Raw genomic sequence first — 119,753 nt, forward strand, 5'->3', positions numbered from 1 at the left:
AGAGGCTGTGCCATTTGTAAACTTGCCCCTTTTTTTCAACCAATGTGGAAGCATATGGACAGAACATTGTCTGATTTTGACTCCAACTCGGATGTCTGTCTAGTGGGTGGTAAAAAAATAGGAGCGGGGAAACCCCCTTCAATTTTTTGCGTGCTCCCCCGACATACTGGCATATTATAATTTTTTGTAATGTTCCGTATAACGAGCACGGTCCATGTGTCGGACCACGTGCAGCATAATCACCTGCCAGAACGGAGGTGAGTATCGTTGGCAGATTCTTGATATCTTCCAACAACTTGCCCACTTTCCAGCTTTTTCTGTTATTCTTGGGACTTAAAAACGTACGAACTTTAAAGGGCAGCATCGCTTACATTCAGGAAATTGTATGGATCTGAAAAGGGGGGTTGGGGGCGGACAGTCCAGAGGCAATTGGATGAAGTTGCCGATGCTGATGAGGCTGCTCCTGTAGTTGCAGTTGCTATTCCTGCATGCAATTAAGCCAGGGACGAGGCACAACTTGCCACTCTGTGTGTCCCAAAACTGCAAGCTGACCATGCAAATTACGTTGCCCACACTCATACTTGCACTTGGCCGAACGGGGATACACACATAGTCACACACGCATGCATTCCTGTCGCCTCGTTTGGGGGTTATCGGGGGTTCCCCGGCGTTTGAGTGATGCACCGAGTCGAGGAAGAGTAGAATCGCCCAGCAAAAGGAGGAGCTGCCTGGGACAGTACTAGTTCTAGTACTACAGCTAGTACTGCCACTGCCAAAGCTAAGTTAAATGGACCTGCGGTGCACTCGAGCAGCCAGGACATAAACTACAGTGGATACTCTATGTGAACGTTTTTTGAATACTTTCTCAAGGAAAATCTTCAAACAGAGTTTGTTGTTTTAGTTTTGGAATATTGACTATATAATCAGTTTATCAATATTAGAATTAAGCTAAAACTCAATTATTTTGTCAGTTATTTTTACCAAATATTTTTGTACTAAAAAAGTCTTCAGATTCTAGAGGAAGCATTGACATTCTTTTCGAAAGTAAGGAAAGTAAAGTAAAGGAAAGTAAGGTTGTAAATAACAACTTTCACTCAAAGTAACCACAATTCGAATTTCGTTTTGTGGGCACGTGGTGGCTTAGCTTTGGCAGTGACCACTGTACGCCGTGCATGCAGATTGAAGTGCAGACCATGTCAAGGTAGCGGCTGCAGCTTTGGCCAGTAGATTAAATTAAACGTGGCAAAGGAGACGGCGCCAGAGGAGGAGCTTCGTGGCACGATGGCTCCAAGGGCCATGGCAGCCATGGCCAGGAGGAGCAACTGCAGCCATGCAATGGGGCAAAGGCAACGGCAATGGGCAACGGCAACGGCAACAACATTAAACGTGTTTACACCATGTCCGACCAGTTGATATGCCAACTGCCCCGACCTGTCCTGTCCCTACTACACTTGCACACTCGCCGTACACACAGATGCGTAGCCAAGCATGAACTGCTCTTGGACAATGAACACATGCCATGGCAGGGCATTTCCACCCACTCAGTCGTCCACCCCACCTCGACTATTGTCCTGCTCTTTGTTTACAGTTTTTCGAGGGGTTTCGCAGGCGAGTGAACGAGTAAAAAAAAAAAGCAAAGAATCACAATCACTGCATACTTGCAGGTGCAGCTGCTGTCATAATACAATAGAAAAGCTGGCGCTACAATTGCCACAGTTGTAGTTGTTATTGTTGTTGTTGCTGCTGTTGCTGTTGCATTGTTGTGGGCTGCGGAATTAACCTTACCCCTATACACCGATGGTTTCCCTCAGTTTTTCCTGACTATTTTCAACATCTTGGCGACCACGTTTTTCGTAGAAAAGTGTTGCATACTTTTCGCACTAGCACACCTTCGTGTGTCACAGTATTTGTGGCTATACATATACATATATATAAATATCTGTGCTGAGTTGTGTCGCCATGTGTTAAGTAAGTTCGGACAAGTGGCTTTCCCAGGCATTTTCCAAGCACCTTTGCCCGACACTTGGCCTGTCACTTAAGCTAAGCATCAAGAAAATGTCATTTTTCATCTGAAAATACAGCAAAAACATTGATTTCGACAGTACTGCTGGTTGGCTTTTTGGGTTTACGTTTATGGGCATTATGAAATGGCTTTGGCCTTAATAGCCTGTAAATCCATGGTCAGCTATTGGACATTCATTAATATTTCATTCGAGTAGCTTCTTTGGAATTTACATTTTCCACAGGTAAAATCTCCCTTGACAGCTATCAAACTACTTTGGTTAGTTTTGCTGATTTGGGTATTATGGTTAAGGTAATTAGAAAGGAAATTAACATTATTTAAACATAAAATTAAGGAAGATAGTTATTTATCTCTCTCTATAAATAATAGATCCAATAAATATACCTGATTTCGTTTAGCCCTAACTAAATATTTAGGAAGAAATGCCTCCTAGATCCCTAGCACTACAAGGATTCATCAAAATAGTTTTAAGATCTTACTAAATACCTTATATTTTCCAATTAAAAAAGAAATTTAGAAAACCCCAGTTATATTATTTCTCAATATTATTCCTAATATATTCAATCAAAAGACGACATTAATTCCAACTCAAAGCGTTTAGTTTAACTTTTCCAGTGTGAGAAGGCAAAACTTTTCTAGCCATGCATTAGAAGACCATTGTTAAGCTTTCGACTGACAATCGGCCACCTGGAAGTTGCAGCTTGCCGCTTGCAACTTGCAACTGTCTCATCGTCGTCAGTTTAGCCGCAGGAATCAAAGTCCAAATATTACGCTCATTTATTGACCGTTGGCAAACACAAACGAGAAGTCAAATGAAATTGCTATAAACGATGGACCGACCAACTTTTCCCTCGCCTTCTCACAGGGGCATGTGTTTGTGCAGGGGAAGGGGGGAAATGGGGGCAGAGGTAAAGGAATGGAATGGAAACTGAATAGAGGAAGACAACTTCCTGGTTTTGCCCGGAGTATGTCGTCGTCTTTCATAGAACTATCGCTAGGTGGGGCACAACAATTGCAGGAGATCGGCAATTTCCTGCTTGCCTCGCAGGCAACTTGATTACAAAGCACAAAAATCAATAGGAAATGCAGTTAAATATTTTGCAAGCCGAAATAATTGCACATCTGAAAAGGTTATAGGTGTATATAGGTACAATATTTAGTACATAACTATAGATGGTAAGTAGTAGTATAGTAGTAGTAGTCGAAGCACACACAATAAATGCAGCCAGCTGTCCAGCATTGTTGGCAGAAATTATTTAATTAAAAGCCGAAACTGAAGTTGCCCGGAAAATGTTCCTCAGCTGTAAGCGCAACGGAAAACTTATGGATCATTGCAAACTTTCCTCTTGGATGCTTTCCTTTTTTTTTTTCTTTCTTGCCACCCAACCTTTAACGGGAAAAGGGAGCTGAGCTGAGCAGGTGAAAAAGTTTGCCAGTCAGCCTTCAACTTGTTAAACAATTTTCGTATATATTTTCGACAAGTTTGCGTCGTAAGTGTGCGAGTGTGCGGGTGGTTAAAAATCTTAAAGATAGTAAAAATAAAAAGCAGACAGCTTCTGCTGGCTTTTGCGTCTGACTAGCTGACTAGCTGTCTATCTGCGATTCTCTCTGACTGGTAACTTTGCCAGACTATTTTTCTGCCGCTTTGCATGTTAGTGGGGCCGCCCCTCACTGCACCTAACTGCAGCGCCAGTCGAAAAGTTACTGGCCATTCGTAACCCCCCAATCCCCAATATTTCACCCACTCCTAAACCCCCAAAAACCCATCGGCTTTTGTGCGCTCGAGCGCTGAGCGCCTCAGCAATATGCAATTGAATTTGCCAAGCTCGATGCTTCAAGCCAAACCTCCATCCAGGTGCTTGGACCCTACAGATAACACAGCAAAATACCATAAAGTGTGCGCTTAAAGGGTAACGATATCAATAATAAATAGCCAGTCTAGAAATTCATGCAACAGTATCGCCCAAGAGCCAGTTATTTGCAACAAAAAAAAAACACTACAGAGACAGCACAACAAAAACAGGCTACTGCCTCTGGTCTAGTATTAAATTGGCCAGCTTAAACGTAGTCTATATAATAAATTGATGGGTTTAACCACTTTCGGCAGCCAAGGACTGAAATTTAAGAAAATTCATATTGAAATTTAAAACCTTGCATGTGCATCATCATTTACATATTGCCGTTAAGTGCTCAGCAAGATAGCTTTAATGCTGGCATCTCGAGTGTGTAAGTTGAGGAGTTATTATCTGAGACTTTGCTGGTACAAATTAAGATGTTAACTTTAGTTGTCTATTACAAAATTAAAGTGTTATTTATGGGTAGATGCTGAACTTAAATAGTAAGTTAGATGGATTTAAAGTTTAACACGTTAAATTCAGGAAATTCCTGATCTTTACTAAGTAAACATGACTTAAAATAGAAATATCATAAAAAAAAAAATATATAAAAAATGGATATTAGAAATGCTATTTTATCTGTATTTTTCTCTTTAAAATTCTTTAAATTTCTTTAAAAAGAGCAGCATGATTTAACCACATTTCAGTTTACTTTTTGCTTCCGAAAATATTGAAAATTAAATAAAGGCAAACCTCATAAAGAGGCTGACCTCCGCAATGGAGAAATGCACCTAAAATATGAGTTGGTTAACAGGTCACAAAAGTGGTAACCCCAATGCAGAGTGGGGAATTTAAAGAGTCAATAAAAAGAAAACCGCGCCGTAGAGGTCACTCGCATAGTATCGACCGAAAAAAAAACCTTAAAAATTATAAACGAAGCGGGATGCTAAATGGCAAATGGCAAATGGCAAATGGGAGACCAGCAGCCGTGTGCTTCTATATAGAAGCACCGCAGTGCGGAGATAATAGGAAATGCATTTACCCAGCAACAACAGTGCAAGTTCGCCATGGTAAACAGCAAAATCAACCGGCAAAAAGTAATCACCAATAAACGACAGTCGAAAAGCAGGCTAGCGCAAATATTTGCCCCGAAAGTAGACAACAATAAATGACAGTTCACATACAGACTGCCTGGCTGGGGGGAGTGTTCCCCGAATTTCGTACAGGATTTTCTACACCACATTTTTCAACCCATCGACCCACTCACCTCCACCCATCCACCAACAAGGCACATCGGGCAACGATAAATGACAGCAAAATGCTGCTGCAAAGCCAAACAGTTTGCAATAACCGCAAAACGGGCTTCAGCTTTAAGTATCGGCAAACGTTAAGCAGTGGCCCCCGACCCGACCTATACCCAACCCCTCCCAAAACCCAGACCAAACATTTTACGGTTTCACCTCAAAATTAAATTTCCCCTTCAATGCCGTCCAAAAACGTGGCATCATGGTGAAAACTAAAATCAAATTGCCACGGCCAGCAATGAAAATCGAAAAATTATCAGTTGCCAAAGCGACCATTTGAAAATGGTTAGGAAAAATGGTGTTCACCCCGCAGTGCTTTATAGAAAATCTGTATGCAAAAGCGGAACATTATATAGAAACATAGGTAGGTAGGAAACCCGATGTGCATCCATCAAAAGTTCGACAAAATGCAACTAAAAAGCCCTTGGATTATTAAAACCATAGTATGAAAATACAAGGAAATAGCATCAAATTATTTTCCACACAGAAAAACCAGAAAAGGAGGGTGGTTAGTGGGGGTTCATTGGGCAAAAGGTGTGCGGCCACGTACCGCAAATATTTGTGAACACGTGTGCAATGGCCAAAAGTGACGCAACCGAGTGCGGAAGTTGCACTCGCGTTTTTTCTCTTCTTCTAATAAATGAAAAGCAAATAGGAAAGCGGCAACTCAGCTGGTTTTCCCACCTGGAAATATGAAATAATGTTTGTACCCCCTTTTTGATTTTTTTCCTCTTTTTTTATTTTTGATTTTTGCAAAGGGCAAAATGCCAGAAGCAGGAGCAGGAGCAGGTCAAAACTCAAACTTTCTAGCAGAAAAATCACGAAAAACATAAAGCGAAACTTTTTGCCCATCACGTAGAGCAACGAAAAAGCTTAAAATCTGTCAGTTATGAGTTCAATAGTTTTTGCCGGTCATTAACATCATAAGGGGATTCCCGAAGGATCGCCGAATATGACAGCCAAGAGATTTTTAGAAAAATGACTTAAAGTCTTTGTCATTTCATGAAGGGCAAGCCACTTCGCCAGAGCTTGTTGGCGACCTTGACTAGACAACCCACGGATCAAGGACCCCCATATACATACATACCTTTATCCCTAAACAACATCGGCACTCGCGGCACAAAAAAGCCTGGAAAATAAAGTTAAAAATTCAAATGGGTCGACTACCCGGGCCAAAGTCACCAAGTTGACTTGAGTTGAGGTTGCGGCCATGGAAGCCCAAGGAATCGCAGACTGGAGGAGCACAACTGCAAACAGAGATTGGGACACCAGACGTTCACTTGCTGACAGCTGAGTGTATTCTTAATAATGCATATACATACCAAACAACGACGACAACGCAAAAATGCTGTATGTACATGCACTTGGAAAAAATTTATGTTATTTTGGAATAATTTAGAATATAAGATTGAAAGATAGAACAGATTGAAAATGTTGGTACTATTGATAAATATTCCGAAAACGACAAACAAAGGCCTCTGGTTAAATATAAAATTCAATTTATTTTCATAATAATATAATCCATTTCTTTCAGTGCAGTAATGGACATAGGATTCGAAGGAGGGTAGTCGCGTCTGACGAAAAATTTACAATTTCGCACGCCATAGCGCCTACAGAACGTCACAGCAAAGTATGGAGAAATGGATGGTGGCAGGATTTGAGGAGGGCGCTATGAGTTGAGGTTGGTTTGGGGCACCGATGGAGCCCGTTTCATAGCTTTTCCCTTAGCCACCACCTCCTCTGCTATCCTACCACCGAACCGCCGACGACAACAACAATCACAAAACAGACAAATCCAGCAGCAGCAGCAACAGAAACAGCAGCAGCGACCACGACAACGAGAGCTTGTCGCAACGATCTGCGTCTGTGTATGTGTCTGTTTGTCTGTTACGTGCCACATGTGCGTCAGATGTGGCAATGATTTGCATCGAGGTGTGGCATAAAAAACAAACGCCCCAGCTGCGGGGTCGTTGCCAGTGGGCAAAAATGATGGGCAAAATACGACAACGCGTACCAGTAAGAGGATCCCAGAACATTTTTGGGGGTAAGAGAAGTTATGCGTTGCCCGTTTTTATGACACATATGCAAATGCAGGAAGGACTTGTGTAGCACAGGCCTCACTCGGTGTCTTCTTGTTTATTTGTTGTCACTGATAGGTCACACATATAATTGAAATTTACCCTCTACTCCCTCTTCCACCCAGTTTTAATTAAGGTGAGGAGGGAGAGAGTACAAGTTTACTTTGCTTGAAAATTTGAATGAGCACATAGAACAACGAATAAAATTCTGGTAAATTCCCTAAGTTAACAAAGGGGATCCCCTCTTTTAAATTCTTTTATTTTATTTATTTTTTATGTAGAACTATATCAGCAGGTTTTATTTTAAGGTAGGTACTTTGAAACGAAACAAAAAAACTCTTATAAAAAAATCTAAGAAAACATTAAGGTTCTATCGAACTTAACCGACCCCACCTTTGATCCCTTTTATTTAATCATCCATAGAATAACATAGATTGGCCCCATTTATGCTAAACAATTCCTAAACATTGTCGTAGGCCCTGAAGAATCAGGGAAAACCAATGCAGCAGCAGCAGCAGCTGGCTTTTCCTAAACTGGACATTAAAATGCACGACACAAAATGATAGGAAAAACACTTTTGGGCTAATTCGCTCTGTCAAACAAAGTCTCAATTTCTGCTCTCGACGTTTTATTAGAAAAATCCATAAACGTAAGCATAAAATTTAATGCGAATAATAAAAGCAAATTAGCCACAACAAGCGGAGGCAGTCGATGGGTGGGAAAATGCCGAAATAAATAAATACATGGCCATAAAGAGTAACATACAAATGCGATTATAGTATCGGGGGCAATAATATTGACAGCCAACGACGATGACGACGACGACAATATCAACAGGAGATGGAAAAACCAATAATAACCTCATTCAAGTTCATGTAAAATGGTTAACAGAGGTTAAATAGGAGTGGGGGTGATGGTAACAGAGGGGGTTCTTGGGCGGTTAATTGGCGTGCGAACCAGATGGGCGAAAATGAAACCGAAAGAGCAGAGAGATAAATTACACGTGTTTTCGTTAACCCCACAATGGGGCAACTTCGGTTGCCTGTTATAAATTCATGATAATTATTTAATTGCGGGTTTTACATCATTGATCCAACTAACCAATTATAATAGTTTACAAAGTTATTCACAAAAAAAGAATGTTCAACGCATTATAGGCAGATTACGTTAGTTAGGTTAGTAATCGAGTAATGTTTTAGCACTCACAGTTTAGGCATTTATTTTAGACATTATTTAAATTATAATATTTAATTTGTATTTGTATATTTTTGATTTACTAGCTATTTAAAAAGGCTGTCAATGTTCCTATTTTTATTCTTCTTTATTAGCTGACTCATGTATTACCATCTAACAGACTTTTATATAGCATCCTATTAAATTAATAATGTTAAATCACTTCCAGGTCTTAAAGCCTCCTCCAAAATGTTATAAATTTTTAAAATAATATACAGGAACATTAAATCAAAAATCAAATAATAAACACTTATGCCTGATTGATATTGATTCGAAAAAGCAATGTAAAAAATGCTTCCCAAGGGCCATTATCGACCCCAATGGCACCAGCGAGTGTTAAAGGCCGAAGACGCAAAGTGTCAATACGGCATTTGGGCGGGCAGGTGAGGCAAAGTGTGGAAAGGCGAGAGCTGCGCAGCGCTAATGAAATCAGACAACATTAACTGCGCCTCCGGCAGTCGAGTCTGCCGATGATGCCAATCATGACGTCGGGAGAGAAGAGAGATCCAGGCCCAGGCCCAAGACAACGGCAGGCCAAGACAACAGGTAACAGGTAGCAGGTGAGCAGCTGAGTAGCTGAGTGAATTAGATGGGCAATTGTTGCTCAAGGTTGTCTGCCTGAGTTATGGGCCATATGCCCACCCCCTACCCTGGTTGGCATAAACGTTTGATGTGACGGAACTTAAATAAATGTAATTTGCTGCGGTTATTGGCGGCGAAAGGTATAAGGTGGCCCTAAAGGTAAAACTCTGTCTGTCTGGCAATTCGATTTTGGTAGATGTAACAGCATCCGCAGTTTTGGGCTGTGCATTTTGTGTGAGCGTGTGTTTGTGTGTGTCAGAGAAAGAGAGATTTTCCCGCTGCCTAAAGCCGTCAATAAGTTAGAGTCGAACAATGTTTGGTAAGTGATTAAATTAATTTTCATAAGCCCTCAGTTGCTTTGTGATTGGCGATTACTTTGAGGCAATGCTTTCAAAACCTAACCAATTAATTATTTCTGAGCGAGACAAGGCGATAGAACGAAAAGCCATTATACAATAGTTGTTAGCTAGGATTCAATAAATTCTGACCGAGTAATCCTATTAGTAAGTGTTCAACAATGTCTCAGGACTTGCTTTTACCATGGAAGTTATGTATTAGTTTTGTTTGGAAAGTAACTATTGGAATGCTTTGAGTTTCAGTTGAGAAAAGCGGACTTACTGTAGAGTTCTTTAGCTCTCAATAAGAGCATGTATTATAACTTTTTGTAGTCAAATAAGATCTTTTTTTAAGACTTTTCTTTCTCACCAACTAAGAACCCCGACGACAATCCGTATAAATTCCGACTAAAAAACTTTTCAATTAGTTGTGCTCACAACTTCATAATGCCAGTGCCAAAACAAGCAAACTGAATTTGCAAAACCGAATTCGCAAACATGCCAATAAGTAGTACCGCAAACACAAAGCCACCCAGCTGAAAATAAAACAACATTTGACAGGCATTTAATTTGCTTTTGGGCCCTGGAGGCCAGGACATTAAAAACCCCAAAATAAACACCGCTGGCCAAATGGCAAATAAGTCAGCTAAAAAAAATGTGACAATATTGTCAATATATATATATATATAGTATATGTATATATGTTTGTAAACTTTACTGCTACCGTATTAGTTTTTCAGGACATACCCATAGATAAACGCCATAATAAAAGCCAAACCCGCACTCACACCCTCACCGAGTTCCAACTCGGTTTTCGACTGTTTTATTTATTTGGTTAATTATGGCCGCTAGGTGCGGCTGTGCCGAGCAAATAATAAAATCAAGCAAATAACACAATTACATCTCTGCACGCAAAGCTAAATAAAATTACGCGCTGTCAGAGAGGGAGAGGCAGAGCAACAGGCGGCCAAAGGGAGACAAATAGTAGGACCCAGATGCAGATACAACTACATTTACAGATACAGTTATAGAGAGATACAGTTATACAGATACAACGACAGTTGGCAAAAATAATAAGCGCGTAATTATGCGAATTAGGCGACAGGCAACAGCCGCATTAAATAAAGTCTAGCATACGCTCAGGGGCAACTAGCTAAACAGCCACTCTCGCAATCACTTTAATACCAATTCCCCTCTGTTAAACTTTTAAATGGCGAACTTTGTGAATAGACGCCCTGAAAAGTGGGCTTTAAAAAGGAGTAAGGAGTTGAAAGTTAAGATATTGGGTCCTTAATCATGATTATATGATTTATTCTCTTTCTTTTCTTACGTTTTGGATTTTATTTTTTATATTTTCCTCTTAATTTTTCAATTCGTATATCTAAATCCGTTGAAATTCCCTTTTACAAGCGTATTTCCCGATCAACTTCATGCCAGTATTTCTTTACCCTTTTCTATTTACCCCATTTTTGGCAATTAGTGTATATATTTATACATGAACAGGTTGAAAGTCGACTACATGGTTTATCCCCCCTCTAAAGTACACCTCCTGGCTACTAATATACACATAAGTGTGTCTGAACACGTGGCCAGTGCGACGTGAACAACTGCCATGCACTGCCACACACATCCAAACCCATATGCTGCTGCCTGAAACTCTCAACAACATTTCAACATTTTTCAGGCTGCTAGGAGTCGAGGATTCCAGGAGTCCAGAAGTCCAAGAAGGAGCAGTAGGGCATGGGAGGGAGCTACAACTGTAGGCAACTAAGGCGCATAAGCGTCGTCATCTAATAAAAATTTAAAGCCATTATTGCAAGTTGCCAACGTCCTCGGGCTTTTGCCATACAAGCTAAAGAAAGTCGGAGAAAAGCTGGGAAGTAACCCTTCGCACCTACCCACTGACCTCCCCTCCGGAATCCCCGCCAGAGCATTAAAACAAATTCCCAAGTATATTGTTTGAACAAGTCTCGTAGAAAACGTCAAATGTTAAATTGCCAATTTTTTCCCTTCTTCTGGCCTGGCCTTCTTTTTCTCTACTGTGAGTTTTTTTTAGGGTATGGAGTGTGGAATTTCGTAGCAGCCGTTGCCATTTCACTTTATTTGCAACAAATTCTAAGCTGCATTTACAATAGGCAGGCGAGCAAAAAGAGAGAGAGGGAGAGTGAGAGGTAGCCTTGCCTAAGACGGCGCTGAATGCAACAAAATTCTCAAAGGGGGTTTCGGGCATTCGAAGGGTTTTAGCCATGCATAAATTGTGTTACTGCTTTCGGCCCTGCCTTTTGTTCCCGGTTAGAGCTTTACGGTTTACTACTTTCCGGCTTACATTTTATTTTCATTTCATTTTATTTCCATTTTTCTATCTTCATGTGTGCGCTACATCTCGTATATGTGCAACATTTATGACATTCAGCAACAGAATCTATCCATATCTTTCACTCCCTGCCACAAAAATCTTTTTTATGATGGAAATTAATATTGTATATATTAAATTTTCCAAGTAAATGCAACAGAATAAAATGATGTGCAAGTAAGACCCTCCCAGGACCAAGATGTCAGTGCGTCAAAGCAAAGTAAAAGCTGATTGCTGCAAAGAGGGGAAATGGCAATGGAATATTACTTTTCTCTCCCATTGATTTTGAGACAGGTAGATGGGAAAAACAAACTATAAATACAAGAAGTATAGTAGCATTCATCATCATACCTTGATTTGCCAACAGACATCATTGTTTGCCGAACATGAAATTTAAATAACCTTTTGAGATTTGCAGTTTATTAAATTGTTTGCTAAATACTTTCTATTGCCTTTCTGTGTGATACTGTATATATTTTTACTTTTGATATAAATGCGATATTCCTGTTTTGATTACTTTTCAGTCTTATGAAATATCATGTAACTGGTAGTTCTTCTTTGTGTTGGTTTTTATTGCTTAAATCAAAAAGCGATTTTAGGAGTTAAGTGAAAGAAAGCTAAAATGTAGAAAAACTTAACTTCTTATTCCACAAATATTAATCAGAAATATTACTTAATATATTAATAACAAATAAGAAAAGATGCAACTAATAAGATATATTTTAAGGGTATACCCATACCATATGTTCTATCTTACATTGGGAGGGGTAAGAACATGCTAGTTCTTATCCCATATTAGATTGAGATAAGTAGCAGATCCTAAGCAACTTAAGCCACAAGTTTCCCCATCAAAACAAAAGCAACCTGTGTGATTTTCTTTTTTCCCAAAGATTGCCATTCAGCTTATAGTTGCTTTGGCCTCCCACTCGCATCTATCAAAGATCTCTGCTGGCTGGCAACTGCGACCGCTGAGCCGCGAAACCACTTGAAAATCCGCTAAAAAAAAGAAAGGGGAAACACAAGGACACTATGTTTAGGAGATATAAGGACACCTTATCAGCGACTCCGGCGTGATTTGCATTTGCATTTCGCTGCTGGTTTTACGGGCGGAAGGTTGAGGTGTTATCCCCACTGTTGTTGTTGTTGTTGTTGCTGTTGATGTTTCTCCTGTTGGGGTTATGTAGGCGGCAGACACACACACGTTGCCGAAATACGGATTAAAAGGGATTAAGTATACGCAGCGGTGTACGTAAACGTGGTAGGCGGTTTTTGGTGAGCCAGTACGCGAAGGAAAGGGGGGGAGGTGGAGGTACATGGAGGCAACACATGTTTAAATTATGCTCAAAATTTGTTTAAAGCCAAACTGGGTGAGGTTGTCGGGGGTGTAGGTGCTTTGGCCATATAGGCTGTTTGTGTTTCTTGCCCAGAGTTGGCGTAACTGATAAGCAGGCTAAGTCGTGGCGAGTTTTTGGGGAGGAGGCGAGGAAAGGGTACTGGTATAGGTCTGGGACCCACATACATAGGTAAGCCGTGGGGATAATACGCCGGGTCTTGACTTAAATCGATGCTAATTTTCGGTTTAATTCAATGGTTTTGTTTACATGTGTTGGAACAACACCAGACTCCCTGTGTATGTGTGTGTGTCTGCCTGTGTGTAATGACATTTTGGCTTTTTGTTGCCATGCCTGTGTAAATAATGCCTTTATTATTTTGCTTGATATCCACTGGCAGAGCAGATAAAAAAATATGAATGGTGGGGCTACAAAACCACAACAAGCAGCAGGTGTTAAAAATTTCACAATATGATTATCTACAATTTTTATTTTTATTTTGTTTTTCCTTTTTTTTTTTTTTTTTACCCACCTCTTTACATTTTTTCATTATTACGTACTTTTTGTTGTTGTTGCTGTCTGTGGTGGTGTGAATTTTTGATGAAATTATGCGTGTACCGAGTTAGGCGTAGCGTAAATAATGCGTACTTATCAGTGGCAAACATTGGCACAGGTTTTTAGCCACACGCACACACTCACAAAGACACACAGACACATCAAATAATAAGCAGAGCTGTTGGCTCGGAATTGAAGTGCATATGAGTATCTTTCGGATTTGGGTTCACTGCGGTGCTCTTGGTGTGTGAATGGAGCTGGAAAATGCTTTCTGTGGCGTTAAAAACGTAATTTTATTCATTTTTGCGGGATTTTTGGGGGCTTAAATAAAAATAAATTATAATATTTTTAAAAAGTTATAGAGTTTTTGATAAATTTAAGCTATTTGAAAGGATACACTAATGAAAAAACTGTTTATGCCTTTTATAATTACAAAATATTTACCCTGAAAGGCTACCAAATTACCCAATTTGTCAGTTCATTCCTGATTACAATTCAGGCTAAAGAGATTTCCTCTAAACTGCAATCTCACAGCTCTAATGAGTTTTAAATGCCAGAATATATTATATATTCGATATTCAGAAATCCTCAACATATATCAGTTACTTTTGTTATGTTAATCAAGTCCAATTAGTTTTACGTACATAGACATAATTGGAAGCCAAGTTAATCAATGGACTTACCAATACCAACTCCCAGCTGGAGTAACTTTTCCATGGCAGACAGTGGAGAAATTACTTGCCATCCATCTCTACAATAGCTACTACTGCTTCCCCCGAAAATTCATTGAGGTATAATAACAAAGTCAATGAACACCTTGATGACAGTTAACAGCAACCGTAGAATGGCCAAAAAGGAAAGTGGCATACTGACTCACACATACAGAGACACACTAACACACACACACAAAATGGCTGAAAAGAAAAGGCAAAAAGATGGCGCAAATTACAGACAAGCTTATTACGCAAAATTTCGCTTAATTAGCAGGCAAAAGGGAACCGAACAGAAACAGAACCAGAACAAAAAGGGAAAGGCAAAGGAAATGGGAAAGCGGGAAAGTAGGCAACAGTTGCCCTGAGAAAGGGGGAGAGAGAGAGAGAGACAAAAGGCTTGGGGGGAAAAACTACTTATACACCCCCTGCACATGGTGGCAGACTTATGGCACCTTTTGCCTGGCAAAGCATAATATATGAACTGACCTTAACAACTTGCACAGCAACAACTACAACTACAACTACAACAACAGCAACCGTCAAGAGGAAGAAGCAACATGTTAGCCGGGTCAAAACGGGGGTGGGTAAAGGTTCAAGCAGTAGGAGAATACAGGGGGCTGGAGTGGCAACGGGGTACAAAAATTTACTCGGGCAACAGAATATTAAATGCCGCGTGGGAATTCTCGCCGTTTATGGTTGCAACTGAAATGGGCCAGCTAGGCGGAAAAAGAGACGGATATAAAAGTGGCAAAGGGAAAGAGAGAGATAGAGATGGTCAGATAGCGAGGAGCACGGCCAGTTACGCTTCAGTAATTTCACTTAAGTCATTATGAGCCATTAATAAAGCCAGCCTGTGCACTAGTTGAGCCACCACATTATTCAGGCCATATCTATATATACGTTACATCCCATCTATTTTTCCCTATTCTGTTACGCTTTTCCCTGGCCAGCTCATTTCACACATCGAAAATCAAGCGAGTGGTTGTCCAAATCATAATCATAATCCCTCTTCGTGGTTATAATGTGATAAATACCATATATCATAGGCGAGAGATTAAATATTTATCATAGATTAAGCACTTATCACATGGTAGGGAAACCCTATCTTTGGTTTATTTTAGGAAAATTACACATTTTCTTGTTGTTTTTAATTAATGAAATGTTATTTGTAGTTTTGACTAAAATACAAAACTAAATTGTATTGGTTTTAAAATATTAATATTAAAGATGAGCTGGTTTTTTCCCATTTATATTTCGTATCTTTAAGATAAGTTTCTTATTAAATGCAATATAATTATTAAACTATCTTAACTATCATACTTCCTTGATAGTTTTTAAGGTCCTATAATACTAAATAGCTATAAACTTTTTATAGCTTATAACCCATCACTGATGATCGCCAGTAACAGGAGCCAGTTACATGTCCTTGATACATTTCACTGGCATCTCACTGGCGTAGTATTTTTATTATTCAGATGCACAGACAAACAAACATATTTGTTGATTCTTTTCCGACTTGTTTGCTATTTTTTTTTGGTGCACCACGTGGAAGGGGAAAGCTGGGCCCGTAGCTTTGGCTTCAATTTTTCAGAGACGGATTTTTGTTTTCCCATTGAAGTGCATTTTTATTGCAATTCATCAGCTGCAAAAGCAAAACTCGAGTGCATTGCGATTTGTGTTGTTCGAGATGTGCGAGGTATTTAATTAATTTGAAAAATAAAATCCACCATACGAAAATATCATATGGTAGATATATATATATATATATATTCGACCATAAAAGTGCATGTCAATTTTTGTTCTTTCCCCATTGAAATGGGAATTTGCAAAGTGCAGAAAACTGTTTGATTTTAAATGTTTAACTTGATGTTGATGACCTGTTAACGTTTTGTCCAAGTGCCATGAAAATGAAACCGAATTTAATTAAATTTCCCACTAACTAAAGAGAGATTTTCAGTTCAGAGTTTGAAATATGGCCCTATATAGGCATCTGTCCTTATTCTCAACTTAGCAGACATAATCCTAACTGGATTATGAGTTGTATTAAATATGTTTTTCCTGCTGGCCCATAACTTTTGATACCCACTTTAAGTAATCCCGAATCTCGGTCAATTCATTTCCTATTACTCAAATATTTTTGCCGGGACAGAAACTTTTTCTAATTCATCTCATCGCTGGCACTTTCACTTAAGTCGAAAACTTCTAGGATATATTTTTGTTTTTTTCTTTTTGTGCTCTGCTGCTGTTCAATGAAGTTTGCGTCTCACACCCGCAGCTCTAGAAATACTTTTACTTTTACTTTCATAACCAAAAGCCTAACACTCGAGACAACAACAAACACTTCGAAAAAGTTTGAAGACCCACTCTTACTATCTGTGAGGTGCAACTCTTAAAGTCCAACTTATACGACTCTTCTACTTCTACCTCTTATATAGGTGCTTATACAACTCTTATAGTTATCTAATATTATGCTTTACCTCTTCTAAAACCTATTCAGCTCCGAATAGTATGCTTATACAACTCTTATAGGCCATCTTATACAGCTCTTATACATATGCGACATTAGGATTCAGCTATATAACTGGGTTTCACTATAAGAGTGCGTCTGCACAAGTAGCAGAGTCACAAACCTCTCTGGCGCCGAAGCAGTGGAAGCTGCGAGAGAATCCGACGATTACTTTACGAAAGATTGTCAAAAACGAAGTGTAGCTGTTCTAAAAGAGTGCGGGCTGCAGAAATCCAAATGGTTTTAGATACTAGAATATATAATGGAAAAAACAAAAATATATATTTAATATTTAGTTAAGCTGAAAGTAGCTAGATTTTTGCTTTGATTTTAATAATATGTTTTTATAAAATATTAAGAAACACAAATATAAGACTTTCTGGAAATTATAAAGCATATATTTTGTCTTATAATCGACTAGCTTAGCGGTGACCCCAACCCTTACCGTATTAGTTGGACCCGCAACATATTCAAATGGTTTTCTTCATACAAAAGAAGTTCGAGTTCGTTTCAAACTTCTGTGAGCCGCGCTTGGACCTGTCGTCCAAAAGATACAGATACATTGCGTTTAGTCTTGGTCGGTCTGCGCGTGGTCTATGTTGACAAACCTTGGTGTGGCTCCCAGTAGCAATATTCAAACTCGAAGTTATTCCGTCGAAAAATATTCGAAATATTAAATAAATACTTAAAAATATATACCTAATAAATCTTAGACAGTTCGCAAAGTACTGTTAGTGATTAAGTGCTTGGAAAAAAAAATGTTCTGCAAAATGCTTAACAAAGTGCGGCCAAGCCTAGATGTGGCTAAGGCTTGTTATTAACCCGAAAGATACAAAACCTATAGCTAACTGTAAACAAGTTAAAGTGAGTGAGTGAGTGTGTGTCGCAATCTTTTACAACAAATACCAACAATCAAAGCAACCTACAAGATGCAGTTTTGGATAACTCTGACATTTGCCGTGCTCTTGGGTGAGTTATCGACTTCGAGTTGAAATTGAAAACATATGAACCGCCAAATCCAAAATGTAGCTCATAGATGACCGCTTGCAAAATGTCTGCGGCAAAAGTTCATGACATTTTCGCCTCGGCTGGCAAACACAAAAAAAAAAAAAAAACAAAAAGAAAAATAAAAACTAAAAAGAAGATGAGCCTCGGCGACTCCAGTGGCAGTTGTATCTTTCCATATGAATTGTGGCACCAGAGGATCGGGTGACTGGGAATTCGGTGGGGCAAGCGGACTTCATGTCTAGATACTCCTTTGTCTGGTTTTTATATTTCTCTTTTTTTTTTCGTTGCCAGCGATTTTTAGTTTGTTTGCCGTTGACATTTAAACACTTGTTTTTTCGCTTACCCAGTCAACGGCGTCTGCGGCGGTTGCTGCCTCTGCCTCTGCTGCTGCTGCTGCTGTTGCGGTTTTTGCCTCACAACAAATAGATATAGAGAATAATTTTCTTGCCACAGCCAAGTGTTGCTTTAACACACGGGTCACCCAACAACCACCCCCACACCACCCACAACTACTCCCCTTTTACATGCAAAAAGTTTTTCGTATAAATTTTTTCACAGTTTCAGTTATTTTCCTCAACAATTTCTGCAGCCTCAACTTTTCTATATATATTTTTTTCCGCCTGCTTCGGCTGCTGTTTATTTGATTTATGCGACATAATTCAGGCGAACTTTGTGGCACACATAATTTAATTTTTGCCATCACTACGAAGGGGCAACTTGCAGAATGGCAAGGTGAGGAGGGATGTCCCCAAAAAAAAACGAATAAGAAGAAAAAAAACCGGCACTTTAACTGACAAACATTGTTGCTGCTGGCATTGCCGTGCGCTTTTTAATTATTTTTTCCCCTTACACTTTTGTGATGACAAAGTTTGAGCTTTTGTCTCGCATAGCTGGAGTTTTATTGTCGGTATTTGTTCTTCTGTTAATTGAAAACTATTTGCATATCAAATTTGTATAGCGTTAAAAGTTTCCTTCTTTAAATTCGTGTACCAATCGAGTGCTAATTGTTGAGTGTTAAGAGTTTATGCCGCATTCAAAGGTTAAGTCCATCATCTATCCGAAAATCGAAATGGTCTTCTTAACACTACATGACGAATTTATTAGTGGGCATTGAAAATGTTTGATTAGCATGTTGAGAAATCGGGCAGGAGAAGACTGAGTGGCGCTATTTCAAAGCTTCAATTATTATTTCATTAATCAAAAAACTTAGGAAAAGGTTTTCATGTATTATACCAATTCCTCCCTTTCTCGCCCAGTCAAATATTTACTCAAACATTCTTTTAACTTATAGCCCAGCTCACATTTGTTGGTGTCCCTTAAGCCTAGGCACGGCTTAGCATTCGGGATACCTTGTATTGAAACTCTATTATTTACAATAACTTTGGTCCTCTCGTATTGACAATAAGCCAAGCATTTGACTCTCATGTCAGTTGGATGATTTCTCAATAGGTCATCGGACACTCCCTCTTTTTTGGCGCATTCTACTACTATTGTTTGCTATTGAATATCAGATTAGATGGATATATAGATTAAAATTAACCTAAAGATACTTACTACATCATTGGAAGAGGTTAGATGACCGATGGCCAGCAGGATAACTAAGGTTAACTTCATTTTGCAAACTGATTTTGATCAGTGCATACGCAACCATATTTATAGGTTAATATGCAGTGCTTCTTGAATAAGTTTTTTAAATTATGGATTTCTTATGAACTATTTTTCATATTTAGTACTTAGGTTTCGTGTTTGAGATTTAATTTTCTACTTTTATATGGTTTTTAAGCCCTTTAAGGCTTTTATTGCTAAAATTTCTTCGCAATATATAAGGAAAATTTACGTAGTTTTTCCATTGCGAAGTGAGTAGTGGCCATTGAAAATGTTTGTTTTGCCTGTTGAGCAATTGGTAAGAAGAGAACAGACTGGCGCGTTTTTAAAGCTTCAATTATTATTTTATTAAATCAAAAATAAAATGTTAAATGTTTCATATTTTACGAAAGCAATTCGTTCCATTCTTGTTTATTTAAATGTTTTTGCAAACATATTTTGAGCTTATAACCCAGCTCACATTTGTTGTCGTCCTCTAGGTCTAGGCACGGCTTAGCATTCGGGAAAGCCTCTAATGAAACTCTACCATCGACAATAAGGTCCATCTTCTCGAATGTACAAAGAAACACGCACTTAACAATCATATCAGTTGGACTTTCTCTAAATAACTGACCGGTCATTCCCTCTTTTATGCCGCATTTGTATATTTTGTCTCTCTAATGGGTATCAAGTTTAAGATATAAATAGATAAACACTACCCTAGGGATACTTACTATATTAGCGGAAGAGGTAAGCTGACCGATGGCCAGCAGGATAACTAAGGTTAACTTCATTTTGCAAATGCATATTTTGCATATTTTGCAACCGTATTTATAGGTTAATATGCAGCGCTTCTTGAATAAGTTTTTTAAATTATGGATTTTTTCTGAACTATTTTTCATATTTAGTACTTTGGTTTCGTGTTTGAGATTTAATTTTCAGTTTATATAAGGCCTTTAGGGCTTTTATTGCAAAAAGTTATGTGTAATAAATAAATATATTTACCTACCAATGTATGAAATGTTTTTGGAAGGAGAAGACTGAGTGACGCTAATTACTTTATTAAACGAGAAAGACAACTTTAAGTTTTTGATATTTCAGTATGAATATTTTTAGGATAATTGCTCCCATTCATGTCGATTCAAATGAGAAAATAAACATAGTCTGAGCTTAAAGGCCAGCTCACATCTGTTGTCGTCCTTTAAGTCTAGGCACGGCCTAGCACTCGGTATATGAGGTATATTTATTTTACCATTGACTATAACTTTGGTCACCTCAAAGTGACAATGTGCCATGCACTTGACTTTGATATTGGTTGGATCAGTTTCCATAAGCTCACTGGTTACTTCCTCTTTTTTTGCACATTCCATTAGTATTTCTTGCTAGTAAGGATCAGATTATAGATATATCTATATAGAAAGCACGCTAAATATACTTACTATATCAGAATAAACTGCTAGAGGACCGATGGCAAGCAGAATAACTATGGCTAGCTTCATTTTGGAAACTGTTTCTGATCAGTGCCTGTGAAACAATATTTATAAGTGAAATTGCACTCTTCTGGAATAAGTTACTAAAATTATACGCTTTTTTGTGATTTATTTTCCATATTTAATATATATAATATTTCATATATAAATCTTAGGGCATTTGCGCCCATTCTTTTTTAGTCAAATAAAGTCTTAAACACAGTTTGAGCTTGAAGCCCAGCTCACATTTGTTGTCGTCCTTTACGTTTAGGCATGGTTTTGCATTCGGGATATCAGGTATATTAATTTTACCATTAACAATAATCTTGGTCTTTTCATACTGACAATATGTCATGCACTTGATCTTCATATTGGTTACATCCTTTATCAATAGCTCTCTGGTCACTCCCTCTTGCTTGGCGCATTCATTTAGTAGTTTTCTCTATTAAAAAATATAATATATTATAAATATATAAAAACACAAAATACCGTATAGATATTCACGTTCACAGAATAAACTGCTAGGGGCCCGATGGCTAGCAGGATAACTATAGCCAACTTCATTTTGAGAACTGATACTGATCGGTTCACTTGCAACGATATTTATAGCTTACCTTGAACCGCTTCTTGAATAAGTTTTTGAAATTAGACTGATTTTCAAGATATATTTTCCATATTTTAACATATTTAACATTTTGAGAAATCTGGTAGGTGAGAACAAAGAGTTGCTATTTCAATGCTTCAATTATAATTTTATTAAACGAGAAACAAAATTTTAAAACTCCAAACGTTTGACTAGAGTCTCCCATTCGCTTTGACTCAAAAACTGTTTTAAGCAAGCTTCGAGCCTATGGGCTCGATGACATTTGCTCTTGTCCTGTATGTCAAGGCACTGTCGGGCACTCGGAACTTCAAACTCAATTTTATCATTGACAATAATTTGGGCCCTCTCAAATTTACAACGGAGCACGCAACCTCCATGGCATATTCTTCGTGGCTCCTGTCGAATATCAGTTTATTAATTAAAATATTAAAATATTAAATGAATACTTACTTTAGAGAGCACTGCTAGAGGACCGAGAGCCAGTAGAATAACCAGGGCTAACTTCATTTTGCAAACTTATTCTGATCAGTGCATTGGCAACAATATTTATAGGTAAAAAAGAACAGCCTCTTGAATAAGTTTCTTAAATTTATTTTTATTATATATTTTATATTTAGGTTTCGTGTTGAAAGTTTAATTTTTTGCTTATATAAGGCCTTTATGCCATGCCTAAATTCTCCCATCCTCTTTGGCTCAAATACAGTCTTAAACATCTTTCGAGCTTAACACCTAACATTTGTCATCGTCCTCTAAGGCTTAGCATGGTTGGGCCCTTGGGATATTAGTTAGCTTAACTTTACCATTGACAATAACTTGGGCCTTTTCCAATAGACAAAAGGCCAAGCACCTGACCTTTCTATTTTTTGGATCATTTCGAAGCAGCTCCTTGGTCACACCCCCTTTTTCGGTGCATCTTCTTCGGAGTATCTTCCTGTCGGTTATCAGTTAATATGTATATATAGATACAAAATCCTGTTTATATAATTACCGCATTGGAATAAACTGTTAGGGGTCCGATGGCCAGAAGGATGACCAGGGCTAATTTCATTTTGAAAACTGATTCTGATCATTGCAAATGGGAGAATATTTATAGGTTGATTTGCAGCACTTCTTGAATAAGTTTTTTAAATTATTGATTGTTATTAAAATTACTTTTCTTATTTAAGTCTTAAGTTGTGCTAAAAACTTAATTTTCTAGTTATATCATAAAGTACGAGGTGTGTTCAAAAAGTAAGGTGACTCTTCAAATTTCGCGAATTTCAAATTTTTCGATTATCGATTTTTTTGTTTTGTTATATTGGTACACTCTTCCCTAACATCTGTACCAAGTTTCAATGGAACATCCTCTTTTGTTTGGTTGTGAGAGGCGTAAAGTTACAAGTTATTTTGCGAGCTCGGCGATTTTTTGCTATCGAAAAATATGGATCAAAGGATTTGGATTTTTTGGCCAAAAACAACACCACAATAATGCCTCAGCCACCATATTCACCGGATTTGGCCCCATGTGACTTTTTCTTGTTCCCAAAACTGAAGATAATCGAAAAATTTGAAAAATTTGAAATTTGAAAAGTCACCTTACTTTTTGAACACACCTCGTATAACTTCTAAAAGGTTTCGATAATCGAAAAATTTGAAATTCGCGAAATTTGAAGAGTCACCTTACTTTTTGAACACACCTCGTATATTAATTTTAAATAGAATTAATTTGATTCTCTTTATCATGACGAATCTATTAGTGGTCATGGAAAATGTTTGATTATCATGTTGGGAAAGGGGTTAGGAAAAGAGTTTCCAATGTCAAACTAAACAACCGAAATGAATGGAAAAACGATCATGAGTGAGCGAGAATGTATCTTAAAAGATTAATTTAAGCTTTAAGATTAATTTCAATGAACTAAGCATTACTTTTCTAACCCACAATTTATGTAATTTAAATAGCTTTAATTCTACGAAATTTAGTTTAGTCACAGTGTTATGAATAACATTTCCCAGAACTTGGTCACTTACCATTTAAAAAAGAAAAACCAAAACTAGAAGCACACAAAAAACTAAAGAGCAGGCAAATGAGGTCCCTGACAGGCTAGCAATGTAATTACAAGACTCGGTCAGACTTCCTTGTGGCATTAGCACCTGCCCTTTGCCGAAGTCGTTTATATACATATATATATACTTAAGTACACAAAATTCCAGATACGAATGTCTATAGACCGTCTTGCACGCGTCGAATATTAATACAAGCTGCAAAAGGCAAAAACCGCCAAGAAACCGCTGGCCAGAAGGCAAAAAAAAGGGAAGAAACGGTTGGCAAGCTGCTAAAAAGACGAAATACACCTGCCCGTGGCACACTCCACAAATTTTCATTCACTTAAGGTCTGTGTGTGTGTGTGTGGCAAGGGGCAAACCTACAAAAATTAGTTTTATGCCCGTACATATCCACACTCTGTTTTTTTTTACATTTCGTCTCTCTAGTTTTTTAGCACAAATGGAAAATTGAGGATGTGGTTAGAGAGGCTAGAGGGAGAGTTTGGTATTCACAAATCTCTTTTACCCACATTGGAGAGCTTGTCGTAGATGGTACGACATACATATATCCGTCCATATGTACTGTCAGCTTTATAATCCGCAGACGATTTACGTAGGCAAATTGAATTAAGGCTGCAAAAACCTCGGCAAACAGAATGGACTTAAAACCCGATTTGGCTTAATGCCGCAGCTAAAATGTGTTAGCATACAACTTTTCAGCATAAATCCTTCACAACGGCAACGGTAGTGCATTGAACCAACGAGCTTAAGTCCAAGCTAATCGCTTGCCCAACTATATACGTATGTATGTACTCTACAACATTCGACCAAGTAAGCCACTTGCTCTGATTAAAAGCGGCAAAAAAACCACGCAAAAAGGAGTTTACAAAAAGCAAAGAGCAAAAAAAAAATGAGTGCAAATTATATGACGAACGGGTTATGTGGGGTTGCGTATGAGAGCTGTAAGCCATAAAGAGCAAATGATGTTGGTACTAGCCTACATAAGGCAGCTCTTCAAGTAGCTAACTGACCGCATTTGGGCCTGGTCACAGAACACAGACAGCCAATGTGATGTATATGCTCCATTTGGATGGATTCCAAGCTATCCTTATGCCCAAGTACTCACCTCATTATTGGGCAATGGGCACTCCTTACCCTTTTCATGTTTTCCACTTTTTGAAGGGGCATTGAATATCTGTATACAGACAGGAGAAAGCCAAAAAAGTAGTTCTTACTTCTAAAAATTGTACAAAATTTTCAAACATTTTTATTTCATTTTTTTAACGAAGATTTTGGTTTCAAGATATTCCTCATAAGCCTTATCGAGCTCATCGTGTAGGCAATTATACAGCTTATTACCAAGTTCACATTCATTTTGCTCCTTGAGATTAAAACAATGTCTTAGTTTCTGATTACCTGCTAGTCCTGAGACATTTGGCGATACGGGTTTCTCCTTACGATCAGGATCAACTATCTTTCCATTTTCAATAATATGAATCCTTGTTAGCTCGCAAAGGTAAAAGCATTTCACTTTATAGTTATCAGGTTCATTATCCAGCATATCCTCTGTTACGCCCTCCTGCATTGCACAGTATCTTAGTTCTGGTGACTATGGGAAAGAGTTATTTTAGGTATTATAGGGTTACGTTTTTTCTTCTTCCTTACATCCTCAAAATCAGCTGCATTAGCAATGGTTTGCATGCCAATACTTAGAGTTAAGACTAATGTTATCAATAAGTTCATTTTTAAGACTGGTTATGATCAGAGCACTGCAAGCTCTTTATAAAAGATTTCCCGCACCTTTTCTGGCATAAGTTAATAACATGTTAATGGTTAATAGCAATAATTATTTATTACCTTACTTGGTTTTTCAAATTTATGTTCCTATTTTAATTTTCAAGTCAGTTTATAGGCTATTAGCATTAACAAGTCCGAAGTAGGCGTTGTCGACTCAAGGTCTAGACTGTAAAGAATATTTCATACAGCAAAAATAATTGAAATTCGATTATAATTATATTTATATACTAGGAATAGTGGGTATAATATAGTACAAGTTTTACTTACTTCTAGATATTCCACTTCCAATCGGATCATCCACTGCAGCCCTACTAATTTCGCACCTTAACAAAAAGCTACATTTTGCCACCTCATGTCTGCAACTTTTTCCCAAGAAAATTACATTCCTTGCTGGGACGCTCATATATATATATATAAATAGTTTGGTATATATATTCATCAGCCTGCATCTGCATCGGAAAGTGCCGCATAATTACAACCCCCGGTCGTAGCTTCTTCTCATTTGCGAACAGCTCTCTCTCCATCTCAGGCTTTGTCCCTGGATTTTGCCCCTTCTTGGCTTGATCACAAAGTTGCGACCCCAACACACAAAATGCTGGTCATTTGTTTTTATGTAAATACAAAATGTGCTGCCTTCTTGCTGTTGTTAACTTGGCTTATGCACATTTCCCGTTCTCTTCAACACAAGAAGAAGTGGAGACCAAAAGCCCCTATAAACTGAATTTTTCCTGAAGCAGTATTTATTTTGCTTTTTTTTTTGCGGACTGTTGGTTGGTGTAAACATTTCTATTTGGGCTGGCAGTTTTTGGTCAAAAGCGCCAAACAACATGTTCCTTATTATTTTTTGTGCAAAATCACTTCCGCCAGAAAAACCGAAAATGAGCAACCGAAAAGCAGCTGAAAATTTTTGCTAGCAACAACTTCTTTTCTTCTTTTGGCCCGCCAGCAAGATTTTCTTTTGTGCAGTTAAAATAAATAACAGTTTATGAAAATTTGCCAAAAAAAAAAATAAGTATCAGCATTGGCTGAAACGAGAACAAAGTGGAGTGAAGTGGAGTGGCTTTTCCTGTTCCACCGTGGACTGAGAATCATTGTTACTGAAAAAGCTAAAAAGCTGCCCATTTAAAAGGCGTTGACACTCCCCACCAATTCGGTCGTTTCTCTCACCCGCTAGAAATTTGTGCTAACGAGTTGTCGTTGTTTGCTTTCCTCAAAAACTGGAGAGCAGTCGGGTCTTCAATAGGCCCTATGTGATGAGACCGGGCCCATACTCTACCCCCCTTCAATCTCTCTCCCATCTGTCTTTGTGCTAAATTGAACCAATTTTTTTTTGCTCTTCCTTTGGGTTTTCCTATGTTTTTGTTTTCTACAAACATATTCTGTTTTTATGCTGTTTTTTGCTTGCGTATTTTTTTTTTTACAGTACTTTGCACGTCAAGTGAGTGAAAACTCAGTGCCGGAGAATGCGATTTCCAGCATGAGTGTGAATGCGAATGCGCTTTCAAAGCTCGGCTGCTGTCTATTCATGCGTGCCATACATTGGCAAGGGGAGGCTACCATGGAGAAGGTTGTTTTTTTTCTTTTTTTATCCAGCTGGGTGGTGGTGCAGGGCTCCTCAAAAACCTACATGTGTAGCCCAGACACTTATGGAACACCACCCGGACTTTTAAGGATGAGGAACGATGAGCCGAGCTCATGAAATTGATATTGTTGTACTTTATGTTTATGTCGAATCATAATCGTTGCTTAGCATGGCTAATTCTGACTTAAGGGCCAATTGTTATTAGATATAATGTGTTATTTGATCGTTATTAACGTGTTTTTTGGAAAAATTCAAAATTTTTGTTTTATTAATTGGTCTTTAGCTGGGCTGAAAGTTGTCAAATAAAATGCTTTAGATTTAATGGGAGTTTGGAAAAGAAAACTGAAAGATCTTTGAAAGATTTTTGGCAGCAAATCACATTTGTTGTGATTCGTGATTTTCTGGCACGGCTTTACCTTTTCACAGACCTTAAAATTAGCTTCGGTTTTATTTAGAACGGAAAAATCATATCGAATACATAGTTTCTTTTAGCGCGACTTAAAAATTGTATCTAAATCGATGTATTGCTTTAAGCACTGGAATATCAAAAAGCCGAGCTCACATAATTCATTATTCGTTATCCTTAGACAGGGCTTTATCAAGGGTTCCAATCTGTTGATATCATCACGTGTTAAGTTTAATGCGGACACATTGAAGGGTTCGAGTACGCCATTAGCTAATATATCCAGTTTTTGCAATTCGCAACGGTAGAAGCATTTGGTAAAGTAACTATGAGGATACGCTTTGAGGAGATCGTCTGTGACACCAGTTTGTTTCATGCAATCATCTCTGATCTTGGCCTGTAAACAAATTGATGTTTATTATGTTTTAAAAAGGAAACTCATACTTACAAATACAGCAGAGGAAAAGGGAGCAAGGGCCAGCAAGACAACCAAGGCAAGAAAGACTTTCATTCTGACAACTGATACTCATACCTCATACTTCATACTTAAGCCACTGGCTTTTATACCCTTTTTTAAGTTTTCATTACGTGACTGATATTAAATGTTCTGTATTATTTAGTTTTAAAGATATATTTATGACTTGGGAAATTTTTAAGCGATACTTAACTTTACTTGACCACTCCGTTAGCAATTCTTTCAAGTTTTTCGAGTTGATAGTACTTGCCTCGGATAATTTTGGGATGATTCTCAATGAGATATGAAAAAAGTAGTATGCTTTTCTTAGTAAAGAACCGAAAATATTGCCTGCTCAGACTGACCTACAACAACCTTAAATTCGTTTATTCCTTTAAGTGATGAATATTTTATTTTCTTAAAATAAATACAAAATTGTAACAGCCAAAACATTTTAATCAGTATATATTATTATATAGCTCCTACATTTCTGAAGTGATCTCTTATGCACATGAAAACCAAGTAGCCAAGTTCACAGCGGTCGGGATTTTTTATACTCATGCACGGCCTTATCAACATACCGAGCTCTTCGTACAGGTAGTTTGCCTCAGACAGAGTCGATAAATCAATGGGGTTGACTACTCCTTCGGAAATAATTTCAAGTTTTTCCATTTGACAAAGGTAATAGCACTTGACTTGCTTGCTGATAGGTTCGCTTGCAATGAGGGCAGGAGTAATACCCTCTTGTTTTATGCACTCATTTGAAAGGTTATCCTGTTAAAAATGATTTTATATGTTCTATATTGATGAAAAAGTTAAAAATACTGATACCTACCAGTATAGAATTGGTACAGTAAAACGGACTAACCGCTAACAAGAAAACCAAGGCACCCAATACTTTCATTTTGAGAACTGTCACTGGTCTTTAATTTTCCTATAGCTTTTATAGCTTAAGAGTGCAGGCTTTCGCATAAGTTACCAATATTAGCAGTTTAAATTATATATCTTCAGGTAACTGTGATAAGAAAAAGAATTAATGTCTACGAATTACACATTAAAATATAGTCTGCTTTTGCTCAGTACAGAAACGAACTACAGAAACGTCTACAGAATGTAGGCATATATAGAAATATTTATATTAGATTGTTTTTATAACGAACATTTTATTTTCTTAAGCAATTAAAGATTCTATTTAGTAAACATCCAGAACTTGTTAACCAGCATAGAATATATATTATCTAAATTTCCACATTCTTTAAGTGGTATCTTAAGCAATCGAATACCAAGTGTCCGAGTTCGCACCGGTTGGGATGAATTAGGGTCAGGCAAGGCTTAATCAAAATACCAAATTTGTCATAGTTTTCCTGTGTTATGTTAAGTACAGAGAAGTCAAAGGGATTGACCACTCCATTGGCAATTATTTCAAGTTTTTCCATTTGACAGGCGTAATAGCACTTGACTCGAATGTTGCCAGGATGATTTTCAATCAGGTTAGGAGTAATCCCACCTTTCTTAGCGCACTCATTTGATAGGTGATTCTGTTAGAAATCACATTGTATTGATATTGTTAAAAAAGTTCAAAGTACTGATACTTACGAATATGGGATGGTCAAGAGCTTTCAGCGGACCAACAACCATCAAAATAGCCAAGGCAGCTACTAATTTCATTTTGAGAACTGATAACTGGTATCGACTTTACCTACAGCTTTTATACGCTACTTGTACGCTATACTCAGACATCTCGGATAATAAATAGAATTTAAAATAATGAATTAGGCATTAAAATATATTCATTTTCAAGTTAAGAAACTAGTTACCGTAGCACCTACATAAAGCAAAATTTCTTATACTTTGTGATAAATATTTTCTTTCCTTAGAAGCAATAGAAAATGGCATTTAGTTAATAGTCAGAACAATTTAATCAGTTTGGAATACATATTATTTTGAAACTTCTACATTCTTGAAGTGCACTTTTAGGCAATCGAATACCAAATATCCGAGTTCGCACCGGTTGGGATTAGTTATGGTCAGGCACGGCTTAATCAAAATTCCAAATTTGTCATAGTTTGCCTCTGTTACGTTAAGTACAGACAAATCAAAGGGATTGACCACACCATTGGCAATTATTTCAAGTTTTTCCAATTGACAGGCGTAATAGCACTTGACTCGAATATTGGCGGGATGATTTTCAATCAGGTAAGGAGTAATCCCACCCTTCTTAGCGCACTCAGTTGATAGGTGATCCTGTTAGAAATCACATCGTCTTGATATTGTTAAAAAAGTTCAAAGAACAGATACTTACGAATATAGGATGGTCACATCTTAGCGGACTAACCACCATCAAGATAACCAGGGCAACTAGTAATTTCATTTTGAAAACTGATACCTGGTATCGACTTTACCTACAGCTTTTATACGCTACTGGCACAGGCATTCGCATAAGTTCCTATTATCATTAGCACTTTCAATTATACATCCTAAGACATCTCGGGTAATAAATAGAATTTAAAATAATGAGTTAGGCATCAAAATTTGCTATATTTTTCTGTGTAATGATTTGGAGATACTTCTAATATATACATTTCCAAGTTAAGAAACTAGCACCTACAACAAGCAAACATTTCGATACTCATTTTTGTGATAAATATTTTCTTTTCTTAGAAGCAATAGAAAATGGCATTTAGTTAATAGTCAGAACATTTTAATCAGTTTGGAATACATATTATTTTGAAACTTCTACATTCTTGAAGTGCACTTTTAGGCAATCGAATACCAAATATCCGAGTTCGCACCGGTTGGGATTAGTTATGGTCAGGCACGGCTTAATCAAAATTCCAAATTTGTCATAGTTTTCCTGTGTTACGTTAAGTACAGACAAATCAAAGGGATTGACCACTCCATTGGCAATAATTTCAAGTTTTTCCAATTGACAGGCGTAATAGCACTTGACTCGAATGTTGGCGGGATGATTTTCAATCAGGTAAGGAGTAATCCCACCTTTCTTAGCGCACTCATTTGATAGGTGATCCTGTAAGAAATCATATAATTTTTTTTTAAAGTTAATAATATGGTTAAAAAAGCTAAAAATAGTAATACTTACGAATATGGGATGGTCAAGAGCTTTCAGCGGACCAACAACCATCAAAATAGCCAAGGCAACTAGGAGTTTCATTTTGAGAACTGATACCTGGTATCGACTTTACCTACAGCTTTTATACGCTACTGGTACAGGCTTTCGCATAAGTTCCTGTTATCATTAGCACTTTTAATTATACATCCTCAGACATCTCGGGTAATAAATAGAATTTAAAAAAATGAGTTAGGCATTAAAATTTGCTATGTATTTCTATGTAATGATATGGAGATACTTCTAAGAAATATATACATTTTCAAGTTAAGAATCTAGCACCTACAACAAGCGAACATTCTGATTCTCATTTTTGTGATGAATTTGAATGATTTTCTTTTCTTAGAAGTAATTAAAAATGTCATTTTATTCAGTTTGGAATACATTTTATTTTGTAATTTCTACATTCCTGAAGTGCGCGCTTAGGCAATCGAATACCAAATATCCGAGTTCGCACCGGTTGGGATTAGTTATGGTCAGGCAAGGCTTAATCAAAATTCCAAATTTGTCATAGTTTTCCTGTGTAACGTTAAGTACAGACAAATCAAAGGGATTGACCACTCCATTGGCAATAATTTCAAGTTTTTCCAATTGACAGGCATAATAGCACTTGACTCGAATGTTAGTAGGGTTCTTCTCAAGGAGGTAAGCAGTAATTCCACCTTTCTTAGCGCACTCATTTGATAGGTGATGCTGTTAAAAGGCATATAATTTTTTATAAAATTAATAATATTATTAAAAGAGCTAAAAATAGTAATACTTACGAATATGGGATGGTCAATAGCTTTCAGCGGACCAACAACCATCAAGATAACCAAGGCAACCAATACTTTCATTTTGAAAACTGATACCGGTCGTTGCATTATTTTCGATTTTTATAGGGTCTTGGTACAGGCTATCGCATAGAGTTTTATTATAATTAGCAGTAACATTTTGGTCGTGTTTGAAAATAAATTTGGTTTATTTTTATTGATTTAAGGCAGAGCACATCTCCAACTAATTATACTCTATTAGATATCAGAGAGTTTCCATTATCATTTGAGATATGTGTAACCAGAGAGATGTTAAACTAGGAATATAGTTATATAGCAATTCTTAGTATAAGCAGAGTTAATAAATGTCCCCCAACGTAGGACAATAAATTTAACAACCACCTTGTTTGTTAGGCACTTGAAGAATATAATAAGAAATATGATTATATTTTTATAACTTGATAATTGCAATAGTTACTGTAAATATTAAACTTAAAAATGATAAGCGGTAAAGTTTTGGGTAACTTTACTGATATATTGCCATTGCAAACTCCAGATTTGCCATATCTCACAGCCAGCACGAGCTCATCGCACTTGGCTTGCCATTGCAGATTCGTGCAACATGTTTGGAAGTGGGTGTGCGTAAGGTGTCAGTGGCACCTACCACGACGACGTCGTCGGGGTACAAGCTGATACTCCTACATCACCGCCAAGACCCCGCCCCTTTTTGCCAACCAGTCTTAGCCAGGAGATGATGGGAGCTGGGAACTGAGAGATGGAGATGAAACTGGGGGATGCAGATGCAGATGCAGATGGAGCCGTGGCTGCGGTGTCTGGGCCTGTTGGCTGTTTTCTGTTTTCCGCTGGCGAACTGTTGACTGCCAGCTTGCCACTTCATGTTGAAGCCGGAGGGCAGAGGGTGGTGGGTGGTTGGTTGGTTACAGCCGGGTTTCCATTGCATTTTCGGTCATTATTCAACGTCATTGCAGTTTGCTGCTGCGGTGGCAGCTTCAATGATGCATAATTTGTAGCGTTATATAAATGCAAACTGTGTTGATATTTTTTATGCTAATTGCATGCAAGTAAAACTTACATACACAAACACATATACTCCTATATATATAGTCAGCTCGGTGTAATTACATGAGGCGGGTTGGAGAGAAAAAAAAAAGAAAGTTGACAGTTAGGTGGCGTCAACGGCAGTGTGGCAGAGTAAGCGTCAGGTACCAAACAAGTTGCAACTGCAACATCAACAGCAAAGGCAACAGCAATTGTTGTCGCTCCTTATGACGCGACAGTAACGAGCAAACAAACATACAAACATATGTATCTGTATGTATATAGTATCTGTACAGTTAGGTGTTTGTATCTGATATATGCAATTATGCATGACGGTCTCTCTCAGATCTCGAAAAGATACAGTCGCGATGGCTGTCAGGTAGATACACTCGTATGTACAAAAAAATATTAGGTTAAAGATGTGTAACGTGCGAAGTTTGCCAAGTTAAAGGTTTTCCACTAACTGCGTTTGTACTAACAGTAGAGAGAGAGAGATAACTGGGTTTTAAGAACAATGCTATAGGGTAATAAGGCCTCTAGCTCATTCATCATTTCTATCAAGAACTATTTAGATCCCCTTCTAATCCATCTTAAGAAACCCATTTAAAGAGATTACTTGTCCAAAGCGTACCACTTAGCCATTAAGCTTACGGCTAAGAACCAAATCAATTCAGTCATAAATTCTCGCTATCCAAACTTGGCGTATCGAGCGATTTATGAGGACGAGTAAATAATTGGAAAATAACGCTGCCTGGTAATTAATAAAGTTTAGCTCAAGTTGATGGCAAGCGTATTGGCAGTGCCATAAAATCAGTGCCATAAAACGTTCTACCGAATTACACGTAATGCTCATCGAGCTCGGGGTGGCAAGCATAAAAATTTCAAACTGAAACTGAAGCGCCTTTCAATAAATTATCAAAGCCAAATGCGAGAATACTCGATGAGCAATTGAATATGCGATTTCTATGGTCATTAATCTACGTGCCCCAGCTAAACAGTTCCTAACTCAATTTCCAATATATGTGTATAGCCAGCTAGATGGCTGTCGTCTCTACGTATAAGCCAATTTGACTATGCAAATAGCTGGAGTTGAATGTGCTTTGGGTTTTGTGAGTTGCTTTTCAAGTGCTGCCAATTAACAAGCCCTAGACATCGTCTCTCTCTCTCTCTTTCTCTCTATATGTATGTTTGCGAATCGATATTTACTCAATTAATTTATAACTTCCGCCAGTGTAGATAGAGATGGCAATACAGACCAAGCGACAGCGATTTTTCATTCATAAAAAAAAAGTGGCAAGCGAACTGATGAAGCTCCGTTGATGTCGCTGCCGCCTGTCAGCGGGTTTTTCAAGCCCAGTTTTGCCCGCTCTCTTCGGCACAGGAAGCAATCATCGTGCTACAAGTCATATTAACTTACGCTGGGCGCACAAAAAAAAAGAAACGAATAAGTATATACCACATACAAGTATATGTACCATACTCATCTGCAGGAAAGGAAAAAACACAAAAAAAAAGACCCAGAATCACGGCTGAAAAACAGAAGCAGCAGCTGGGAGCTGCTGCTGAGCTGCCGAGAGTTGGGAACTTGGAAGATGCGATTGGAATGGGATGGGGTTGGATGGCTTTGGATCCGATCTGGTCAGCATATGTTGTCCGGCAACTTTGCGCATGCGAAAGTTGCACTCGAAACTATCAATGAAGGAGGACCCAAACCGGACTTGGTCAACACCCCCCGTCCCACCGCCCCTCCTTTCCCTTGCACCGTCCTGAAATAGCCCCTCTATATTAGGGGCTACCAGTCGAAATGCGAGCAGGTGCACCACTTACCCACACTGGCAAACATTTCATAATGATGGATGGCCAACACAAACACACAGGCGCGCCTAAGCCGGTTTTTTTTTTCGTTTTTCTGAACAGCGTCAGTTGTTTGTATCTTTTTGTTTTGTTAGTTTTTTTTCTGTTGTTGCTGTGTGTTGCCTCAATTAAACTGCCAGGGACGTGGTCGAAAACCCACAAAAGTGTACGGTAACTTTTGGCCCGAAAAAAAAGAGAAGAAAAAATATAAAAGGCAGATATTCGTGAAAACTGAATTAATAACGAGGCGCGTCAATGTGAGAATTATATCAATTTCCCAAGAATGTAAAGTTCATATTTAGCACTAACGAACTTTTCATGGAGTCCCCACCAATAAGATGATTGATGGTTTATCTTCCAGTTAATAGAATGACAATAACCAGGGAAGCCCCTGGTATGAGTGATGAGGGTGTGAGAATACCAAATTGTTAGGGACAGGAGGAGTTTTTTCGGAAACTGATGTTTTTGTAGAGATAACATGGGAAAATACAAGGGTAAAAGGAAGTCTATAAGGGAAATGAAAGACTGTGGACAGTATTTTAGTTCTTGAGATCTTGAAGATCTCTAAAAAGAAAAGCAAACATAAAAATGAAATGAGAGCTAGATCAAAATACTTATCTTTACAGAATCTAATCAAAATATATCCCTTTACTTTCCGTATTCTTAGAACTAGAAGAATTTTCCATTTTCCAAAGACAACTAAAGATATGTAAGTAATCAATTTGTCCTCATTTCTCAAACTTCAAAACTCTATCTCGATTGGCATTACCTATAGCTGGCGGCATTTTTGATTCGATTTGATTCCATTTGCTCCTCCAGCTTGGCGGTGTTAATTTTGACAAATGAACATTTTGGTTGCTGGGCATGTAGAGTATGATGGGGCATGAGGCTCAATGTGCCGGCTTATCTATAATTTACATGTTCTGACTAAACTGGGACTCCACACAAAGCACCATGTTGCGTTGTCTCTGCTTAATTACGGGCCCATCGGGTTTGGCCTTTTGTGGTGCCTTTTGTCTTGGCCTCAAACTAATCAGCTCGGAGCCATTAATCTGGCCATAGTAGTGTCTTGTTTCGATGCAGCGGTATATCTCGATTATCTAACTTTCAAGAGAGTAAAGCTGTGGCCAGTTCAACGGCTATGCTTGAATAGTTTTTTTTCCCCCTCAAAACGCCGCCACAAGATAACTTGAATTTCTGGCTCTTGGGTGACGCTTGACTGGCTTAGTAGTTCTGTTTTTTTTGTCTTTTTTTTGTTTGACAGCCACATTCAGAGCCCCATTATGAGCCAAAAGTGCAAAATAAAAATGGGTTTTATGTCTCGCCATTAAAATTTGTGTTCGTTTTTTTTATTATTTTTGAATGGGAAACGCTGACAATTGCAACGATGTTTTGTGAGTTTTAGAGTTTTTAGGTTTTGGCCCGCATCTTGTTCACACGCTGCCTACATAAATCTCCAAAAGTTAATGAACGCATCCTTGAAAAAACAAAAATATATATTCAGCAGGGATGTATGGATAATACCGACATTTTGCCCGGCAATCAGCCGACCATTTAGTTTTATAAAAACAAATGTCTCACAGCCAAAAGCAAAGTTTTCAGCTGCGCATACATAAATAAAATTATACGAAAGCTAACATAAAAAAAGGTAAAAACAAAATGAAAACTTTTAAGCCTGGCCTAAAGAGTGCGGGTGCCATAACAAATAGTACGAAATACGATCGTTTATTGATTATATTTACAAAATATTTTAAATCGAGGAAATTGCATTTTTCCCTAAAAAATACAACACAAAACCCAAAACATTTTAAAACTATATTTCCGATGGTTGGTTTTCTGTTGCTTCTAAATTTATTATTTCATTTGCATAGTTATGAATTGTTTTACGGAGTTTGGTTCACATGGTATTTTGAATTTTTAATGAACGAGTTTTGTAGGGAATTTTGTTTCTAAGACTCAAAGGGTATTTCATTTTCTTATATTTTTAAGTTAAAATTGTATTCCAGTTCAGTATTGCTAATTTTAAGATCTTATTAGCATAGATATGAATTGGTTTATGAATATCCGTTCGAAATATCACATTGAATTTTTAATGACTATCTTTTTTTTAGTAGTTTTATAAGATCTGAAGTCTTGACTAAACTAATTTTGTCTCACAAACAAAGTTCAGAGCTTCAATAAAAACGGCAAAAATATGTTGTTTGACCTTTCGGCGAGACAGGCCCGACATGGCAAGTCAGCCAATGTACCGCTCGGGGCCCAGCAGACATTATAATTATGCAGCTGCCACATACACAGTGGCATGGAGGAGCATGAAGCGGTGGCAAGGCAAGAAATGCAATCGACTCCGTCTTGGCATTTGAGCCAAGCGACAAGTGCAGCCGTCGTCGTTGTCGATCGCCGTTGTTGGCCAATTCAGTGCGGCATTAAACTAAGCCGTTTTCCAAGCCAAGAAAGCATTCAAAGCCAGGTGCGTGCTTTGGGTTCGCAAAACCCAGACAGATACTACAGTACCGTATCTATATAGCTATATAACCCCAGCCATACCCATACTTACAGTCCGCTCCAGCTAAATTTAAATTCAGTTTAATATGCGCCGCGAACTGAGCCAAAGCCCACGTCTTTTGTGGTCTTTGTAAAGCCATTCATATGGCGGTTACCATTCATAAGCCCGTAGTTTTTTCACATATACTCGTATATATATATGTATATATCTCTTTTACCTGTTCACAGCACGTAGGTTGTGTCGACGGCTCTTTTAGTTAGTTTACTTTGCCTCTTGAACTGGTTTAGCTTTGATTTCTTTATGAGTCTATTGCTGGACCGTTTTTTTACTACCTCTCTGACCAGGCTAGATTTCTTATTCAGCTCCCTAGAGTCTCTTCAAGATCTTGGAAGAACTTTTCCAGGATATTGGGGAACAGAAATTTAATTTTCCTTGACAGCAAAAGTTTAACCATTGCCACGAAAATCACCCCACCAAGTTTTACGATTCTGCTAAATAATATTTTCTTGCATATTTTTAAGAAGCCCCTAACCCCAGCCTTGACTTTCCATTTCACTGCCATTTCCTTGGACTAATTTATTTTCATAGACTAAAATGTTAGGTAATGCTGCTCTAAGGAGGTTTTATGATATTCAATTTATGAGTAATAAAATTTTTAGATTTTTTTCTTCTTGTTGTTACTGTGTCCCCTTGGCTTTGTGGGTGTTCAAAATCTCTTAACCCCCACGCATGTGGCAGTTGACAAAACTGGTTGGTTGGTTGGTTGGAGTGGATTGACAACCCAAAGAGTGGCTTGCAGTCATAAAATCATCAAATCTATTACTGTTCTCTCTTGGCGTTTTTATTATAGTCGACATCGAGAAAAATTGATTTTTATTTTTCCCGCCTCAACGAAAATTGTTTAATTTCGACCAGGGCTTTTATAGTTTCCTGTTTCTTTTTTTCTCCTTTCGTTTTTGATGGTCTAAAAACATGGCTAGATGGCTTTATTAAAGCCTTAAATTTGTGCGGGCAGCATTTGCTAGTTGTTAAACTTAAATTTTAGCTCTGACATTCCTGACGAATTCCCTACCCCGCCTCTGCTGCAATAAATTCAGATTTTCAGCATCCAAGCTGACCAGCCCGCAAAATACTTTCAATTTCGCATAGAAAAATGTTTACTGTTGCGGTGGGGCCGAAACAATTTTTGAAAATATTCTATGGCGCATAGTCGAAAAAATAGTTGACACGACCCGACACGATGGGGGCAGCAACATTTTTGTATTAATTAACGAAAGATGAAAGCCGTTGGTCCCGAATTTGAGGAGGGGTCCAGTCTACACTCGAGAGAGCCGTGGGGTCACATCTCCATTCCGAGTTCGTGCTCATCTAAAATGCTCATGAAGCAGAAAATAATTAATGTTAATGCCTTCAAATGGATTCTCGGTGTGGGTCTGAGTCTCCACTGGTTCTCTGGCCTCTCGGACGCTCTAATTTGTGCAGACCGCAAAGTTCATAGCAAATTAGTTGATTAGTTTAACGTCGATGAGTGGCCCGGGCGGGTCCGCCGTATTCCATCCGAATCTCTGGCTCATGGCATTTGATATCGGCCAGGCCAGGCCAGACCAGGCCACATTTGTTCAGCTGCAAATTTTATAATTCAATCAGTGCCCAAACACACTCTGAGTAACCGAACAGAGACTTGGTAATGTGGCAATTTGCAAGGAGCAGGGTATTTGTGGCAAATGGGGGGAGGGATTGTACAACAATAAACAAACATTTGGAGGTCGTTAATGCTCCCTGATCTCCATCCCAACTCCTCACTCTCGATTCGCGTGATTCAAATGCGTTTTATTGTGAATTTATTAAGCGTGCCCAAGGCGCACATTAAATGCCTGGTCGGTGACAATCAAGTTAGGGTATGCGGGCTGCCAGCGATGATTAAGGCGGTTCTGGGCCGGCAATAAACTTGGCCATAAGCGGGAAGGAGACTAAAAAGAGGGTTCCAGTGAGATGGGTAAAGATAACTCGCAGATATTTTACTGACTGAGGAAAGGGTATTTCTTTTTAAGATGGGTTCCCTCTCATGAAGCCAATATAAAATGCAGAATCGACTGGCTTTCAATTTCTTGGAAACGGATTTCGGGAACTCTCTCATTTCTAAATAATTAAATTATATATAATATTACTTTACGAAACCCTCTTGTTTTATACCATCACCATGAGGACAGACACACAAATCCTCAAAGAAGTCAGGGTGGCTAAAAACCGCTTAAGTGTCGGCAGAAAATCAGCTTGGCTTACACACATTTCAGCCAAGTCTGTATGCGATATCTCAGGCCACAAGAGCGCATGTGGAAAATAATTGTTATGGCCGTAACAAAATCCTTTCCCTTGCCATTTAAAACAATTTGAAACACTTTGCCGGCGCTTAACATGGCTGACAACAAATTTGACACACCAAAGCCGCTTTAATCAATATAATAAAAGACATTTGTTAAGTTAGCAAGCAGCCAGCAAAAGCACCAAAAACAAAAAAATTGGTTAACTGCCGCAGATAAAGTACACACACGCAGAAAGAGAAAAAAATTTAATTAAATTTATAACGCAAAGCCGCAAAACCCAGAGAGGAGATTTATGTGCCCGTTAATTTTGTCAAAGCGAGTAGATGCCGGCTAAGTGTCCTGCCGGCTAAAAGGAGTGTGCACAGAACCATACCGCCACCGCCAACAACAACAACCAGGGCCAAAAGCAAAGGCAAAAGCAAAAAAAAACCTCACCGGATTTCCTGTGATATGCCACAATATTTTCCATTAACGCGCTGGAGTTACCAGAAAGTGGCAGCGTGAGCGAATAAACTGGAAACTGGTCTCGATAAGGCAAACACAGCAACAACAACAATAACACGAGAAAAAAAAAGGGAAAACACATGAAAAAAGGAGCGAAAGAGGAAAAAACAAAAGGCCAAATGTGCGTTGGTCCAGGCCACTTCACTTTACTCCGGATTCTGGATTGTGGATTCTCGATTCCCTATTCTGGATTGCGTCTCTAGGCCTCACAGCATCACAGCCAGCCTCACCCTCTGCGACAGTTGCTGGCTTTGTATGAGTTAATGACTTGTAGATAGTTTAACTTACAAAGCAGCCAGCAGGCCATCCTAGGCTCGATACACCAATGCTGTATCTTGGTGGCCAAGAGAAAGAGAGAGAGACTGTCAGTGGGCTAAAACGGGCCGGGACCTTCGAGTGCGTTGCGTTGACCATTAGTGCGACATCCGGCGTTGCGCTTCGCTTGGCATTGCCACACGTAACAACTCACGCCAGAGATGAGCGAGCTAAGTAATGACTAAAACAACTTGGGTGCTAACAAATTAAAGATTAAAAACTAAAATATATCAAGCAATGAGGAAACAAGAGAATATATTTAATCTAAAAACTATTTTTAAGGCGATCTTTTGAAAATCCCCCTTTCGTGACCCTTTTAAACCCCTAGAAAAGAAGGCTTAACTTTTGAATATTACATAGTAACTCTTTTGAATCCAGCAAAAGTGAAAATAAAGACCAAACTGATAAAAGCCGAGAGCAAGCCAAAAACACTCCTGGTTGAGTCACTTAGGGATTCAGGACTCAGGCATCTCTGGGCCCGGCCAGGACATGCAGAGCTCGAAAACTATTAGCAGGCTTTTGAGGCCAATGCAGGCCAGCACACTCACTTAACTTGCGGCCAGGAATCGACTTTGGCATAGGCTCAGCCACAGGCACATGTAAAAGCCAGAGTGCTGATGGTGGTGAAGGGACAAGTACAAGAAGGAGTAATAGTCCTGGTAACCACCCCGGAACCCCGTATCGACATCATCATCATCGTGGTCATCATCGAATACGGACGTACGTTCTGCGGTTAAGCAGTTAGTTTAGTTTGCGTACAATTTGTGGGACCAGTTGACAATTACAGCTGCCTTTCGGGCCTCCCTACAACTTCCCGCCGAGATGGCCACTGACCGCCACTACCCAGAACGATGGATGACTATCTGGTTAGTTGGTTGGTTGGCAGTCTTGAAAACCCATGAATGAAATGCTAAACCGGTTGGGCCTTTTTGGCCTGCTGCTCATCTTTCATTTACTTTGCACTTACTTCACTTCAGCACAGAGTGCACGTATGTGTGTTTGTTGTAGTCTTTTTCTTACTTTGGCTGCTTCTTTTGCTTCCTACTGTCACACTTCAAGGATTTCTTTGTTGGCCATCCTGGCCTGCATATGTGTGACAATTACCCTCTGTATATTGTCTTTTCTTGGTGCCAGCGGGGTGGCTTTCCTGTCATGTCTCCCTCGTGTTGCCCTCTTGGTCATAAAACCCACAGAGTCATAGCCAAGCTATATAACCATCTACCCGTCTTCCTCCCGTAATGACACTAAATGAGTTGTATGCATGTTGCAGTGGGCCGGGTCTCAGTTTTCTCTGTTTTTGTCGTCATTGTCAGTGCAAAAACCTGTCAAGTTTTGCCGTTTTTTGTTGCCATTCTTTATATTTTTTTCTTGTCTTTTTTTGTTTTTTTTGGTCGTCGTCGCTGGTTAATTGCCGCAGGAAATGTTCTGGCAGTGCCGAGTTGGTCAACTGTCGCTTGGCTTAATTGCTTGAACTTTAACCATGTTGGCCAGCAGAATGCAAATCGAGGCGCCCTCAAAACGAATGAATGACTAACATTGCCCGGTGGGTGGGCCCAGGCCATTGGCCACATTTTCTTCATTTCCGCCCTGACCAATTCATATCCGCTTTTCTTCAACTCATTCTTTCAAGACCATCTTGTTCGAAGTCTTCTCAGACAAATAATCAATTAATCCGCTGATGAAGTCCACGACAGAAATGTTTGTTTTGTTTATTTGTCCAACCATTTGTGGCCCACGATTCACGCACACAGTGCACAGTGGCACAAAAACCCGTTTAATTGAGCAATGTTCGTTATAGCTATATATATAAATTATAAATTAAACTTGTTTCGATCGAACATAGGAATTAAGAATGTTATTAGAGATTTGCCATTTGATGATTAATGGCTAATTCATTAGTCCGAAGCTTGGTGAGAATTATTTATCCAAAGATAAAGGCGACAGTTGTCTTTAGCTGGGTAATTTATAAGACCGCAAGATCGAGAAATGATTAATCGCGTATTTATTTGCCAGCAGGTTATTATAATCTCTTATTTAATTGCCAGATCAGAGACCGAAAATGGAACTTTCTCCATCACCCACACGCATATTGTCATCATTTGTGTTCCGATTTCCCATGAACCGAAGACAGTGTGCGTGAGTTGTCAATGCTTTTATATAGGTACCTATGTAGATTGCTCTAATGCTGATTAGGTCGCCGAGGCAAACTCACACACACACACACACATGCATAACATTTACAGCACATAAGTATAAGCCCCGAGTGAGTAGGCCGTTCAATTTGGTATCGAACGTGGCCTGGTCGTTTCTTTAAGACATTTTAATGCTAATGAGCCGCAAGCTGTAGACCTACTTTAGGCTAGGTGTGGGCCGATCCAGCGTCAAACAGACTGCGAGGAGAACAGAAAAGACCGATGGATATGGACGGACAGATATATATACATATATATACCCCCTACATATAGATCCATGTCTCAATGACAGCCTGAGAGTTGAGTTGAGTTTTCCCCTGCCGCCCCTGACTGGCTGACACATGTGAGCGGAAAGGAAACGAAACAATTCGAATCGAATCGAACTGAATTGGACGAGGAACAAAATAAAAAAAAAAAGAAGTTGTACCAAATTAGTGAGATGTGACTGAACGACGTCGTCGGGGCTTACGCTTAAGTAATGTGTATTTTATGTGTGGGCTGTAAAAACTGGGTAACCGTGGCCATCTGACTCTGACTCTGGCTTCGATTCCAACTTCGATTCCGTTGCCGATGCTGACTCCCGTAGCCATTGCCGAACTCTGGGCCCTGACAGGTCGACATCCATGTCGATTCCATGCCAATTGAACTGTTCCCATTGCCGGTGCACTTGGCAAACTACGTGCGCAAATGTCGAACGTGCCGATTAACCATGCGAATTTCCTTTCCATCTCGTTTTACTTTACATGGAGAGAAATTCTTTTAAATTAACCAAAAGAAGGGACCTATAAATATAGGTCTATTAAAGCTTAGTTAATATTAAGAACAATCTTCTGTAACATTTAAAAAACTTTATTTCCTTTTAAAACTTTAAATATTACCCCTTCTTTATTCTTCGTGCAGCTGCCACCATCTGCCATCATGGAATGGCCGCAGCAGTTACGGCTCCAACTCCGGCTGCTCAGGTGGCTACCCCAACTGTGCAAAAGTTTCGCCTGACGCCACATGATCTGCAAATACTCGAGGGCACCGACACCCTTTTGCGCTGCGAAGTGTCCGCCCGGGCAGGAAAAGTCCAATGGACCAAGGATGGTTTTGCGTTGGGCTTCTCGGCGGTGATTCCAGGATTTCCACGCTATTCAGTACTCGTGGATGCCAAACAGAATGCCTACAATCTTCAGATCAAGAATGCCACTCTAGAGGACGATGCGGAATACCAGTGCCAGGTGGGTCCTGCAGCTGGAAATCCGGCGATCCGAGCTAATGCTAAGCTGAGCATAGTGGCAGCACCCAGTAGCATCGTTATTGAGGGTTATGCCCGGAATGCTAGAGTAGAGGTGGAGGAGCGACAGAACTTAACTCTGCACTGCATCGCTGAAAATGCCAACCCGGCGGCAGAGATTGTCTGGTTCCAGGGAGAAGTTCCAGTTAGCACAGGTGAGTTGGAATTTTATCTTTATAAAATATTGTTACATTTTTATAGGTCTTATAAAATGTTCTTAAAAATATTTACAATTTTTGAGATATCTTGTAAAAATATTTTCAAATTTATATTTCTAACTAAATGATGAACAATTTTTATAAACATTTCTCCACGTGTAGTCCCCATTGTGTCGGTGAATCAAACTGCCCCGAAGCGTTTTACGACCAGCTCCGTGTTGCACCTGCAACCCCGCGCCGAAGACGATTACAAGGAGTTCTCCTGCGAAGCCCGTCACAAGGCCCTGCCCCCAGATGTTCCAATGCGAGCCCAGGTTCAGCTTTCCGTGCTCTGTAAGTGCATCTCGGACTTCCTGCCTCCGGCAAAGTTCCTAATCCTAAATCCAATGCTCTGCAACCCCCTTAACAGATCCGCCCGGTGCACCGTTCTTTGAGGGCTATAGCCAAGGCGAAAGCCTGCATCGCGGCCAGGAAGTTCAAATTGCCTGCCGCAGCCGCGGTGGGAATCCCCCGGCCCAATTGACTTGGTACCGGAATGGCGTGGCCATCAGTTCACCGCAACGCACCTCGGGACGTCTGTCGGAGAACGTTTACAAGTTCACCGCCGCCGCCGAGGACAATGGAGCTAATTTGGTGTGCGAGGCCAAGAATCTGTTGGCAACAACTCCCCTGCGAGCCGAACTCAATCTGACTGTCCTGTGTAAGTAACTTTGGCACAGCAAAGCCATAAACCATATTTACTAGAAGAAAGATATATTGAGTAATTTATGATCTATATGTTTTTTAACTTCAGATGCCCCCAAGGACGTTTACCTGAGTGGCGCCACCCAGGCCAAGGTCGGCGATTCCGTCCAACTTAGCTGCGTGACAGCCCCCTCGAATCCACAGGCCCGTATCAGTTGGTCCATCAATGGACGACCACTGGACAATAGCACCTTTAAGACCACCAGTAGCTCCGATGGTGGCTGGGTTAGCAGTTCCAACATCAGTTTGACCATCGACTCGCAGAGCAGGACCTTCATAGCCGTCTGCCATGCCCTCAACACGGAACTCACTCAAAATGTGGTGGGATCACATACCGTGAACGTTCTCTGTAAGTTAACTTAGCCCCTGACTACCCTTTGATCTTATCAACATAATATTTCATCACTTGAAAGTTGTAATTAAATTAAAACGTCATTATTTATTCCCTTTGCAGACCCCCCTTCGCCACCCCTGTTGACGGGCTATAATGATGGCGATATCCTTATCTCTGGATCTATTTTGAAGTTGCAGTGCAGTTCTGCTGGTGGCAATCCCCCACCCACATTGCAGTGGTACAAGAACGATAAGATTATCAATGCTCCCTCGAAGTTGGTGGACAGTAAAATCACCTCGGAGCTATCCCTATTGGTCAACTCCTCCGACAACAATGCCATCTACACGTGTAAGGTTCAGAATGCTGCCATCGATATACCTCTCTTTGCCACCAAAACTTTGGGAGTTCATTGTAAGTAATCTTTGTTTTTCTTTAGAAATATAAAGTTTAAGGGTTATCCCTTTTTTAGTTCCCCCTGAAACGGTTAAAATCAGTGTAGTGCCCAAGAATCTAGTGCCTGGTATTCGAGCCAAGTTAGTCTGCGACTCCAGCTCAAGTAATCCCCCGGCCAAGATTAGTTGGTGGAAGGATGGCATTCCCGTTGAGGGACTTAACTTGGCCAACCGTCCTGGTCTCTGGGGAGGTTCGGTGTCTACCCTCGAGATGTATGTCAACATAACCCAAGATCTGGATGGCATTGTCTATACATGTCAGAGTCACAATGAGGTACTGCAGCGAAGTGTTCATGAAACCATCAGCTTGGATATTCTCTGTAAGTTTAACTAGAAATTAAGCTTAAGCTTAGATATCTTAACTTACCAATACCCTACCCCTAACTGCCTTAGATCCCCCCAAATTCGAGACCTCCCAGACCACATTCGTGGGTGTTGAGGGAGCGCCGTTCCATGTCGAACTGATGGCCAGCGGAAACCCCATGGTAATTAGCTATACCTGGACCAAGGACGGCCTACCCATTAGCAGCAATAGTCTGAGCGGCCAGCGTTTGATCTCCGACGGACCACGTCTCAATATCAGTCGTCTCAGTCGCAACGATGCGGGTGTCTACATCTGTGAGGCGCTCAATAGCCAGGGCACCGCTCTGCTGGAGATCCAAGTGGCCGTGGAATGTGAGTACTAACTTGGCTCTAAGACTGACCCCTAAACAGAAACTGATTGTTGGCGTTTCTCCTGATTTTTTTTTAAAGATGCCCCCACAATCACATCGGTTAGTGAGGGTCGCAGCTTTGTGGCCGGTGAGCCAGCGGTCTTGGCTTGTCATATTCAGGCCCGTCCGCTAGAGGCCGCTCATGTCCGCTGGTCTCGGGATGGCTACGATCTGGCCTCCCGCACAATCTCTAGTTTTGAAAACGGAACCGCCCTGCTGCAGATTGCCAGTGTGGAGCGCAGCGATATTGGCAACTTCACCTGCATCGTGGACAACCAAAGAGGAGCTCCCGCAGCGCAAAATGTACTTCTAGTCGTGCAGAGTAAGTGGTTTTCTTATTATGTTTTAATTAAAAGTAATTAAACCTTAAATAACTCATTAATTAACCTTGAATTTAAATATTTTTTCTCAACAGCTGCTCCGGAAATTGACCACTCGCCGAGCTTCACCCGCTATGCTGCCCGTTTGGGAGTTCGTGCTCAGCTAATTTGCAGATCCTTGGCTTCTCCTCAGCCCAGTTTCATCTGGCGTCGTCATGGCAAGGATCTCAAGATGCAGAGACGCAACAAATTCAAAAGTGTGGAACGTCAGGTTGATGCCCTTAACTATGAGTCTGCTCTACTGATCGAAAACACCTCCGGCGATGACTACGGCCAGTATGAGTGTGTGGTGCGAAATGCCTTGGGACAGGCTAGTACCACCTTGGAGTTTAGTAAGCCATCACGTCCGGATACTCCCCTCCAGCTGAGAGTGGGCAATGTGAGCGATACGGGTGTGGAACTGAATTGGACACCCGGTTTCGATGGCGGCATGCAAACCTATTTCCGGCTTAGACTTAAACAGCACGGCGAAGATAAGTACAAATACGTGGACGCCAAGGCAGGACATCAGAATATATCTCTCGATGGCCTAAAGCCCGGAGCCACGTACTACTTTTCGGTGATGGCGGCCAATGAGGCGGGTGGCAGTAAATTCATGCCGGATATTAAGTTGACCTTGAGCAAGGGTTCCCAGCCACACTCAGCGGAATACACTGAAAAGGATGAGCTGCCCAATGTGATGATTATTGGCATCACCTCAGCTGCCATGGTTTTGTTAGTCTTGAATGCCGCCCTGGTAGCTTGGTTCGTGATTCGTCGTCAGAACAAGTCTCAGAGCGAAGCAGAGCCCAGCAATGATGATGTGTACTCCAAGGATGATAGTCAATCTGTTTATAAGGTATGTTTATATCTCTCTATTAACCCACTAATACGATCTAATCAACAAACTATCTAAAAATCCTAACCAGCTACCCATCACTGCTTTGCAGGCGGATGTGCAGAAGAAAGCAGCCGCCTCTACGTATCTCGTGGAGAACGTGGACATCATCCAGTCAACGGCATATCCGCCGAAATATCAAGAAAGCTCTATGTGCACCCCTCCGTATCCACTCTGCAATCCGGACTTCACCCGGACCCAGCCGAATCCCAAGAGGCACAGTCAACGGAACAGTGCCACGGGTATGATCGAGGGTATGCAGATGCGTTCCAAGGATGATCATATGCTGATCTCCAATGGTCTGTACATACCATCGCCATCACCTGCCTCTTCCCTGGTGATCAAGGGTAGCTATATATCCTCACCATCGCCAGCGCCGCCAGCAGATGGATCATACTTCAATATGAGCGACAAATATATGTCTTATCCGCCGGTGGTAAGTTGAGATATTTATTTGAAAAATATTAAAAGTAGAGAAAAGGAGATAAAATCTTGATATTGATTCAAAAATGTGTTAAACAGAAAGAACTATCTGTAAAGCCCCTTCCCATTTTTTGGAATAATTATTAAAACGAAACATTTCGAAACGAATCTTGTTTCCCATAATGATCCAGATCAATCTCAAGATTTTACCCACACCCCAGTCATTAACAGCTTGTTAGGAACAACCTGTATTTAACGCATTTCTAACAACCTCTCCACCTGCCCTGTTCTTCTCATCCGCAGACTTACTAAGCCGTGCTGAGCGTCAATGACAGCCACAGACAACATCGCAACCCAACCCAAACCGAACCGAAACCAAACCCAGCTAGACTGATTGACATACATCATTCATAATCAGCATCTCGGAAACATGAAAACACGAAAACCAAATCATATGATATATAGAACTTGACTGTCTTTTGGTTCAGATTGGTTGATTGGTTTGGCCGGCCGTTGCTGTTGGTTTTATTGAATTTGGATTTTACTTTTTATATTTTTTTTATTTAACGTTTTGTAATTATTACTATATATATGACGTTGATTATTACGGAGCGCAAATGGAGAAACCATGTTGAGTGAGTGTTTTGAGAAAACGACATTTGCATGCGGCGCTCGAAGGCTGTGATAAGTACCTGTGCCCAAAGCTCTGGAGACGTTGGCACCACCGCAACTCGGAGAGATGAAAACACGCAAGCGGCCAAACGTTTGCCATTAAGACCTTTTCCGTTGGCCTCCATCCATTCATTCATCTGGGGATTCGAGGTCCGGATTGTATTGGTCTGGCCACGGGGCAGGTGCGCAACCCGTTCTACAGAAATGCCTGCCCTCCACCCACTTTTAGTCCACCACAAAACCCAAACATCGGCAGAAGCAGCATCATTTTGTAGACACCACAAACAAAAAACACAAAAAAAAAAAAAAAAAAAGAAAAGAAAAAAAATGAACAACAGAACACTCTCAAAATATTAATTCGTAGTAAGGTCTTTCGATATTAAGTAGTAGGAATTACGCATTTTAGCCTTTAGCATAAATATATTACGAGTCTGGCGAGTCGTGACTCATTCTCATTAGCAGTTGTTCAAGTTTAAGCTATACAGGACACACCAATATTTATCAACATACGTACTATAAATATAAACAAATAATATAATATATTACACAAAATAAAAGCAGGCCCGAAAAGAGTAAACGTTCGAAACTTTCAACGAACAACGATTCGAAATCACCAAAACCGAAAAGAATAGCGACTTCAATTATATAAAAATATTTTTAAGTGTGACTTTTGCTAGACCTAAGAACATCGAGACATCAAAAATATATATATATATATATATTCAAAAAATATTTACAGCATTCAGCGACTTTCTTTTTATCATGCATGACAATAATTATATACATGGTAAAGAAGTTGATGCGCCAAAAATTATGCTAAAGAAACTCTATAAATACAAATTCAATAAACATGTTAATTATAAATTAGACTTCAACCGCATTTGCATTTAAATTAAAGAAAGATGAGTAAGGAAAGGCGAGCTAAGTATGTGTGTAAAATAAATTTTCATTAAAATCAAGTAAATATTTAAATGTAATATTTAAAATATTAAAAAAGGAAAAACATGAAAAGAAAAACCACAAAAAATACAACAAATTTTTGTATCTCTAAACAAAGCAAAAACGTATTTGAATAAAATTACAAATTTTTCAAATTAAAATGAAGTGTTTTTTTTTGGTTCTTAAGAAAGGGGAGTGGACAGGGGGTTAACACTTAAAATAATTAATATTTCTAATATTTCCTATTCCTATGCCTTAAGCATTTATTACACTTTGAAGATTATATGCTAGATGATGGCATTCCCCGAAGTGCTATTAAACTAAAATTCCTGGCTCTCTCCCCCCACAAGCTCTTTAAAGATTCATCCAAGACAGAAATATGTCCAGTGTCATCAATCAGCTAGCTGACTTTGGTCATCATTCTTATTTTCTTTCTTGCCTCGCAGGCTTTCTCCTGGTGGGCGTGGCCACTTGCACCTTAAATGCCGACTAATTGATTCTATTTTTCGGGGCCAGACAAAGTGGCGGCATTTTGCTAGGAAGTTTTATTAATTAATAGCTACGCCGCTCCGCTTTATTAATGGAATATTTAATAATATATATATCTTATATACTTTTTTAATTTGTGAAAGAGGAAATTAACGGATTGTGAACGTGGTCCAGAGGCATTTAGCTTTCACAGCCTCCAGACAGGTGGTCTTGATGAACCTATGAACTACGTTTTAGTTATTCCCATTAAATGTTTACTTTAAACTCCAATTGAGAACAACGAAACTTTAGCTGGCATTTAATTTGCAACATTTTGCTGACTGGCTGTGATTTCATTTTAATTAATATTCAATTTCACAGAATTCAATTTTGCATTTCAATTTTGGGCTTTTGATGCTTACCAGTTTGCAGTGAAATAATGTGTTTACTTATTTTATTGATTTACAAAACTTCACAAGGAGTTTTGTATTAAATTCGGATTGCTTATTATTACAGTTAAATTGAGTATTTGTTTATTTGATGGCTCTACGCAATCCCTGTTAATTAAAACAGCAATTTTAGTTTTAGGTTTTGCCAGCTAACTTCATAACGATTATTGACATATTTCCATAATCAAATCAATTCTAATATAAATGCAATTTTAATTACCATGTTTGGACTGCCTGTCACCGCAAATTTCAAAGCTTTTTGCTGGCTCATATAAACGACGACGGTAATGCAATGTTAGAAAAATACAAACAATTAAATTTAATTTTCAACACAACCTCGCCTCCTGTCTGAGTGCCAATAACAAAGCCAGGGCAAGGCCAAAGAGAGGAAAAAACAACAACAACAAAAATGCATAATTAAGTACAGTGAATTCATTAAATTTTAATTAAAACATTTGAACGGGCAATGGATTTTTATTTTGTCTGGCAGCTTAGCAAAGGCACTGCCAGTTAATGGAAAGGGATCTAAAATAGAGGACTTTCTAATGCCCTAGCCAATTGTTTTTTCGCAAATGGCTTTTCCTCTGGGGAAAATTGATTTTCCCCTGTCGACAAGCACAAAACTCATCTGTGAGGGTATCTAAACGGGCTTGGAAAGTCAACAGAACCATCACGAAACGGAAAACTTCATTAAAAGTGGGCAGCAGCAGTTGTCGTCGTCGGTGGGTTTCGAAAAGGGGGGTTTGAGCTTCAAGGAGGGAAATGATGCTGCCGCCAATGTGACGACGCCTGGCGCGGCTCCATTTCCTGTGACCATCCGTACTTTTACCCAGGCACTCGTACTGGTACTCGTACTCGAACTGGTACCATCTTGAAAGACCAACGCAGAATCGAACACATAATCATATTTAATAAGCAAGTTGCAAGTGTGTGATGTTTTGCTGCTCCTCCAGAAGTTGCTGCTGCTGCTCCTTCTCCTGATGATGATGATGATGAAGCTGATGCAACAAGTGCACCAGAATCGAGCACAGATGTGCTGCAAACCGGTTGAACAACTGGGCTCCGTCTTAACGCAATTTGTTAACCTGACTGACAAACTGCGGCCTGATGATGCTGCACTTGTTGCTGCTGTTGCTGTTGCTGTTCCTGCTGCTGGTTCTGCTAAGGTGCGATTGCAATTAAGTGCCAGATCTCGGACCAGTTTCCTAGACCCCAGCTGAATTGAGAATCCTGGCCGGCAGCGAACACTTCATTCATAAAATTACGCGCATGTTGCGTGATGTTTTGGCCAGATAAGAACCACGGATCTAAGCCAGTTTTCGCTTGCCCAGTTAGGGCCGCAAAACTCCACCAACCTGTTGACATGCTAGTGTTAGCCAGTTTGGGTTTTTGAAAAATACTAGCAGCGACTTCTTGACTGGCAGGAAAAAAAGCAAAAAAAAAAAAAAACCATACCGAAAACTCGCTTTTCTTGGTAATTAATGAAAGCTGACTGAAGTTGCAAGCTCCGGCTCCGGCTCTGAGATCTTCTGCACCATCTGCAGTTGGCTACTGTTGCCGGGAGTTATTAAAATGTTGCGATAAGTTCGGCTTGGTAGCACATTTGTATGCAAAGTGCCAACAGTTTTTCTCCTCAGCTCTGCTCTTTTTGATGATGATGCGACTGGCCCGTCCCGGCCTGGACTGGCCTGGCCCCGGCAGGAAGTTGTCTCTGGAAAGTGATATTGAAAACTGCACTCAGAATGGATTACTTCCTTTTTCTTCTCTTGATTTTTTTTTGTTGTTTTTGTGGCTTGCAAGTCCCTTTGGTGTGAATGGCTGCCGGTTATGGACTTTCGAACTTAGAGAGAGGTGTTTGCCGGAAGAAATGCTGTGATATGAGCTATGCAGGCTGGGGCTTAATGGATGTGGGCTTAAGAAATCAAAAGGGCCTAGGGTTGCTTGTTTCCAATGCCCAGGATAGGTCAGAAAGTGTGTTTTGCTGTTCCTAAGAGAGAAAGGAATAAGCCTACTGATGCTTAGATATATTTTATAATAAATTATATAAGGATTTTGTAGTAAAGGTGGAAAAGTTGGTCATATTTTATCAATAAATTAGTAAAATTTTAACTTATTTATGACTTACAAGCATTTATTTAGTAGGAAAACGTTTCAAATGTTGCATTCCCATTGTAACTTCCAACAAAACGGCAATGTGTTTTTCCATTTCGCAGTGTGGAAATACCAGAACAAGAACACTCTCCATCAGCAGCTTGTACTGTCTCGAAAAGCTCAACCTACAAATTGAATTTGCTGCCATTTGCTGCACTCAAGAAGCTTTCTCACACCTCCCACCCCAAAAAAAAAAGAAACGACCCCGCCCGCACGTTCCGGCAATCAACTGCCACGCCATTTAGCATCATTAAATTACTAGGTCAAAACATCAGTACAGGCCATAAAAAATGTCACAGCTCCCTCTCTAGCCAGTGGAAGACGACAAGGGGACGGACTCTTCAAGTAGTATGTCACAGGGCAGTGGAAAAGGCATCTTAAAAATGTAGAAGCCTCGAGCACTTGACAAGACCAAAATGAAAAGTCAACTTTGACTCATTATAGTTCACACACACACCCCCTCTTTTAAACCAGCAGGGCAAAAGCTCCTCCTCACAATGAGTCTTGTTCGTCCCGTTGGGAGAAAATCCAGACATTTGTCAGTTGTATGCCGCATAATCTTCTACATAATCGTAAGTAGTACAATTATCTACTATGTCAACCAAAAATGTTCACAGCGAAAGCCAAGAAGAAGGCCTCAAGTACCCGACGGTCAGCCAATTAGAACGTTTAAATATTTAAAAAGATAAATCTACAAATGGACGGCGTCGGAGAAGCACACTACTTGATGTAATTTTCAGAACCTAATGACAAATTTAATGCTCCACTCGAATAGGGAACTCTCCTCGACTTGGGAACTTTTCTTTCCCGACGGGGGACACACCGACACATGTCGAATTACATAAAAAAAAAAACGAACGAAGTCAAGAGTTTGAAGGTTATTAAAAAATTAAAGCAGAAAAACTGGGGCCAGTGCTGACGTTTTGAGGAGGGCAACCAAACACATTATTCACTCATTAAAATCATCAGCTTAATAGCCACAGAAAAAAAAAAACGAAATTATATATATACTCGTATATACTAATGTATGTATATTTTTCCACAAGCTGCTGGTAAGAATTATTAACAAAAATTCTAGAAAACTCCTCCCCAGGCTTGTACATAAATAATGCAATGTGCTGCTCAGCAAAAGAAAAGCAAAATGGGCTAAGCAAAAAAAAAACAGAGTTGGGAAAAGGGGAAAAACAGAAGGGAAAAACAGAAACAGACGTCACAGCATATGCAAAAAATAAAGGGTGAATCGCAAACCTGAGTTAAGATATAGGAGTTAGGATCAGGCTGCATTAACTTGCGGAGACCCTTTAGTAAAAAAATAAGTACAAGTTTTTAGTTTTCATTTGTGTTTGATTTTTATTTATTTTTACATATCTAACATTAACTTTTAATTATAGTTTTTATTACTTGGTGTAAAAATAAATTTGTTTCCTTTTAATTAGTTTATTTAATGGCATTTTAAATACTTTTTTATATTTTAAATAAATTTATTAACTTATTTCTAGCATTTACCTTAAATAATGTTTATTTTTGGTTGTAAACATAAAATGCTTATAAAAAAACATAATTTAGCCATCAAATATTTCCATTTGCAATAATATTACCCACTAAATGTTTAGCTCAACACAAGGTAGTAAAAGGCCAAATTTCCATTAGTTTATTTGGCAGCCGAAAATGCGATTACAGCTACATAGACGAGGGAACAACAAATTAAAGTTCAAAGTGCAAATCATCAAATTTACTTACTCAACGCTAACACGGTGCAATGATTTGTTATGAGCTTGTACTGTGTAGTAGTCTGGTCTGGCCTGTTGGCCAACAAAGCTGGGCCATAAGATCCATAAGACTATCCCAAAACGGCCATTGTAGGGCAGCCATAAAAAAAGATGAAGCGATTTGCAGGCCCTGTTGTAATTGCGACGCTTATCCACGGAGTTAGTAGATGAGATGAAGGCGGTGCAGAGTGGCAAAAGCTACCATAAGTACATAAACTTTTGCCTATGTGTGTCGGTATATATATGCAACTTATATATATATATATGTGTTTAAGAAGGAAATATGGCTTTGGAAACCGGAACTTAGGATACTCTTGCCAATAAAACAATTACAACTTGAAAGGAAATCAAGCTAATAAAGTTTGAGTTACGGCAGTTAGCAGCCTGAGTGCAGGATGCATTAGTTTTAGCAAATTACTCAAAATAAAACGGGTTTAAGTAGGAATTTTATAGGGAAAATGTAAGGAATAATGATTTTGAAAGCATACTATAAATTTTATTATCAGACTATATTTAAATACTCTATAAAACACCTTTTTAACCATACGTTAAATACCCTTTCAAAGAGTATAAAAGAAGAAAAAACGAGAGCGTGAAGTGCTGCAGATACAGATACGAAAAATGTTCGCCTTACCGCAGAGGCAAAGTGACGAACTTGGCTGGGAAGTTGGGAGATTGGGAGATTGGGGGCCTCAGATCTGGGTATCAACGAACGAATGAGTGAGCGAGTGTCTTGGGAATCGTCACAGGCCTGAGAATAATTAATTCCCACGAATTAATGTGCACGGCAGCAGCGGCAGAAGTAGCAGCAACAACAAGGTGTTGCTTTTGCTGTCTCAAGGAAGAAGTGGGGATATACTATAGACTACAGACTACAGACTGTGCCTGTATCTCAATCTTCTTTCTACAAGTTGAAGCTTAAGTTACTTTGCCTTAGCTCAGAAGACGAAATTAATATCTGTTGCTGCAGCAGCTTCTCTTCCTTTTTTGGCATCGCTTTACCTGCCGCCACTTGCTACAAATTACACGCAGCTTGAGAAACTGCCAAGTCCTCATCATCCCTCCTCCGAAAATGTGAAAAAATAACATCCTTAGCCCCTCCACCCTCCCCTTTCGCCCAGTGTATTTAGTCACCTTAATGAATTCTACACATGATGTGCTGTGAGTTTGTGACAAAAGCCTGCACAGATTTGCCAGCGTAAATTTGCACAGCAAAGAAAGTTTCCTCAAGTACTTACCCCAAGTTATACCCCCAGCAATCCCCGATTTTGTCCTACAGCTACGGATACTTTATAATTTTATGCGAAATTTTGCCGGCATGTGTTCAGGATTCTCTGACATTTTTCTTTTTCGTTTTTTTGGGCCTAAAAAGGAACGATCCATAAATTGGTAAGCAAGCAAAGTCACAGGAAGTGAGCCGTGATTGGTATTTATAACTCATACATGTTTTTAAACTTGAAAATGGTTTTTTAAAAAGTATTTTAAGTCCTTCGTAACACCCTTAAGTTTGGGTTTACGGAAATTGGATAGATAAGGAAATATGCTATTAGATTTTTTTATATTTAAGCTTAGAACCTTTGCTAAGTTCTTTTTAATTTTCTTTTTATAAATAGGGATAATTTATATAGTCATAGGAAGAAGCTTAAGATTAAAAATGAATTGAAAATTTAAAAATATATTTATATCACTTCGTACCAGCTGTAACTTATATCATAAACTATAGACTTTTCCATGTCCGCTGGCATCATGATCAGGTCACTGCCTAAGTATCCTCCGCAACAAGTCACAGTTTTATCCGAGTCAAGAGTGAAACCCTTAGCCAGGAGCCTCCTTCTTGAGCTATATTAAATAATTATATTTTTAATTAAAATAGATTAAAGCCGTGTTGTGTGCTCGAGCGCCTTGTGAGGTGATTAAATAAAAAAAGGCAGACCGAGAGTTAAGGAGGGCCTGGAGGATGGTTGGATGGATGGATGGGTGGATGGCTGGTTGGTGGGATCCTTGGGAAAAGGGAAAAAAGTGGCGAAATGGAAAACTGCCACAGGATGTGGATGTGGAAGGAAGGAGCCGGCAGGTGGGTAAGCCTTAGCCATCGCAAGGCGGATGAAAAACACAAATCACTTCAAGTTGTTGATGTTGCTGTTGAGATTATGACGATGATGAAAAGCGCGCGCTCGGGTTTTCCTCTTGCTTTTCCTATACAAACACAGGCACAACACCCATACATACAGCCGGATACAAACGGATATACCGAATGAAATAAAAGCCAAAAACAACAGCAACAAAAGGAGCATGAGAGAAGGACTTGAGGCGTTCGGCGGGATTAAAAAGTGAAAAACTTTTGGCGGCTGGCGTTGATGAGCGGCAAGGAATCGCGGCAAGGATTTGGATTTTCGCACAAAACTGACACAACGAGGCAGCCTCTTTGAGGTCGCACTCTGTCGGTGGCCATTCACAAATTTTAATTACACACTGTATATGTACATCAATTATGCCGGTATAATTAAAATAAGAGTTGGCTTAGGATAAGCATTTCAGGAAAAAAAAGCCACTAATTTGTTGTCATATTGTTCTCAGCGAGGAGAGAGTTCTTCAAAAGGGAGAGCTCATAAAAAACTGCCAGTGGCCGTAGTTGTATACAAACCATGATTAAGGTACACAGATAACTGAAATCAGATCAAGGCTTTATTCTTTATCCTTTCCAAAAGGATTATCCACTATTATAATGGGGACAAAAAATCATCATCGACCAGTAGCCGGCGACTGTAAGACGATATCCAAATAGACAAGAGAAAGCAAAATCCAACTACTGGATGTCCATCCAACCGCATAAATCTGTCTACAAAAGGGATAGTCCTCAAGTGGCCAAGACGACACACAAACACACACAGAGACACAATCAGGACCCTGTAAACAATACTTCCGCTCATCCTTGTAGGTCAAGCCACCGGGCGACACAAACAAATAAACAATGATTCCTTGCAACCTGATCACATTACCCAAAAATGTTGACTAATTAATGTCACCAAAATGCAAGGCGATATTTTTTTTCTCGGGGACCTGGGTCAAGGGTCATGCCATGGGTATTATGTGTTGATATTTGAATTTAAACTAATGTCTCGCTCATAAATAAGAACCCAAATTGGTCAGGCCAGACTAGGATGTTTGTTTTTGCCAGCAGGCAACAATTAGCCGGTTAAAAGACACACACAAAGACCGGAGATGAAGACGAAGGAAACCTCCTCGGCTTGGCTCAGCTCGGATCTCAAGCACCCATGTGGCAGAATCTTGTCTTGGATTTTATTTTTAACCGCACATTCCTCAACACGCCCGCTGGGTCTGTTTGATGCCCAATGACTTCTCCTTCTCCTTGTCGTGCCGCTGCTGCTGCTGCTCCTGCTCCGATTGCCTCCGTTTATATGGTCTCTTTGACTTTGGGTCTTCCCAGTTGCCTGTATGTTGTGTCTCTGACAATGATGTTTTTCATGACCTTTGCGGGGGTTTTCATTTCATTTCATTCCGCTGCGCTGCCCTGCCACTCGCTTTTCTTTATTTTTATTTTTGTGTTCTCGTTTTTTTATTATTATTTTTTTGTTGTTGTGCCTTTGTGAAATCATTTATTGATGCCGCTTCGGATTGGCTGTGTCAGGAGCATCGGAGTCCCTTTGGGGCATGTAGCGTGTACAAAAATACACATGATTTTTGTTTCGATTGGCCTCCAGCCTCTGCCCAGGCCAGCTCCTCTCCACTTTCCTTTTTTTTTTTTTAACGGATCCCGGCTTGTTCATGTATGAGCACACACAATTATTTCAATACATTGTTCTTCCTTTTAGTCGGCAGTCATTCAAGCACAAGCGACGTCGCCGCCGCCGCTTATTATGAATAGATACAAATATATCTTAAAGATATGATGATGCGATGAGGATGTCGAAACAAAAAAAGAAAAGAAAATATAGAAGAAATTGAGTTGCTAGACTAAGACCCTGATATGTAAATGGATGTGCGAGCTCATGGAGATGTCGGTGCGTTAATAAAATAAAATTGTTTGATGTTGTGTTAAGTAGCTATAAAATTTGAAAAATGAGCCCATTTAGTAGGTAGTTAGAGGAGGACGACATTCATTTGCATGAGCTAAAGCAACAGCCTGTTGGATCGAGAAGCTGGATGCTGATGCTGCGGAATTTGAAGCTCTGATGATGTGCCTCGGCTCTTAGTGCCTCACAGACCATAGACCCCACTGACAGGCTGGTAAAATATATACGTAGATATATATATATGCCTCCTGGCTAATGAGCTTTCTGTGAGACCCATTCCATTCCGTTAGAGGACTGGCAGGCGGTGCAGTTAAGCCCCAATGAGCTAATTACGACATCGAGTGAATACCCCATGGCACATGATATACGACCTGTGTCGGATAGCAAAGCTCCTTGTCTACGTAAATCTCTTTTATATAAACCCTTGGACAAAATATTTCACACTTTCCAAAGGCAATATGTGTAGGGCTTTATTGCACATGAATTGTTTGTTAAACATCTGAGATTTTGCTCTAAAATGCAGATATCTGGAGGAGTATGCTAAATATCTACATTAAATTTGGAATAAATTAAAGATATTAGTAGTCATGTTAATTATGTAAGCAACAGGCGCATGCTGTTCTAAGATTTTTCAATCGATGATAGCCCTATACTTAACCCATAATAATAAATAAAAAACATTTTCCAGCAGTGCACATTTTGGTCCTTTTGTAAATAATCATATGCAAGGATGTTGGAAATCATTCCACACAGATTGCTGGTTAAACAGCCATAATCTCCGGCAAAAGTTTGAGTGTGTGCTTTGGCCAAGGCGAGGCAACCGCATCTGCCAAGAACATGCAGATGGCCAAGACAATCTTTCAATCAGACCGCGCAAACACCAAAGCCACCGGCACTCCGGCACTCTGGTACTCCGCTGAGAAACCGCAAAGCAAACAAAAAGCGCAACGATGCGCAGGGACGACCCAGCGGTCGCAGTCCCTGCCCTTGACACCACCCACCTGTATATGTTGGATATCAAAACCCCTCCCCTACACATACCGCTACCTATACAACTAAACCACCTCACCAACCACCACCCACTCACCTGGAACATACATGCACACGTGTCAAAGCAAACGGCAATCGGCCGCCGCACCTTGAGCAAATGCGGCTCAGTGGGGCGGTGATTGTGCGGCAGCATAAGTGGCACGTTCTGGGCTGCATATTTGTTCAAGTTTATGGCGACAAGCGATGCCATTTGCCATTCGCCATTCGCCGTTCGCCATTCTGTAGCCAGCTGATGACTTGTTCGATACAAAAGTCGTGAAAACTCCTCGAGTGCGGTGTGGAAAAGGAAAAGGATTTTTCCTCACCTTGCAGCCGACCGGTGAGCAACAAAAAGTGTTAAGTGTAGATATTTTTTATTTAAGCGTAAAACTCGTGAGCAAAGTCAGCAGAAGACGAGCAGCAAAGCTGAAAAAAGGAAAACAGAAAGCAAAAAGGTCTTTCTTTAGGCACTAATCTTGGAATACCCTGAGATTGCAGCGGCTTTTTAGAAAGGTTAAGGATTTTTTAAGTTATTTATACAAATTGTATGAGTACTTAAAATTAAAAAAATAATATCTCTATATAGTGAGATATTTCCCTAAGAAGCTCATAGAGTAGAAACATTCTTGGAAACTTTAAATTACTTATTTTGATTATCCTGATCTTGGGAGCTCTATCTTTAGCGGTTCCAGAAGATATTTGTTGGTAGGATTAACTTTAATATTAAAATATCATCATATACCATAATATTCAACATTCTTCTAACGTTTATTACCAATTAAAACAACCTTCTCCTTCAAAAAGGGTATACAAACATAAAGTATCAGGCCGAGTTATCGAAGAAATATAAGGCAGGAAATTGGGGTGTTGGCAAAAAATTTGCATGCAAGTCAGAGAAACGCTTCGGACTGGGTTTCTTTGGAAACATTTAGATGGTTGTGTGTATGTGTGTTTGGGGTTTGTGCTTAGCGATAACACTTTGACAGGATTACGCCTGCTTAAGGACCGCATCAAAGCCGACACCCAGGACACACCCACACGTCCTTGCAAAGGATATTACCGCAATGCTTGTTTTTTGCTCCTTCACCGATTGCCAATTGAAAAGACATTTGCAGGCACATTTGTTGCCACCACTTGGCTCTGCCACTGCCATTCAGCTCAACTCGAACTGGGTTCAACTTAAACGAACTGAACTCAACCGAACTGAACTCTCGATTCGGTTCGAAAAGCCCCGGCGGAACAAAGTTTGCATGACTTAAAAGTTATGTGAAGGAGATTGGGTTCCGACCATCGAACGTGAGGTAATTTCTAATATTTAGCCCCTAAATTAAGTTAAGAAAAAGGGTTGAACAGGCTCTTGGTCTTGCGGTCGTCTTAAAGAGACACGACACGATTACTTTTCCAGGCGTATTTTATTGCAGGTCGCAATACGAAACCATTTCGTATTCGTATTCGTATTCTCGTCTTCGTCTGGACAGTTGGTTTATTGGTCACACTTGGGCTCTCACATAATTTATGTGGGAATCTTGAGCAAGTCACTCCCCATCACATCAGTCAGCCCAGTCAGCCAAGTTGCCAAGTTACCAAGTCATTGCCAAGACACCGAGACACTTGCCTGGGCCAAGCTCAAATGAATTGTGTGAACCAAATTAAAATCAAAACAAAGCATCGGTAGGGAACTACTATATATGTATGTTTAGTATATATACATATATGCCTGGCAGTGAACGACAATCAGATATCCTATCTGGTGCAGATTAAGTGAGAGAGAATACTAGTTTTCAGTGGCCCAAGCTAACCCTTTTTGCCTGCTGCACATACCCTTTAATCAAGAAAGACTCGACGACTTCTGCGGAAAGCCCACAAATGCAGAATCATATTTCACATAGAGAAACGGTTCATTGCTAGTTCTAGAATATTATGATTGACATACGTACTACGTACATCTTGATTGGCATTGAAATATAAAATGAGAAGTGCCCCAAAATGGTTGCCGAATAAGAAAACCTTAAAGTTGCACACACATAGTTTTTCCCCTGCTGGCAATCTTTTTGTTACGGAAATTTCAAACATTTTGCTTTCCAATTTCCCAAACTTAAAATAAATTTTAATCATAGCTTTTTGCTATGTATGGAGGTTGCTACCTCTGAACTTAAAAACGGGAACTTCCCTCCCAAAAACTGGGACTCGCGGTGCAACTTGCTTATTGCGTGTGCCGAAGGCTTCCGTTCCCAAAGCCAATGCATGCCGCTAATTGCTTAGTACTTGAGAAACTAACTTACTACCGCTAAAAGTCAAGCAAGCATTTATTAAACTCATTATTTTTTAAAGGGGGAAAAAAAGGAAAACTCTCGGGAAAACTTGCAGAAAAGCATTGCGTGTGGGGCACATGGCGATGATGATGATGATGCTCATGTGTCTAAGTTAAGAAACAAAGAAACGCACTGATAAGCTGCCACGCCCACATAGCTAATGCATCTGGCTATTTGCCCCGCGGTCTTCTTTGCTTTTCATATGCAAATTTCCGTGTGTAACGAAAACTCGAGCAAAGAGGGTGGGTGACATTTTAACACCCACCCGTTTTTATGGCCTGACACAAACAGTTATAATTAATTGCCTGTCCGGAATTGACATCCCACTCTCCAATCTCCACTTTCCACATCGCTCTACTGCCGGCCCACGCTTTCAGCTTCAATCAATAAAAGCAAAAAAGTTGAGCCATCCAAAAGTTATACTTATAGAAGCCATGAGATATGGATACTTTGTGGCGGAAACAGGTTCGCTTCGCCACAGCCGAAGATCAAAGCCCCATCATCAGCGGCGGTATCGGCTCAGCCCGCTGCTGAACATCCGCTGTCTGCCCACACTGTGGCGACTCCGACGCCGCATGGGTACAGTGGTTTTAGAGGATTTTAGTGACTCCTATTTGGGGGTAACATCAACTGAATCGTTCTTCTTTATGATAAAGGATTCAATTATGAAATAAACTCATTTTAAATTGATATTTTTGTCCTTCGATTTTTGTTTAAATTAAATTGGCCTTGGAATTCAAAGTCAAATATCTAACTATTATTTCATCGCAATAAAACGTTCAGCTAGGTGCCTGTTTTGGTTCTTATAGTTTAAGTCGAAAACTATTTAGTGTTTAGAATCCCTTTGAATGGGAAACATTACGACAAAAAGGAATTAACCTATTGTTCTAGGCCCAGCTTTCAATATTTTAATTTCTCCTAAGCTGTTTAGGTTACTAAAAGTTTCAAAGCGATGCAACAATTCAAAAAAGTTAAACAATATTCCTGCATAAAAGCTACACTGGCTAAGCTAAACTGGGCTGGGACAGTTAGTATTTTATTAAACAGTTAAATTACAAAAACCAAACGATTAAAATTCTACAACTTGTCACGCTTAACCCCTTTGGAAATGGTCCAACTTCATTAAGACCAAATTCGATCCACTGTGCAATGTCTTGTGAACTTGATTTGGGAAGCGAATGTGTGTGAAATCTGGTTTGTATACATGGCTCAAACTGGATTTGGCGCTTGGGATTTTTATGAATGAATGAGAGTGGCAACAGCAGCTATAGTTAGCTGCTTCCCCATGGCCATTTGCGTTTACTACGTAGAAGTTGCGGCTGTTGCTGTTGTTGTGGCTTTCGCAATATGCTTTTGCCACATATACTCATGCATATACCTGATACAAGATACAAGATATGAGAGAACATGTGGGGCGGGGATTTGGTGGATACTGTGTTATGTTTGGGGGTACTCACAGTCGGTGGTGGTGCCTGGGCAAATAATGAACATGGAACGACGCATCACAGGTGTATCGCTGGCTATAAGCCCGTTTCCCGTGGCCAATGTTTCAGTTTGGCTCTCGAGTTACTTTCCAGCCACAATTGGCCACAGTTCATTAATAAAATTCACTGAAGCGAAGCAACTCTGCTTACCCGCCCATTTATATATACATATATATGTTTTCTTCTTAGCCCTATATGTTTGTAGGTATCCCATGGATTCATTTGGGTTTCGTGGCTCATTTTTTTGTATTTGCGAGACAACATTCTAGTCTTTCGTCTTCGTTCGAAAACGTAACTAATTGAATAATAATCCATGCATTTCCATATGAATAGCCGATTAAGACATGTTGTTCATTTAGCATAAATAGTTTTTGAGTATCGGAAATCGTAGCGGAGATGGGTAGATTCGAGGGGATACGGCTTAGTCTCTGTCCAGTTCAGGCTTTGAGATACGCTTTTTGTACGGGCTTAAATGGATATCAGCTCATTCGCTCATTAGTTCCCATGTACAATGTAAGCAAAGCAAATTAACACGAAATCTACTTCCGGTGCGAGAGAGGTTTTGCTTTAATCCCCATTCGAAATGGGGGAAATTTGCTGGCTTAAATCAGACAGAAAGACTTGGCAAATGTGCACTAGACATCATATGGTGATAAATGATAAATTATAGGATAGCAAATTGGTAGAGGGAAGAAAATCTTGTCAAATTCCTTTTTTAAGAAAATTACATCAATACGCTTCGAGTGATACAATAGTCACAGAGTGAATTTATATTTACAAACATTTATCTTGATAGTCTAGTCTCTGAACTTCTTACTCTTAATTCGATCCATGGATTCCACAAAAAGCTTAACATTTGCCAAAAATTCAGAATTTGTCAAATTTTTATCACTAAATATCAAACTGATTTGGTATGTTCCGTGGGGAAATGGCGGCAAAAAACTGGTGTCCAGATAACCATTCCTTGCACTTAAATGTCCCTAAAGTAAAAATAATTAAAAATAAATAATATAATATAATAAGGTGGGATTACAGAAATACCGATACACTGCAAGATTCGTTGACGTTCGTGAAACGTTTCAATATGTTCCAGAACATGACGCCATATGGTATAAAGTTTTTCCTATCGATCACTTCGCATAGCTTGAAAGTCACGTCAATGAGGAATGGCTTGAACTGGTTAGAATAGTCCTTTAGAAAAACTTGCAATCGGACCTGACACAGAGAAGGTTTGCTATGGATTATGGTTTATATATTTTTAAAATTTACTTACAACAGGACTTATCACAGGCAATATTAAGAAGCAATCCATATTAACCAAGGCCACATTCCAATTGATCGCCTTCAAACGACAGGTGACATCACTGACTCGTGCCTTATTGACCTGGCACTCGACTTTGTTAATCTTGTAAACTAACTCGGCCACTGACTTTAAGGATAATAAAGGTTTTTAATTTGTAATAAAGTTAGTTCGTCCTTACCATTTGCCAAATTAGGCAGAAGTTTAGATAGACAAGCCATACCAAACGCATTTTGCTAACTGACTGAGCTGGAATTAACTAGAATTTTAAAAGGTGAACAATACAGTTATATCGATCCATAATACGTTTATAATGATCAATCAAATGTCAATAATAAAATATATAATAAATTGAGCATAAACCTAATTAGAAGATCGGGAAAGTTATAAATGATGTAGACAAAAATATCCAAACCTATGTTTGTAGTTAATAGGTCGTTTAACCTGTTATTTTTATAAAATTTAGAAAATATTTCCCTAAGTTATAAATTATGAACTATAACTATGAATAACATTTGTTAACCTTTCTATTTAATTAACAAATAAATCGGCTTTATCCATTATCTTAACAATATTGATTTTCGTAAACCCGGAAGAGACAAATACCTTCATAGATTTATATCAGAAGGTTTTGAGTGATTATAGTACTCACAGAGCGAATTTATATTTACAAATATTTATATTTGTGCCACTCAATAGTCTAGTCTCTGAACTTCTTACTCTTAATTCGATCCATGGATTCAATAAAAAACTTAACATTTCCCAAAAATTCAGTATTTGTAAAATTTTTATCACTAAACATAAAACTGAATTGGTAGACTCCGTGGGGAAATGGTGGCAGAAAACTGGTGTCCAGATATCCATTCCTTGCAGTTAAATGTCCCTAAAGTAAAAATAAATATTAATAAAATGATTAAGTAGAATTACACAAATACCGATAAACTGCATGATTCGTTGACATTCGTGAACCGTTTTAATAGTTTCCACACAATGACGCCATAGGGTATAAAGTTCTTCCTTTCCATCACTTCACATAGCTTGAAAGTCACGTCAATTAGAAATGGCTTGTACTGGTTGGAATAGTCCTTCAAAAAAACTTGCAGTCGAACCTGACACAGAGAAGGTTTCTTATAGATTATGCTTTATATATTTTTAAAATTAACTTACAACTGGGCTTGTGACTGGCAATATTAAGAGGCAATCCATATTGACCACGGCCATATTCCAATTGATCGCCTTCACACGACAGGAGACATCACTGACTCTTGCCTTGTTTACCTGGCATTCGATTTTATTTATCTTGTAAACTAACTCGGCCACTGACTTTAAGGATAATGGGGATATTAATGGTTTTTTATTTGTAATAAAGCTGGTTATATCCTTACCATTTGCCAAACTAGGCAGCAGTTTAGGAACACAAACCATCCCAAAGGCATTTTGTTTACTGATTGAGGTGGAATCAACCAGAAGTTTAAAAGGTGAACAAGGTTATATCGACCCATAATACGTTTTTAATAATCGATCAAATGTCAATACAAAAATATTTAACAAATTGAGCATAAACCTAATTAGAAACACGAAAATGTTAAAAATAGGGTAGACAAAAAATATACAAACCTATGCTTGTAATTAAAAGGCCATTTAACCCTTACAACATTTAGAAAATATTTCCCTAATATATTATAAACTATAAATTATAACTATAAATAAAATTTGTTAACCGTTCTATTTTATTAACCAAAAATCTGTTTTTTCCATTATCATAACAATATTGATTTTCGTAAACCTGGAAGAGGAAATTCCTCCTTAAACCTAAACACATTAAAAGGTTTGGAGTAAGTATATTATTCACAGAGCGAATTTTTATTTACAAATATTTATATTTGCGCCAATAGTCTAGTCTCTGAACTTCTTACTCTTAATTCGATCCATGGATTCAATAAAAAGCTTAACATTTCCCAAAATGTCAGTACTTGTAAAATTTTTATCACTAAACATAAAACTGAATTGGTAGATTCCGTGGGGGAATGGCGGAAGATAACTGGCGTCTAGATATCCATTCTTTGCACTTAAATGTCCCTAAAGTAAAAATAAATATTAATAAAATGATTAAGTAGAATGACACAAATACCGATAATCTGCATGATTCGTTGATAGTCGTGAACCGTTTCAATATGTTCCAGAATATGACGCCATATGGTATAAAGTTTTTCCTATTGACCACCTCGCATAGCTTGAAAGTGACGTCAATTAGAAATGGCTTGTACTGATTGGAATAGTCCTTCAAAAAAACTTGCAGTCGGACCTGACACAGAGAAGGTTTCTTATGGATTATGGTTTATATAGTTTTTAAATTTACTTACAACTGGGCTTACGACTGGCAATATTAAGAGGCAATCCATATTGACCACGGCCATATTCCAATTGATCGCCTTCACACGACAGGAGACATCCCTGACTCGTGCCTTATTGGCCTGGCATTCGATTTTGTTAATCTTGTAAACTAACTCGGCCACTGACTTAAGGGATAAGCGGGATAATAATGATTTTTTATTTGTAATAAAGCTGGTTATATCCTTACCATTTGCCAAACTAGGCAGCAGTTTAGGAACACAAACCATCCCAAACGCATTTCGCTAACTGACTGAGGTGGAATCAACTAGAATTTTAAAAGGTGAACAAGGTTATATCGACCCATAATACGATTTTAATAGTCGATCAAATGTCAATACAAAAATGTCAATACAAAGATATATGACGGCCTAATTAGAAACACGAAAAAGTTAAAAATAGGGTAGACAAAAATATACAAACCTATCTTTGTAATTAAACCTGTTATTTTTATAAAATTTAGAAAATATTTCCCTAATATATTATAAACTATGAACTATAACTATAAATAAAATTTGTTAACCTTTCTATTTTATTAAAAAAAAAATCGGCTTTTTCCATTATCTTAACAATATTGATTTTCGTAAACCCACATAAGCTTGTGTTTTCATCTCGGCTAATTTAATCAACAGCGTTCAAAATCAATGAATAAATAATAAAAAAAAGCTCAGTATTGCCCACATTCCATGGGCTTAACTAAAGTGCTAGCCAGGTTCCTCCTTTTGGGTCTGCATAATCCCCATTAAATGCCATTCAATAGCCAATGTCCCGGTAATACTTTAATCCTTTAAAGCAGCTGCAGTTGTGAAGTTTTCGTTTGGCATTCGACGTTGGCCATTCGCTCTTTTATTTTTTGCATTATTTTTTTTATATTTTTTGACCATTTCCCCACTGACAGCTGGCAATTGTTCAATTATTGCACAGTGGCTCGGCTCTGTGGATCAGTGGCATATCCTGGCAGACAGGACCTCCAATCCGCCCATCAGGGAATACGTACGACAAATAAAAAAAAAAGAGTGTATAAGAGGAGGAGCCAACAAGCAACTATCGTTTAATCATAAAAAATGCATGCGCCCATAGAATAAATCCCAATGCGTCAATTGCCATGCCCTCCGCTGTACCCTTGATGCCGTTAATTGCATATCAATGCAGCATCAGCATTGGGAACTGAAACGGAATTGGATTCCAGATGGAGATGGAGTAGGAGCTCCTCCTGACTGCAGTTCATCAGGGTGTCATTGACATCGCCAGTGGTTATATCTATAATATGTAGGTTGATATACCGACGGCAGCCGCTGGGCCTGCTGATAGTTGTAGCCACGAACGCCAATTAAACTGATAGACTTTTAACGCATTTTGCGATTTTAATTATTAACTTGGTCGGTCTATCGATAAGTCAGCCATCCAACATGACTTCATTTCGCATTTCTCCGCCCGGCACATCGCCTCCTCATCAACTCTCGTCCTGCATGATGAATGCCTTTTTAATGACATCACATGTGTCCATCTGTGTGTAAGTGTGTGTGTGCATGTGTGTGTGTGAGTGCGAGGGTGGTTGTAATTGTGTTGCCATCTGTTTTGTGGTATGTGTGAGCTTATGGAGTCAGTGCTGGCAAAAAATATATATCAGAAAGGATAAGAAATTAAATATCTAAACAGTAACTCATAATATTCTACAAAATTTGAAACTCAAGGTAGGTAAAAAATCTAGTTAATAACAATTTTTAATAATTTTTTAACTGGCTTATTCATAACTTTCATTATATTTATTGATATTTAATCCATATAAGAAAATTCCATTACTTTTATATTTTTTTCTGAATACCTTTGAATACCTTTATATGATTGCTTAATCAACGCACTTAAAACATTAAAAAATGCGTACTCCTTTTTATTAAAATGAAGAACTTATTACAGTTAAAACCTGCCACTATTAACTTTTAATAAAAATGGGTAAAACTGAAATGCCTTTATGGTAAATAATATACAAAAGATGTGTTAAATTAAGGATTTACTTAAAAGATAATAGAGTTACTCCACTTTTACCTATGTCCAAAAGCAAGCCAAAATAAATTTTAATTCGAAAAAAATAATAACAAAAATCCACAAAAGTATAAAACATAACAAGTCACTCTTCCGCACATAAACTGATTAGAAATGACAGCTTTCTACGTTAGCTACCATTTAATTCGGACTTTTTTAGAAACCTCTCTAATCGTTTCTAATACCCAGTCACATTAAGAGAGAAATACACTAAACCATAGCAATTTTTGCCACATCTGAGCAACAGTTTTCTCATAAACTCGATTTGTTAGCAACTAGCAGTAGGAGCAGCATGTGGTTTATCCATAGCTTATGGATCGGTTTGCCACCCACTTTGACGGGTTGTGTAACGACATCACTGCACTGCATGTATGTGCCCCTGTGTGTGGCACTCCTGTATACTGGCTTGTCATTGCACATTGTCTTTATTTAATGTTTTGCAATTTGGCAAATTTATTATGCCAGGATTTGAGTCACACAAGAGGACGGCCAACGTGTCATTTATTGCATTTATCATGGGGATGCACATCGACCCCGAAAACGTCATTGCCTCCTGCAACCGGGGCAAACAGTGTGCGGCACACTTCAGCTGAAATGCCAAAGCCTGACACTGATTGCAATTTTAATTTACAATAAAACTCATTAGCAGTGATTGCTGTTTACTGTTAGTCGGAGACAGCCGTTAGGGCCCAACTAAATGTGCCACAAGTGCAGTGCGACCACCCAGCAGTTCCCAGCCCCTCCTCGTTGTCACCCCACCATCCAGCCAACCCATCCTAAGTGCATAAACGTGTCGGTGTATTACGAGTTCATTTGCTACACACTTTGCCGGCCTAGGGTACTCATCCTCATCCTCATCTCCCCTATCCACATCCCCATCCCCATCCTCAACCTACCCATCCTCATTACAAACCTGCATCTTCCCTGCAGATTTAGTGCCCCATCTGTGTTGACTTTGTGAGGCATTATCATTACCAGTGGGCAACCTTAAGTTGTAATGCCATGTCTTGGACACAGCGAACTTGGACTGCTAACGGAATGGAATCCACGATCTGCCTTTCGATTGGGCATTCCAATTAGTGTTGGTCCAGTTGATTCCCCAAAATGTTTGAATGTGTAAATATGATGATTACCAAGTCGATAGATCACGATTTGGTTGCAGTAATTTATGCATCTTACATACTAAATTTCCATGTATTTGTCCTAATTTAATATAAAATATTTTAATTCGTTAGTTAATAGTCTTAAACTTGATAGATTATTATGCCTTTCAAAGTATTTTGCTCAGTAATTAAGGCTTTTTGCCGTTTTGATTACAGACTTAATTGATATTATTTTCTTTGAATAGTGATTACATTCAGTAATTATATTTCTTTAATTTTTATGAAGAAATAAAGGAAAATAGCCCTTTGATTGGTATTAAATTAATTATGCCTGCCTGACTACAAAGGCTTAGTGATTCGTTTTTGTGCATTTCCATGAAATTTTCCCATTAGCTTTCAACTAATGGAGAAGATGAAATGTTGGCCTTCATTTTGGCAGTGGCTAAAATTTAAATATATTTCGGAATATTGGCCAACATTTAGCACAAAATGTAATGCAGCTCATTACAATTAATCATGCGACCCGTAAGCCAGCTAAGCCGCTTTGCATTAAAATCGAATAAACCATAATAGGTAGATATATTCTATTCCATACTAAATATATATATATATATATATATTGTGGCTGTCATTCACACGCTTAAGCTGGCGGTGTTAAACAGCCGCGGCTTTGAATCCGTTTTAATTAAGCAAACGCCATGGCATATTTTAGTTAATTTGATTATAGAACCTATCACGTATCTTGCCTTTGTCCCTACAACCAACCAACGCACATAACATTTTGTTATTATTATTATTATTATTATTGTTATTGGCTTTAATTAGGTATTACCGGCAGCATTCGCATATTAGCCATGGCTTTGTGCGCACGCATTATTGACCGTGTGCGTGAATTATGTGTTAATTTGTATTAATGATCTTTCCCCTTGGTACGCCCTCGGTACTCCCCACGTTTTTGTTACCAATTCAATTGAATTTTCCTCTCCCCATAAGGATACGTTTTTAAGGAATTTTGAGCGTTTTAAATACAGAAATCCTGATAATCTGTTAATTAAAAAACACAAACATCGATAAAGGCATAATAAGAAAGACAAACATTTTAAAGCGCAGGATAAATGGGCAGTAAACATAGCCAGCACCTATATATATTTCATGAAAAGCTTTGGCAGTTTAAGGAAAGATATTTAAAAAGATTAACAGGTGTTAGATACTCTATAAATGTGTAATAAAAAACCAGACAGAACTTCAAAATTAGACTTTTGCAATCTTATTTTAATGATACTTTGTTTTTAATTTCGGAAATCTTCATATTTCTTATAAAAATATCAAATATAGTTCAACTAAACCTTAAAGTAAACACAAATTAAAGATATTTCCTATGCAAAAATATAAAAAAAATTAAATAACTAACATTGTAACAACCCAAAATGTAAGTAAGCCCAGGTAAGTGAGTGTAATAATTCGACCAGACGGACCACCAGCCCGCTCCTCTCTTCACCATTTTTCCCTTGATTTTCGTTGGTTATTTTTGCATACGTTGGACCAGTTGATGACCAGGTCCAGACACGGACCACTCAGACCTCGGACTCTGGCCAAGACCAGTCGGCACTCGTGCAGCTGATGCCGCGGCGCTTGCGTTAATAATTATGGAAAATCAACGCTTCGGCATCATTTGGCAACTCATTAAAATTCATAAATTATACTTCAGCGTTTCATTAAAAAATCAGTCAGCGATTGCAGACACCATATCGTTGGACCCTCTCTCTCTCTCTGATTTAAGGCTTTTAAGAGGTAATGTATTTTTTAGACCAGAAACGTGTAATACAAAAACGATTTAATTGATGAAAAATGCTGGCATTTAAGTTTGAAAGAAGGGCTTTTTGCAAATACACAGCAAAATCACATTAATCGAAATACATTAAATCAATACGAAATAATTTAATTAAAACTCAAATATCCCATTGAAAGGGAGTGCGAGGAAACCAGATAAAAAGCATGTAAAATGATAACAATGATGATAATAATTCGCATTGAATTGAAGTGCACTTTAAACAGCATGGAAATAATAAACGATGGGTTTAATTAATATGGTTTTTAATTTCATTTAAGAATTTAACAACATCAATTAAGCTAATTCAAAGCGCAGCCCGGCGGCCAATGGCAGCGCCAGCAACAGTAGCCACTTCAATTTTAATTATTATGCTAAGTGATTGGTGATTAATTAATTATTGCTGATAGGTTAAATATATCCTCGGAATGATATACAAGTTAACTAAGTTTTTATTCGCTAATTTATAGAATTCCATTATATTAACTTCTTGTTTATATTTAATCAAAACAATTTCGACTGCTAAATGTGCCGTCAAATAATAAGAGACAAAATTCAAGTCTTAATAATTAATTGCCAGTCTATTGTCAATTATCCAGGATTACATTTGCAAGGAATTCAACGAATAAACATGCATTTATATGCACATAATTTTCGATAGAGCAGCAGACATTTAAATGCACATTAATGTAATCAATTTGGACATTAATGATTAATTATTTGTATTTCAATTTTCAATTTTCAATGGCAGTTCGCATTTTAAAGCTCAAAACGATTGAATAATTAACAAAAATAAATAAAATAAGCGCTGAAAATGGTTTTTTACTTTTTCCCTCTTGTTTTTTGTTATTTTCCTGTTTGGTTTTTCTTTTCTTGTTTTTCCAAATATGTAAATAAATATTTGCGCAAATGTTGTTTGTGGCTTGGCCAGCAATCGAGTGGTGGAAATATTGTTATAAAAATGCATCAAACGGTTGTCCTCCCTACAACCCTTCCATATAGAATTTTCATTTATTCAGGAAGAAGCCTAGCGGACAACCAATTGCGGATTAATTAAATAAAGCTGCGTGTTCGATTTTTGTATTATTTTAATGCTGGCAATAATTTCCCAAGCTTTCCCTCACATGCCACTGCATCTATATAAATTTTTTAAAATTTTCCCTTACTTTCCCTTACATGCCACTGCATATATATACAATTTTTTAAAATTTTAATACTTTTGCAAAACTTTCTTAAAGCCCATAAATTGGTCAAGCGGCGTTCAGTGAACCGGAAAGTTGGCTCTTTCCTGCCGTTGGCCGCTCATTTAAACGCGTCAACAGCAACGATATGAAAATTATTTTTAATGGTTTGCACTCGAAAAGGATATCTTGTTATTTTTTTTCCATTTTTAATGACCGAATTGGATTTCTTAATGGGGCTTAAGGTGGGGTTTTAAGTTGAATGGAAATTTTAAAAAATATTTCATCTTAAAGGACATATTTGGAAATAAAATCTGAAAAACAAAAGTAAAATCGTAATGTTAGTGGGCAAAAGATTATTCTAGACTTTGAAATTATTTAATTATTATTTTAATTTAATAAAGAAAATCCTTTAAAAACTCACAAAAAAGAGCATTAAAAAGCCAACTGGAAAACTCTGCTGTTTGCACTTGACGTTGCTCTTTTTGCAATAATTTGCCCGACCAGTGCTCAAATGGGAAGAACTCAAAGGGTGAAAAACAGAGTGGAGAAGGGGTCAGCAGACCGACGAAGGCGGAGCCCAGGAATCAACAACAAAATATACAAACATCGAGGCGCCACGGGAGCAACGAACGCCCAACGAAATCAATTAATGAATTGGTAAAAATTAAGTGCTTCAATCGCATGAAATTGATTTCGAGCAGTAATTTTCAGCACGAGCGATGCCTGGCATAAAATGTATATATATATATATAGAGACAGGAAAATGCAGCGGCATCTGAATCAGAATCACAATCCGAATGGGAATCAGTAGCAGTGGCAAAAGGCAAGCGCAGGAGCAGGATAATAATAATGCATAATGGCCACAGCCAGCGGCGTGGCAAGTTTTTGCCGCTTATTTCTGTTGCGTTCGTTGACTCCGTTGAACGGAGACTCTCCTGGTTTTTGGTTTCGCCTCAGTTCAAAAGGTCGTCGTCAAGCATCGTTGGCAGTTGGACGTCTGGACAACTGGCCCCAAAGGAGAACTTTTCTGTTTGTTGCATAATAATAAAAATAATACAAAAAAAATAAAACCATTCCCAAGCCAGCGCAAGCGTTTGCCTTTTTTATATTCCTGTGCGAGCTGTGCATTATTTTCCTTTTGCCATTTTTAATGCACTTAGTTTGCGGCTGAGAAGGCATAGCTGCTGCTGCCAAAGGGACCTCGACGTGGTCCTGGCCAAAGAAAGAATGAAGAAGGATCTGCGGCAGGTGTTGGGCCAGGTCTTTATCACGTTTGGCCCTCTTTTCCGGGCATATTTTAATGGGCATTATCTGCATCATGAAAATTAAAAACTTTATGCTCGTTACCCATTCCCTTTCCTGTGTTGGCTCACTGTCTTTGCCTCATTGTTGCCTGCAACCGGCAAAAAAGCACACAAATTAATTTCTCTAATTATATGAGCGAGTCCAATGCGCACAATGCAATCGTAAATTAGCCAAGTTTATGTGCAGCTGACCAGTTGAAGGAGCGAATCGACCCCCTCTAACTTACTTTTTCTTTTTGCTGGCAAAACAAGTTTGCAACAGTCGGCGCAGTCGAGGCGATAATGTTATCTAAACAAGCATAAAGTTTTGCATCAAGGGCTAAAAATCTAAATATTATTACCAGCATCCGGTTGGCCAGGACCGCACCTCCTTTGCCCCATTCTGCCCCCCCCTTTTTGCTGACTTTTCCCATTGATTAACTTCGTGTGGAACTAGTTTACTGCGTCTTGGAAGTAGTTCTTAAAACTTATACTCTTATTAAGGGAGTTTTCGCTTTGATGAAATATTTTTAAGCTTTTATAAAAAATGTTTGTTATCAGTATTAACCTTTGGTCCCATGATTTTAGCCCATTAAAATAAAATGTTCTTTAAAAGTAAGCTGAAAGTTTCCAAATTGTTCTCTTTTTCAAGCAATTTTAGGTTTCTAATATGGACTTTCCGATATGGATTCTTTCCGTTAGTACATAAAAAAGTCGCCTTCCAAACCATTCTATCTTCCTCAGATTTATTTTTAGCCCAAGACCAGCTTGATTGTGGGCAATTGCCAGGAGTTGGCCAAAAGGGGTGGCAGTGGGGCGTTCCTTAATTTGCCTAAAGGAAGTTGCTAGTGGCCGCTCCAAGAAAAAAGGGAGAAAACTAGCTCGACAACAACAACAACAATATCTGAACAACAACATTGTGGCTTTTTAATGTGGCAAGTGAGTTGCACATACGATTTCTTGCCTCGAGAGATTTGAAAGTTTATTGCCACGATTGGGCACACTTCTTATTTCTAGAAAAAAAATAAAAGGGAAATGTATTTCATTGAAGAAGTGTAGAGACTACTTAACAAATGTTAATCTCTTACGTAAGAAATTCCTCTTTAAAGAACCTTAAATGATTAAATTAGTTTAAGTCTGATACTCAAATCTCATTATAAGTCTTCCAATCAAGACAGCCATCACTCTTTTTTATACCAATTTAAGGCATTATCTTAATTAATCTTATTAAAATAAATCCCACAAACAAGCAAACCTTACTAATACTAAGTAATTCCCGATTTCCTATGGCCTTTAAAACAGCCTCAATGTCCGAATAATTAAGATACCATATCCCAGATGGCAATCGTGGCCATAAACTCGGATAAGCAGCTCCTCCCAGACATTGGCACACATGATGCACATCCGACAAAGCCTGATTGGGCACAGTAACATTTTGGTTTAATTCATGGCCAAGAAGAAACACGCTTCGGGCCCTATTCACTACTAGTTTCAGTTTTCTTGCTATATGCATTTTATGAGCCAATTTTTATCATTTTTTTTCGTTCGGTCGTATTGCCGGAAACGCTACAAAATGTTGACAACGGACGACATGCGACAAATGTGCCTGATTACATGAAATTAGCTTTGATTTGCTGGACGGTTGTCATTCGAAAAACAGCAAGAAAAAAGATGAGTAAAAAAATCTGAAAACGACAAGGAAAAACCTTGACAAAAAAACGTACCCGTCTGACAATATGGCCAAATGGAAATTGCTGTGAAATGTATGAACTACCAATTCTGTTTGCAGCAGCAGCAGCAGCAGTAGCAGCAACAGCAAAAACCACTTTCGAGGGCTTGGAGTTTGGGGCAAAAAAAGACGGGAAAAGGGGGCAGGGCCATCGAGACATTGACACAATAACACCTAAACTGGCATTGTCCGCCCCGCAATATTGACTGCCGGAAAGTGCTCGCCATCGATGACCGTAAAAGAGAGAGATGGTGGAAAAAAAAGAGAGGCGGAAAATGAAAACCACTTCTGGCGACCCCCCTTCGTTCCTGTCCCCGAAAAAAAAAATTCGATTTTCCTCCCGCCACATTCGGCCCATTCTGAATTCATGCATGAATTTTGAGAGAACAATTTTCATACCTTTTGCAATATTCCTGGCAGCTCGACTGCTGCCGGCCCCTAGAAACCCAGCAGTCCGTTACTTTTCAATTTCCACTTTCCACTTGGCGACTTGGTTACCCGGTGTCTTCGGTGCGATTTTCCGCAACGCTGCATTTTCATTACTACCAAAAGAAACTGGGTGCGAGCAGGCCAGCGAGAGCACTGAGTTTGCCTCCCCTCGCGCACTCGTTCCATTTCCACTTTCCCTGCTGCTTGAAAGACAACGGCGCCTTATTGCAAATTGTTTGAATTACTCCTGACTTTTTGAGGGAGTCACCTCAGACTCCTCCTGCTCCTCTGGGGAAAAGGCACTTACACCTGCCCATCCATCGATGGCTATCTACTGTTTGCTCACTTCTTGGCCACACTGGACCGAAAATCAATTGGCCTCCAGTCGGATGGGGCTAAAGATAAAGAAGCGGCATCGGAGGCAGGCAGCAACAGATTATGTTGTTTAACAATCAAATAAGTCACGCGGCGCTTAACTTAACCAAGTATGAGGGCCATAAAAGCAAAAAGCCAGCCACTGCAACATTAAGTGGCAGGAAGAAGGTTTTATAGTAGAAAGAATGAATCTGAGATACCCTAACCTAATACTAGTGGGATGTAGGATTGAAAGGGAAATCAATATGAGGAAAGCAGTTAATAGATTAAATATATAAGTTAACCTTATAATTAAATTAAGTCACCAATCATTTGGATGAAACCCAACCTTTCAACTTTCTTTCATTCCCATTTAGCTTCTCAATCGAAGTGCCTCACTTCACCCACGTACCTTTCAGATACTTTTTTGTAAACATGCCGCTAAGCAGAGACACCGTTGAGTTCTGCACGAAAGAATTTAGTTACCTTTGGGCGCCGGTTCCAGACGAGGTCCAAACTGCAATGCCCTTCGCCGGCCACCCACCTTCTCCTCCACCATATTCTAACCTGCCTCACCTGTGTGGCTTATTGTGGCATCGTGTCCGTATGTGGGCGTATCGTATAGCGATTGCTCTACCACCTCCACCTCCTCCTCCTAGCAGCCGTTGCTGGCTGATTGTTTTGATTCCTGCTCTTGGCCAGGTCGCATATGGTCGAGCGGGTTCTGTGTCGCCTGTGCCATCAGCCGTGTAAACATTGGCGCGTGCCGAACAGCCAGCAAAACAGCAATAATAACACTGGCACAGTAGCATTGGCATTAACACCTTTGTGTGTGCGCCCTCCTGGAACTGATTCTAATCGGTATCGGGATCGGGGAGGGCAACTAAAGCTGTTCCTGCTGATGTATCAATTAATTTTTATTAGCCCAGCTAGCTCGTTATGAAAAATGATGTTGAACAGAGCGATGTGATGGGATGTGCAGGTGGGCAGGTGGGCACCAAATATCTCTATATCCCTATAGCATCTCAATCAGGGAACAAGCTTAAGCCTGGGCTTTTAGTTCTCGGCCCGAGGGGGCATATGGACATGACCCGGCCTGGAAGATCCATCAATTTGCATATTGCAGGCGGCAGTCTGCACGCTCTCACCTATAAATCCTTGGCTGCTGTTCGCTTTGCACGCCGTAAATAACCAAACGAACCGAGGAACAGAGTTGGACAGCTAGCCAGCCGGAAGCTGAAGAACCGAGGGAAAACTGGGACAACGAGGGTACATGGCCGCCAATCATTTATCAAAAATATTATCAATCAGTCAATAGATGAAATGGCTTGATGAATGTCCAACAAGCAGGCGGGATGGCGACCAGGAGGTCCAAGAATCGGGGTGTCGTCGTTGACAGGCCTCCTCCTTGCCATACCTATATATAGAAGGGGGTTGGGAGAAGGTGCCCAAATGGCAGGAGAACCAAGAAGAGCACCCGGAACGGATGCCTGCATTTGATTGATTTCGGAAAATGAAGAAAAATCGTGTCGAAAACGCCAAGACAAAGTGAGCCCGGCTAGCAATGGCCAAAACAGAAATTGGATAACGGCCGGGGGGCATTTTTGGCCAAAAAGAAGTATGTGTGTGTGTGTGTGTGTGTTTGGGTGTGTGATAGGGTAGGGGGGTAAAGCACTTACCTCTTTTTATTGCCAAACGTTGGGCATTCTACGCATGCACTTTGTGTGGCGATGAATTGAATTTGCGGGTGTCTTCTATCCTGGCCAAAAGATTGAATGCCCAGTTTGCTGAAATGAAAATTTGCAAGAAAAAAAATCGAAAACCAAAATCGAAATTGATGAAAGAGGAAAATACCTGAGAATATGATTGTTATGTAGCCAAAACAGGGTCATAATTTCTGATCTAAAATTTTCGAGAAATATATTTGCTGTACCATCACAGCATTAGTTGCTATGTTACCAACAATCCCCTAATCGGCTTACAGCTCTTTCGGTGCTCTTACCAAGTCCAAGTTCCTCTCTCTCTCTACGCTTGATGACCTTTTTTGTGAATTGGCCGCAAAGCTGTTTATCATTGGCCTGCTATATATATGATTGACGAAATTGCACACAATGGCTGTAAAAATTAACTTGAAAACCCGAATTTTTTGGGGTCCGGCAATAAAGTTAACAGGGCTAAATTACAAAAGGAAGTAGGAGAAGTGTCCTGGATCAAAAAACTGTCAGGTGATGGTGATATAGTGTGGGTTGGGCTGACTGGATGGATGGATTTACAGCCAACAAAATTTGATTATTTCAACCTGGGGCCACGTTGATATAAAGAAACAAACAAATTGTCTGTGTGTGTGTGTGTATCTATCTGTATGTGTGCGTTAGCCATTATTCGGCAATGTCTGTGCGGACTTATTCAATTTGCACTGCAACATGTCAAAAAGTTTTGCCCAGCAGATGAAAAATGTTCAGCAAAAGTGCAAAACGCAGGAAACATGCAACGAAAATTACAAAAAAAAAAGAGGAAACTCTAGATCCGCTTCTATACTTTTTTTATTTTTTGTTTGTTTTTTTTTTTTTGTTCTTTTCAGTTTTGTTTTGCTATGTTAGCATTACTTGTCCCTCTTCGTCTGCGGCTTGTTGTTGCTTTTTGGAGTTTCTGACGATGTCAAAAAGTGTGCCAACGTTGCAGGATAGAATACCAACTGAGTGATGGACAAACTGTGGGACTCCAGTTGGGGATTGGTAGGAAGCAGAGCCACCGGTTAAAGCGGGGTCATGGGTCATTGGGTCTGGCTGCTGTACCGCCTCCAAACCTCTCTTGCCATCCTTTTGTCCTTTCAACATTTGACAAGTGGAGCATGCGGCCAAATGCCTTTTAGTACCTCTTTCATCTGCAAATATTTGTGTTATTAGAATTTTTAAGCCAACTCGCAAAAACGCTTTTGTCAGCCGGCAACAAAACTATATGCATGAAAAAGTTTTACTTAAAATTAGGATGTTCTTAGAAGGGAAATCGCTAAAGAAAAATTGAAGAATTTTTTAATAATATAAAAAGGTTTCAGGATGAAATTTTAAATTAAATTAAAAGTTTATCAGCACGAAAATCTCAGAATGTGCTAAAAATCTCATTAAAAATCGAAAAAAGTGTCCCTTTTACATATAACTTATGGAACGACCTAATGAGTCCCCTATAATGAAAAAATTACTTATTTATATTTCTTTGTTTAATTAATAAAGCAAGTATTTCATGGAGATGCACCTATTATGGTTTCAAAACTACGTTTCTAGCAAAAAACATACAAAAAGTGAGTTTTTAAAATCTCAAAAATCAAATCTTATAAGAAAATGTATCCTTAGAGAAAGTTATCCTTGGAACACTCTCTTTTTCGCTTGTTTTCCGTGGAAAATGGATGTATGTGTAGCATACTTCGCAGCGCAAACATGACCAGCTCTTGTGAATTTATTTTTGTGTATGTTCCTCGTGTATGTGTGACTGTGTGTCAGAGTGTATGTATCCCGGGGTCGCTGTCAACTAAAATGTTTTGAAATTGTTTCGTTCATTTTTTCACTCGCGCTATTCAAAATATTTAATTTCCGTATTAACACTGCGCAAAATGCCAAAAAGTTTGAAACGCTTTGTGATAAAATTTCTGTGTCCCCCCAAAGGCGAATTTGGCTTTTTATTATGAATTTTTCAATGTCAATGCATTTCAATTTTGTGGCGCGTCGTCCTCGCCGTCGCCGTCGCCGTCGTGGTGACAATCGAGCGGAATAGATTTATGACAGGGACACTGCATTTTATTATACTTAAAGGAAATCTTTCTTGAAATTGGCACACGGGCAAAAGGGCGAGAAATGAAAAGTTTTTCGTGAAAAATAAACGCAAAATGGCCAAGCCAACGACTATGTGGGTTTTTCCGAAGGGGCACCTGAATGCCAATGGATGGGGCAAGTGAAGAAGTTGGCGTAAGTAAGGCAGAGCCATTTATCAGCGTGACACCTTGCCGGGTGTTGGCCAAGTTGGTGGTACCCTGGGATCCCTCCACCCAATAGCGTCCTACCCCCCCGCACACCCATCCAACATCTTGTGGTGTGTCTGGTTGTCTCTGTGTGTGTGTGTGCAGCATTTTTATGGCATGTGAGAAATGGCGCAGAAAGTGTGACACAAAATTGTAGACAAATTGCTCGAAATGATTTCATTTCTTTTATTTATGATGCTCGGTTCAGTAGGGGCTTCACCATTTTGGCTGGCTGAGTCTGCATTAAGCCTTCAACCGAGGTTTCAATTCTCCCTAACAGTGCCAATGAACTCTAAGAGTTTTCGGTGGCTTCGATTCCTTGGATTTGGTTCGGTTTTTGGTTACGTGATTGATGGCCAATTGACTGCAGAGACCATAAATTCTGGTTGGTAAAATCTGATGAAACAGATTTCCCAGCTAAGCTGAATGATATAACAAAATTTCTGGTGAGTAAACTGGATTTGCATTTACAGTGTTAGATTTAAAATTTAATTAAAATGGAAGTAAAAGTTACTCAACTTCAAAAACTATAAATCTGAAAAAAACCAACTAAAACTTTTACTTTCACTGATGGGTTTGCTAATTTTGTAATTTAATATGCCCAACACATGTGACATGCATCTGAAATTCGCTAGAACAATGTCAATAGATTTAGTTGATTTTACAAGTTATTAAAAAATAACAAGAAAAACCCATGTTTTTTGCATTTCTATTGCATAAATCAACGGGCCAAAGCCAACGCAAAACAATTTGTACAGAAGTAAACCGAAAAGCGGGGCTCAGCGCATTGCATATCCTATGTCAGGATGACAAAACTAAACTAAAACCCAAATACATACACATAAGAGTGTAACACATAAAGCACGCGCGAGGGGCGCTTAAAACAAATCCCAAACACAAATAACAGCCAACGCATTTGCATATCGCACAAAAAAATATATAACCAAAAAAAGGGCAAAAATCTAACAGAAACCAAAAACAAAAAGAAAAAACCAGAGAAAAAAAGAAAACGCAACCAACAAGTAAAAGTCACAAAAATGCAAAACACTTTTGGAACAAAAATGAGGCATTTCCGTTCGACACGCGCACAGAAAAGCCCAATAAACGGAAGGACTAGGCTAAGGGAAAAGGATATCGAATAAAGGGGTTAACAGGAGGCGCGAAAAAAACGTAAAGAATAATAAACGCGGAGCACATAAAAATCGGCGATGAAATCAGCGAAGCAAACAAAACGCCAAATTCAACAAAAGATTTAAATTCAATGGGTCAGTGTTTGAAAAGATTCGACTTTGAGTTACCTTATTCGGTGAATTTAAGCTATGGAAATGTACTATTAAAAGTGTTTAGGATTATAGAAGTTAAATAAAGAATGTATATAACCAATGCTCAGTGTTTTTAACAACATTTTACGATCCTAAAAAGCGTTTTTAAAAGTAACTTAAACTCAATCATAAGACTTTCTTAGGGGTAGAAAGTATTTATAACTTTTTCGAAATATATCAGATCTAGTTCTAGATCATTAGATATCAATAATGCCATTAAATAAATAAATCTTGTTTTAAAGTTTTAAGGTAAAGTTGTAACTGATTGAAAATTTATTGACTGATAAGTTACACCGGACACATCCTCTACCCCAAGTCCATACCATTCTGCTATTCCCAAAACCTTTCCAGGTAATCAACAAAAGAGAGAGTTATATACATTTAAAGCATATGCCACGGATGCGGATGCTTTGGCTAATACAATAACATGAAACGCAATAAAATCCCGTCCGGGCTTTTCAGAGGTTTCAAGTGTAAGCAGGAGTAAGGAATCAGGGATCAGAGGGGTCAGGGTCTCAGAGGATCTCCAAAAAGGGGGCAAAGAGGAGGTATGGCAGCTGCTCTTATCAGTGTGAAGCAATCGAATTCGATTAGCCGAGGGAGGGTAAACAGGCAATAACACCAACAACAAAGACCAAAACACTTGACTGTTTTGGCAGCTGCAAAATTCGAAAAAATAACCAAAAAAAAAAATTATAAATTGAAGGCCCATCGAGGGGAAGGTTCAATTTTTTCCTTCACTTCTTTGGCATGGGGGAGTCCTCGGATTTGCCAGTTTGCCCTGTTGCCGCGGTAATTGTTTGTTTTCTGTTCATATTTTCCTTCCTTCTTCCCCCCCAAAAACTCGCAGCAATATTGTCAAGGCTACAACTTGTTGAAAGCCCGAAAACGCAAAACGGGCAAATTGAATGGAAATAATCAAAAAGTTCAGCCAAAAAAAGTAAGAGAAGAGAAGTCGCCTATGGAGGGGCATCAAAGAGGCATAAATAGCTAAAAAAAAAAAAAGAGAGAGAGCTAAAAGAAAAAACAATTCGCTGGCCGACGATATCGAGCTTAGCCCCCCAAAAAAAACGAAAAGACTTATATAGCGGATGGCTAAGTGGTTTTCAAGGACAGCAAGGGCTTTAAAAGTTCGCCCCGCCTCGAGTTGAGAAATTTGTGTTGGCTTACCAAAGCCAAGATAATACAGAATTTCAAATGTATTACGATTCAATTTCGAAATGTGTTTCAAATGCGATTTGGCTACAAGATTTCAGAGGCCAGGCAAAAAAGCAACAAACCTTTGCCAACTAAGTGGCCATATCGGGCATATCGGGCTTTATTCTTATATACATGGGCTGCCCATCTCACGCCTTTTTGGCATTTGACCCTAGGGTCATATAAGACCCAGCTGAGCCTCCTCCGTCATTAAGGATTTCTGTGCCAGGGGGGTGTTAGGGCTCATGCCTCTCGGGTCTAGTTTCTGCGACACAGGATGGGAGAGTCGGGGGAGGGACCAAACCCCATTGAAACCTCACTCGGGTTGTTGGCCAGACAATTTTACCTACTTTATCGTTATTTATTTGCATATTTTCCAACTTAAAGACGACAAAGACATCGCCATTGTTGGCATCACAAAAGGCCCAAGGCCCATGGACCACAACAATAGTCGAGTCGAGTCCCTGTATGTGAGCATTGTGCCGTCTTCTATTTTTTTATAATTGACAATAATACTTGGGAGATATGTTCGGGAAAAAGTAAAAAGCATAATAACGCTAAGTAATACATTAGCCAGACGTAAGCCAACCCTCCTTAAAAAAAAAAAAGAAGAGACGAGAAGAGGCAAAAGTGGGTGGTTGGCGGCTGACACTGACAATGCATTTGCGACCCCGTGTCGGAAAGGTCACGTCTTATCTATTTACCTAAACAATTTGCTTAAAATGTTTACAACATAAGCAACATCATCATCATGGGTATTGGGTAAGGTGAGCCACCAGCGGGTGGAATTTCCTAGGGGGGTGTGAGCATGTAGAAGGCCGGGTAGTGTCATCTATTTACCTTAAGTAGTCATACGACCACTGCTTTCATTCTCTCCAATTTCTTGCTTTCTTTTTTTTTATTCTTCCGTTGTGCGGAGAGTCACAGGGACAGGCCGAAAGCTTGGCCAACATTAGAGCGCAATAGCCAAGGGAATTGTTTTATAAGCTATGAATAACAGGCCCAAAAGAAAACGAAATGACAGACAACAGGGTGGTAGGACAGGAAAAATAGAGATTTGGGGAGCTGTGGTAGAAGATGAAATGCTCTAGGATAAAACATAAGAATCATAATTCAAAATGATGAAACTTTTTAGTGCTTTTTTAAACTTAAAAATATGTGAAAAAAGTTACTTAAGAATGACGATTAAAGGTATGGCCCACCACTTCCTAAAAACTATTTAAACCCCTCTAAAAGCTTCTCCCTAAATCTTAAAATTCTAGCAAATTTTCCATATTTTTCCTTTTTATTTCACAACCAAAGTACCCATCCTGAAAAGGGTAAGAAATCAACAAGAAAAGCCCAAAGAAGTGAAACGAGACAAAACATGGCAAGGACCACTGCTCGGGGGCAGGACTCTGCGGCTTGTGGCTTGTCCCCTGGCCTCAAACTCCCCGCTTTGACCCACTCTGCCACTCTCCCTTTGGAGCTGCCATCAAGAAAAAGCTTCTACTACCATTTTCCTTCAATTTTTTGTTGTTTAGCCCTAAAGTTGGTGTTTTTGTGCCGAGATGTACGAGACGTTGGGCTAAAAGGACGCGTTTTATTTTTAGGGCAACAAGCGCTTTCCGAAAAAACTTCCACGACCGACGCACCATTAACCTTCGGGAAGGGCTTGTGAAAATGGTCCTCGGTTGATTATTGGTTCCTCGTCGCATCACTCTCTGCAATCAGCATCATCTATCAGAATTAAACTCCAAGGCAAAGCCTCCCCCACAAAACAAAAACCAAAAAAAAGAACCAAGTGCAGACAAAACAATTGGAGGATGGTGAAAGGAAAAGTACTTCCGTTTAGAAGCCCAAACCAACAACACAAAGGGAGCCGTGCAAAACAGAAAAAGGAAAGCCAAGAATTGCCTTTAATGTGTGTGTTTGGTAATTTTCTAATCACAGACCGTGAAGCGATTCAGACTTTAAGATAAACATTTCCTCCCTTTTTTTCTTTGCACCGCCGCCCTCTTGGCTCACGGTGTTAATTGTATAAATATAGAAAAAGTTTTTATGATCTACAGATGGAAGCTTTCAACGGAATCAACCCTCGTTTCAGGAAGCCAAACGGCTGCTAATTGAGCCTGGCTGTCGCTCCTGCAGGATGTTTTTTACGAGCTCAGGGATGGGGAACAAAAGTGAATTATCTTGTTGGAAAAATCCCTAGCTCTATACGGGATACGAGCAAGTGCTAGATAGTCCCAAAAATTCACTAGATTTCGCAGAGTAAGACTTTAAGCAGAGATGAGTTGGGATGGAATCTGACAATGATGAGTGATTAATCTAAGCAGTGTTTAAAAATAAGTTGTTTGATCTGTGAATTCTATCGGATTGAAAATTAAAAATAAGAATAAGAAGAAGATGGAAACTTTTCCTTTCAATTTACCAAATACCTACTATTTATCACCAAACTGTATAGCTATTTTCCCCTACAAGCTGCCTTTTTTCTAAAATTTTAAACATGCCCAAGACAAATAACCCCGGAAATGTCGTAAACAGGATACAGCTAATGTGTGCCATTCATTCGACTAACCATCAATCAGGTCCATTTCCGCTCTCTATCTGCTTCGCTTAGTGGAAATTTTTGCGAGGCTGGCCAAAAACGACCTAGTTACCATTACCCTTTGCAATTAAACGCAATCCGCGAGGCGAGAACTGCAGCCTAGGCTACGAATTAGAATAACAATGAAATGCCTGACGTTGGACGTAATTTGGCGGGTATACCACCTCGACGGAATTCAACCAGAAGGCCCAAACCAATTGACATGACCATTGTCATTCACATGACCATTTCCACTGCCATTTCCATTCCCAATTGGTTGATGGCCGACTGCATTCATTTGGAGTGGGGTTTTTCGGTTTTTGGGTTTTTGGGTTTGGCATTCGCGTTTTCCTGGGCCTCCTGCAGCGTTGCGTATACGTAATTTATTACAGACGACACCAGTTTGCCCCACAGCCATGTTCTTGCGTCGGTGTATGTAAGCATGTGTGTATGTCTGTATGTATTAGCCAGGATAAGCGTGAGCAGATAAAATGCAAAATAGACGTACACCAGTTTAGATGCCAGTCAAGTCTCCATTTCAACTGTCAGAGCTTCTTTTTTCACGACACAAAAAACAATGCAAGAACCATCCCTTGCCTCCGATTTCCCAATTCAATTATTGCGCACAGAAAATCATTAAAAATGTTGTGTGACCTGCGTGGAAATTACAGCGAAGACAACACATTTTCAACACTCCAACAACAGCAACAACAGCAACAGTGAGAGAACAAAGTAATTTTATACGCCAGCTAGGATTTTAAGCAACTTGGCATTATGCAAATCAATTTGTCCCTGGTCTGATGGAAATTTGTTTCGGCATTAATTCGGTACGCAAGCAACTTTGTTTAGTTTTCGGTGGGGAAATTAATTTCCAAAAGTAAATCTTCAATTCCAAAAACAACAAGAACCGCATTTTCCCCGGATATTTTCAAGAGTTCCGCTCATTGAAGAAAAAGTTTATAAAGGTTTTCTCCATTCCATTCGCTTTTCTTTTTGTTTATTACGGTTTTTGCTTTTGGTTTTTATTCATCGAGCTAATTATGCGCTACAATGCGTCTCCGTGGCCATTGTGCGAAGTTTTCGCAACCAACTGTCTGGTTTTCCGAGGGTGATGGGTATTTTGCGGATTCATGGTAACTGGCTAAGTTCAAGGACGGAAAATGCGGCCTGTCTATTAATAAGCCCAGGGAAAGCTTCTGTTCTGAAGGAGTAAAAAGTTGCCATGGCAAAGGATTAAAAAAAAAAATAGAAAAGCCAGTGACTTTACTTTCACATTTCAATTAAAGTTTCCCCGCAAAAAACTTAAGCCGCAAGCTTTACATAAAAGAAAATTTACAATTTAATTGGTGCGGCAAGCTAATTATTTAATGTTGCAATGTTAGGAGTATGTAAGGAATATTGTAAATCAGATATTTGCTATGACTTATACATTGGGCCAATCTGTATAGTTCAAACTGTTTGTTAACTGTGCAAAAAAAAGTCCATCTATAATGCTCAATGTTGTGTGCCCAGCCATAAATCACGCATAGTGGCTGCCAAAAGTTTATGCCCCACAGCAGCAAACTGTCAGAGCATCTGCTCATTACGCCGCACCAGTTCAGTTCAGTTGGACTGCAAACTGGCCAACTGGTGGTCAGATATCGAGGGTGACATGGCTAGTAGCGGAGGGGTATCTACTGCTCATTACAGTTGGAACTGATTTTCATTTTTCTTTTTTTGTTGTTTTTGTTCAGACAGGCACCAAGCTATGTGCAACGGGGCAAAGGATTCGATTGGGTCACCACATTTACTACAATATGTGGATGTGTACTTGGGAAAAATATAAGTTTTTGTTTGGAAGTCAACTTTGTTAAGTCATCTCTGGGAAATATCTAGGTTAATGGGGGTTCAAAGTACTACGATTTATTATTTATAAACAGAAATTAGTTAGAAACATACTTTTCTAATATTTTTTATAAGAATGTTGGTACTTTAATTTAGCAAAATAAATTAAGCTTCTATGTAAGCCATTGGGTTCATAAACCTATGCTCAAATAAAAAGACTTCATTAAAGACAAAAATAAAAGCTAATTTAAAAGCTAATTTAAATATTTTCCACTTTAAAAGGAATTATTTCAATATTTGTACGGAATGTCCTTTGGGACTTAACCTATACCATGAACAGCAATAAAAATTCAATAATTAATCACACACAATGAAAGATAGTTGAATCATTAAAGAATAATGACTATTTCCTCAGTGTATTTGTATGCCGTTAGCCATGTGCACTGCGAACATTTGGGCCATTGTTGTCATTGGTGGTGTCCATTGCTAATATTGGTAGCTGTCGGTGGCTGCAGTCGATGGCAGTGTCAGTGGCATTGTCTCCCTTCCCTCTAGCATTTCAGGATTCCAATTCCGACAGCCAACACTCGCCTCATTCATGTGTTTTATTGCTACACTCGCTCATACACACACGCACACACACACACTCGCACACTCCCAATGTTGCACACAAAACAGGACCGGAAGCAACTGACCCCATGGCATTGGAGAGTTTTTGCAGCAACAAGAGGAACAGAAGGAGGAGGAGCTCCAGCTGCATTGGATTCGTAGCAGGAATCAGAGTCATACACACTCTCCCCACATATTTATGCCCCATATGGTTGTGCCATATCTCCGTGGGCATAAACCACAACTCAACGACTGCCCCAGCGGAACTACACCAGAATCAGCAGCAGCAACAACAGAAGTATAGCATCAGAAAAATAAGTGCAGGCCGACACTGGTTCACTTTCAGGCTCATTACCGCAACGAGGGTTGGATTGAATTTAGGTTTCAGGCCGAAAATAAATGCAGTTTACCATAAATTTGCAAACAAAAATATTGGAAATAGACTCTAAATTCCGTTTGTTCCGGAAAATATCGATACTTTATGGTATAATGAAAGGATTGGAAATGGAAAATGCCATTTCTAACTTTTATATTAAACTAACCAAATCAGTTGACAAAACATAAACGAAACTAATAGTTAGATAAAAAATTCATCACCTAGACAGTTCCCAAAGAATCCAACTACTAAGCTAAGAAACTAACTATCAGAATCTATTAAAACAATTTAAATTTTCAAACAATTTAAAAGTAAAAGCCACTTCTCAAACACTTCAACTGGACATAGTTGAAACGAGAACGAGAACGAGAACTATTTTGGCCAACTAATGGACCAAAACCAAAGGCATGCTTTACCAACAAAGACAAAAGCCATCTCTGGATTTTGTTGTCTACTGATTTGGATTTTAATCAAGTTGCCATAGTAGCTGCATTGTGGAAATGGCAATGGAAATATGAAAGAGAAAGTCAGTCCCCTTTGTCGTCCCTATGCTATGTCCCATAAATCCATTCAATTTTCAAACAGACAAGAAGAAAGTGCAAGCGTCAGCAGATTTTTGGCTACGGCCAAAAACATTCCACAAATGCTGAGCAACACAACTTCCAGGGGGGGGCAAATAATAATATTTATTGTCATTTATTTTATTTCACATTTAAGTGAGTGGCCCATTCTCGGGCAAAAGCTAATAAGCTGCAGTAATAAATTATGCGGCGTGCAGCATATAAATTATGCGCAATTAACTACAAACATTTTTGCATAACTGCACAAAAATGTTTGTCGCCTGAAATTCTGGTAAAATATTCTCATATTTAGTGTACCGAAAAGTTTTCGACGACACAATAGTTTGAAATACATATTAGAAGCAGATAAAGCTATGGGTCATGTGTGGCATATATCTCTATATATATATCTACACTTAATGAGGTACATTAAATGAATTTAAATTTCGTTTTAAGTGGCGAAATAAACTCACATTAAGTGCTGTGTTCGCTGCCATTTCAAATGCCATCTAGCTAGCCTTTATTGGCATCTAATTAAAGTTTATTGGGGGCAAAACAAAAGATGATTAGCCAGCTGCCAGCCAAATCAGATACATTGTCATGGTAAGATCTACCAGCAGAGACCTACAAAACCTTGAGGGTCTGTGCTTGGAAAGTAAACAAGAAGATTTTGTCTCTAAAAACAGGAATTTAAATTTCAAATCAAATCTCTAAGTGAGTTTCGATGTTTATGGGTCTGCTAAAAGTTGTTTATGGTCTACTTGGAATTTGTTTACTAAATCAAAATGGCTATGCAAAATCTACAAAAAAAGAACAGCAACAACAAGAAATATAACTATTAATTGCTTGACTTGGAGGCAGCAACAATCACAGGACCAATCACAGGAGCTAAGCTCACATTGTTATGCAGAAGAGGGGGGTGGGTCTCCCCCTGACCACTCTGTACTTTACGTTTAAATTTATGCGCAACTTAACGCTTCAGAATTGAGTGCAACGAACGCGACGCAAGCCCAAAACAGGAGCAACAGTCGCATCAAGTATACGCCATGCCAGCCGGAAGCGAGACTTGGAGTGTTTGCCTGACTCCTGGCTCCCTCCCCAACCCTTGTATTCCTGAGCGAGTACTCCCTCCCCTCCCCCTCCCCCTCTTGGCGCAACAAAGCGCGACAACAACAAGGACAGGCCATGCCTGCCTGGGTTCATGTTTTCTTTGCCGCTTTTAATTTCAAAAATTTATGCGCTCGCGCCACGCTAAGCGTAAAATAACGATGCCGGGCCAAGTCGGCAATACAACAACATTGTTGCAAATACCCTGTGACTTTGGGAATCAGGAATTTTAGGCTAACATAGTGTTAATTAATAGGTTTTTTAATCTGAAAATTGCTAGTTTGATAGGATCTCTCTCTCAGGAAAATTATTTAAGAAAAATATGTTAAGTAAAGTAAAAACTTGCTTAATTCTTAGATCTTATGATAAATATGCAAGACTTATATGAACTGTATTTAGTTTTAGAATTTATTTCAAACTTAGTTTTCTGTACTTCAATGGAACGATGTTTCGATTCGTTCTTCCAATCGTCCTAGTACTAAAAATTCTATCATTTCATATTTTTTTCATTTTGCCTCATGTTGAAAACCTAATCTAAGAGTACCTTCCTTTCGGCTTGCCAATTATGATATTTTGTCAATCTATGCTATTGTTTTTGCTTTCCTTTTTGTTTCTGTTGGTTGCTCCCAGACCCCCTTTTTTCCCTGAGCTCGCTGCACTCGCTCGCTTTCGCTCACTGGCAACTTGATCCTATGCCGCCATTTCGCAGCAGAACCAAACACCCTTCCCCTTTCCCCAACTAGCAACAAAAAAAAAAAGGAGGGGAAAGGGAAGCCAAACCCCCCGAAAAACCCTCCAGACCGAGCATGCACTCCATTAAACTCTGCCGTTGACTTTGTTGCAGTGTGCACAGCGTCACACTGAGCTGAGCTCTCGCAAATTTTATTTATTAAAAGGAGGGTTACAACGTACAAGTCAAGTGGCTCAGCTCGAAAACAATTAAAATGAAGTTTTCTTTTTGAGCTGCACAGCTTTTTTTTATTTCGTCTTTTGCATGCGAAAGGAGCAAAAATGTTTCAGTTGCAGTTTCAGTTTCAGTTTGTGTACGAGTATGTTGCCTACTTGAGGGCGCAACCGAGACGAGCCGAGCGTAAGATCTTAATGAGTTTTTTGGCTAGTTTCCCATGCTCCACTGGCGTTCCCAAAAATGTCGTACCCCATAGAGGTACTCGCAGATACACAAATCTTTTTGCCGAAAAGAATGGCATAATTAATTGCCGTTGCCGTTGCCGTTGCCTGTATGCCATTGCCTTTTGCCTTTTGCCCAAAAAGCTTTTCGTACTCAACGCTTCGGTTAAATGTTGCATGCAAATGTGATGGTTTGATCTGGGGTATATGGTGAGAGGGCTGAGTTCCAGTGAATCCCTGGAATCGGTGGAGAAAAAGTACCTAGTAGTGGGTGGCCTCAGGAACTGTGCACTCTATTTGGGTCACCTGCCGTGCGTAACGGCTCGTGAATATTCAATGGATGGCTGCTGCTCCTCCACCGGCAAGGGGGAGCTATCAATTACTGGGCATTCAAGTTGAACCAGTTCCATTTTTAAACAGATAGAAACAAATATGTCAGGCCAAGACTACAAATTGTACTGCATCCCTGCCAAGTTAATTAAATGCTTTGGAGTCAAGCACTTACTAATTGGCTTTTTGCTAGAGGAGCTCTAATAGTTCAGGTAATTAAAAAGTAATAAAAGCTAAATGTTTAATCAAATTCAAATATACAGAAAATATAGAAAGAGTCTTACTCTTTTTCTTGATATCTTAAAGCCTTTCCATATTCCTTATCATCAGTCGGGATTTCTTTTGGTGAAACTTTACCATCGACAATTAAATTCCCCTTCTCGAGTAGACAACGAAGATAGCAGTCCTCTCCCCTTGGACGAGTTTTTACTATATCCGCGCAATCATCTCCCCAATCGACCTAATGTGTATCAGGTTTTAGATATATTATATATAGATATACATGACCCTAAAGATACTTACCAACAAAGCTGAGGCATGATGACCGATGGCCAGAAGGATAATTATGGCTAATTTCATTTTGCAAACTGATTCCGATCAGTGCATAGGGAACACTATTTATGGGTCAGTACGCAGAGCTTCTTGAATGGGTTTTTAAATTTTGGATTTTTTATGAACTATTTTATATATTTAGTACTAAAGTTTCGTGCTAGGGATTTAATTTTCTGCTTATATTGGGTCATTAGGGCTTTTATTGCTAAAAGTTCTGTGTAATATATACAAAAAAAAACAAGAGGAAACGCTATAGTCGAGTGCAGCGACTATAAGATACCCGTTACTGTTTATAACAATTTTAAAATATTCATTTTGCTAGTGGAAATTCATAAAGCACAACATATTGCCAGAGAAAGCAGTAACTGATAGTGACGTCACAGCCCATGTGAGGCCTTATAACCAACATTTTGATAGATATTGATAAAAATATATTATAGAAGGTTAAACGAAGATATACACTATACTATTATGGACGCCACAGTTGTCCGCGATTTGTGGGCGTTAGAATGGGCGTTATAGTTCCCGAGACATTTCTACAAAAGGCGAAAAACGTCTTTCAAACGTTTGAATTTTTGATTTTCGGGTTTTGTGAGCGTTAGTGTGGGCTTGGGTTGATGATAAAAAACAATTCACATTTGGGGTATCATAATGGGCACTGAAAATGTTTGATTAGCCTGTTGACCAATTGGGTAGAAGAAAACAGAGTGGCGATATTTTAATGCTTCAATTTTTATTTTATTAAATCAAAAACAAATTCGATTCATATTTATCCGAACAAGTTAAGATATTGTGCACTGTTCAAATTCACCCTCAGACATCTGTGAAGCTTAGTAGCCAGCTCACATTTGTTGTCGTCCTGTACGTTATGGCAATTCTTAGCAGTCGGGATTTCTTTTGGTGAAACTTTACCATCGACAATAAGATCCATCTTCTCTAATATACAAAGGAGCAAGCAGTTATCTTTACTTGGATGAGCTTTAAACATCTCTCGGCATTCTTTATCTAATTTTTTCTAATGGGTTTGAGGTTTTAGATATATACAGATATATGTTACCCTAAAGATACTTACTACATCAGCGGAAGAGGCAAGATGACCGATGGCCAGAAGGATAATTATGGCTAATTTCATTTTGCAAACTGACTCTTATCAGTGCAAAGGGAACACTATTTATAGGTCAGTACGCAGCGCTTCTTGAATGGGTTTTTTAAATTTTTGATTTTTTATGAACTATTTTATATATTTAGTACTTAGGTTTCGTGTTAGAGATTTAATTTTCTGCTTATATAAGCCGTTTAGGGCTTTTATTGCTAAAAGCTAAAACCAATTCTGATCGGTGCATAGGAAACACTATTTATAGGTTAATATGCAGCGCTTCTTGAATACGTTTCTTCAATTATGAACTATTTTCCATATTGAGTGATTAGGTTTAGGTGTTTGTGGGCTTTAAAGTGGGCGTTGTAGGATGCTGTAAAAAGCTTGCGCTGCGTAGGGACCTTACGAATCTGCCTGCTTAATCTCAACTCTTTATCTCTAATAGTTCCTGAGATTTCAGCGTTCATACGGGCAGACGGATATTGACGGTCTTAATCGACTTCGCTATTAATACTGATCAAGAATATATATACTTTATAGGATCGGAAACGCTTCCTTCTATCTGTTATATACTTTTCAACGAATCTAATATACCCTTTTACGGGTATAACTAAAGCAGCAGTTTGTCTTTCTGACTCAATGTGTGGATGAATGTTACTCTTGGTCTTGGTGTTAGTGCGGGTTAACAAGAGTTTGTCTATGGCTGGGTGCAATTTTGCGGCGTGAAACCATTTAGCACGCAATGAGGTGCTGCGAGGCTTCTTGAGAGAGCGAGACCAAAAACCAAGACCAAGACGATGAGCACCGATGCAGCTCGTCAAACTCGTCCGTCCCGAACAGATGCCAATGTGGCTTAGACTAAGCGGCAACAGATACCGACAACGTGAATTTCTTTGGCAACAATTTTCATTTAAGTTCCTTGCTCGTTTCGCCATATTTCAAGGCTTATAGCTCCTCAGCCAAGTGAATGCTTTTCTCCCAGAAAGAACATAAGAAGATAAGTTCTCAGAAAGAGAAAAAGTATAATTTGAAACTTAAAAATTAACAGAGCTTGTACATTTTTAATATCTCTTTGGGTCTGTACTGTGTATTACTAAAAATTTGTTAAGATTAGCAATAAAAAGACTTTATTATAAATGAGTTTCTGTCTGATATGGCATGCTTCTTAAATGAAAGGACTCTATACTTTGACAGCTGCTACCCCATGCATTAGCAGGAGAGAAAAAATAAAACAATAAAGGCGAAAAAGTTGCAGCACACATTGCAACTAATTCAATGCTTTTGTATTCTTTTTATGCACTTGCGACATTGTTGCATGAACCACCCCTGGCGAAACTTCATCTGCCATCAACATCCAAACGGCGAAGGAGTAGAAACGTTTAGCATGCCTGGCGCAAGGAGCAGGAGGGGCAGGTTCAAGGGGCAGATGAGCAACGGCGAAGGCACTACATTTTAGCAAACTTTGCGGCATTTTCAGCAATTTGTGGTATTTTACTATTTAATCCTTAACTGTCTCTGGTGTCGCCCTAATACAGAGGCAGTCTTGTTGTCCCCGTTACACTCTCTTCTCTGTTGCGTCCTCGCCTTGCGACCTCAGCCTGCCACAAGCCATCAACAGTTTGTTTCAAATCAGGCAACTACAGCAAGAACAACAATGCCCAACGATGACATTGTGTGGCACCTGGTGTGCAAGTCCTGTTCCTTCGCCAACTTCTAGGTCCTGTTCGGGATCCTGCTGCTGTTGCCGTTGCCGCCGTTTCGCCCGTTTTCTCTCCTTACTTTCTGTGCCATTGTTACCCCCTTATCCTAGGCATAGCCATTGTACGCCAGCCAGCTCTTGGGTATGTGTGTAGTCATGGATGTGAATGTGGTATGTGTATGCGTATGCCAGAACTGCCAAAAGTCCTGGTCTCCATCCCGCACCAGTTGAGCTCTCAGTTCGTTGCAAAGTTTAATTAAAGTCGCGCTACAACTTTTGATATGTTCTTCGAGTTGCCTGCCGCGCACTTCCGCTTCCGCTGGTTGTGCTTCTTCTAAATAGCATCAAGTACAGTGGGTCTCAAGTGGCTATAGCAGCCAGGGAAATACTTCCAAAAATAGTTCTTAAACTAAGAGTTCCCCTTCATTATAATCTCTTGTTGTTGAATTGATTACAAGATTGTATGAACAAATTACAACTTCTTACAAGAAAGTCTGAAATATTAGGACTGCTCGAGTTGAGAGCCAAATATTGAGAGTGTTCTGCTATAAGGGATAAACTAGGCAAATTTATTACTAATACATCCTTATTTTGAAAAGATTTTTATATGATACAGTTTGTTATGTGACCCAGTTCTAATGCCATTACCATACACTATTCCACTGTCCTGTTTGTCGCGGCAAATTTTGTGTGTTCGGCTCGAAAGGACTTACATACTTGGCTCAAATCTTTCTACGACAGTTTCGCCTGCATAGTTTTTGTTTAGTTTGCTGTTGAATGTTTTAGTTTTCATATCAACTCTGTTGCACATGAATAGCTCAGCTGTATTGTGTGTGGGCTGTGGGGGATTTTGTGGGTGCCTATGACAGGCACTGACAGCTGCTGGCGATGGTCTTATGGTTGCTCACCTCTGAAATAACTGATTTCGATTCGGTTGGAGCTGTCAAAGTTGCTCTGGCTGTTTGCAGTTGCTCTAATTCAGCAGCATCTTCCTAGTAAAATTTGCCAAACAGCAGTCAAAAGGAATTTTCAAATTTATATCATTATTATTACATTTTTTTATTCCAATTCCAAACGGCAGGACAATCATTATTATTGTATATAAAATATTCATAATTCAGCTATTATTATTGGGAATCTATATAAAAAGGTCGTTGTATTTGATGCCCTACATAAAAAGGTGGCCCTAGACTCGAAGTATTTGAAATGTAAATTTGAAAATGAATGAATACATAAACATCTTGATTGGCCGAATGTGAGCCTTCGATTTGGGGATTTAATATACAAATTTTAAGGACCGTTTGCATAATGCAGAGTGTTTGGACTTCGTTTTTTTTTCTATTCCTTCTATCAAATATTCAACCAGATATATGTGCATGTGGACTTATGTAAGCATTGTGTGCAGGCAGGCGAACAAATTGACAGCATTATGAAAGGTCAGGTCAGAGCGGGGCAAGCCATATTTATATATATTAGCCTGGCACGTAACTAAAAAGGACATTCCATTGTCCCATAATGTTGGGCAGTTAGCACACACACACACACACACACACATACAGAGAGAGACTGGGAATCAACACAGCAGTTGTCCTTGCTCGTTCTCGATTCAATTCCGAGTTTTCTTAGCCACTGGCAGGTCCTAGTCCCTGGTCCTTGTCCTAGTCGTAGTCGAAGTCCTTTGGTCCTGCCGCTTGGCAACACATGCGCGCATCCCGAATGCCAAATGCAAATTTTATTTATGAATATGATTTCTGGCAACAAACAATGGCTGGGCCAAACATACATACAAACATATAATAAAAAGAAAAAACCCCAAAACAAAAAAAAAATATTTTCGGTTTGACAAACTCATACAAATGGCAGGACTAACTGCCTCCTGTGACCAAAGCGGGGCGTGGCTGCAGCTGTTAACCCTTTGCTCCCTGCTTTTTTCTCCTAGTGGAGTTGGGGGAATTTTCGAAGGGCGATGGCTTGTCTGTGCGTGCCAAAAATTTAGCATTCTATGTGCTGATGCTGGCGCGTGTTAAAATAATAAAATATGCTTCTGTTTGCTCGTGGTTCTGGTCCTAGTCCTGGTCCTCATTCTCGTCCTTGCCATAACCGCAGAGTGTAGGAAATCAAAAATTGAGGAAATGAAATTTGGTTATTAGTCAGCGTGCGACGAATAGCAAGGACGATGGGTTAGGTTTTTGGCTTAGGCATGGGGCATAGTAAAATGGGGAGGTGGCACGTCCGTCTAGTAGGTGTGGCAGATGGTCCTGCCAGCACACTCGACGCTCGAACAATAATTATAAATCAACGCCAGCACTCGAATCAAGTCTAGACAATGCCTGACAAAGCCAGCCAACCAGCCACTCATTTCGTAGATGGTAATGGAAAACGGTATTGTCCTGGAATGGGCAGGCCATGTGTGTTGTCTGACCACGAAGCGAGTCGCTTGGCCAGATGCCCACATGGTTAATACACCCGTTGATTCAGACACATTCGTAATTAACCCCCTTTTCCTCTCAGCCAGAAAAATATAATATCAAATTAAATTTTTTGTCATAATAAACAGTTAATCAGGGATGGAAAATGCAGTGATGGAAATTTGACTGGAAAAAAGGATATATATAAAAATCCTATTTATTACCACTTTTAATTTTATAAACACTTGTTTTGACACTAAAATATATTGTTTTTTTATCAAACTTTGAACACCTCTGTTTTCCTCAGCACGTTGAAAATGTGCTAGAGGGGAAATTCTAACCACATTCAATTGCAATCACTTCGATCGCTGATTCATCTGGCTAACCGAAAGCACTGAATGGCAAAACACTGAAAGCAAACCAATGTGTTGCCACATTTCAATCGCTTTGGCCAGCACTGGCACAATGCAGCGCATAGCCCGCAAATGTAGGCAACGGATTTACGTTCGCTCAACCAACCACCCACACCCACACCCACACACACAAACACAAACACACACACCCACGCCCAGTCAATGTTTTATATTGACATTAAATAGCTGTTGATATAAATCAGCAAACGCATAAAAATCGCACAGCAAAGCAGAAATCATCAACAGCTCGGCTCGATTTTCTGGGGTTCAAACCTCGCCTACGCTGCAATAAACAAATAAATATGCCCAGGTCCTTCTGTTTGTTGGTGTTGGTTCGATGTTTATTTTATTTAAAAATAAAAGATAGGTAGAGAAAAAGGGACTACGGGAGAGGGGCAAGCGGTGTGTGCAAGAAATGCGGGCCATGATTTTTAGCGACATGGCACGTACACAGCCAAAATGTTTGCACTGCTAGGGTGGCCAGGCCAGGCCAAATGTGGATTTCTGGCCTGGTGGAGGAGAAGGAGGAGGCTTGGTGGTGGCTACGTGGGATGCAAATTCTGCCAGACGGTTGGGCACTTGAAAACTCGCCGGCAGCACGGCTCCTGTTGCTGTCAATTTTGGACTCCGGCTTTTTTTGTTGTGCTCTTCTACGTGCCAGACAGCCTGACTGGCTGCCAGTTGAGCCTTGAGCCTTGATGAGCCGCAGCACCACCGATGTCCTGATGACTGCCTCCTGTCGGCTGCACATAAAGAAATCTTTGGTATTATAATGGGATTTATAAAATAATATATATTTTTAATTGTTTTTAAGCCTGCAGAAGTTCAACGACTGCACTGTAAGGATTTTATTCGAAATAAATAATTTATTTTTCATAATTTTATGTTGGGAAAAGATTTAATATCTCAAGAACCTGTCATGAAATGGCTATTTTCGGTATACTCAGTCAATCATCTATGATTTCTGCATAATTTTGATCATATAAAATCCGCATTAACTATATATTTATGTAAACTATATATTTTCCAGTGTCGAACGCACTATAACTTGATGCCTGCAGTAAACCACCGCTGTAGTTGTTGGTCGGCTCGGATTACCCACACAGCTGAAAACTGAGTGCTCTGCGCGAGTGGCTGAACAATGGGAAAGTGTGCTTTAATAAATGAAATTATGTATAAAATTGCTTAAAATAAGTCAAAGGCCAAATAAGACAAGAAACTATGGGGGAGAAACAGAATGAACTTAGTGTAAAGTGTATTTTCAGAAAGACACGTTTTTGAAACAATTTTAAATATATTTTTAAATGAGTTTAACTAGATAATTCAAGATGAAATAATCAACAGATGAGAAGCTGAAATATAACTTATTAAATTACCAAAAAAGCCTGATTTTTCCGCCTAGTTTGTTGACTAAACAACCATTCCTGTTACATTTTGCTAGAATCATAAACCAAATATAAACATTTATACAGAGCTCTTCCGCAAGTTAATTAACAACATTGTTACTCATATTTGGGCAACATTGCAGGTGGTTATAGGCCCATTGTTAACTTCTGAGTGCTCTGCTTGACTGCAGTTACGGTTCCGTTCAGTTCGAATTGATATATATGCATATGGGTATTTTGGGTTTTTGGTCAAGCATTCGGTTATCCATGGGGTTGGACCATAATTGCCTGGGCCTTGCAACGGGCCGTAAAAAACCAACAGCCAAATGTAAATGTGGCTCTGTCTGGTTAATTAAAATGCTCTACGTACTGTACGGCTGTTTGGCAGACAATGCCAGTTTTACCCATCACTTTTTGAGGGGGCGGATTGAGGAGGCTTCAGGATAAAGGAGTCAGTAAGTTAATGCCGAACATAAATAACAAAGAACAAACAGAAGTGTTCAGCAACAGCTACGGCAACACCAACAGCAATAATAGTACAAATAATATTCCAATATGTAGGTATTGTATATATATATATATATAAAGATATATTTAAATATATATAACATGCAATAAAACAGCATTCTGGCTGGGTGGGCAACAACACGCTATAATATGAGTGCAATTGGGAAAAGTTGGGTAAGAGCATCGAATGGGTGATACTTAATAGTGGAAATTTATCTTTACGAGGATAATATTCAAGGAAACAGGTTTAGTAAAGGGGATTATTAAAAGTCTTTATCACGAAAATGATCCTTAAAGCTCTACTACATCATATCACCATATTCCCTTCCTATATCCTAATCACGAACGAAACCATGATCATACCCATCCATTAAGTAATTATCCCTCCTTTAGCTTACCATAACCCAGCAATATTCCATGACAATTAAAGCTCCATTTGTGTCTAGCATGTAATTTAATCAATAGTCCGACTTTAACGAGATCCTAATATACCCACCCATGTACCTTTTTTCGAATGCAATCGAGTTTTAAGGGAGGATTGCAATATAATTACACCAAATGGTTGTTGTGGTTAACAAATTTATAACGCTGAGCAACGAGACGGCAGTCATTGTAAAGGCATTCGTCTCTTGGCAATTTTCTAAACTGACCACGCCCTATCTGATGTTCTCCATCCCCCTTTCTTTAGGCCATAACACGCACATGGCCAGCATATATATTCACTTGACCAAATGTTTCACACAGCCACAGGTTGTCACCGGAATTGGTGCCGTGGTGCCGAGGGGGGAGGAGAGCAACAGACCAGGACAAAAGGTGAAATTATTTCTGGATCTGGGTTTCTGGTCCACTTCGCCCCTTACCGTACCTTGCCACTAATACTCCTTTTTGGCCATAAACGCATGCGGTTCCCGTTGTACCCATTGTCGACAGCAGTCAGTTGTTTGATTTATGTTCTGCCCACGTTGTTATTGTCGGTACTGAAATTAAAAACTTTCAAATGACTGAGGCCATAATTCAAATGTCAATGCATTTGTTTTTAATACGAAATATGCATGTGGCAGCATTGCTTTTGTTGTTCCCCCAACAACTCAGCCGATCAACAATGCCAAAACTAAAATCTCATTTATTTAAAATGTATGAAATCTGCTCAAAAGCACAAATATAAATATCAATTTTGGTTTTATAATGACCATTATGGAAGGCTTTTCATTTTTTGTTTATTATGATATTTATGATTGAAAATACATTAAAATGAGAGAGAAATCAAATTGCAGTTTTGGTAGCCTAACAATAACTAAATTACATTTAAAAATTTGTCTAAAAATCGATTATAAATTTAAATAGCTGCTAAAGAGTTACTATTTCTAATATATTTATCATATCGGAGATTTCCAAACCACCCATCTTTGATTTGCGAATGGAAATGTTGTGAAAGGAAAATATTTTCTTATTTTTGTTAGACATCCTCTTCAGAAACTAAGCTATTTACGAGTGCAACTTGTCAATAGAGGACCCACTTGGCAGTGGAGCACAGCTGGAAGTTGGCCCAAAGCCCTCCTTTCCCCCCTTTCCTTTTCCACATGAGGCAGTAACTATAAACGGTTACCACAATCGGGTTTGCGGGACCACATCAAAACATCAGGGAGCTTTTATCAATGTGGCAATATGGCAAATGGTAAATGACTAAAAGGGAAAGACGAAGAATCGGAATTGTAGAATGGAAATGGAGACACGGTCAAGCTGCAACTGCAACTGCAACTGCAGACGATTGGCGGCGGCAACAATTAGATAAGATCAACAGGCGGAGGAGTCGCCGACCGCAAAACGGAGTCAACGCGAAAATGGGCGACACACGAAACCGCAAAACTAAGTGCCACGCCCATTTAATTGCAGAAAACAACGCCACATGGGGCGACAATTTGCTGGCGACATTTAGCATCAAAGGGCAGCCGAGGCAACACATCAAACCGCCCACCGCCCAACATCCACCACCCCGCTGTCAATGCATAAAATTATTTCCGCTTCAACAGTACACTGAAAAAAAAGAAATTAACTGCCTGGAATAATTTATTATTCGTTAAGGTGGATTAAAATTAGTAGCTAATATAATAGAACATATTATTGTCGGCTCAACCAGTTTTTAGGTGCCGGGTTTTATGGAAAATGATTAAGTCACACTTTTTAGTACACTTAACTATGGGATTTATATGAATTCTAAAATCATTTCAAATGTCATGTCTAGGCCATGAAATTAACTTCTATTTCATAAATTTTATATAATTTTCTTATACTAAATAATGATTTTACACTTAGAAAAATGTTTTCATAACAAAAAGTTTTAAAAATATTAACATAAATGGTATGACTTTTGTTTAAAAATATTTAGACAATAGTTCATTTAAACTAATTTTGTATTTTGAACACAGACAAGTTAGTATAATCCAAAACCAGAATTATTATATTTATTATGGCTTTCAATCTATCTCAAGGTGGTTTCCTAGAAATTACCACAAGTTTGGCTTTCAAACTTGAAGGCATAAATGCTGAAGAAATCCAAACTTGCAGCTTTCTGAAAGAACTTTAAAATGTTCGAAATAATTAATAATTTATTTCCGAGTGTAAAATTTCCCTACCCTCATCCCCTTCCTCAGTAAGCAATTCTAATTAAGGCAAAAGACATTTGGATTGACACGAGACAAGCGAAGCGACTGTGTAATCGGAGCAGCCGCTGACCACCGCCCAACCTTCCTGTACCATCCCATCTTCACAATCCCAACCAGAAGTCCAGAACCCTGAACCTAGAACGGAGAACTGAGAAATGAGAACAGCGAAGCCTCCCCCTTGCTGTGCAGCAAATTGCATAGAATAAATTTTCATTAAACACTGACTGACTCGATTCTCAAAGTCTCAGTCGGAACGTTGTCGATGTCGTTGTAAAATGTCAGGATATACAAAACAGAGGGCGCGGCCTTAATAATGGGTCAACGGCCCAACGTCCCTCCATCCATCCATCCATCCGTCCATCGGCAATGAAGATGGAGCTGCAATTCGAGTAATACGCTTCTGTCCATTTTCATAATTTTTAATTATTTTTAATTTAATTGTCGCGCCTCGCGTGCTCTTTGCAAACAACTGACTTCTTCTTTATCATATCTGACTCAGTTCACGACTGTTGATTGAAGACTGTACAGTGATGGCTGGTGGAAGTGGTCAAAGGGCAGGGGGTATAGTAAGAACGAACAATAATAAAATTCGTCTACATTGGATGCGATGAGTGCGTTTTGACTGTTTAATAAGTTAGTGGATGAGGAAGATCTACAACGACGTTAGAAGTCTCTATGGGAGAGAATAGTTTTAATATTTGTTCTTTATTAAGTTTTTTTAATATTCCGTTTTGTGACATTTTCTGTTATGATTTAAGTCTACATATAGTTTACTTTAACACATATCTCAATATATATACAATTCCATAAAACAAACCATCGCTTAATTTCCGTTGAATTTTATTGATAACCCACTTGAGTTTTTCTAATCAGCTTACAATGAAAGCCTAAAATATGATCGATTTCTAACTGCTGGTTAAGTCAACAAATACCTAAGCATACAACAGAGTATAGCTATGTACTTCTCCAAAAATTTTTGATGAACTCAATTCTTGAGAAAGCACCGGCAGCGTGAATAATTCTTCCGTATATAAAACCAGAATGCTTATTTCAATAATTTTCTGTCTTTTCCTGGAATTATATTTCGAATTTTTCATGGTCGCCGAAGAGGAGGAGGTGGAGGAGTTGGAGAATCAACCAAACGATGGAAAACATAAACAGAAAATTTTAATTACATCAAAATGTGCGGGCGCACTTAGTGACCATTTTATGGGGTCACGCGATCTGCAGTCCCCCTGAAAAAACCCCGAAAAGACCCAAAATAACCAAGCCCAGACGTTCAAAATTTGGTCTAGCCACTGGCAGGTGCCCAGTAGCCGCAGTCAGCAGTTAAGGCACTGGAAAAAATAACTTAAAATAATGTTAAATACATTTATAAATATTTTATTTAATTGTTTTGTTATTTTAATTCGAAAAAAGAATGTTAAAAAACTAAAGAAAATTATTTAAATAATTACCTTGACTTTTACTTAACTTTAACTATATTTTTTCTGGCAGTGATTCAGTTCCGTTTGGACGATGTTTAAAGTTATTTACCCCCTGGAAAAATGTTATGTAATTACAAAAGTTTTTGGCTCTAGCCGGTTGGCTATCTCTCTTTTCCCTGCTAACCGAAAATAAACGCTCCGGCCGTTGTCAACGTTATGGCAAAATGTTATCATCTGCAGAACTGACACCCCAACTATGTGGCGGAAGTGGGTGGCCTTTTTGGAGGGGAAGAGCAGAAAGGGACCGTGCTCTGGGTGCCAACTTATTGTCGCCGCTCAAGTAATTCACACAGCAGGTGCTCGCAGTTAGCTGCGGTTCGCCCATCGCCCAAGTCCAACAAAAATAATTATCACTCTTGATTATCTTTCGCAGAAATTAGTGTGCGCACACAGAGCGGGGAGGGGGGGGAGGGGATATCCTTACCCAAGGACACCCTGCAGCTCAAGCCCACAGCCCCAACCCAACCGAAAACGTCGTAAAAGTAATTGTTGTGTTTTGTTGTCAAAAACCTTTTGGAGCTCTTTAAGTGGGCAACTTTCGCACAGGTGGCGGTGGGCAACTGTCAAGCAACTATGCTAACTGTTTAATGTTGTTACCTGAGCAAATTGCCGCCGCTTGTTGCAAATTTCTCAACGTTTTATTGGCGATGTGGGAGTGGGTTTTGTTAGGATAGGGAAAAGGACCAGGACCACTAGGACCAACTATAGGACAGGACAGCGGAAGCACACGATGTTTGGCTTTGCAAATTGCTTGATATGATTCCAGCTTGACTGTTTTCGGGTTAACAGTTGTTCCCGCAAAGTCTGTAGAAGTTATTAAAGCAGTCAAGTACTTAATTGGTACTTGGGAGTCACATTAGGGGATTTGGTAAATAGTTTTTGGAGTTGAAGAGGGAGAAATTACACTGCCTATGAGGTGACTTTTAAAGGTTTTTAGTTACTTACCAACTTAAATACTTTTTAAATAAGAAAAACCCATAATTATTCCTTAAAATCTTACCAGATTGATCAATTAAAGATTATTGGCATCTATTCTTTGGTATAAATAAAATAAATTTCAAAAATGTTCAACATAATAAATCATCTTCAAATATTTTATTCTAAAATAGAGTACATTTTCAGCCAATCTTTATCTTTATAAAACCAAAAACAAATATTCTTTCACATATTTTATTCCCGATCTTTTATTTTAACTTCACCGCAAAGTAGTGAAAAACTTTAACCCTTACTTAAAAGTTATGTAACCGACTATAAGCGGCATTTGGAAAGCAGATAATATATATATATATATATTGAAGAAAGTTTTGAAATTCTAGCTTGTTTCGCAACGTTTGCATACAGTGAAGAGTGCCAGCGAAAGAACGGTTCAAATTGTTGATTGTAGTTGGTTGGGCTTGACTGCCACTTCCGAAATTCCATAAATGGCTGGGGCAGCAAACTTTTGAGATGACATTTCGACCCTCTTCCCCTTGTAGATTTTCTCCTTAGCCGGCTTCTTTTGAGCCAAGCTCCCTCTCCCCCTGTCTTGGCCACACTTTTGTGCGCATTTCCGCTGAAAACGTGGGTAAAAACTTTTACTTTTGTTTATTTGTCGCTCGTTTCAGTTGATGTTGTTAGTTTTTTTTCTTTTTTTTTGCTTTTTGTTTATCATTTGCAGCTCTTGAAGAGTTTTTGGACCACTCTCTGGCTATGGCTCTGGCTCTGGCTCTGGCTTTTTGTACTCGAGCTGCAATCGCTGGCCGCTCTCTTGTCTGCCGTTAAATGAAAGCTAATTAAGTTTTATTTTTTTCTTCCACCAAGAGTTTGCTTTCTGAATGCCACCTCCCATCTCCGCTAGCCAGCATTTTTCCCCCCCTTTGGACTTAAGTGCGGACGGGCGGTCCTTGGTCCGTCTTTTGGTCATTACAAGTTGATTAACTCATAAACATTTACTGACAACTGACGTCGGACCAGCGGCCAGCGGACATCTGACAAGTGGCAAACTTTGTTAGCGGCCAGACCCCAACCGAAAGCAAATGATTTTTGTATTTTAACTCGACTTTGCCTGATTTCTTTATTACTTATTTAATTCTTATAATTCTTTCTCTGAGCCAGCTCTTTATTTCTTTCTTTTCGTCCCCCTCCTCTTTGCATTTTCTCATTTGCATTTGCATTCAAATAAATTCAGGCTTTTCCGGAATTTGTTTTCGCACTTTCTCGTCCTGATCTTCGTTTTCTTTTTTCCGTGCATTTGAAAATTTAATTTCTTTCGCTTTTCTCGTTTCGAATTTCATTTCACTCGTCGTTTCTTCGTTTTGTCATTTTGTGCTTTTCATTAATTTGGCGCTATTTTTTGTTTTTCGCCATCGTGTGAACCCATTTAATGTTTTTATTTTTCTTTTATTTCGCCGTTGGGCCACAAAGTAATGTTGATTGTTTGCCTGGTTGACTTTGATTACGAAATTGTTCAAAAATAAATAAAATTACACGCGGCTTCCTCTTTACCAAACCCCTCGCCCCCTCTCTGTGCTAAGTAAAGACGCCTTTTTAATTGAGTTTTTCTCGTTTTTCTCGCCACGGCTATGGCCGGCAAAGCCATGGGTCAGGCCAATTTTCTTGAACCTGAGCAGATTTTTTGCCAGGGATAAGGAACCCTGACAGCCAACGCAGAAAGCAAAAAAAAAAAGGTAAAGGTCTCGGGTTTTTAGATTTTACAGAGGCTTGTTAGGGCTAATTAAAATGTGACTTGTCGATGGGCGGGGTCAATCAAGTTGTTGAAAACAATTAATAATGATTTTGTTCCACTTTTCGAGGAGCTACTGTATTAATAGGTGGGTTAGATATATTAGTTAGTTGTTAGATTTAAAGAGATTGCTTAAAGAAACATGTTATTAGAGAGATTAAGCTGTAGATTTTTTGCAAGTTTTTGTAGGATTATATCTATTTTAGTTAGTTTTATATTAAATTCACATTCTGTAATCACATCAAAAACTATTTCCCATAGATTTAATCTCATTTTCCACCAAAATACTCAACTATTATTTCCAACACGGCTGTATACATTAAATTCCCTTGGACAAAGTGCACAATTGGGTTTCGTCCATTGTTTTCGTGGTCACAAAATCCATTCCTCAGCTTAACACAGCTTGCCAAGATGTTTCACAACATCAAACCCCCCATCCTCCTGCCATTACACAAATCCCAGGCAGAGTGCTTCACTCACACAGTTTTCCCAACTCCGACAATGTCCAGGCCAGGCCAGGCATTTTCCCAGGTGTATTAGTCCAAAGCCAATACTGTACGACTGCCGTACAATAATCAAGGTAATTAACATGCAAACGAAATTATGAACGAGAGCAAAAGGTAAACACACATACATCGAGCGAGAGTTGGAGGAAATTCTCAATGGAAATGCATTGTGGAAATTCGGTTTGGATAAACACGGTGCACAGAAAACGTGGCCAGAAAATTCGTAAGATGCCCCAAAAGATCCCTGGGAAACCCAACTCTGGAACGTGATGCGACACTTGTGATGCGGTCTATTGGTGTTGGCCATTGTCATTGTCATTGCCACAGACTGTTTGAAAAAGCGGGGCAATGATTGGCAAACCTACAGGTAAAATGTAAGTACACATCTGAGAGGTAAAAGGTAACAGACGATGGCAAAAGGCAAAGTCAAAGTCCCCGGACTCGACCTTTATGCGTGCGTTGTGTTAATTAAGCAAAGTGAGCGAGACACACGTAGCTGGTTAGCTGGCTATATCTTCGTATCTCAAACATGCAGATAGATGCATTCAAATAAAATGCACAGACACAAACTCAGACTCATGGGCCCATGGAGATTCCAAGGAGAACGCGAGGACAAAAGGACGCACAGACGTTGACGGCGATGACGCGCTGTCAAAGACTTTCGGGGGAGTCTGTCTACCTGCAGGTGAAGGTAAATTCGTGGGTTGATGGACTATGTAAAATACCCATTTAAAAGGTAGGTCTAATGGTTATATTTAACTGTTAATAAAATCATGAGCCATTGTTTTAATTTTAAGTAACCTTCCAGAAAGAACTTTTAAACATCTTCCAATTTTTTTTATATTTTTCATACTTTTAACTCTAAACTTCTAACTTTTCCTTCTTACTCAATCACTTTTCTAAGACTGCCCAATATACCCTTAAGAAATTGCAGTCAAGTGGCATGGAAATGTTGCAAGGAGGCATTGAAGCGTAAGTCGGTGATAATCACGGCAAGCCGACGCCTCAACACGTAACCGTGACGTCAAATGCCACGACACGGTCCAAGTCAAAACCAAAGAAGCTTACACTGAGATTAAAACTTGGAAAATTCGCGTATTGATTTTTCGGTGATGGACTTTATAAATAGCAGCTTTTCATATATTTTATAAAAATTTTGAATAGTTAAAAAATATGTATAAAAAATTATACATAAATTAAAGGCATCATTTTATTTACGCTCCCTTTCATTTTTCTTTTTTAGCACTCAAATCCAAATAATTCCTCTGAGTGTAAAATTGCAACAGCATCAGCAGGACGCAGTCATTGTCATTGCCCCCGCATAGCCCTTGTCACTCCCCCTACCCTGATCCCCCAAGCCACCCCCCTCCAGTCAGTGAAAATTGCAGGATAATCACAGCAACTTGAGTTCTCAAGTGCATGGCGGGGGAAATGGCTGAAAGAATGGCCCATGGCCAAAAGGAAGGGATCGGAGGGGGAGTCTGACTCTGTTTATGCGTGGTAAGCCAATTTTGATATGAAGCCCTAGTCCAAAAAATAAACGAAAATGAAAAGAAAAGCGAGAGCTGGCGACGAAAACCAAAAACGTGGCCATTGTTAAAGTGCATGAAGAGAAGATTTTCAAGGAGGATGGAATCTGAAGACTTCGTTGACGCTGGAATAATGACATTTTCAGCTCTTCGAAAATGTTCTCTATGGAATTTAACGTTTGTATGATGAAAGGGAAAATATAAGTTATAAATTTTATATATTTATGTTTTTTTCAGATGCTGCCGTGATTCTATCAAAATGTTTAACAGAAAATGCTTTTAAAAAGGGGAGAAACCTTAAATAAAACCTAAAATTTTATTAAAGTAGAGAAAAGGTTATGGGAAAATCATGTTCAGCAGGTTTGTGGAAATTTATTTAACAGACTGCTCACATTGTTTCTTTAAGGAAAATCAGGAAAAGTTAACTAAAAGGTAGTTTCAAGAGGCAATGCAAAGTCGGCACTTACATGAACGACCTTCTTCTACTGAAATTCTTTTCTGTATAAACTACATAAATTGAGATTCAATTTGAAAGTTAACTTAACAAATATTTCATATTTTTGGAAATTTAAAATATTTTTGCCTAAAAGCTTAACTGCATTGGAATGAGAATTGGTTATTTTGAGAAAATTTGTTTAGGTACAAAAATAGTTATTTCCTTGCAATAAAAAAGCAGAGCAATCTAAGCCAACTCTCAATTCATCGTATCAAATTGAATAATAAAATGGTTTAACAAGCGATTGAAAAGAAATCAAATAAATAACTAAACAGAAATCTTTTTCAGAATCAAAAAACAAGTGTTTTCTTTATGAATTTTAAATTGAAAAAATTTAAAACTCAAGACATCGCATTTAAGGGTTCATTTCCTTAACGTCTTTAACTTAACTTAACTTAACTTAACTTTATCTTTAAAGGTCAATTCCCTCTATAAACAAATATTTAACTTTAATAGATAGAACTTCAGCCTGCTTCTCCATTCTTGTAGGCACTCGTAAATGTTGTAAACTTGAAAGAGCGCACTTTGGAGAGCTCTTCTTTGATTTACATTTCCGTAAATGCTTTTTAATGGAAATATCATTTCAATTTTGCTCACTTACGTTGACATTGCTGGTATTAGTTTTGCAAGGACATTTCTTACACATTTTTTATATTATCAGGCAATACCTTGGGCGCCCAACACCGAACTGCCGCCACCCCCCACGAAAACAGTTCAAATTTCGCTGGAGCTCGCACCACCCGTCGCTGTCAATTTGATATGCCCTGCTGCAATTTACGGAAATTGCGCGTAAATCGTTTCAAATTTTCACTTGTCTACATTTGATTCTCCTTTTGAAAGACCCCCATATATACCACATATACCATTGGTTTTCCCCCTACACACACACAGACAGGGACACACTTTTCCGTATATCCACATAATTCAGCAAACATTTTTCCATTTCATCAGCGGGTGGAGAGAGGTGTACGGGGGGGCTATAAACCAAATAAATCAATAAAAAATTATGCGAAGTAATGCATGGGGAAGAAAAATGAAATGGGGAAATGGAAAATGGAAAAACGGAATCCATAGAAAGCCACAGCGGCGAAATGAAAAACAAACTGTGCGCCCAGCATTCCTAGAAAATCTTCTCGTTTTTCCTTTATTTTCCCCTTTTCCTTCGACTTCATTTTCCCTTGTTTCGTTTTCGTCCTGGCAATCGAAGGACCGCTCGTTGAGAGCGAAATTTTAAACGGCATCTAAAGCTGCAAATATGAAACTTATGGCAATAATATTGATGTCGTCTTTGACTTGGGAAAGCGAAAACCACCTCCATTGCTGTAACCCGTAACCCCTGCTAAGCAACCCGCATCAAAAGAGTATGCCTGCCAGCAGGCAAAAATAAGGACAAAGACCAGGGCCAGGACTAAGACGTTTCTGGATTGTGAAGATTGGAGCTGAGATGGAAGCGAAGGGCGGAGGGCTACCAAACGAATTGCGATAAAGATAAATAAGCAGCGATACACTTGATGATGTCCTTGTTGCTCTTGTCGCGCTCACGGCTTTACTCCCTGCTTGCTGTTGTTGTTGTTGTTGTTGTTTCGTCCTTGTTATCCTTGCTGGTGTTTCCCACCCCCCCTCGCTCTTCCCAATCGTATTGTATTATTTAAATTTGATTTTATTTCATGAAAATTGAGTTTCGTTTGCGGGGTTGTGTTTTTGTGCGCTCTCCGCTGTCTGTTATTGCCGTTGTCCTTTCCACTGCCTTTTCGACAAAAGGAGGCTCGCCGCCATATCTGCTTATCGCTTCTTACGCTTTCGTATTATTCTTATTTTTCTCGTCCTTTTTTTCTTTGCTTCTTCTCTCTTTTTTTTTGGACAGCCCCATTTTGTGGCAAAGAAAGTTCGTAAACAAATTATAATATTGAACTTGTCATAGATACGCGCTTTTGATTGTGTCTATCTGTGAATGGCCAAGTGGGTGGGCGTTGGCATGCCAGAGGGAGTGCGAGTGGTAGGGCGGGGGTGGCATTGGGAGTGGCACAACCAATTGCCAGAAGGACACGTGAGGTAGGTCATTAAATTATTACTTTGTTATTTCGGAGAAACAAGATGAGGGAAAATTTCCAAGAAATTTTCATTTTCTTTTCGTTTTTAATTTATGCGTAAAAGGGGGAGGAAAATACCTTAAAAATATATTTAAAATTGAAGTAAGCTTTGAAATTAACGCTCGTTCTTTCTGAAAACCCAAAAAAAATTTTCCCATTTATAGGAAAAATTAATAAAAATATTTTTTAGCTTTTGATTGGCATTTTTCCTTATATATTTTCATTTTTTGTTTTCTGTAAAAAACTTATTCTACATATTTTATAGTATTCCTTAAGCTTAAAAGCAAGATGTATTTAAAAAGAAAATTAAACAAAGTTGGCTAATAACCCTTTGATATTTTCCTTACATATTTTCACCGAACTATTTTCGAACAATTTTCCCTTACACTTCGCCGTTTCCCGATTGTTCGCTTGCAGTTTTCTGGTTCGTTTCGTGGCCATTAAACCAAAACAACGGGCTTCATTTATTTTCAATTAAAAGTCAATCATAACTTCGCTTATCAATAGAGCCACCTCCTTCGCGCAAGCACACACAACCCCTCCTTTAATTTTCCGACTCAAGGGGGAGAAAACTCTATAAAATGAGGGAACAGGATGGATAATAAAAAAAAAAAGTTTTGCCATAAGCAAACAATAAAAATGCTTGGGCAACAATTATGCTGCAGTTTTCCCTGGCTTTTCCCTGATTTTCTGTGTAGTATTTGGATTTACAGAGAATGTTGTTTGCCTTATGCGTTTGCTGTTTTTTTTTCTTGTTTTTTTTTTTGTTTTTGTTTTGTTTCCCGAAAAACATGCGAAGCCACAAACTGCACAACTTGTTTTTTAATAGGCTTCCTTATTGTGCTCCAGCCGGGCTTCTGTTGATTTTCCTTTTTCCCGAAGGATGTGCGGATAGTTAAGCTCCCTTTGGTTGATTTTGCTCTGGATTTCTTTCTTTTTTCGTTGTTGTTGTGATATTTCAGAGGGTTTACCTTAGATGCGGTGAGTTGCGGAAGGGGAATGCGGTTTTGCAGAACATTTCTAATTGAAGCCATGAATTCCATAAGCGGATTTCATTTGTTTTTCCAGCTTAGCAAACGAATTTCTCATTCGTTATTAATTCGATGCTTTCGGAAGAATTTTTTATTATTCCCCCACATTTTCCCATTTTCAGTGATATATTTGTGAAAAGCTTTAAGCTGTTTAAGCAAAAATTATATTTTAGGAATTTAAATGTTATGTTGTTTGATGGGTTTTAAACTTTGATTTTAAACTTAGGTAACTTTTGTAGTATTATTAAAGAGCAAGCTTAAAAGATTTTTAAAACATTATTTAACTTCTCTTTAAGGTGGCTTTATATTTTCTCTAAAATTTATTCATCTTCAAGGTTATTTACATAACAACTCGATTTTCTCATTGATTATAAATTTTATTTATTTACAAATATTTCCTTTTATTGAGTGTTCAATTAAAATACCTATTTTTGCATTTGCATATTTTCATTTAAATTGATTTCATGTTTATTTAATATTTACTTATTTACTAAATTTAAATTGGTTTGAAGTAGCTTGCTTGCCCAGCCAAAGAAAACCCAAACGGAAAATGCAGCAAAAATTGTTATTCGATTTAAGCAGACTTTCATTCATCTGTGAATTTCAGGGGAAAATATGTTTCTCAATTCGATATAAATTTATTTTTATATATTCTGTTGAATGCAGCCAGGCATCAACTGTAACAGCCAATTATAGTGATAAGGCCAAAAGGAGCATTGCAGACAATCAGGGCAGAAATTCTTCAGGTGGAATCGCCTCCTCCCAGGAGAAGCCAGTCTGCAGGCGACATCTACGCATTAGGGCAGTCAACCTCTCTTTACCCTTCTTACTTTCCTTTGGGGTGGGGATGTAAAAAATATAAAGGGGGATGGATGGAAATTGGGGGATCTGGAAATGCGCTAAGCTGGCCACTAAGCCAAGTTGACGGGCAAATATTCAGGGTTATTCCGGGGTTACTATTCCCATTCCAATTCCCTTTTCCCTGTTAACTGGTTACTGTCATTGACATGCATTTAGAGAAAAGCAAACGAACCCCAAAAAAAAAAACAACCTAACAAAGGGGGGTTAAGGCGGGCCAGTCATGTCATGTCAGACCCAACTTCAAGTTCTCCAGACGCCGCAGCTAGAAGGACACTTCTCTTCCTGGTAAACAAAGTAAACAATTGCACACGAAAAAAAAACCAGAAATGAAAGTATTTTGATGTGGGTGTAGATTTTGTTTTTCTTCTATTTTTCCAGGCGCAGACAGGACTTAAAAATTGAATTTCATTTGCTTTTCAATTTGCCCTTAAGGGCGAAGTTAGCGAAGGGAAAGTTGGGGAGGGTGTGATTTAGCTAATATATGGTCGTGCCCCCAAAGCTATGGTTTAGTATCTCTCCCCTCTCTGCCTCTGTCTTTCCCTATATTTGTGTCCCTTTTCCGCTTGCTCTAAAAGAAAGTAAATATTTTATTACACACATTTATGACGCACTTTGCTGCAGAGAGAGAGTGCGAGTGAGTGGAAGAGAGGCAGAGAGTGAGGGAGTGAAAAACTTTTGGGACGCAAAACTGCCAAGTGGAACTATTAAAGCTGTAAAAAAGTTTTCCCACACACAGACACACATACTGATAGCCAGAGGGACACACACACAAACATGCGGCTAGCGCTGTCAGCATATATCCCTATCTCGCTCTGTCTTTCTGTTGTCGTCGTCGTCATTTTGACCGGAAATGCGCAGTTTTTAGTGAAGTGCATGCCATTTTGAATTGCCAACACACAGATACACACACACACACACATATATACAGCTGGCTAGATGGACTCCTAGCACACACACACACACACACATAGATGCTAACCACTGGCGTTTGTCAACACAGCTCGCGCACTTTGGCTAAAACAAAACGAATAGGCAGTCGCCGTCCCTCCCCTTAGATACTCCCAACTCCCTGAAAATGCCACTCCCCCCGAAAAACCCTACTCTACTACCCCCAATCCCCCAACCCCCTTCCGAACACCCCCGAGTCTCATTGAAATGCTTTTGCAATGCTGCATGCTGCACTCGTTTGGTCAATATGGCGCACTTTTCCCCATTTGTTTCGCTTTTCCATTTCTTTTTTTTTTTTTTTTTTGTTTTTGCTTTTGGGATCCTTGGCCTCCCCGGGAGATGGAAACGTGAGTGCTGCGAATGGCTCTGCATATCATATCAAAGATGCTGAGGGAAATCTGTTGGCCACCGATGTGGGTATTAATAAGCGGAAAGCCAAAAGAATATTCGATTTAGGGCAACCGGCAAGGTTGGATTTTTAGATCTGAAAAAATCTAAGAAAAATCTAAATAAATTAGTAATAAAGTATTATTAAAGTATTAGATTTTAGTATTAAATATTAAAGGAAATTATTAAAATAAATAAATAAAATTTTCTACATTTTAAAAATAAGTATGAAAAAAAGCTTTTAAACTCCTCAAACTCAATGACCTAAAATCAACCTAAAAACTCCCCGTCTCGAAAACTTAATTTCTGCAACTTTTCCCGTCGCAAATTTTCCGGCTCACGCTGGCATCGCTGAGTTGTTGGTGTGGTCAGTGAACCTGCTGCTCCGTGTGTGTAAACTGTAAACTGCAACTGGAAAACTATGCGACTGTGTCGCTAACTGTCGCTGTCGCCTCTTGTTAGCCCTCAACTTGCCGCCGTTGTTGCAGTAGTTTTGGCTGGCAATGTTGTTGCTTCGGCAATGCTAATATCGACATTTCCGTTTAGGATTCATTTTGCTTGCCGTTAGTTGTTGGTTTTTCTTCTTCTTTTTTTTTTGGATGTTTTCTGCGCCCATTTTTCACACGCTCCCGCTTTCCAAAGGTCCCCCCCTCTTTTAACCCCCCTTCCCTTGGGTTTTCCCCTCTGCCAATGTGTGTGTTTATTGCATTTTGACCTAGGGATAATTCTCAGGATTGTTGTCCGATTCACTTTAGAGCTTTTCTTTGCACTTACTCGCTCGTTTCATTTCGTTATTTGGCTTTTCCGAATTGCTAATCTGGTGTGTCGAAGGACTTAAAGGATTTTTCTTTTCACCTGTCAGGCTGGATATTTAATAAACTTAATCCTTGTTGCTAGACTAGGTAAATAGTAAAGGATTTAATAATTGAAGTGTGTTGTGTAGAAGAAAGTAAGGGAAATAGATTTTGTACTTTCAATTAACAATTTCAAGTCTTTTGCTAAGAAAACATATATAGATTATCAATGGAAACCTTTAATTGCTAGGTGTTAAGAGGCTATAAGCCCTAAGAACAGAAATCTTTCTTCAGTTTCAACACAAGTTGATACATTTTTAACTAGAATTTTTAGAGATTTTGTTTTGTTTGATTGGCTTGGCTTGCAACACTTTGCCACCGCCACATACAGACTTTCAACCTTTAAGTCATGCAAATCTATTAAGTGTGATTCTTTGGCCAACACCCGGAACTTTATCCCATTGCATTTGCAGCCTTCATCAGGAAAGTTTTTGGCCTACTTTCTGGTCCCGATTTCCTTGCGAGCAACTCGCGCTCTTGCCAAGTTTTGCATTTTCCAAGCGCCTTTTCTATACATACATATATATATTTTTTCCTTCTTTTGCTGTTGAATCCCCAAGCCAAGCCTCTTGGCTTTGGCAAGTTTCGTTCATGAATCCTTTCATCGGAGTGCTCAGACTGTTGGACCCTCCTTGTCCTCCTTGTCCATAGCCACATAGCCACATTCACATCCATATCCGCCCACCACTCCCACACACAATCGCCGTTCTCCTGCTGCTTCTTCCGGCTGGCAACTTGAATTACTTAAAGTTTTTCAGTTGGCAGGCCTGCTCCGTGTTTACTCGTTTTAACAATCCCTCTTTTTTGTTGCCTCACTTTTCACACAGCTTAATTTGGATGCGAACGAAAGTTTTCTTTGTTCAATCTAACGTCATATGCGAATCCTCTTCTGGCCTCTCGGCTTTATATCCTATTTGCTAGCCAAAAAAAAACACAGAGAAAAAAGAAAATTATTCATTTGCCCCCCATAAGCTTTGTATTCGAAACGGACCCTTTTGCTTGTACATATTCGTATCCGTTTGCGGAAAATTTTCATTAAATGTATACCCTTGTCTTGCTCAGGGGTTGCTGCCAGGCCAGTAAGAAGTTATTCTTCTCGGCACACGAATCAGCCAGGTTTTTGGTTGAGCTTTAAGTGAAGATTTTCCTAGATTATAAATTTGGTTTGTAGGGAGTATTGAGGAAAACGTGTTACAGTTTAAAGATGCCTAAACATATTTCTTTATGTTTTACTTTTAAGGATTAAAAATGAAGTCTTACAATGTCGTACCTTTAACCCTTTTCCTGAACGTAATCATCATTTCTGATATATTTACCTCTAACGAGCCACCTTTAATACCTTAAGTGCAAATTACACTTCAACCACTTCACATACTGTGTTGAGCAGTGTAAATAGTAACCTCCTTTTTTTCTAAAGTTGTATTCATATCTGTTAGCTTAGTCCGCCCGCGTTTGCTTTTGTTGCTTACTCATTTACTTGGGCGATGCCATGCCCATTAGTTATATTAGTTCTCCTCCAAGTGCAACTCATCCTCGCCGTTAAACTGAACCCTTTTTCCCGCAACCCCTCTTCATTTATCATATATATAAAGAAGGGGGAGAGGAGGATGCTCTCACTTTAATCATGTTTTCCCGTCCCGCTCTATATATTATTTACCATCGAAGGACTTGGAAGGACATTGCATTAACTCACGTCTATAAACATGCATAGTAAAGCATATGGTGACGTCTCTGCTGTAGTTCTTCGTTCTTCTATAAACACATATACCCATATGTACACTATACTACATAAGTACACTATACTACATATATCCTACACACTCGTATATGTGGCACGTTGTAGCTCCAATGCGTTCGAAGATTTTTGATGGCTCCATTGAGTTTATTGGTAGACGCTGTAGTCGATTGCACACTTTCAGTTTTATTCTTGCGAAAATGCAGGAGACAGAAGGCAGGGCTGCCTTGGCAAAGAGTAAGCCGAAGGCAATGAATTATTTTCATATTTTCCTCGTACTTTACTACCCAATCTCTTGGATACTTCTCACTGCTGCCACTCCATCGCTCTTTGTCATTGTCAATCGTAAAAAGTCCAAGAGCAACAGCAACGGCAACGGCAACAAAAGGCTTCGAATAATAAGCACAAACAAAGATTTCGATATCGAAGACGGGCAACGTCATCATCATGAAACCTAGAAACTGGAGCTGTAATGGTTAGCCAAGTTAGTTCAAGTGAGTGAAAAATGTAACAACAAGTGCTCCTCTTTTTATGCCCTGGAGGGATATAGAATGTGGGTATGTTGTATATGAGATTATATATGAAGCACAGAGCATATATATTAAACTCATCGGCAGACTTTAATCTTCTTTATCATATAACTACACTATTACTATTTGAAAGTAAAAAGGTATTATTTTCCAAAGATTCTTAAAACTGTTTTGATTTTTGTTGGAAGTGGCTTTTTAATGTCCATAAATAAGAATTTAAATAAAAATTGGATAGATTTGAAGGGTATTACTTTCTCCTTTCTAAAAATACAGCGATCTTTCTTGGGTTTTCCTTTCTTTGCATTTGTGTGTGTGCGCATCTTATATTCATATTTATTGAATTTACGCTCGACAGCCTCAAGGAGCTGCACAAAATGCTTGATGTGGCCAAGAAGAGGAAGTGAAAAGGGAAGCTGGTGGCGAGCTCAGGCGGAGATTCCCTTACTTAGGGGCTGGCATACTCGTACATATGTTTGTGTATATATGATAGGGGTGTCGGTGTGCATGGCTTAGTGGATATTTATGTGGCTTGCAATGCGCGACTCCCAGTGCTCCTCAGCTCTCGCCTTCATTTTTTTCATAAATATTAAAACAGCTAAAAAGAAGCGCAACACAAAAACAAAAAACAAAAAAAAAGAGAAGTCAAAAGTCGCACGCGAATGGCTCTTCTTCTTGTTCACCCTTCCTAGTGTGAGTTTGAGCAACGACATGTGGGTGTGTGTGTATTTGTATCTGTATCTGTGTTTGTGTGTGTGTGCTGGAGCTGCATTGGCATCTTTTAAATGCATTTTGCTTGCTTGCACTTGTACATCGAACTTGTTGGCTGTTAACAACCAAATGAGTTGAAGTTGAAGTTCGAAGCAGATGGTTGGTGTCCCAGCTAAAGCAACTTATAATGTGGGGGTATAAGGGTTTCTAAGAGTTTTTAGGAGTTATTAGGGCTTGGCTAAAGGCATAAAGTCTTCGAATTAACGTTATTAGTTCGTTATAAGTTACATTTTGGCGTAGCATATAACAGTTTGATAGGTTATAAGTTGCATTCAACCAGTTGAAGTTGCAGTTGCAAGAGTCGGTTTTGTTTACATCGAAAAGGTTCGATGAAAATGCCGGTGAAAGGCAAACGAACTTTGATAGGGAAAAGCAACAAATCAAATGCAACAAGAGTTAGAAAGAGAAGGAAAATGCAAGAAGGAAAAAAATTCCTTTAAAAAATTGTAAATTTAATTAATAATAATTAATATTTTTCAAGCTGAAATAACCCAATAAAATATAAAATGTTTTAAATAAATCAAATAAAAATATTTAAAGGTTAAACAATTAAAAATTACCTAATAAAATATTTAATAACATGTAACAAGCAAGAAACATTTTGTAAATTCCTTTTATAAAAAATATACTTGAAATATCAATTATTGTCTGCCAGAAAATAAAAAAAAGGAAAAAACCATGAAAAACAGACAGAAACTCGATTGCTTTTTCATCTCGACTCGATTGAGAGAAACTAACTTGAAAACGGCAAAGGAAAAACTTTGTTAAATTGATTTAAATTCAATAAATAAAAACTATAAAAACCCAAATGCATAAAAAATTAATTTCAACTTCAATTCGTAAGTTTTTTTCAGCAATCGCAAACCATTTGGTTAACCTAAATATTTTGTTAAAAAATAATATTGGGTCTTTCAAGAAAATGGAATCAATTTGTTGCAAATGAAATTTGTTTGGTAAAAAAGGTTATTTAATTTAATGAAAAAGTTTAAAGAACCCAATTGACGTTTTGTAAGCTCTTATAATCCCATTGAACTGCATTATTAATTTTTTCATTATATTTCCACTCGCCGGCTGCCTTTCTATCATAAATTTCTGTCACATATCTCAATATCCTTGCTAATCTTTTTTTCATTCTGATTTTATGGCTTTTGGTTGCTGATTTAAGCCATAAAGGGAGCTCGTTTTAACCCCGTCTCGATAAGATTTTCTTTGTCCGCTCGTTGAAAAACGAATTTCGTTTGTTTTCACAAATTAATTACCCACAGCGAGCAACCAAAAATACAGAAATCTTTTTAAGTCGCACTCTCCAGCCACCACCAAAAATATTCGAGAAAATA

General features: G+C 39.0%; 10 protein-coding genes and 1 long non-coding RNA gene across 13 annotated transcripts; 1 reads left to right on the forward strand and 10 right to left on the reverse strand.

Annotated features, from left to right (window-relative positions):
- The first annotated feature begins 17,276 nt into the window (after positions 1-17,276).
- Positions 17,277-49,444, forward strand: LOC108106549 (nephrin). 2 transcript variants are annotated; one of them, XM_017213713.2, is made up of 12 exons: positions 17,277-17,817; positions 43,305-43,838; positions 44,004-44,174; positions 44,251-44,541; positions 44,635-44,934; positions 45,040-45,330; positions 45,389-45,691; positions 45,765-46,046; positions 46,125-46,406; positions 46,500-47,302; positions 47,394-47,777; positions 48,068-49,444. In XM_017213713.2, the coding sequence occupies exons 1-12, from the start codon at positions 17,778-17,780 to the stop codon at positions 48,074-48,076; spliced, it is 3,690 nt and encodes a 1,229-aa protein (XP_017069202.1). In that variant the 5' UTR covers positions 17,277-17,777; the 3' UTR covers positions 48,077-49,444. The 2 variants fall into 2 exon arrangements, with proteins under 2 accessions (XP_017069202.1, XP_017069200.1); XM_017213711.2 differs by having other exon boundaries at positions 17,280-17,817; positions 47,373-47,777.
- Positions 18,732-19,538, reverse strand: LOC108106557. The gene is made up of 2 exons (XM_017213721.1): positions 19,411-19,538; positions 18,732-19,353 (listed from the first exon to the last, which is right to left on the reverse strand). The coding sequence occupies exons 1-2, from the start codon at positions 19,468-19,470 to the stop codon at positions 19,084-19,086; spliced, it is 330 nt and encodes a 109-aa protein (XP_017069210.1). The 5' UTR covers positions 19,471-19,538; the 3' UTR covers positions 18,732-19,083.
- LOC108106558 lies at positions 21,023-21,475 on the reverse strand. The gene is made up of 2 exons (XR_001772401.1): positions 21,414-21,475; positions 21,023-21,351 (listed from the first exon to the last, which is right to left on the reverse strand). It is a non-coding gene; the product is annotated as an uncharacterized LOC108106558 (long non-coding RNA).
- LOC108106551 lies at positions 24,780-25,328 on the reverse strand. Its single transcript, XM_017213715.2, has 2 exons — positions 25,201-25,328; positions 24,780-25,144 (listed from the first exon to the last, which is right to left on the reverse strand). Exons 1-2 carry the CDS (start codon positions 25,276-25,278, stop codon positions 24,803-24,805), a joined length of 420 nt encoding a protein of 139 aa, XP_017069204.1. The 5' UTR covers positions 25,279-25,328; the 3' UTR covers positions 24,780-24,802.
- Positions 27,232-27,875, reverse strand: LOC108106555. Its single transcript, XM_017213720.1, has 2 exons — positions 27,766-27,875; positions 27,232-27,714 (listed from the first exon to the last, which is right to left on the reverse strand). The coding sequence occupies exons 1-2, from the start codon at positions 27,826-27,828 to the stop codon at positions 27,403-27,405; spliced, it is 375 nt and encodes a 124-aa protein (XP_017069209.1). The 5' UTR covers positions 27,829-27,875; the 3' UTR covers positions 27,232-27,402.
- On the reverse strand, positions 28,886-30,203 carry LOC108106554. Of its 2 annotated transcripts, XM_017213719.1 has the most exons (3): positions 30,074-30,203; positions 29,368-30,015; positions 28,886-29,309 (listed from the first exon to the last, which is right to left on the reverse strand). In XM_017213719.1, exons 2-3 carry the CDS (start codon positions 29,437-29,439, stop codon positions 29,010-29,012), a joined length of 372 nt encoding a protein of 123 aa, XP_017069208.1. In that variant the 5' UTR covers positions 29,440-30,015; positions 30,074-30,203; the 3' UTR covers positions 28,886-29,009. The 2 variants fall into 2 exon arrangements, with proteins under 2 accessions (XP_017069208.1, XP_017069207.1); XM_017213718.1 differs by lacking the exon at positions 28,886-29,309 and having other exon boundaries at positions 29,667-30,015; positions 30,074-30,202.
- Positions 30,451-31,005, reverse strand: LOC108106553. The gene is made up of 2 exons (XM_017213717.1): positions 30,872-31,005; positions 30,451-30,799 (listed from the first exon to the last, which is right to left on the reverse strand). Exons 1-2 carry the CDS (start codon positions 30,941-30,943, stop codon positions 30,494-30,496), a joined length of 378 nt encoding a protein of 125 aa, XP_017069206.1. The 5' UTR covers positions 30,944-31,005; the 3' UTR covers positions 30,451-30,493.
- LOC108106552 lies at positions 31,268-31,794 on the reverse strand. The gene is made up of 2 exons (XM_017213716.2): positions 31,663-31,794; positions 31,268-31,591 (listed from the first exon to the last, which is right to left on the reverse strand). Exons 1-2 carry the CDS (start codon positions 31,759-31,761, stop codon positions 31,286-31,288), a joined length of 405 nt encoding a protein of 134 aa, XP_017069205.1. The 5' UTR covers positions 31,762-31,794; the 3' UTR covers positions 31,268-31,285.
- A 14,424-nt stretch (positions 49,445-63,868) lies between the features above and the next one.
- Positions 63,869-64,603, reverse strand: LOC108106221. Its single transcript, XM_017213147.1, has 4 exons — positions 64,595-64,603; positions 64,345-64,500; positions 64,113-64,286; positions 63,869-64,051 (listed from the first exon to the last, which is right to left on the reverse strand). Exons 1-4 carry the CDS (start codon positions 64,601-64,603, stop codon positions 63,869-63,871), a joined length of 522 nt encoding a protein of 173 aa, XP_017068636.1.
- Positions 64,604-65,071: 468 nt separating this feature from the next.
- Positions 65,072-65,807, reverse strand: LOC108106220. The gene is made up of 4 exons (XM_017213146.1): positions 65,757-65,807; positions 65,539-65,694; positions 65,307-65,480; positions 65,072-65,254 (listed from the first exon to the last, which is right to left on the reverse strand). Exons 1-4 carry the CDS (start codon positions 65,805-65,807, stop codon positions 65,072-65,074), a joined length of 564 nt encoding a protein of 187 aa, XP_017068635.1.
- A 460-nt stretch (positions 65,808-66,267) lies between these two features.
- LOC108106219 lies at positions 66,268-78,007 on the reverse strand. The gene is made up of 5 exons (XM_017213144.1): positions 77,292-78,007; positions 66,953-67,030; positions 66,735-66,890; positions 66,503-66,676; positions 66,268-66,450 (listed from the first exon to the last, which is right to left on the reverse strand). Exons 2-5 carry the CDS (start codon positions 67,001-67,003, stop codon positions 66,268-66,270), a joined length of 564 nt encoding a protein of 187 aa, XP_017068633.1. The 5' UTR covers positions 67,004-67,030; positions 77,292-78,007.
- Between the last annotated feature and the right edge of the window lie 41,746 nt (positions 78,008-119,753).

Source organism: Drosophila eugracilis, unplaced genomic scaffold, assembly GCF_018153835.1.
Source record: "Drosophila eugracilis isolate 14026-0451.02 unplaced genomic scaffold, ASM1815383v1 contig_90, whole genome shotgun sequence".
In the NCBI taxonomy this organism is placed as follows: domain Eukaryota; kingdom Metazoa; phylum Arthropoda; class Insecta; order Diptera; family Drosophilidae; genus Drosophila; species Drosophila eugracilis.

Coding starts and splice junctions, on each gene's coding strand:
- LOC108106549 (XM_017213711.2), top strand. CDS start 17,778: ATGCAGTTTTGGATAACTCTGACATTTGCCGTGCTCTTGG. Junction 43,839..44,003: donor AGAAGTTCCAGTTAGCACAG/GTGAGTTGGAAT, acceptor CTCCACGTGTAG/TCCCCATTGTGTCGGTGAAT. Junction 47,303..47,372: donor ATAGTCAATCTGTTTATAAG/GTATGTTTATAT, acceptor AATCCTAACCAG/CTACCCATCACTGCTTTGCA.
- LOC108106557 (XM_017213721.1), bottom strand. CDS start 19,470: ATGAAGTTAACCTTAGTTATCCTGCTGGCCATCGGTCATCTAACCTCT. Junction 19,354..19,410: donor TAACCTCTTCCAATGATGTA/GTAAGTATCTTT, acceptor GATATTCAATAG/CAAACAATAGTAGTAGAATG.
- LOC108106551 (XM_017213715.2), bottom strand. CDS start 25,278: ATGAACTTATTGATAACATTAGTCTTAACTCTAAGTATTGGCATGCAA. Junction 25,145..25,200: donor ATGCAGCTGATTTTGAGGAT/GTAAGGAAGAAG, acceptor TCTTTCCCATAG/TCACCAGAACTAAGATACTG.
- LOC108106555 (XM_017213720.1), bottom strand. CDS start 27,828: ATGAAAGTCTTTCTTGCCTTGGTTGTCTTGCTGGCCCTTGCTCCCTTT. Junction 27,715..27,765: donor CCTTTTCCTCTGCTGTATTT/GTAAGTATGAGT, acceptor ATTTGTTTACAG/GCCAAGATCAGAGATGATTG.
- LOC108106554 (XM_017213718.1), bottom strand. CDS start 30,142: ATGAAATTACTAGTTGCCCTGGTTATCTTGATGGTGGTTAGTCCGCTA. Junction 30,016..30,073: donor GATGTGACCATCCTATATTC/GTAAGTATCTGT, acceptor GATTTCTAACAG/GATCACCTATCAACTGAGTG.
- LOC108106553 (XM_017213717.1), bottom strand. CDS start 30,943: ATGAAACTCCTAGTTGCCTTGGCTATTTTGATGGTTGTTGGTCCGCTG. Junction 30,800..30,871: donor CTCTTGACCATCCCATATTC/GTAAGTATTACT, acceptor GATTTCTTACAG/GATCACCTATCAAATGAGTG.
- LOC108106552 (XM_017213716.2), bottom strand. CDS start 31,761: ATGCAACGACCGGTATCAGTTTTCAAAATGAAAGTATTGGTTGCCTTG. Junction 31,592..31,662: donor CTATTGACCATCCCATATTC/GTAAGTATTACT, acceptor GCCTTTTAACAG/CATCACCTATCAAATGAGTG.
- LOC108106221 (XM_017213147.1), bottom strand. Junction 64,287..64,344: donor TGCCTGTGATAAGTCCTGTT/GTAAGTAAATTT, acceptor TCTCTGTGTCAG/GTCCGATTGCAAGTTTTTCT. Junction 64,052..64,112: donor ACGAATCTTGCAGTGTATCG/GTATTTCTGTAA, acceptor TTTTTACTTTAG/GGACATTTAAGTGCAAGGAA.
- LOC108106220 (XM_017213146.1), bottom strand. CDS start 65,807: ATGCCTTTGGGATGGTTTGTGTTCCTAAACTGCTGCCTAGTTTGGCAA. Junction 65,481..65,538: donor TGCCAGTCACAAGCCCAGTT/GTAAGTTAATTT, acceptor TCTCTGTGTCAG/GTTCGACTGCAAGTTTTTTT. Junction 65,255..65,306: donor ACGAATCATGCAGTTTATCG/GTATTTGTGTAA, acceptor TTTTTACTTTAG/GGACATTTAACTGCAAGGAA.
- LOC108106219 (XM_017213144.1), bottom strand. CDS start 67,003: ATGCGTTTGGGATGGTTTGTGTTCCTAAACTGCTGCCTAGTTTGGCAA. Junction 66,891..66,952: donor GCTGCCTAGTTTGGCAAATG/GTAAGGATATAA, acceptor TTATCCCTTAAG/TCAGTGGCCGAGTTAGTTTA. Junction 66,451..66,502: donor ACGAATCATGCAGATTATCG/GTATTTGTGTCA, acceptor TTTTTACTTTAG/GGACATTTAAGTGCAAAGAA.